Source organism: Dermochelys coriacea, chromosome 8 (genome assembly GCF_009764565.3).
Source record: "Dermochelys coriacea isolate rDerCor1 chromosome 8, rDerCor1.pri.v4, whole genome shotgun sequence".
Classification (NCBI taxonomy): domain Eukaryota; kingdom Metazoa; phylum Chordata; order Testudines; family Dermochelyidae; genus Dermochelys; species Dermochelys coriacea.
Genome location: NC_050075.1, coordinates 71,028,503 through 71,162,763, shown reverse-complemented (window position 1 = coordinate 71,162,763; position 134,261 = coordinate 71,028,503). Strand labels below are relative to the sequence as shown.

Genomic DNA, 134,261 nt, shown 5'->3' with positions numbered 1-134,261 from the left:
GGGGGCCAGAGGTGCTCTTTAATCCATGATTCCCTGGGATGGGGCTTAAACACCCCCATCACATCTGTGCAATATGCATTTTATGTTTCCTGTATTATTTTACTTGTATTGACCACCAGAAAATGGCCTAATAACTGCAAGAGGGTAAGAGCAAAAGGAATTACAATCTTCAAACTAGGAGAGCAATGAGTTTGACACATTAGAGTCTGAAAATTGGGAAGAGAGGAGGAAGCCTGAGAAAGAAGCAGAGTAAAAAGTTTCCTCCAAATCAGCTATTGTTTCAAGTCTCCACATTGGTAAGTATTAATTTGTCTTCCCCCGAGGTCACTGGTGAATACTTTTTTATTAAATACATTATTAGACAGGGAGTCAGAAAAGCCTTAACCTAAATTACTGTAAAACGAACAGCCCAATCAACTTAATATGTGAAGTGTCTCATTGCCTCAGTCCATTAATTTATTTTAATTTGATGTGTTGGTTTGATCATGATTAGATCTAATTAGAAAATGGGTGTCTCTTCACAATTTTTTTGACTTGTTGAAAAACGAACTTGATGGCTGAAAACCAAAAGTTTGGGCCTGAAAGTTTTCAGTTATTGCCAAAAAAAAAAAAATTATAGCCTTCCTTTTTTAAACAAAATATTTTCGTTAAAAAACACTTTTAGTTTAAAAATGTGTTGTTAAAAAACTATTTAGGTGGAAATTTTTCACCCAGCCCTAAAGTCAGGATCTTATTCTTGTGTAGACCAACTTTGGGATGTGGTTGACATTATTCCTTTTTCCAGATAGTGATCAACAGCAGCATTTTATTGAAGACCCAGAGGAGGTTTAAGCTCTTCTCCACCTTCTCTAGGGATGGTTGGAACTTCAAAAAATTTTGCATTTTGGAAAGTTAAAAAATGTATGAATTTCTTTCTCTCCATCCTTAAAAGAGGAAGCAAACTTCAACAATGGGTGAGAATCCTCCAACTCATAACATACTAAAACAAGCAATTTGCCGTGTCATTGTAGCTGTGTTGGTCTCAGAATATGAGAGAGACAGGGTGGGTGGACCAACTTCAGTTGGTGGAAGGTACAAGCATTTGAGGTACACAGAGCTCTGGGGAAGGAAGCAGTGTGGCTGAGCTAAATACAAGATGATACATATTGTTAAGTAGAAGGGGTAACACATATTGGATTGGAGGCAGTCACTTGAAATGAACTGGGCAATTGGGGGTTTATGCATAATATCTAACCCCCAATTTCCCACTTCAAGTGACCACCTCCAACATGTTACCCCTTCTGCTTCACAATCTGTCCCACCTTGCATTTAGCTCAAACAGTTTCCTTCACCAGACCAGAAGAAGAGCTCTGTGTAGCTCAGTAAAAGGTATTACCTAACCTACTTTGTCTCTCTTTTCAGAAAAAGTCATGACTTTAATTAGGTGATGAATTGTTGATGTTTCTCCCATTCCTAACTTTATGCCAAGCAGAACAAATATGTTAGAAAAAAACTGCATTACCACAGAGACTAAACGGTCTCTCTAGATGCTTAATATTTCTCTCATGTGTTTTAGAGTAAGTCTTTGACTATTTTTTCTGGTCCTATTTTTCAGTGTGTCCCACTGAAAACTATTTCCGTGAGGATACTGAAACTAGAGAGGTTTAACCATATCTACTGGAAATAATCAGAATAATATAGTAGTTAGGCTTCTTCTAGAAACCTTCATTTATGAACTGGCCCTTTCCAGAAGCTATACTTTTTTCTAAATAAACATATTAGCATGCCAAGGCTGGAATGTTTCTCTTACAGAAGGAACAACATAAAGTATTCATTTATATTTATATATATTAAATATATATAAATTTATATATATTCATATATATTTACTCAGTCCTTGTCTCGTATGTTTCCAGCTACCAAAATGGGCCGCTTAAAAGGGAGCAACACAGTGGACAGAAAAGGGAAATGGACAGCAGCCTGAGTTAATTCCATGAAACAGAGGGCTCACTGTTTGGCTATATGATTTACGAGGAGTCCATGTACTCTACATGGGGAATACGTGTGATTTGGCAGGTAGGAATGGTGGAAAGAAACAAGAGTTTAAGAAAAACATAGATCTCAGCAATGCAACATAACACAATTTTATTCTGTATAGCTATGCAACCCTGTATTCCAAAGCATTTTGCAGAGTTAAATATAACAAGATTAAACAATAAATAAGGGCCAAGGGAAGAGGAGAAATACACAAGAAACATGTTTTTTTCAGGTAAGAATTGAAAAAATGAAGCTGGTCAATAAGGTAGACTTATAAAGTTGATTAAATGAAAACAACAGATTTTTATGAACAATCTGCAGAAAAGTCCTGAGTGAAATTGTGTAGAAACTTTCTAAGTGAATACAGTTATAAGATGAAATAGGAAAGGCTAAACAATACAACATCACTTGTTCATTCACTATCATTTCAGTGCAGCTTTTACTACATTGTGCAAGTTTGCTGTATCTTCAACAAACATTGGTATGGCTAAACATCTAATCAAACTGCATAATTTGCAGATTTTTCTTTAACACACACGTGCATACACACACTCCTGTTCTACTTCACTAAGAAAGCTTTTTGACTTTTTATAGAGGTCACTGAAGAAACCGTATAAGGGGTTCCTTGTTTAATAACTGGTAACATCACTAACACTTTCCATTAACATATTTGAAATATTTGTATAGAGCTTCATTTAAATCAATGGGGCTATTTGTGGAGTATGGTAATATTTAACCTGAAAATGGACGGCTCAGTCTGGCCCGTAGTATTCTTCGGGGGGGCTGGGGGAGAGCCATTTTTATGTCAGACCAATACAGAATCAGCCAGGCAATGAGCTCCATGCATGACCAAATCTTATTTTATAATGATCTTAATATCAAATTATAGTGGTCCTTGGAAGGTCACACAGCCCATGCAGCTGATTCTATTTCGCACACACAAGAAGCATATATTTCTTCTAACGGATACTGCTATCGTTCAGCCATTCCGCTTAATTTTCCAGCTCACAACAGGAGGAAGATCCAACCATGAACGTCAAGGTGTGGGACTGACTAATTACAAGGGCCATATTTTCAGAAGTAATTAGTCATCCAAATATGTAACTAAGCACCTCCCCGGATTTTCAAAAGAGCCTAAGCAGGTTCATTGATTTCCATGGCAATTAGATGCTGAACCAACTTAAGTGCTTTTGAAAATCCAAGTAGGCACCTAAATCCCTTTGGCAATCTGGCCCCAACCCATCAGGGAAAGTTAATTTATTTTGAGTAATGTACTTTTAACCTGCAGAGTTATTAATATTCAGAGAAGTTTTGTATGTGTATGAGGCCTGGTCTACACTACTGAGTTAGGTCGAAGGAAGCTGCCTTAAGTTGACCTGTTAATGTTTGTGTCTATACTACCGGGGTCCTTTACACCCACCTAAGTCGCCTCTAATGTCACCTTCTGTAATCCACCTCTGCGAGAGGCGCAGCCCTTAATTCGATTTCATGAGTTGACTGCGAGATAGTGCAGACGCAGTGTTGTATAATTTGACTTAACTGGCCTCCAGGTGGTGTCCCACAATGCTCATCTGTGACCACTCTGGAAATTATTTTCAACTCTGCTGCCCTGCAGCTAAGTACACATGAAACAGACCCTCCCCTGCTAACGCCCCGGGAATTTTTGATTTCCCATTTCCTGTTTGATCAGCATTGGGAATGTGCCAGCTTGAGCACAGCTGAACATGGAGACTACACACCCCAAATGTGCGTCAGCCTGGTCTGCACAGGAGGTGGTGGATCTCATCATTGTGTGGGGAGAAGAGTCTGTGCAGGCAGAGCTCTGATTCAGCAGAAAAAATGCTGACATCTGTGCAAAGATTGCTCATGGAATGGGGGAGAAGGGCTTCACAAGGAACACACAGCGGTGCCATGTGAAAATAAAAGAACTTCACCAAGTGTACCAGAAGGCAAGGGAGGCAAACAGTGATTCTCGTGTTGAACCCCACACATGCTGGTTCTACAACAAGCTGCATGTGATTCTTGGGGTGACCCTACCAGTACCCCCACAAACATGGACACCTCACAGGTGTGTGAGTCTAGGGACAACAGGGAGGATGATATGGTGGATGAGGAGTAGGAGAATGGGAGACAGGGGAGCAGTGGATCCATTCTCCCCAAGAGCCAGGAAATATTTTAACCCTGGAGCCCTGTGGGTCGCAGGACATCACAGTGGCTAACTGTGATGCTGGGGAAGGCACCTCTGGTGAGTATACAGTTACAATCAGAGTCCAGTTAAACTTTAGCAGGCACACATATGCAGTGGTATTCCATGCTTTCTGTGAAGAAAAAGTGAGGCACTGTGGCTCTCTGCTTACAAGAGGCCACTCCAGCGATGCAGAGGGTGCCCCCTGGAAAAGACTGTTTATGTGGACTGGGATAGCCCCGGGACTTCTTCATGGATATCTCTAGGAAACTTTCATGGAGGTACTCTGCAGTCCTTTGCAGAAGGTTTCTGGGCAGACTTTCGCTGATTAGAAGAAGAAGAAAGAGAACGCAGGAGGACATGTTCACTGAGATAATGAACGCCTCTGGGACAGCTGAGACAGAGCTGAGAGCATGGAGGATTTCACTGCCTGAGAAGTTAAACATAGATATGGAGAGCAGACAAGCTTCCCATGAGTGTGCAGCACAGGATAGATGCTTTGGATTATGCGGGACCAATCAGACATGTTGAGGCATCTGGTTGAACTGCAGGAACAGAAGCAAGAGGGTAGAGTCCCTTTGCAGACCCTTATAGACAGCCAGCCAGCATCGCCTGGCACAGAATCACCCTCCCCAAAGCGTTCCATAAGGTGTGGGAGAAAAGTCCATTATCCCTTTCACTTAACTCAGGGGGAGGGTATAAAGTACAGAAGGCACCCATTCACAGACCTTTGATGGTCTAGAATGCAGTGCAATGTTACATAGCTGAAAATGTTTCTCCCGTTCCAACTTTACAATGCCTTTTCCCCAAGGCTACCTTTTCTTTCTGTTCTTCCTCTTTACTTATGTTTGTTAAATAAAGTAAATGGATTTGAGAAATAAATGTTCTTTATTGAGTAGAAGCAGTGGGCTTGTGCGGGGGGTTGGCTTTACAGGGACAGTGATACAAGCCAGGTGAAGCTTTGGGAAAGCACAATGCAGACAAGTAGCTCACATTACTGTGACTCATTACTGAAACAGCTTTTCAAAGCCTCGCGGATATGCAGCACCCCTTGCTGTGCTTTTCTTATTGCCCTGGTGTTTGGCTGCTCAAAAATGACTGCCATGTGATTTGCCTCAACTGCCCACCCCTGCAGAAAATTCCCCCCCCCTTTTTTCCCACAGATATTATGTACACGCAGCAGGCAGCTATAACCATGGGGATGTTCTCTTCACTAAGGTCCAATCTTGTTAGTAAAGCTCCTTCAGTGCCCTTTTAAATGACCAAAGGCACAATCAATCACCATTCTGCACTTGCTGAGCCTATAGTTGAACTGTTCCTTACTGGTTTACAGACATCTAGTGTATGGCTTCCTGAGCCATGGGAACAATGGGTAGGCTGGGTCCCCCAGGATAATAATAGGCATTTCAACATCATCAGTGTTCATTTTGTGGTCTGGAAAGAAAGTCTCAGATTTCAGCTTTTTGAACAGACCCAAGTTTCTAAAGATGCGTACATCATGAACCTTTCCTGACCATCCTACATTGATGTCAGTGAAACGCCCCTTGTGATCCACCAGTACTTGCAACACCATTGAAAATTATCCCTTTCGGTTTATGTACCCTTTTTGGCAAAGCGTTCTGATGCCAAGATGGGGATATGCATACCATCTATCTCCCCACCGCAATTAGGGAACCCCATTGTGGCAAAACCATCTACTATGTCCTGCACATTTCCCAGACTCACTACCCTTCGTAGCAGAAGTTGATTAATGGCCCTGCACATTTGGAGCACAGCAACCCCCACAGTTGATTTACTTATTCCAAATTGATTCCCCACTGACCAGTAATTGTCTGGCACTGCAAGCTTCCAAATAGCAATTGCTACTCACTTCTCCACTGTCAGAGCAGCTCTCATTTTTGTGTTGCTGAACTGTAGGGCAGGGGAAAGCTCTGCGCAAAGTTCCTGGAAGGTGGCCTTCTGCATTCGAAAGTTCTGCAGCCACTGCTCGTCGTCCCATACCTGCAAAATGATGTGGTGCCACCAGACAGTGCTTGTTTCACAGGACCAGAAATGGTGCTCAACAGAGTGCAGCTCTGTGGCTGCCAGCAGCAACTGTGAATTGTTTTTTTCAATAGCGTGCAGCAGGCCTGTTTGCAGGACATCGCTATGTTCCACACGGCAGACCATAATTTGACTCAGGAAATACTGCAGGAGAAGGCACGAGGTGTTTGAGATGCTCACAGCAAGAGTGCACAACTGAGCAGGCTCCATGCTTCTGGGGTTATGGCGTTTGCATGACGGTTTTAAGGCGCGAAAGCCATTGGGATATTTGCCATTAATATGAGGGAGGGAGGACAGTACATCATGGGATGCCGACACAATGTTCCCATTCTCCCCTGCAACAATGTTTTGTCCCATGAGGCATTGCACAAACTTCCCAAAACACACTGCGGCAAGTTGCACTTTGGGATAGCTATCCAAGATGCACTGCTTTGTGCATTGATGCAGGTGCTGCTAGTGAGGACGCACTCCTTCAAGACAATAAGCATGGTGTGGCCCTGCACAATCGACTTAATTAATTCGGAGGCTCGAGGTCGAATTAGATAAAGGCAACTTAATTTTTTAGTGTAGACAAGACCTTAGTCTAATTGGTAGTCACTACTCCTTTTTTTAGAACTCCGTCAGCAAGTGGCAAATTTCCAAATATCTTTGTGATTTCTGTCTTTTTTCCCCTGAGTTTGGATACAATGTCAATTTTACTATGTTATTATTGGTATTGTGGTAGGGCCTATGGGCCCCAGTAATGTACTAGGCCCCACTGTGCTGGCCAATTATAATCAGTTAGCATATATTTGAATCTTAATGAACATTTGCTTGACTAAGCTGAAAACTTGGCCAGACTTTCTATGAGTATAGTTAGGGCACTACCAAATTCATGGCCATGAAAAACGCATCACGGACCGTGAAATCTGGTCTCCCGCTGTAGAAATCTGGTCTTTTGTGTGTTTTTAGCCTATACTATACCAATTTCATGGAGGAGACCAGAGTCTTGACCCAAAAGGGAGTTGCAGGAGTCACAAAGTTATTTTAGGGGGGGTTGTGGTATTGCCACCCTTACTTCTGCACTGCCTTCAGAACTGGGTGGCTGGAGAGCAGTGGCAGTTGGCCAGGCACCCAGCTCTGAAGGCAGCACCCCACCAGCAGCAGCGCAGAAGTAAGGGTGGCAATACCATAGCATGCCACCCTTCTGCGCTGCTGCCTTTAGAGCTGGGCGGCTGGAGAGTGGTGGCTGATGACTGAGAGCCCAGCTCTTCAGGCAGCAGTGCAGAAGTAAGGGTGGCAATACCATACCAGGGCATCTTTACTTCTGCACTGCTGCTGCTGGGGCAGCTCTGCCTTCAGAGCTGAGATCCCAGCCAGCAGCCGCCGCTCTCCAGCTTCCCAGCCTTGAAGGCAGCGCTGCCGCCTGCAGCAGTGCAGAAGTAAGGGTAGCAGTACTGCAAATCCCTCTACAATAACCTTATCACCCCCTCACAACTCCTTTTTGGGTCAGGATCCCTACAATAACAACACCATGAAATTTCAGATTTAAATAGGTGAAATCATGAAAATTACCATTTTTAAAATCCTGTGACCATGCAATTGACTAAAATAGATGTGAATTTGTTAGGGCCTTCGGTATAGTCTTTCGAGGACACTCATTTGATTTAACATGGTTTCTTAACAGAAGTGTAGACAGAAGAGCGCTGAAAACATAGGCACCAACTCTGTGGGTGTGGAGCACCCATGGGGGAAAAATGGTGGGTGCTGAGCACCTGCTGGCAGACCCCCTATCAGCTCCTGCCCCCCACCCACAGTGCCTCACGTCTGCCGGTGGGCCCTATGGATCAGCGCCTCCCTTTCCTCCCTGTGCCTCCCACCTGCTGCAAACAGCTGTTTTGCGGCGTGCAGGAGGCTGTGGGGGGAAGGGAGAGGAGCAAGGATGTGGCACGCTCAGGGGAGGGAGCAGAAATGGCTGTGAAGAGGTGGGGCGGGAAGAGACGGGACGGGGGTGGAGCTTTGGGGGAAGGGTGGAGTGGGGGCAGGATGTGGGACAGTGCCAGGGTTTGAGCACCCCTCTGGCACTTTGAAAAGTCGGTGCCTTTGACTGGAAATAAAAGCTAAAATTAAATTCTGTTATAGGCCATTCATTAGCTATAAATAATCCATAAAAATGTAATAATCAGTTGTAAATAAACATAAGTTAAATTACAAAAGTTCAATTACATTTTAGTTTATTGAGCACTGCAAGGGACTAAATCAAATAAGTCAAATTTACCAGCTATTGGCTTGATCCTCAATGACATCAATTGTTATAGTCTATTTTGTTAGTTAATAGTTTTTCATGCATATTTCTCATGCATTGGTCATCACAATGGGAGTGGAATGCCTCATGGATCCTCCATGAAATATGCCATCTTGGTTCTCCTGTGAAATGACCAAATTATAGAAATGTTCACGTGGCAGATAAGAGATAAGCAGTCACTGTGTAAAATAATACTTGAAGGCAAGACACCAACAATAGCCATGGACTTCTCACCCAATTTGACATTCCCAAAAGAACTGCAGCCAAAAGAGTGAGCTATCATATGCCATGAAATGTGATGACCATGCCAGTAAATCATTATTCCTGGTTCTGTAAGGTTATTAGAGAAGACAAAGCCTCCTAATAAGGCAGCTTTCCTGTGGATAAACAAATGTATGAGTACTAAAAGAATTGTTCTTCCAGCAACCTAGTAAATTCTGCCATCTCTGCAGGTAGCTAAATCTCATGGGAGCTATCTATGATATAATCTGTGTAAAGTATGTATAGCCAGATTTATTTAATCTCATTAGATGCTTCTTTGTAACAACGATTCCAGAGGCGACCCAATAATAATCATTCTAAACCATTCAGAACTTCTCAAATATGTAAATGAATTGGCAAAGACACCCAACCATTCTTTCTACTGCTGTCCCCACCGGGACAATGGATATTTGGGGGTAGAGAGGGTTATCATTCAGCTGTGTAGCTGATTAGAGCACACATTCAGTTCTTTGATGTACGTAAGAAGCATTTGGTAATTTTTCAATAGAGAATATGTGCATCGTATGTTGTCATATGGTGCTACCTTTTGATTAGTTCTACCCTTTTTTCCCAGCACACCTCCATACCCTTTCTCCCCAGGCCTTTTCTCAGAAGTACAGTTCCCGCCCTTGTATAACTGCCAAGCTCTTTGAGATGAACTCTCTGTTGGAAACAGCAGACTATGACTTGGATGAGAAGTAGAAAACAAAGCCAAGAAAAGTGCTCCCACTGTGCAAAGCCCTTAGAAACAATGAGTTGATATCACATAAGAGACTGCAAAATAGTCTGACAACCTATGGAGAGATAATAGGTATTATTAATGCCTGCCACACCCAACTTTTCATTTCACAGGCCAGGTGAATAAGATTCTTCTTTGCAACTGTAAATAAAGCCACACATCTACGATTTCATCTGAGTGAAGGAGGGGGCTCCCTTTTAGAAATATTACACCATATTTGGAGGCTGACACCCTCCTAATGATATGATTAGTCACTTAGAAATCCCAGTGGTGTTGTTACTAGATTCTAAGCTCCATTTTTAGGAATCTGGTCTTAGATGATCCCAGAGACAAGAACTGCTTCAATCCTCAATTCAGTTTATTTTCTCTGGCATTCTGTTTACTTTTTATTTTTACTTTCTTTTAATTTTATCAATTTTTAGAAATAGCCTCATTATGGAATAACATTTCAAGCAAGTTTTTCTACCTTCTAAACTTCACTTATTCATAAAAATTTTCTTTCTAGACTTTCTTAACTCATTTCACTGAGGTTTTATCACCAGCTACTTTCTTGCGTCTTTTAATCTCACTAATAAAAAATCCAGGTTAGGCCATTTTAGAGCTTATATGTTGTGCTTTCCATCCTGACTCAACCCTGGGGAATTAATTTTCTAAAATCCATTTGCTTTCTGTATGTTTGGCAGATAACTGTTTCAAAGAGTCCCATTTGTATATAGGTGGCTTTGGGGTGTTTTTGGACTAGGGTTCAAAGTAAAAAAAACTGTAAATGGTTTAGGAAGTAACTCAGAACCCCATAGTAGAGTGAAGTGTCTGTCTCAAGCTTGCTGTTTTGCTCTATGGCTTGGGAAGTCTGCAGAACAGCTCTCCTCTGACCTCTGAGCAAACTTGAGGGTAGCTGGAAGAAGCCCAGGGCTCCATGGCTAGAAGAATTGTTGACTCAGTGTGGGGTTATTAAGAGCAAAATGGGGGGAAGAGTGGATATCCTTGGGGTGCTGTGAGATCTACTCCTAAACATAATTATAGGTTAAGCCTGATGAAATAGTTCAAAACAGGATGTGCTGAAGCACATAGCCTTCCCTCTGTAGCTCTTCCACACATACCTCGTGTTTGGCAAAGCTCTATCTACACCTGCATCAGGATAAACAGCTGCAGATCCTTGGTATGAGAACACAACAAATGCTACACATTTCTTTTTGAGGCTGGGTGGTGGTGGTGGTTGTTCTAAATATTGGATGTCAAGAGTTATCATGTAAGTATGGTGTTTCTCTCTCTCACTCATATCTCCATTCTCCTCTCCCCTAAGCTTACCAGTTGTGTACCCACAACCCTGGTAATTGTACTCATGCAGCTGATAGATAATCAGATAACAGGAATTTATTGGACCATGTTACTTTTCTTTTAATTACTTTGTCTCTACTAGTATTTGGGCATCAAATAAGTAACTATCTCGTTGTAGGATTATTGTTACTTCACTGATATTGATTGCTTTCTTTAGGAGGATGAGGATTAATCCTCCTCTCATGTCACAATATTAATTTACTCAAAGTTGCACCCAGTTCCAAATTTGTCACTATAGTGAAAAATCCAACTCAGCACGTTTCCATATTGCACAGGGCATTTGGATCCTCTGGTGTTGGTCCCATGTCATCCAACATTCCTGCTGTACATAGGATGGGTGAAACCTGAAAAGGTTCTAATTAAAATGAAAACCAACCCAGAAGTTCGCCCATCCTTTGAACTGAGTGTGAACTTTACCCTGGCACTTCCTGTTTTAGTGGTTACAGGGGAAGAAATAATTATTTACTATTGTTAGTATTTCTAAAGCACTCGTGGCCATAGTGTTTAGGCACTATTATGTAACTTTAGGAAAGAGATAAGTTCTTTCACTTTCCCCCTTGAATTAAAACTGTTTACTTCAGAGAAGTTAAGTCCAGGTGGTTATTTCCAGGCGTAGCATTGCCAGTCTGCAGCAATTTAATGGCTCATATTCTAGGAGCAAGCCTGATGAATAAAGTGAGGCTGACCAAGAGTTCTTGCCACCCTCAACTCTGTTGGCAGTGAGTTCCACAGCTGAGAACACTCTTTCTTTTTCTAACCACTAAAACAGCAGGGCTAGTTGCAGTGTTGCCAAAAACAACCATTCAAAAGTCATGAGATTTTAAAAATTATAATAATAAATGTTGAGTTCTTTTTCTTTGCCTTCCAGTTTTTGAGTCTTTAGGGTACACTCAGTACAGATTTTCCAACTTGTCTTTGCAATCTTGAGGGCTAGAAACTTACTGTTTTTAAAAATGAAAGCTGAGACTCTCATGTAACTTGATTCCAGGAGCTGGGGCTTAAAGAAAAACACCAGAAATGGTGAGATTTCTGATTAAATCTTCAGAGTTGGTAATGGATGTTTCCGTTAAACAAGAAAACAGAAAAACTTGTGATGTGCACCAGCCAGGGCCATGATAAAATGGGAAACACTCAGATTCCCTACAGGCTCAAGTCATCACCACATAGGTCTGTGTCAGCACCTAGTACCTCATGCTGCATGCCAGCAACAATCCCCTGCAGTTGCAGGTTTAACCGCACTGCATGTGTGGGCTTGTCAAACAGCCTACCATTAAAGAAGCTGCTTTCACTGTCTTTCAAGCAGGCCCATAACAGGACCAGAGAGAACTCTCTCTATATATTTTGCAGGATGGAAGGACATGGGCTTTTGTGTATATGTATTGAGGGAGTGGGGTTGTGCTCATTTAGTGCAGCATCCTGACCATTCAGCGGCAGGTGGAGTAGAGCATCCAGAAATACCATATTTGATAGGGAACTTGAGGCTCCAAGAACATAAAACCTGCTATCTTCCCCTAGGTCCTCTAAGTGATCTTTGACTCTGAGTCATGACAACACGGTTTACTGGTCATAGGTCCACACCAGGAAAGAAGTGGGGGGAAATAAAAGGGTAAGCCACAACCTTATACCTCACAATTGCTAAAAATTGCTGTGAACATCCCTCTTGCTGGTCACACGGGGTAAAAAGAACTTGAGCCCACATTGTTAATAATTTCTTCTGGCCATTTTTGTGTGACTGGGTATTACCGCGTGTCATGCAAGACAGAGGAGTAGAGAAGACATGTGACATAAGAAAGCTGCCCTTGTACCCAGGCCTATTAAAACCACCAAGCATCCTGTCACTACAGAGCAGAGCTTTTGCCTCTCAACGGTAGATTATTGGACTTTGAAGGTGTATCACTAAGTCCCATCAAATCCAATAAATTCACAGATACTTGGACTGATTGGATTATCTCAAGGAGTAATCGTCTGCCTACAGTGATTTTAATTTCAAAATGAATAGGAGACTTTGGGAGAAACATGGAGTGAAGGTCTATCATCACTCTATCAACTCCAGACCAATTGGCTGGTTGATTTTCAAGGGGTTGGAATGATTAATAATATTTGAAGTTATGAATATTAATATGGGAAACCACCAAACAATAATTTAACCATAAATGCCTTTATGAAATCCAAAGGCCAAATGGTACTTATACATTTACTCTAAATGTGCCTAAAAAGCCTAAATAATAAGCAATTTGCTACATCCAAACAGTAACAAAACATTTATAAGTATTTCATCAAGATACTTACGGGCTAAACCCAGGGGTGCTTAGATCCATATTGGTCAGCTCCAGTTGGTCAGGCAGGTATTCGTAATGAACCCTTTAGGAGTTTACTTTTTATACCCTTTAACAAACAAGTGGTGTCATTGCCAATTACTGACTTCAGCTAAAAAACAATTTGAGACCGTTCACCCTTATTTCCAGTCTTAACCCAGATAAGATTTACACCAGATAAGATTTCTCTCTTCTCAAGGCCCTTCCTTCCCTCCTCCTGGCTGTCCAACCTTTTTCCCATTGCTGGGGTGTGGGTTGGGAAAGGGGCGTGTTGGCGCATTTTAAGACACATTCTCATTGTTTGATTTAAAACCATCTGCAGACACTCCTGTCGGTCAGAGGCCTTGTTTTTAAAAACTTCCCTTTATCTCAGTAGTTATTCTTTGAACCAGACATCCTCTCTACTTCATTCCTTCTGGCCTTATCACTTATTATTTCAAGGCCTGCCTTCTACTTACTGGTCAGGGCCTTTCTTTATAACACATATATATTTCTTTAACCAAACTTAAGCTAACTTTAATTCTTTAATTTTATACTTATCCTACACAAGGTTTCATTAAATCCTTTTGCAAACCTCACTGAAGCAGCACAGCAAATGGGATAAGTCATTCACGACTATTTCTCACTGATCAAGGATATGTCTACACGGCAACGTAAGCACACAGTTAGGGGGACTTGAGCCAGCTGACCTGTGTTAGAGAACTCAGGGCTTGAACATCTACACTAATTCTTAACCCTTCTTTCAGACTTTTCTAACCTGGGCTCAAACCTGGGGCTCTGGCATCCATACTGCAGCATGCAGACCCAAGTGAAACCAATCATATCCCAGATTTCCTAGGACCATCACAAAATATTGCTGTGCTCTTCAAAATCTTTGTGAAGCCAGAGGTGAGCCATTTCCTCCTGAATGGACCTGTGACAATGAGGGGCTGCTGAATGGGTACATTCAGCCAGAAAGTGTGCCTCCCACAGCTGGATGCACCCAGACAATAGAAAACAGGGATACTTTCTGCTCCCACATTTTGGACTTGCATGACCTCAATGAATGTGCTTTTAGGGCAGGAGTGATGCGGCTAATTGATTGGGTTCAGTGCTTGGGAGGGGAAGGGGCTTGATTACCAGGCAATGTAGTTGTGAATGGCTTAGGAAAAGGAGGGCAGGGGTGATTCACAATATGGATTCATGTAAGGAAGTGACTGAAGTGTGGATTGCTGTACCTAATTGTATACAGCAATAGTATTTGCTTACTAATTCCTAATCGTTACTTTATTATTGCAAATCATGGTTGTTTGATAGCAAATTTTCTTGATGACAACATAAAATACTTTGTTTATAAACCTGTGTTAAAACAGTACAACAGTCACCTGTTGTCAGGCAGGCCAGCTGCCATCACAACACCCAAACACCAGTTACAAAAGAACATTTCCAAAACAAACAAAAGTGCATCAGCAAGTACAAACAAGACAGAAACCCCCTAGCACTGCATGTCCCCAGGCCTCACATTCTCCTTTCCCTTCTTTCCCCATTTTCTGTGTACTTGGCACCGGGGGCTGGGGGTGGAGATATCAACTGGAGAGGGGGTCAAGGCAGAGGGTTGCCTGGGGTTTAGTTGTCCTGCCCAGACACTCAGAGGGCCTGATTGCACTGGCCACCTAGCCATGGAGTTTTCCAAGCTGTTTCTAGACTGAGGGTACGTTGCAGGGGAATCAGGCTGTGGAGTGGAAGAGACGGCAGGAGCTGGTAATCTTGAAGCCATGATTGAGATGAGCCGCTTAAACAGTTCTCTCTTTAGAGCTCTGTCCTCCTCCCTGAGCCACCGTTCCTGTCTAGGAACTGCCTAGCAAGTACTTGCTTCCATGCTGGAACCCTGTCCTCCAGTTGTGCAGCGAGCCTCAGCCAGTCCTCTTGCCTGTAGGCATGCCTTTCCTACAGTCTTCAGTCCCTCTGCTCCTGGTACAGGACCTGCTTGTTGGCCTGAACTTCAACCATCAATTCATCGCAGAAACACTTCCTCTTGGAACAGTCCATGAAGAAACACTGGGCCAAGCCTGTGGCTGAATACATGGAAACTGGAGTGCAAATCACATGAATACCGAAGACTTAGGACACTAAATAGATGATCAATCATGAAATCTTATAATACTAAATTATGAGGGGAAATTTGCCTGTTGTTTTTCTGTTTCCATCTTCTACATTGTAAGTCTTCTGGGACAAGGCCTCTTTTTATATTTGTATCTTGTACAGTGCTGAGTACAGGCTGTCACCTGACGAATAATAATAGTAATAGCTGACATAACTCAGCTAAGGTCACTGAGCCATCAAAAAGCCCCTGGCTTCACTAGTTATGGTTCTGAAACCAGATGGATACACCTGTTTTGTAGGAGTTACCATAAAAGGAATAGTCATTGTGGCAGATGCCTTTCCAATACCCAGAATAGATTATTTAAAGGAGAAGCTGGGGATGGTCTAGAATGTTAAGTCAATTATGGTCCAAAGACGGGATGCAGGCTATAGTCTGCTATTGTAAAATGAACTTAGATCACATGGGTTCCTGATGATGTCTGTCAGCATGAAGAATGTGCTAGCTACATTGTGGAGGCTGATTAATGGAGTGCTGACAGGTCTGGAAAAATTTGCAATGGCCTATAAAGACAACAAAGCCATGTACAGTCAGAGACTGGATGCTTTCTTAACACACACAAGGACAGAGTTTATCAGCAGGACCTGATGCTCAAAATAGAAAAACGTGAGCTTGGCATGGCTGAGCTAGCACATATAGGACACACCATGGGGAGTGGATAATCTAAACTGGAACCAGGAAGGTAGAGACTCTTAAAAACTGGCCCATATCCACCACTAAATGCCAGATGAAGGTTTGCGCAGGGACAGCAGCTACCACTGCAGTTTTGTGAGGAATGCCATCATTATGTAAGCAGGGGAATGGTCCCGCTATTGTGGGGAACTTTCCTGACTTCTGCACTACCCTGGTGAAATGGGCTAGTGAAAGGATCTGAGTCCTCGCTCCCACTTCCTTTACCCAGTGGCCTCCCTGCCCTTGAGGACTCCTCTTCCACTCTCCTGTCTGGCAGAGTCCTCGTATCCCCAACAAGGCGGGGCCCAGGATTCCTGGGAGGCTCGACCCCCAACCCTGCTGTGGTCACGTAGGACAGGGGCTAGGGTGTCCCCATTCTGGGATACTCTCTCTGCAGCTAGCCAACCAAAACACCCCCACTAGTTTTGTAAGCAGACAACAGTCCCCTTACATTTATCACTGCTCCTCAAACATGAGGAAGAAGAAAATGCCCTACAAGTCTGGATGGAAGGACAAATATGAGCAGGCATTTAAAGTCCTCAAAGAAGAGCTTGCAGATTTCCAATGTTCATGCTCTCAAGTTTGATCTAGAGAAGTGTTCAGCAGGTGGATGAAGAAGGGCTGAACATCCTGTCTGCTAGCAGTCAACTCGTTCTCAGCCAGACTCCCCAGGTTGATTGCTGCTCTCCCGGCCCAATTTGCATCCTTGTGGAATTATAAAGGAGCTAGTAGCTACCTGAGTGTACATCTTATGACATCCTCTGAACCTAGGAGGCCAATGTTTGTCTCAGAATTACCGTGTACTTCCTATGCCAAACAAGTTAAGTCTGGTTAAGAAGGTGGAAACTGTGAAGCACATACCAGCTGAGTTAGGAAGGATAGTAGTGGTGGTACGGAAGCAGGGAAGCTGTAGAACTCCCAAGTAGCACAGTGCGCTGAGGCCCAAGGGTGAGCAAGGAGCTATAGACAGAATGCAGCTCCAAATCCAGTTTCCAAACTGGCAATACTCTTTAGGGACCCCAGATTAGCCTAGACGGGTGCAGAACAGAGAAAATCAGCCATTCTTCCTACTGCCTTCTCCCTTGCAGTTGTGGGTAAAGCAGCAAGTGACTACTTGAAAGTCACCTGCCTTCCATCCCTGCTCCCACAGAAGCCCCTAATGCAGCCAGCCACAGGAGCAGCTCACAAGTACTCGGTTGCAGACTCACATAGCACAGTAGCTCTCAGTTTGAAGCTTCTCCCCTCTGTTCCTGTAGAACTCAGCTCAGCCGCCAAAGATATGAGATCCAGCCCAGTGCCTCCACCAATGGATGCTCCAAATCCCAGCTGTGTGTAACCTTCTGCTACGCAGGAAATGGAGGGTGAGTCACAAAACAAGCCTATCTTCTCCAGGTCACAATTCTTTGCTTACAGTGTCCCCCTTCTCCCTTAGGTGCCCCTGCTATTCTAGTCTATTCTAGTCTATTCTAGTCACATAACTTCTAACTTATTTTAAATGAAAAAGAGGTGCCTGTATCAATGGTCAATACCTAATTGGGTTGTATAATGTGCAAACAGTTCATAATTGAAGTGTTGGTATTCTTTCATTATAAGTCATATGTGGAATTAACCTTGCAGGGTAGTGTTCATATACTTAGCTGCAAGGGTGCTGAAGTTTAATATGTTGGTAATTTATACTCTGAAATTATTTTAAGTATTTTTAATTACCTTGTGCGAATGGAGAAGTAAAGTGTTGTGTCCTATGAGTCAGCGTTACGATTGTTTGGGGAATGCCTTGTATGCATTTATATACCTCTAGATTTATTTAAGTACCAGCAAAGTAGGCATTGGATATTTTGGCCAGATCCTCAGTTGGTGTAAATTGGCAGAGCTCTGTTTATATCAGTTGATGATCTAGCCCAGTAATCTGACGGAGCAGAAATATATCAATGTGTTGTCTCTTGCTGTGTAATATTATATCTGCCTAAAGGGTTCAGGGAAACAATGCGGGAGAGACCTGGGCACTTTATACAAATGAGACAGAAGTTATTTTGATAGAAACCGAAAATATTAAGCTCTCCCCTGAAAGTAAACTACCAACTCCTTTGTTAAAGTGAGGATTTTGAGTCTATAGGAGATGATCTTGACATATAATGTATATGTATTGGATTGTTGATGCTGGGTTTTATGTTTAAAAGTGTTACTCCTTGGTAGTTCTAGGCTAGGAGTACAAGAAGAATTATTTGTAGGGAGACAGGAAATTATTTTTTAATTTGGGAGTCTCAGCTGAGTGGAATAACCCTGAAGGGTTACATATTTCAAATTCCTATATATAGACTGTGGGCAAAATTCAGATGCGACACTAAGGGCGCAGGATGCAAACAGGAAATTACACCAATTTAAGGTTATGTCTGCACTATACACCTTGTGCCATCATAGCCCCCAACTGCAGGCACAGCATACACTGATGGAAGGAGTTTTTTTGCTGGTGTAGGAACACAACCTCTCCAAATGATGTTAGCTAAGTTGACAGAAGCATTCTTCTATAGACGTAGTAGTGTCTATACTGGGGATTTTGTCACCATAGTTATGTCAGTCAGGGATTTTTCACACCCCTGACTAACACAGCTGTCAGTGTAAGGTTTAAGTGTACATGAAGCCTAACTAAATTGAATTTTAAGTAAAAAAGAAAAAAAAGAAAAAAAAACCAATACAGCCTCTTTGTATGGACTCTTAAACCAACTAGAGAGTGGCTAATGTCTACAGCTGGTTGAAAAATGCAGAATTATTTTGTGAAAAATGTTCCAATATTGTTGCAAAAATTATTTTTCAAAATCTCAGGTTTTTTTAAATATGTCAATCAGTCTATGAGCTGCACAAAAAGAACCCAGATTATTTTTACAAAAACATTTGAAAAATATTTGTTAAAATGTTCATCCAGTTCTTCTAATATTGATTTATCTTAATTCAGTAACAAATAGATAGTAAGCTTAATTTTGCAATTGCCTTGATTTAAAAACTGACTGAAATTTGTGCATGTCAAGAAGTCATTTAAATTAGTATAACTTACACTTTCTACCCTCCTCCTTAAAAAGCATCCAACAGTAACAATGTTTCAATTACTTATGCTCCCTTAGGTTTGGTCTATACTTAATGTATGTCGGCGTAGTAGCTACATCAGTCAGGGATGTGAAAAAACCCCATCCCGACCGACATAGCTGTGCTGACAAAACCCCCAGCATAGACACAGCTATGCGTATGGCAGAGTGCTTCTGTGAATGTAGCCAATGTCACTCAGAGAGGTGGTGTTCCTACACTGAGGCCTGGTCTACACTAGAAAATTAGGTCAGTATTACTATATCACTCGGCGGTGTGAAAAATCCACACCCCTGAGCAATGTAATTGAACCGACCTATCAGCTGTAGATAGCGTTGGGGAGAATTCTCCTGTCAACCTAGCTACCAATTCTTGGGTAGGTGGAGTACCTAGACTGAGGGGAGAAGCCCTCCTGTCAGCATAGGTAGCATTGTTACTAAAGTGCTACAGAAATGCAGCAGCAGAAATGCCACTGTGCTGCCATAGTGGTTTATGTATAGACAAGTCCTAACAGAAAAACTCCTGTTGGTGTACACTGCCTCTACACTGGGGGATATGCTGGCACAGCTATGCCAGAACAGGCTCCATAATGTAGACAGAGCCATATACTCATTTAGACTTACTCAGTCTTACTGAAATTCTGGTCTATTTACACCTCTTACAAACACATTTACTGCAGTGAGATTGCATAGGAAATAGCCCAGAACAGAATTTGGCCCTTAAAGTCCCACCTACTTACCAACATAATATTCACTTCCCCTTCCCCACCCAACACCTCTCTTGTCTGCATGAGGACACTGCAGGAACATTCATCCAAATTAACTAAGGGCATGGCTACGCTTGCAAATGTAGATCACTTTGAGTTAAACCAGCCTTCATAGAGCGCAGTAGGGAAAGTGCTGCAGTCTGTCCACACTGATAGCTGCAAGCGCACTGGCGTGTCCATATTTGCAGCACTTGCAGCGGCATTGGGAGTGGTGCATTGTGGGCAGCTATCCCACAGAGCACCTCTTTCCATTCTGGCGCTGTGGCTTGTGGGAAAGGGGTGGAGGGTCAGGGCATTCTGGGTCCTGTCCCAACACCCCGTGATGCATTGGTTCGCATCCCAGCAAACCCTCTGCTTCCATCCACAATTGGTGCCATCTTTTAATGGTTTTTGTACTGCACTCTCTGTCTTCCCTTTTGGTCTGCAGGTCTGGAGCCCAAACTGCTGAGGAATATGCTGATGAGTCTCGCCAGCATGTCACATTTGGCAGTCGAGTTATTCCTTAAGATCCAAAGTGACAGTGAGGACTCCGACGATATCGACTTGAGTAACCCATACGACACGAGATTGCTTGTGGCATTCACGGACATGCTCATCACCGTGGAATGCCATTTTTCGGCTCCGGAAACAAGCACTGAGTGGTGGGATCACATGATCATGCAAGTCTGGGATGATGAGCAGTGGCTGCAGAGCTTTCGGATGAGAAAAGCCACTTTCATGGGACTGTGTGATGAGCTCACCCCCACCCTGCAACACAAGGACACGAGATTGAGAGCTGTCTTGCCAGTGGAGAAGCGGGTGGCTATTGCAATCTGGAAGCTGGCAACTCCAGACAGCTACTGATCAGTCGCTAACCAGTTTGGAGTGGGGAAGTTGACTGTTGGAATTGTGTTGATGCAAGTTTGCAGGGTCATTAATCACATCCTGCTCAGAAGAACCATGACTCTGGGTAACTTGCATGACATTGTGGCTGGCTTTGTACAAATGGGTTTCCCTAACTGCAAAGGGCCGATAGATGGGATGCATATTCCAATTCTGGCACCAGTCCACCTAGCCTCCGAGTACGTTAATTGGAAGGGCTATTTCTCTGTGGTTCTCCAGGTGTTTGTGGAGCACGGTGGGCATTTCGTTGACATTAATGCAGACTGGCCCGGAAAGGTGCATGACGCACGCATCTTTTGGAACACTGGCCTGTTCAGGAAGCTGCAAGCCAGGATTTTTTTCCCAGACCAGAAGATCTTCCAGACTTCCTATAGGGGAAGTCGAAATGCCCATTGTGATCCTTGGAGACCCCCTTACCCTTTAATGCCGTGGGTAATGAAACCCTACACTGGCAGCCTTGACAGCAGCAAGGAGTGGTTTAACAACAGGCTGAGCCAGTGCAGAATGACTGTGGAGTGTGCTTTTGGCTGTTTAAAGGGCCACTGGCACTCTCTGTATGGGAAGCTGGACCTGACCGATAACAGCATCCCTGCAGTTATATCCTTGTGCTGTACCCTCCATAACATTTGTGAAGGGAAGGGTGAAAGATTCACTCAGATATGGAACTTGGAGGTTCAACACCTGAAGGCTGAATTTGAACAGCCAGAGATCAGGGCTATTAAAGGGGCCTAGCACAAGGCTGCAAGGATTAGGGATGCCTTGAGGGAGCAATTTGAGGCTGAAAGCCACCAGTAAAATGTGGTGCCCTGCACAGGAGTGAAGTGCAGTGGTTCCAATTTTAGTAGGAATCTGTGTTTGCTACATGTGATACACTGACTTGCAGTGGCTGTTGCTTTCCTGGGCTAAGGTATCTTTTACTTTATGCAATAATAATGTTTTCAAAGCAAAAAAATCCATTTATTGAAAAGAAAATGCATTTATTGAAAAGAAACACAACTGCTTGGGAAACAGAAGGGGCAAGGGGCTGGGGTGGGGAACGGTACAATCACAGATTTGCATATGTCCTGTTATCATACTCGGCCTTCCAATTTGGAGTGCTGTGCAATGAGTGCTGCACTTCAGGATGGCTATACTGCATGGTGATGGGGGTTGAGTGCAGTGGGTAAGGGTCATAGTTTTCAGGGCTGGGTGGTGAAGCTACAGGTGTTGGAGGCAGCTGGTGGCAATAAGAACCTGGATGTTGGGGAAAGTGGGTTGGAGGTGACATGGGGGCACAAGGGAAAGAGTTTTGGGACAAGGGATGCAGGGGTGGGGGTGGGCTCAGTAGTGCTCCTCCTGCATCGCTACAAGCGCCTGGATCGAGTCCACTTCACGCTCCACGATGCTTATCAGCTGCTCCATGCTTTAGTGCCGGCCATCTGCATTCTGCTGGCGGACCCTCCTTTCGCTCTCCCATCACTCCTGCACTTTTTGATTTTCGTTAAGGAAGTGCTGCATGACTTCATGCAGCATGTTCTCTTTGCTTCAGTGTGACCTCTTCATGATTCTTTGCAGCCTCTCAGCCAGTGATAACATGGACAGCTGAGATCTCAAGGTTGCATCTGTAAAGGCAAAATGCAACACTTAACAGAGGCAGCATTGTTCACACCAGAAAGAGCAATACTCCCGTACTTAAGCAGGGCAAGCACAGTCTACACAATAGCATAATTTGCCATCCCAAAGCGAGCACACATAACCCACCGGAGACCCAAAATGGCGAGTAAGCACAGGGTCAAGGGGGACTGATTCTTTCATGTGCTATCCTCTGGGTTTCTGTGCCTTGGGAGAGCTAACAGCTGCAGGGGACCCCTATACTGAACACTGTCCCCACATTTTCCACAGGAGTTCATCCTGGAAGATATCTCGCAGCTAAGGGTGACCTGGGAAGCAATGGAGGGTCTTCTACTACAATGTGGCTTCCTCCCTGGCCCATATGCAGCTTGCCTATGTGCAGCAATGGTCACAGCCCCTCACAGCACAGTGCCGCGGACATGTTAGCCTGACTCCCACAAAACCTGCACAAGCGCATTGCCCAAGTTCTGGCTGAGACCTTTGAAGAGATCACTGAGGCCGATTACCGCGATATGTGAGAGCACATCAATGCCCTAGTCCGCATCGAGGCATGCATGCAGCCCTATGTTAGGATATAGATATTCAGACCTCTCTGTAAAGGCCTGTACTCTAAGAATTTAGGTGTATTCTTATCACTTGGCTAGTTCTAGAGGTATAAAAGAAAGAATCAAAATCACTGTCTGCCAGCGTAAGGTCCTTCTCTTACTGTGACAGTCTGAGGCTCTGTTCTTAGGCTAAGGCCTTTGGCTAAGCAGCAGAGGCAGCCATAAGCTGGGAAGCGACTGGTCACATCCTCACATTCCAATCTAGTCACATTGAAATAAGGTGCTATTGGGTTGTTAGAAATACAACCCTGTCCTGATAATGCCTATTGCCTCCAGAGAAAGGGAAGTGCCTAGAAGATGTAAAAGGAAACTTAGTTAGATAGCATCCTGTCTGGCAAGAACTCACTTATCAATAGCTGGGATGTGAAATCCTCACTTCTGTATTGTGTTGTCCTTATAGTTCTCACTTTGCTATTGTTTGTCTGTATAATCTCTGTCTGGTTCTGTGACTGTTCCTGTCTGCTGTATAATTAATTTTGCTGGGTGTAAACTAATCAAGGTGGTGGGATATAATTGGTTTAATAATCATGTTACAATATGTTAGGATTGGTTAGGTAAATTTCAGGAAAATGATTGGTTAAGGTATAGCTAAGCAGAACTCAAGTTTTACTATATAGTCTGCAGCCAATCAGGAAGAGAGTGGGTGTGGGGGGGAATGGGAAGAGGGAATGGGGGTGGGGAAATTGGAATCATGTTTGGCTAAGAGCAGGAATGGGAACAGGGAAACAGGTGTAAGGCTCTGTGGTGTCAGAGCTGGGAAGGGGGACACTAAGGAAGGAAACTGTTTGCACCTTTGTACTTTGGGTATTGTTGCTCTCCGTTCATGTGAGAAGGACCAGGGAAGTAAGTGGGTGAAGGAATAAGCCCCCTAACACCTTAACCCTCCTCACCCCAAGAGCCTGCACCGAATAACTTCCTTCCCAAAATAAAAGTCGCTTACTGGGAACCTCCTCTGGTGTTTGTCCCTCCCCAAGCACCGGCCGCTGCGACTGGCTACCTTCCTCCTGGCTTGAGAACAGCTCCTGGTTTCATGCATCTAGGGATGCCGTGGTGTCTGCCTCCGCCTCAGCACCCTCACTCCCACTTCGCTCCTCCTCCTCCTCCTGCCTTGTTGGACTAGGCTCTGAAGTGTCCATGGTGGTATTCAGAGTGGAGGTGGGGTCACCCCCAAGTATCATGTCCAGTTTTTTGTAAAAAGTGGCTAGAACAGGCATTGTGGGACACTTCTGGAGGCAGATCAGAGCGCACTAACAGACCAGGGCGTCCACACAGGTACTGCGGCTCTCCAGCGGGGGCACATCAAACGTTATTCCACTCGCTGAGGTGGAGTACGAGGAGTGCTCTAGCAATGGAGTCAGAGTGCTCTATGTGCCTTGCCAGTGTGGACGTGTCGTGAGTTAGAGTGCACTGGGCTGTTTTAATGCGCTGTAACTCACAAGTGTAGCCATGGCCCAAGCTGGTGTAACCATACGCCACGAGGCCAGAAGGGAGCAAAAGAAGCAACTTCTGGACCTAAAGCCTGGTCTATGTGTGAACAGTTACCACCAAAGATGACCTAGAGTCTGAACACAGTTTAGCAGTCAGTGTGGGCCAGGACAAATCGCATACATCATCATGTCAGCTAATTGTGGTCAGACTCTGAGATTTGCTGACATGATTGGTCCTGATATACAATGTGCTGCTGAATTATCTAATATGATTATTGACAGCTATATTCAAATGTGCCAGCAGTTCACAGAGGGAACCAGAGTGCTTTAGTGTGCTTTCCTCTCTTCCATTCTGGCTCCACCGTATGTGCTTACATCAATTTAGATTCATTTTACAGCAGGCTTCACAAGTAAGTGTAGGAAGGTTCAAGTTAAAGTAGGCTGTACACTATTTAACCTTACACCATCATCCTGCTCCTTGGCCTATAGGTTATACCAGCTTGAACTCCCTTCCACTCACACTCTCATCAGTAAAAGGCTGCAAGGAGGATTAAGGGTATGTCTACACTTGCTGGTAGATCAACACTGCTGCAATATGCAGCGAGTATTGATTTAGAGGTTTTGGTGAAGACACGCTAAATTGATGGGAGAGCACTCTCCCATCGATTTGTGTACTCCATCTCCCAAGAAGCGTAAGGGAAGTTTGCGTAAGTTGGATCGATTTACCACGGTAATGTAGACCAGCCCTAAGGTAGTAAGTGTACCAAAGTCTGCATTATTGCATAGGCATCTAACTTTTGTATAACCTTTTATATCACCTCTGAAACTGGGCCAGTGAATCCAAAACCAAAACTGAATTCAAACCTAGTTTTAGTTTTACAAAAACACACCCCGCCCAATGATGTTCTGCAAAAACAGAAACGCACCCAATGCTGCCAATTTCAGATTCCCAAGTGATTGTGCCAGGGAGACATTTGCTTCACTCTCACATAGACAGAGGCAAAGTGGGAGGAGTCACTCATGTACATACAGTACCTTAAAGTAGGCAGTGAGATACCTTTTTGCTGGTTATACTCTGATTATACATTGGGTGACTTGATTCATCTTTAGGTAGCCAACTGGTTTACGGTCTCCTGGTCAGCCTCAAATGGGTAGGTAGGAGTAAAACAGAATTGGATGCTTTTTTTCTCTATATATCCAGGATCATAAAGATGTCTGGTGAATACAGAGACAGCAACCCATAGCGGGAAAGGATGGCGCTACATTCCTGAATTGAAGGTGCAGATACAATTCCCTTCTGAGCTTACAGAAGAAACCCTTTATATATGAGCATCACTTCTGTTTTGTCTGGATTTAATTTCAGACATCTCACTTGCATCCAGGTCCAAACCTCCGTAAGGCACAGAGAAAGCACCAAAACAACAGAATCCATTATTCAGTAAAACTAAATTAGCATTAGGTTCAATATCTGCAGGGTCTCATGTAATTATAGGCCTACATAAATTGCTCCTTAGTTGCCCTTCTTTCTGAAATTGCCACATAATTGTGCCCCAAAATTTAATATTTAGTGTAGCAAAATATTTCTAGTCCTTATGGTGGCAAAGAAAACCTAATAAAATGTGAATGATGTCTGCCTAAGTCTGCAGACAGCTTGAAACAAGAACTCTAAAGATAGGAAGTGCCCCTTTCATCTCAATGAAGTGTTAAATCTGAAGTCTAATGATCCTAGTTTAAATGTTAGAATTTACCATTTCACTGCTTATCATTTTAGAAAAAGCAGTAAGCTAATGTGCTTTGCCACCATGGTTGGTGTGATGACAGAGCGTGAGGCAGGGTGCAGTGGGACATGTACTTGCTGTCAAATGTTGCTAGGTGCAGAAAGAAGAGAACCTTTCACTGCTTCTCTCATGGAGCAAAGCAGTCAGAAAGCAAGCTTCCCCAGATACTTGGGGATTCCTCTCCAATAAGAGAAATCTTGGGTGGCAAAGAACTAGCTACACTCCTCCTGATCCCTGGCACAGGAGGTATTCTGGGGAAAGGTACACAGTCAGGGAACCTGTGCACTCTGGTTTCCTTTGGCTGTTGGTTGGAATGGCCCCTTGGGGTTGTAGGCAGCCAGAAATTGATTAGAACAACATTTGGGTGTTTTTTGTTTTTTTTACTCTAGGGACTGGAGCAGTCCCCAGCAAGTAACCAGACCCAGGGCCACAAAGTTGGTGTAAAGGCCCTGGGTGTCTCCACGGGTCCTGCACTGAGCACAGCTGAGACAGACCAGAGGCTCTGGCTCAATGCTTTCATAACAACGTATCTATTTTACTAGTACACTGTCTGTAGCTCAATTATAGGAAAAATACAATGACACACCCTCTAGAGGTGCAGCTAGCAGTTCCCAGAGCCTCCCCCTCTCACATCCCGGGTCATCTTCCCCTTTTCTCAGGTCCTCCGGTGCCAAACACTTATTTTTAAAAGCAACAGCAATAATTATCCTAATATTGGGGCTTTAGTGGACTCTCTAGATATGGCTTGAGCGATGTTGTGAGGAAACCTCCCATGTAATTGCTTCCTGTAGTGTGTCTGTCCGGTGGCTTAAAAGAAGACTAATGTTGTTACCTGAGCTGTCAGACTAACCTCTTTCGGAAGCATTACATTCCATTTTAAAGAAAAAAGAAAAACATCTCCCTTTTTCATTGAACAGGGAATGAGTGTTAGATGCAGGTGTGGAAGAAGAGATGATGCCACATTCTCTTCTGAATTAAAGCAATGGAAGCCCAAATAAAGTCAAACAAACAGTGGGACCAGAGAAGGCAATGCTCATGAACGCAGAAATTATCAAACTTTTGTGTCTGTAGGCACATAAATCCATATAGAGGAATCGGGAAAGTGCCCAGATTTGATGCTGAGATGCTGAGCAACTGCAGCTCCAAGTATTTCATTGATCTCAGTAACTAAATTTGGGCTTTCAAGTTTGACAATTTTGGGCAAAACTCATGTCTGATGCCATTCAGGGACATGGGATTGACAAAGTTCCTTTAATACCCAACATGTTCTGTAGCAGTCATAAAAAGGGGCAACAGGGAAGTAACATCAATCTGTATTGTGCTACCCACAATGAATCTGACCGTTCACAGAGAGGGGCATGTGATGTGGGGGCACAGCACCCTGTGACAATGCTTGAAAATTCCACTATGGACTCCCATCCTTTTTGCATGGGCGTTTTCAGAGGAGAGAATGTGCTAGGAGTTAAACCATCAGTCCAGAGACAGAAAGTGCCAATCTGAGGGTATGTCTGTACTTGACATTGGCGATGTGATTCTCAGCTCATGTAGATGTACTTGCACTAGCTCAATGAAACCTTGCATGCTAAAAACTATAGTGTAGCTATACCGAGTACGTACTCGAGGGATTCAAGCGGGTTTGTACTCAGGGCAGCTAGCCTGAGACATTGCTTGCCGCTGCTCATGCTACCATGGCTACACTACTATTTTTAGTGTGCTAGCTCAATGACAGCTAGCATCAGCATGTCTATGCAAGCTGGGAATCTCACCCCTAGCTCTTAGCATAGAAAGATGAAGGTATCACTTTCCACTGAGGTAGGTGTTTACCCGGGAGAGTTTGATGGGGTATGCTCCCTACACTGGCCCTGCAAGAGTTGAGCTGGGCCACATGGGCTGAATCATCTAATTAGGCTGCAAAGGGGGTGGGGGGAGCTTGAGGCTGGAGGCAGCTAATTAGATAGAAGCTCACCTATGGGTGATGGGCAGGGCTTCTACAAAAGACAGGACATTGGAAGTTGAGGGGCCTGCAGGGATGAAAGTCTTCCGGGGGGCTGCCAAGATGAATTGCCTAAACTTGCTCCCTGGGAGGAGGGAATGAAGAGATTGGCAAACCCAGAGGAATGGGGAGGGCCAAGAACAGTGCTTAATTTTTTTACCTCTAGGTTTGTCAGTTCATAGCCCCAGCACGTCTGGGCTTGCTGCATAAGTTATGAATGTAAAAAAATTGCTTGAGCTCCGGCACCTTTTTAATTACAAATTAAGGTGGTATGGAAGCAGCTCAGGGGAAGGCAGCAAGGTGCAAGAATGGAGTGTTAGAGCGTCTCTGTGTAGAGGGTCCCTGAGCCGGAACCTGGAGTAGAGAGTGGGCCTGGGTTCCCTTGCTAGCCACTGTGGGAATGGCAGTGAAGCAGAAGACTGCCTGAGGCTGCTGGACAGCCCGAACTTTGATCCTCCCCTCTGAAAGGGGAAACCACAACAGTGACCTGGCTGGAGGGCTGAGTCACGAAGAGACAGCAGCAGCTCATAGAGCGAGAGAGGGGCTGCAGACTGGCAGAGACAGACAGAGTGATGGCGTGTTGAGCTGGTGAGCTATTCCTCAGAGTGACCAGGAGGTGTCACCTAGCAGTGAGAAGAGCAACCCCCCTGAAAGAGGGAAAGTGTGTATAAATATCACAATTTATTTAAAACACAAACAAACCTTCATTTCTGCCTCCGTGACTAACCTGATTGACCAAGGTTCCTTGCATGATGCAGACAGAGCTGTGATAGTGATGCCACAGTGACTCTTCAAAAATCTTCACAGCAAACACAATAATCAGGTATTACTGTGCACTCAGACGTCACCTTCTATCTGAGGAGCTCAAGTACTTCACAGCTGGTAATTAAGCCTCCCACCACTCTATGACTTAGGTATGGATCATCATCCCTATTATACAGATGAGGAAACTGAAGCACAGAGAGATTAAGTGACTTACTCTCATTCACTCGAAAGTGGGTGGTAGAACAGGAAATAGAATCCCAGTCCCTGACTTCCAGTCCTCTATCTATTAACCATAATGACAGATTTCAGAGTAGCAGCCATGTTAGTCTGTATCTGCAAAGATAAAAGGAGGACTTGTGGAACCTTAGAGACTAAAAAATTTATTTGAGCATAAGCTTTCATGAGCTACAGCTCACTTCATCGGATGCAGGCAGTGGAAAATACAGTCGGGGGATTTTATAAACATAGAGAACATGAAACAATGGGTGTCACCATAAACACTGTAAGAAGAGTGATCAGGTAAGGTGAGCTATTACCAGCAGGAGGTGGGAGGAACCTTTTGTAGTGATAATCAAGGTGGGCCATCTCTTTTTGCGGATACAGACTAACACGGCTGCTACTCTGAAACCTGTCATTATGCAAGGCAATGAATTTAGCCGTATGGAGTGGAAATCCATCAACTTCATGAAAAAACTCGTGGGTGGACTGGGTGGACCCCTCATGAAGGTTGAAACAACAGACTGGACTTCTGCATAGAGTGCTTCCACTAACGTGCATGGGCTGAAATTGTGGAAAAGCAACATCACTTGCCCCATAACCTCAGCCATTCAGAACAGAGTGCCATCCACAGCCTCAAAAACAACTCTGACATCATAATCAAAAAGGCTAACAAAGGAGATGCTGTCGTCATCATGAATAGGTCAGAATATGAACAAGAGGCTGCTAGGCAGCTCTCCAACACCGCATTCTACAAGCCATTATCCTCTGATCCCACTGAGGGTTACCAAAAGAAACTATACCATCTGCTCAAGAAACTCCCTGAAAAAGCACAAGAGCAAATCTGCACAGACACACCCCTAGAACCCGACCGGGGGTATTCTATTGCTACCCAACCTGGAAATAACTGGACACCCCATCATCTATTCAATGCCTCTAGCTTTCATCCAGATCATACCACACAATCCATTGTCGACAGCCAAGGTCTACGATATAACCGCATTTGCTCCAACCCCTCAGACAGAGACAAACACCTACAAGATCTCTATCATGCATTCTTACAACTACAATACCCACCTGCTGAAGTGAAGAAACAGATAGACAGAGCCAGAAGAGTACCCAGAAGTCACCTACTACAGGACAGGCCCAACAAAGAAAATAACAGAACGCCACTAGTCATCACCTTCAGCCCCCAACTAAAACCTCTCCAACGCATCATCAAGGATCTACAACCTATCCTGAAGGACAACCCATCACTCTCACAGATCTTGGGAGACAGGCCAGTCCTTGCTTACAGACAGCCCCCCAATCTGAAGCAAATACTCACCAGCAACCACACACCACACAACAGAACCACTAACCCAGGAACCTATCCTTGCAACAAAGCCCGTTGCCAACTCTGTTCACATATCTATTCAGGGGACACCATCATAGGGCCTAATCACATCAGCCACACTATCAGAGGCTCATTCACCTGCGCATCTACCAATGTGATATATGCCATCATGTGCCAGCAATGCCCCTCTGCCATGTACATTGGTCAAACTGGACAGTCTCTATGTAAAAAAATAAATGGACACAAATCAGACGCCAAGAATTATAACATTCAAAAACCAGTCGGAGAACACTTTAATCTCTCCGGTTACTCGATTACAGACCTGAGGGTTGCTATCCTTCAACAAAAAAACGTCAAAAACAGACTCCAACTGCTGAATTGGAATTAATTTGCAAACTGGATATAATTAACTTAGGCTTGAATAGAGACTGGGAATGGATGAGTCATTACACAAAGTAAAACTATTTCCCCATGTTATTTCTCCCCCCCACCCCACCCCCCACTGTTCCTCAGATGTTCTTGTTAACTGCTGGAAATGGCCTACCTTGCTTGTCACCATGAAAGGTTCCCCCCCCCCCCACTGCTGCTGGTGATGGCTCATCTTAAGTGATCACTCTCCTTACAGTGTGTATGATAAAACCCATTGTTTCATGTTCTCTGTGTGTGTATATAAATCTCCCCACTGTATTTTCCACCAAATGCATCCGATGAAGTGAGCTGTAGTTCACGAAAGCTTATGCTCAAATAAATTCGTTGGTCTCTAAGGTGCCACAAGTACTCCTTTTCTTTTTGCGAATACAGACTAACATGGCTGCTACTCTGAAACATACACAATTGTGTCTGAGTCTCCTTGGCCACCACACTGATTCAGCACTTGTGCTATTTTTCAAATGGCCTTTCCTATCCATATGCTGTGGTTACAATATCCTATAAAATACTTGCAAACACAAACAATGCAGTGATTCTAATAGGTGTTTTGTGTAAGAAAAACTCTATAGATTGCCTGTGAATGCACAATTAATGATACCATATGTCAATATTATGGCTTTCCTGTTTCATGGTGTTATAACCATAAGGGTAGCCTAAAATTCCTCCTTACCTATAATGGGTTAAGAAGCTCAAATAACCTGGTTGGCACCTGACCAAAGGAACCAATGGGGACAAAAGATACTTTCAAATCTGGGGCGGAGCGGGGGAGAGGGTTTGTTTTGGGTTCTTTGTTTCTGTGGCCGTTCTCTCTTGGGACTGAGATGAAATCCATCTTCTCCAACCTGTCCTAATCCAAGTCTCCAATATTGCAACCAATATAGGCAAGCTAGGCAAGGCGGATTAGTTTATCTTTTGTTTTGCTTGTGAATTTTCCCTGTGCTTAGAGGGAGATTTATTCCTGTTTTCTATAACTTGAATTTTCCCTGTGCTAAGAGGGAGGGTTATTCCTGTTTTCTGTAACCTTAAGGTTTTGCCCAGAGGGGAATCCTCTGGGTTTTGAATCTGAATACCATGTAAAGTATTTTCCATCCTGATTTTACAGAGATGATTTTTACCTTTCTTTTTTTTTCTTTTTTTTTAAATAAAATCTTTCTTTTAAGAACCTGACTGATCTTTCCATTGCTCCAAGACCCAGGGGTTTGGGTCTTTGATCATTTTGTAACCAATTGATTAGGATATTATTCTCAAGCCTCCCCAGGAAAGGGGGAGTAAGTGCTTGGGGGGATTGCTGGGGGAAGAGGAACGCCAAGTGGTCCTTTTCCCTGGTTCTTTTTTAAATCACTTGGTGGTGACAGCATACTTCAGTCCAAGGACAAATAGTGATTTGTGCCTGGGGGAAGTTTTTAACCTAAGCTGGTAGAAATAAGCTTAGGGAGTCTTTCATGCAGGTCCCACATCTGTACCCTAGAGTTCAGAGTGGGGAGGGAACCCTGACACATGGGTATAACCTTATAATCACTTCCCGGTTCTGTAGCATACCCTCAGCATGGTGAATGAATGTTTAAAATGTGTACCTGTGGCTGGGTGTAAAATAATCTACTATGGTGAGGTATGGTAAATAACCTGTAAATGGTAGTTAATTAGATGTGACTTTGCCTTACAAGACATACTACATGTATTAGCAGTTACACCCAAATACCTATCTTAAAAGTATGCAGAAACTACGTCTTGAGCTGCATTATATTGCACAATGCATGAGATAGAAATGAAACAAGTATCATCACCCTTACACGTGCTACTCATGTCCCCTGACATCTTTGGCAGCATGTAAATATACAGCAGCAATAAGCCACAGCAGGGTGTGGTTTGGTGGGATACTGATACATATTTCAGGTGCACCCATAGCTTTCTCACGACACCGTTAGCATAAATTATTCCTTTTAGTGTATGGCTCCTTCATTTTCAATTTAATATTTTTAAATGTTTTTAAATGAATCTTCAGAGCAATTTGTGCAGTGTGCCTTTCTACTGTGGAAAGTAAATCGCAGTAGAACTAACTGAGTGCATTGTCCATTTCTACTCATTCATACTCGTGTGAAAGTCCCACTGGCATTACCTGAGTAAGAACAGCATAGAGAGAGGGAAAAGAAGAGAAGAAATGTGGATTCAGTCAGACTCCCATACATTATTATCATGCATTGGCCAAAGGACTTCACGTGTGCTTTGAGCTCTTTGAAAATATACTAGGCTCCTTGAATTGGTTGGTTAAGCAACATCAGCTGTAAAACCTTGTGACATCTGATTGGTTATCAAAGAATACTTCAGACAGTTCACCTCCCACCACTGTCCTACTACCAAGGTCCTTTATATTCCACAGCAAGTAGGACCTAAATTTTGCTTCAAAGTCCCTAGATTCTTTGGCGCTTCTATACTGTGAACTGAAAACTCAGCAGCAGCTTCATGTGGATACTAAACATTGATGTTTTTAAATGATAACCACAGCTTTCACCCTGTGTTATTTTAAATAAAATTTATCTTATGCTTTCCAGTATTTTCAGTACGCCAAAGATTATTTTTAATCAACAATACATTATAGCTTCACAGAAGTTGTCAGAAGAATGCTGGAGGTTTTGGCAGTTGGGTAGGGGCATTTGGGGCTTTTGGCACCAAAAGAGTGGGGGGGGGCAGTTTAGGAATGAATGGGAAGCACATTAGCTGGATATTTCTGCTAAAATGATCGGCAGTAACATAATTAAATGCTAACAGTTGCATCCGATGAAGTGAGCTGTAGCTCACGAAAGCTTATGCTCAAATAAATTTGTTAGTCTCTAAGGTGCCACAAGTACTCCTTTTCTTTTTGCGAACAGTTAAATTGTCATCTTTAATTAATAACCCAATGAGAATGAAGAATTTCATCCCTCTCTTAGAACTTTTGTTTCAGACTCCCTGCAGACTCAGGAGGACAACACTAGAGCAGTTTACATTCTGTTTATGTTTTCAAGGTTGTCTGTACAAAGATCAGAAACAAAAAAACCCAAACCAAAAATCTAGATTCTACATTCGGGGTGGAATACATGAAGCCTGCCTGTGACTCAGATCAAACACAAGTTCCTCTGAAATAAACCAGAAGAAGAGAGAGGCAATATTCCTTATAGGATCAAGGTACTTGGTTTACAGCCACTGCCTCATGACCTAATGGCCTAAATCTCCCCTAGCTGCCTTTGTACAATGTCTTACCAATATTATAGCAAACACAAGCATGTAGCTAGCCTTATCAGTATTGCTTTATAACTAATTGTGCACTGAAGTGACACTGCTAGCATTACACCTTCCTACAAAACCTTTTTTAAAATATCAGATGGCACAATCCAGCCTAATTTGGCTCTTTGGGAGAGGGAGGATGCGGGGGTTACTTACCAGCATCCCCCTGATTTGAATGTTCCATGCTGTAATGCTGGAGTGAAACAGTGAAAAGCTGAAGACAGGAGTCATGGAACTAAAGTGAAATATAATAGAATATACTTTCACTTGAGATTCTTATGAAATATTGATGTCTCTTGTATGTGTATTTTTCCATAGATTTTAGCCAATAAATGTTGCTTTAAGCCATTACCCCTCAAAAGTTTTATGTATCCCAATAGTAGTCATGACTTTAAGGTCAGAGAAGGCATGACTCATTTGTGATCAGTATGCATTGTTATTGCCCCATCTGGATGGGAGAATTCCATCTGTTGTGTCCTAATTTCCACAGTGGAGATGCCAGTGTCACTGATTGGCTGCTTGCCTTTCCCCACCCTATCTGTGATTGGTGAATCCTCCCATTTCTGCCTTGATTTCTGTCTCTTTCTTTGCTCAGATTCTTGCACTTCACAGCTGCAACTGTTCTACACTGACCACAGAGGGACCAGGGGTTGCTCACTGATCAGGACTCAACCAATAAGGTACACTGCTGGGATTTTGGAGGGAAGATGCACTCTGATCAGATGCTATTTGTTCTCAAAGGCTTAAGAGCAGTGGTGGGCGACCTGCGGCCCGGGGGCTGCAGGAGGCCCACCACTACTTTAGAGTGTATTTATGGCTAATGAACAGGATTTAGGACTAATAAGGGAAGGAGAAGGATGTTTGAAAAGAATGAGTCTGGGAAGAGGGTTTGTGTTGGGTTTAGGTGATGCAGGATTGACCCCCTAAATTGCAAGCATGCAAGGGCTCATCCAGGCTATATTTCAAAGGGAAATGATTAGATTTAATTAAAGTGACATTGTTCATTGTATTTTAAGGCTTTGTTTATAAACATTTTTAGTCTTGATTTAAGGGTCTGCCAAAATTCTACGGGACAATGGGAATCAAGTCACCAAATTGTGTGTATCTGAGCCCCCCAGATTTGGGACAGGGGAAGGGTCAATATTGAAATAATTAAATAAATCTACAAGGACTTATGTTGGTGTGAAGTTATGCTAAATTAAATGTGGCTGGAGGTTTTGAAGGCAAGGGATTAGAGACTACAGTGATGAGGGCCATGTAAGTATTTAGAAGAGAATGTATCCAGGATGGGGCAACGAATTAGAATTTTGCCATTAGATATGTGCAGTATAGATCACTGGAATCAGTGGGAGCTGACTACATGTATCTGAGAGCACAGATAATGGTGTGTTTTTTTTAAAAAAAAAACCAACAAACCCACCCTCAGAGAAGCATGAAAATAACATTTTCCCCTAAAATTGTTGCCTGTTTGCATTTGACAAATACTAATTTTTAGATTTGTATCAGAAGGATGTTTTCCGGGAGAAAATTATAGCTTTATGCCAGCAAGAAATTATATTACACTGGAATCTCTGTACTAAAGCAAAATTTCCAGGGGAGTTATTTTTTCTATTTGTATCTTTCTGCATTTATCTCCAATACAGACTTGAAATTTAATAACGTGTTAAGATAGCCACCATTTTTGCTCATTTTTAACCTAGTTCCCCAAGATGCCATGTCACAGATATATCTCCTGGCCAGAATGAATGGACTTCCTTTTACAAGTTCTTTGCATTGCTTTTCATCTGAAGGATCAGAAGGCTGATGCAGACGGAAGTCACTATCACTCATGGTTCAGCATGCTGCCTTTGGTCCTCTGTCTCCCTAACATCCAGAAATTGAGAAAATAAGAAACTCAAGGCCAGTTTTCTTGCATAACAGACCAGAGTACATCCAACTACAGAACAGTTTCAGAAAACAAATATTTTAGGGTGAATTTTCTAGTCTCCACTAATTTAAATGCCATGGATGCTGTGCTTAAAAATAAAGCAACTAATTAAAAACCAAAACACTTCTACCTATGATATGAGTCAGACAGAAGAATCTCAACAACACAAAGACTAGTTCTTATTAAATCACTGTTTATCGCAGCAGTTAATACAATAGCACCACATGCTATACTTACATTTTAATTAGAAGTGGGCCAAGTCAAAATTTTCACAAGGAAGTTAGTAACTACACCCACCTGAATATTCCTGAACATACTTACAAGATTTCCATTTAAATGGCATTTTCCATGAAAATTTTGGGGGAGAGAGTCTCTTCTTTAAAAGATGTGGTCATTTGTTTAGACACCTTCCTGGTTACGCACCACACTTATTGATTGTGGCATTTCGCAAACCTTCATCAGCTTCTCCTCATGGGATGGATTATGATGCAGACCTCATAACTGCCCGTTTTGTTATCTGCTGACATGGTGCCTTGTTGGCAAGGCATTCAATTTCAGTTCAAAGTTAACCCAGTATATTCTTGGTCCCTTGCATCAGCTTTTTATATTTTTCTTACATCTGATTCTTCCTTCCCCTTTTTACAAGGTAGTTTTCTCTTTTTTTCACTAGCATGTACAAAATCAAATATTCCTCTATTCTAAATGTGAATTCAGAAATACGGCTCAAGGAAAAAGGACAGGCATCCCTAACAGACAGTGTTAGAAGTCCTTTAAGAAATCTTGAGCCAATTTCTCCTTTTTCATTTATTCTTCAGCCTAATATGTCACCACAAGACAACCCACCAACAGGTAGATGTGAAAAATAGGGAGGGCTTTTAAATAACATTCTGAAATCCAGAATAGATCAGCACAGTTATAACTGGGACAAAGTAGAACATTCACGAGGTTTAATGACCTTATCAAATTGCATGGTGGCATGGTTCAATATTAAGATTGCTTAGACAGTTGGGCAATAAAATCTAATTTTACAGGCTTTAGCAAACTTTTGGAAAATGTTCTCTGTGTTCTTCAAGAGATTGCACCACTAGTGCCACCACTGTGGTGAATTACAAGAATACTTCCTTCTCCCCCAACTTTTTATCTCATTGAAGTTCTCTGCAGCATGAATGTATTTTCACTCCTGCTCCCCATCATTAGTTTTTGTGAAGTTGCACGTCTGAGTGATATTTAGTCTTAACTTATCTGAGATATATACAGTAACAAAAAATCAAACTAAGAGTTTAACAGGGGATTTAACAAAAAATTTCCTGGCAATCATTTGGCAGTGAAAGGGATGGGAAGAGACTTCGCCAGTCATGATTTTTCTTAACAAGAAGCATGCTGAGGGACAGGGGCTTTTAAACTGGATATGGCTTGACTATAGAGGGGCCTGAACCAGAATTCTGGATCCCCAGACCTGTGGGTTTAGTAAAGGCCTCTTTCTAGTTTTGAGAGGCCATCATGCAACCAAAGAACTGGAGCCTTCAATTAAAGGAAGCTCATTGTTTAAGAGAAATATTGGTTAGGACCATTTACTGGACTGTTGTAATCAATATTTATAGGCATTTTATATTAACTGGTTTTCTGCAAAAAAAATAAAATGAATGTGATGAAAATCAAATCTTTTAAGTTTGTTCTGTTTTCTGGTCTGGGGAACAGGAGTAAGTATTAAAGCTGTTGATAGGGGCTGGTCTACAGTGAAAAGCTACATCAGCATAGCTACGTCTCTCAGGTGTGTGAGAAATCCACACCCCTGGAGAAGTAATCTAACTCCTGGTGTAGACTGCACTTGCGTTGGCGAAAGGGCTGACCTCCACTAGAAAATCAGATCAATCCAGCTACATTGCTCAGGGTGTCAAAAATCCACACCCCTAAGTGACATAGTTGTCAACCTAAGACCTTGTGTAGAATTCTTCCGTTGACTTAGCTACCGCCTCTCTGGGAGGGGAACAATTACAGCGATGGGAGAACACCTCCTGTTGCTGTTGTAAGTGTCTATGGTGAAGCGCTACAGTGGTGCAGCTGCACCACTCTTCCATTTTAAGTGTAGACATAGCCATAGCAACTTCTCTATGCTTTCCGTTTTTCCACAGATGGACAGATATCCCTTCTTCGTGTTTGTGTTGTGTGGGGTATTTTTGCCAAGAGTCCTTTGTTTTCCGCATGGAAACGCTACAATAGATTGTGATACTATGCTACCAAACCATGGAGGTGAACCACAAAAATCCACTCCACCATATGTTGTTGCTGTATCTTTTGATAAATATGATCCGGGAAACGAAATCCAAGGTAAACTGTATAACTCATTTAAAAACTCTGTCTCCGTGTAAAGGTGCAAGCAGTCCTTGAGCACTCTCTTGCAGCCTGGTGTGGCCCTACAGGTGTGCCCTTCCTTAATTTCCCTAAGTGGAGCAGTAGTAGATTTCAGTTTAACAGTGCCGGAGCAAGGAGGAGCTGCCACAGATTAACAAAATGCCCTCACATTTTAATCAGATTTCAGACCAGGAATCTTTACAACAAACAGTTCATCAGGCCCCAGGTTCAGGGCATCCACATTTATAGTCCTCCACACCCAAGTCTCTGAATCAGGTTAAACTTGTCTCCAAGTGCCTGAGAGAGAGAAACCACCACCCACTGCAGCTTGCCTGCCTTCTCCCTTGTTCTGCTTCCAGTCCTGTTCCTGTTTATATGGCTCAGCCTTCAACATGGGCATGGCCTCCTTAATTATCCTCGGGCTGCAGGTTGTGGGCTCTTGCCTGTCCATTAAAGGGCTAGAACCCTTTTCCACATATACTTTTTCACTCTCCTTCTCCTACTGAATTCAGGCTGCACCAAAATTCCACCTGGTTTTCTTCTGCAGCATCTCCAAAATATATCCCTTTCTTTCATCCCCACTCGTCCATACCCAGGTCATATCTTGCCTCTCCATGTGAGATATTCTTTCCTTGCCTATTGGGCAAATATGATTTCATCCCATTCCACAATATCTGTGATGAAACTAAAGTCAACTGGCAAAACTGGGCTATGCTATTATTTATTTGATTTCATTTCATTTGTTGAACGCTGGTTGTGTGCTGAGCGCTGTGCAGAAGAAAGGGGAACTACACTCAACTTGCTACAATCCTGCAGGAGAGTAAAAGTTACCTACAAAACTCAACATGTTAGAACTCCAAGGGTGATTTTGTATGATGTGCCTCTCAGAAGCTCAGCACAGAATTAGCAGCCCAGGCTTTATACCACCTTTACACCTGCCCAGTCCTGGGCTGGGGCAGCACCTACTGTAATTTAGACATACCTGTTTAGGTTACTGCAGCCTTCCTTTCGCTGTGTGGACAACAGCACTGCTCAGATTCTAACTGTTGCCAGGCTGAAGCATTCAACACGCATGAGTCAGACTCTGAAATTCCATGAGATTGCACGAAAAGTCTTGAGATCTTTCTAAAAATAACATTTTGGGTACTTTTTATTTACCTTCTGGTTTCTGAGTCTTTAGGTCATGCTCGCTTCATGTTTTCAAGCTTTTTTGAGCAACTGAGAGGTCTAGAAACTTTCACTTTAAAAAACAAAAAACAAAAAAAAAACAACAACTAAGATTCTCCTGCAATCCTGAGTCCACCAGCTGGGGCTTTAAGAAATACACCAAAACTTGTGAGACTTCTGATTTTTTTTTTTCTGAGAGTTGGCAACACAATGTCCACTGTTCTGAATGCTACAGCCCACCCCAACACATTCTTCCCTCCAACATTGCTGACCTCAGCATATCTTCTATGCTGAGGTTTGAAAGGGGGTCCTCAGAAGGAGCACAGTTCCGGCTCTTTCAAGGTGACAGAGCAGGGGTGAGAATCTCTCTTTGAAGCCACAAGAAGCTCGGGGCCTAGCTTAGCACATCTTAAGCCTGCTCCCCAGCACTGATCTGTGGGTTCCTTTCAGCTTGGTGGCAAGGCTCCTAAAGCAACTTCATATCTATTGACATATCCAGCAACAAGCCTGCAACAAGCCCCCACTAAGATGAGCAGGCGGTGTGAAGGAGAGTTAGTCAGGTCAGTTTCCACTTTGAAATCCAGGCAGTTCAAAATGGAAAACAGAGCAGCTGCTGTCCTACTGTGCCCCAGAATGCCTTTGGAATCCCAGGGAGTTGAGATGGAGGGGCTTTCATGGGGGACAGCATACCAAGGGCAACATGTAGAAGAAGGGGAACATGTGACCTGAAACATCAGGCGAAATCCATGCAGATCTAAAAAGAGGTTTTGTTTAAAGCTCCTCCAAAGATGGCAGGGCTGTTAGACCACTCAAAAGTGCCTACGAGTTTTAAAACCATTCTCAGCAACAAAATGATGGTGGATTTTAAAGGAACATTTAGGTGTGGGAGAACATTCCCATCACGTTTTAACAACATTAAGAAACAGTAAAACAAGCAATGGGCCTTACCAGCTACTAAGATCTTCCTTTCCTGTCCCTCTGGCCTTGCCCTTTTTAAATCCTGCCATTGGCTCCCTATTTTCCATTGCTTCAGGTTTTAAGCTTGCCTTCAAGACCCTGCATAATTCTGCCTCTCCCTGCTCATATCTCTTTTTACATTGTCCCCAGCTCCACCAGCAACATGCTCTTTATCTGCTTCTTTTACAGCAACTTCTGTGCCTTAGTCCACACGGCCCTGCAGTCTATGGAATGCCTTAACCTGAGTTGGTCTCTAGGCCGCTACTCTTTCCTCCTTCAAATCCCTCTTCTACCATGACACCTAAAAGAAACTAGTTGACTAATTATGGGCAGGTTGAGGATTAATTGGAGATAGTCTACTATATTTTTTTAATGTTCGCTCAAGTACTGTATTATCAAGATGTAGCCAATCACTACCTTAACCTTGACTTGTATGTTGTCCCCTGAGTCCTCTATCATTCATCTGGCTATCTTTGTTTTTAAGACAAGTTCTTTGGGAAAAGGACCAGGATTTCTATTATATTAGGGAAAACACCTAGTACTTTGTTGGCATTACCTGAATTCATTTATAATAATAAAAACTTGTCTGTGTCCCTTTAAAGTATGGTTTCACTTTGCAAAGTGACTCTTCAAAAATGACATTGTGCAGTTCTCTGTTTGTCTCTCGATTCTTTCCATAACAAACATAATAGTTTATGAGTAAATCAATGTGTTTCCTAACTTGCATACTCAGCAGCCTGGGATCTGAGAGACAAGTTGGGTTTTTTCCTACCTCATACATCACTGAAAATAAAGATTCTGAAGTTGAAATTTAGCTAACAAAACACTGGCCCCCTACTTCTGGAACTCAGACAGAAGAGAAGCCATCTCTCTCTTTCTCTCTCTCAATATCTACTAACCCCATGCTGTGTTGGCTCTGCAGGCCTAACAAGTAGAAAAGTAGAAAGTCTTTGTCACTAAAGCCAGTAGTTTAGGACTCTGAATACACACAAGGAGCAGGTTGGATGAATAGGAAGATTTTGATTTTACAGTTCACTTTGTAAAGCATCTGTATTGCAATTTAAAGTTGTTTAAAGTTGTTTGTAAATTATGTGGGGTGTTAAGTTACTTCACAAATGTATTTAGTAATATGTAACACAGATGCCTATGCTACCTTTGTTTCTTTTCCTCCTTGTCAGTCTTAATGTTGCTAATAAAAGCTGCAGTTAGACATAACATTTAAAATATATATAAAGGAACATAAGGCATTTCTGTAGATGCAGGATGCTTTGATACATGGGAAATGTGATGTTAAGTATTATTTAAGACAACTCCACAGCGTGTGAAATTTACATTTATTTAAATGACTGTTTTCTCAGTGACTCTAGCGGGAACTGCAGAGCATGGTTTTCAAGGATTTCATCTACAGGCTCGAGAACTTGAAGGAGATACTCCTGTTGGTTCCTTTAAAATTACAGATCCAAACACACAAGCCCTTGCATGTCATAATGTTTCGGTATGTGCTCACTCGTTCAGATTAGTTACTTGGCTTGTTTAACGTTTATATACTTCTGTTGATACTGATCAAAAGAAACACACATTTTTCATTATGCAATACATGTGAAATTATATCAGAACTCCAGGGTTCTGGCTCAAAGAAAGAAAAGGACTCTTGTTCAGACAAATCATTAGACCTGTTCACCTGTTTGTGGCCTATGATTTCCAAGCCTGTTCGCTATATGATATGTGAGACTTTATAGTGACTAGAATTCAATGTCTAGAAGACACATTTGGATTTTTATGTACAATACTGCAGAGGGTCAACTGCAAAATCAGAATAAAATCTTTGGTGCTTGGCCCAATTCTTAGTACCGGACTAATGTTCCAGCATGGTGCTACGGGGCTCTGCTGTGTTGCTAGATGTGCTGTCTGTTCGATGAGGTATAGATCCAAAGTCCTGACCTCTTGTGGTGGTGAAAGATCATTTGTCATGGCATTTTTTTAACAAAAACCATGCAGCAGTCATGGTAAATTTAGTAAAAAATCATGGGCTTAAGGGGAAATAGAGTATAAAATCATGGGTATGGACAGAAAAGGGGAATGGATTTTATGCACAACCCTGTGCACCAGATCGCCATGCCACTTACTCAAATTTGGTCCAGCGACCCCCCATTATGACAGAGAGGCATCTGGGCCAAATCTGAATGGAGCTGCGACCCCATATGCCAGGTCAGAACTCCTGGAGCGGGGAGCTGGGCCCAATCCTGCGAGACAGGAGCTGCTGCTGTGGGTGAGTGCCAGTAGGGTTCACTCTCCAAACCCTCCTCTTCTTCCCGCACCTCAGGGTCTCCCCTCTGCATGGATGCTTTATTAAAATCATGGACAGAGAGTAAAGTCACGGACAGACAGAGAAATCACTGTATCTGTGACTTTTCAACCACTGTGATAAATCTGCAGCCCCACCCATGTAGCCAAATTCCTCTACTAATATATGCAAGCACATATAGATAAAAAATGTTTTCGCTTTTCATATTTATATTTTTATTACAGAATTCAGCAGTAAGCCACACAAATTCAGAGGTGAAGCACAAAGTTACAACAACTTGGTTTGCACCTTCGGACACCAAAAGTATTCAATTTAGGTATATATTTGATTTTTTTTTTTTGCTTTGATATTTTATTTTCATGGGACAATTCAATATGGTTTCCTTGGGTGTACACTTTCATTCTGGCATAACCATTCTATGCTCTCCATATATTTTCCATGGCATTGTTTTGTTTCATTGTTTGCATTAGCTTCCCATTGTATTAGTATAATAAAGCCACTATCATTTTGATGACAGAGTAGCAGCCGTGTTAGTCTGTATTCGCAAAAAGAAAAGGAGTACTTGTGGCACCTTAGAGACTAACAAATTTATTAGAGCATAAGCTTTCGTGAGCTACAGCTCACTTCATCATTTTGATGTAAACTTTGTTAAAAGTAAGTACTGTGTATGCGGCCCAGTCCTACTAACCTCTACTCACCCAAATAGTTCCATGAAGGTCCATAGCGTTACTAGTGGATCCTGGTTCAGAAAACAATTTTTACCCTTTAGGTCCCCATTCCTTATGCATGTGAGAAACTATATGCATGTGAGTAGTCCCATACATGAGAGAGGCCTTTTATTGATTTCAATGGGCTTTGGCTCAGGCACTAATACAACATTTTTGCTTGTTTAATAAAATAATTTCTTTCATATTGAGTATGAAAAAAATAATGATTAGAGGTGGGAATCCTTGAAGACTAATTTTAAACATCACTTTGTTCGTTTGTTTGTTTAATTCTGGCATTTTCATAACCTGTTCTCAGCAAATTTTTTTTTCATGCCCTTTTGTGGAAATGACCCAAGACACACATTGATTGAGTGAAGAAAGCTGCTAAAGCCAAATTTATGCCATGTTTTATGTAACTTTAATTAGCCTGGCATATTACAAAGTTTTGATTAACAACAAAAAATAATGTTTGGGGCTAACAATATGTTTGTCAAGTGTTATTCAAAATCGATTTGAAACAGCTGAGATAATAAACTTCTGAAATCTGAAGTTTACAGTAGAAAAGCCAAATCAGTAACTCCCTTAAGTCCTTACATGTACAAAGAGGAGCAAAAAGACACAGAAATGGAATAACTCTTCCACAGTATGATCATCTCCTCTCCCTGGTCCCTTCAAAGCGATAGGTTGAGGCTATATGAATATAAGAAAGTCTGTCAAGGCCTTTCCAAACCTAGTAGATATTTGAGCAGATATCCACACAGGAGTCTATGCTTCTCCAAGCAGCTTTCATTCTTCTTCCTTTGCCTTCTAACCTTCTATTTTGTTGATCCTTAGCATGATTTTGGACATTAATATAGGAATTATAAAATAAAAAAGTTTCTAAGATTAATTACTTACTCTTCAAACTTTTTTCTTACACCTTTTCTTGAGGGCTGCAACATGAATCCATACTGAAAATCATACGTTTTTAAATAACTCTAACAAGAGTCAGTTTTCTTAGCTGAAAGAAATCTTGTGATTTTATTTCATAATATACTGAAATATAATTTGCTAGAGAAAGTAAATAGTACTGATCTTATTTTCCCTCTAGAGCAACATTTGTTCAAGATTCAGAGAACTTCTGGGTTGGAGTTCTCAGCAAAACTGTCTCTCCTAGACATTCTCAGTCAGCCAATGTCACAGAAAGAAGAAAGAAGAAGGTATGTTTTGAGTTTATCTTGTCTGAGTAGTATAAATAAATGTGGAAGTGAAAATATACTTCCATGACAATGGGCCCCATCTGAGGTGTTTCAAATTGGGCATCCATAAACTGAGACACACAAAATCAGTGTCTGCTTTGGAAAATTTGATCCTACCTACTTAATCCTCACAACACTCGAGTTACAGTAAGTATTATTATCCCATCTGACAGTAAGGAAACGGAGATGCAGAGAATCTAGTCATTCTAGCCAATGAATACCATACAAGGAACACGAGAGGGGTTAAATTATGGAGTCAGGTGATCTAAGAGGCATAATGCACATCATAACCCCTGTCCTCCATGGCTACCCCAGAGCATAAGGATTGGGTGACTACACTGGATGTTTTTAGAAATGAAAGTTTAAGTATCCAGTTAATTTTTATTTTCAAAGAACTCCTCATACTAAACTTTCCCATAGTGTAGGAAGGTGAAGTGAAGCAAGAATAAACCAGGGGACCAGATCTTCCGCTGATGTAAATCACCATTGTTCATTGAGTTCAATGAAGCAATGCTGGATTGCAACAGCTGCTGATCTAACCAAAAGTGAACATCTTTCTCTGGTCCTTCATCTCACCAAGTAAATGGGAGTTTCTTTCCCAGGAAAAGGATAATATTCCAACAAGCTCTTTTACAAAATAATAACTGGCTTCTGTTTTCTTTATAGTCTTCACGGATTCTGATAGAGGTGGAATGTACCAAGGTAAGAACTATTTTTCTACATTTTTCCAGTGTCTTTTATTTTTTTAATTGCATTGTGTTTATTATTTGTTTTGTGGGAGCATTTAAAAAAGAATGTCGCCATGTGCATCAATATTTTACTCCTGAATGTTCCGTGTGGCTCTCACAGAAAATCTTAATAAGACAAACTACTTTTAAAGGACTGACATTAATTTGAGGCTTTGATTATCTCATCTTTAGAATTCTCATCCTTCAAACACCTCAACCAGTAAGTTCTGGTCCATTCATTCTGTTGATGCTATAGTCGGACATGGACAATGCCAAAAAGTTGACACTGCCTGTGGTTTCTTCTCAAATCTGAGTGTATCATTATCCAGTTTGTTTTTATTTTTGGAGAGATACCCTATCAGTTCTCTCATCAGACCATTACATAAAGTAGGGTGATAGAATGGAAACAAACTCCCCTGGTCCTTCACTCAAACCAACCATGTAAAAGTGTTTATTTTCCTGAAACAATATGGTATTTATACAAGCCCTTTAAGAAATAACTGGATTCTGCTTTTCTTACAGAAAGGAGGAACTTACTCAAGCAGTGGTGGATGTATTCAGGTAAACATTCCTTCTCCAGAGAGCACTGATTCACTATTTGCCATCCACAAATGACAAGAATTGCTTACTTAGAGTTTGTCTCTCTCAAATTTGAACTGGTTGCAGCAAGGAGAAATGATCACTTCCCATTCATCAGAATTTCTAAGAATGTTTCTACTTGTTATAGGCAAAGCAATCACAGAAACTGACCTATATCATATAGTATATCTAACTCAATTTATTCTTTCCATTTGACAATTTCCCTTTGGGTGAATAAAATCCACCAAAACTTCTAGATATCAATTTGTCATTACTGCTACATCCTCCAGATGTTTCTCTCCAAGGTCAGATAAACTTAAGACTGTCTGCTGTCAGCTTACTTCCTTTATCTTCACTTTCCAGGCATATTGATTCTTTCAGGTTTTGTAGTTCCATCAATATCACTTATCTCATATATTCTGAAATCTTCCTTTCAGTATACAGTAATTTCTATATGACACTGAACAAAATATGAGTTTTGTTTAAGATACAATAGGTGACAGCTCAGTGAAGATGTGTTTTGTTTTGCCTTTTTTGCTTCCAGCAACTATGGTATACATTTCATACACTCCAATGGTTGTGTAGGCGCATTACTAAATAGCTGTGTACAATCATTTTTCATCGGAACGTTACTTAGTTTGGAACTCCTAGAAGAATTTACCAGCTCAGGCTCGGTCCTAGTGCTGGGCATTAAATATGAGGCTGCAACCTCATATTTAGTAAGTTAATGGAATAATGCCAATATAAACCCACTGAAGATCTGTCCCAATATGTATATTTAGGTTTGTTTGTGTGGAGAGGGAAAGAGGGTTAAGCTCTCTGTAGTAAACTTTTTAATGGTTTAGGTTGGTGAAATGTAATGACCAAAAAATGTCCCCTGTGGTATTTCATTCCACAAGGTTGTTCTTTTTTTCCTAAAGCAGCAGTTTATATAGAACTAGTCCTTTACAAAATTAATAATTTATTTCTGATTTGTTTGCAGCATGGATCCTCTGGTTCCTCTCAGACCAGCTCTTCTATAGTAAGTACCTAACTCCCCTCTATTTATAATTTTGCCCCAGTCTAGCTCTTAGTATACTTGAATATCCAAAATTATAGAGATAGAGGTTGACTGATGTTGTTCAACACTGTGGTAAAATATGTCTCTGTCAGTAAGCTCAGGGATTCCAAACAGTTACTGATCCACAAATGCATGGTAATAGTCAATAATCATACAGGATCTAAGTCCTTGCAGGTTAACTTGTTATTGCACTCAGAACTCACCATCCGTATTCTCACTACAAACATGGCCACCTCTACTTTATTAACCAAGCATTAAGCTAATTCTGTGAACAAAACAATAAATAAATCCTTGTTTCTTTACTCGTGGTGTTAATGCTATCTGGAATTATTAAATGAAATTATTCCACGTAGCTAATTTGTTCTTTCACCCCTGTAATAGTCACCTTTTTTTTTTCATTGTGCTTGGACAATAAAAATAGAATGTGCAGTTTCTCTTTTATTTCTAGCCATTTTCATTTTTTCCTTCTAATTCATTTACAAAATGTTACAAAACTTTCTGGCCTAATGTCCTTGATATTCACTTAATTCAATAATATTTGCAACACCATCTCCAGTGCAACACATGTGACCCCTTCAACGCAGGACTACTTTTGTAATTGAGTTCATTGTCCATTCCTATTGGCCTTTTAAAATTCCAAGTGTACTTATATATGTGTTGTTATGGAACAATTTACATCTTTTTAATCCAAGTTGTTTTGGGCACAATTATATTTACACTTAATTTCCTTTCTAATAGGTATGGGCCTTTTTAAACCCACAGGGTCAAGTTCATCCTTATTTTATCTCTGTTGGCTTGAACTGAATTAGACTGTATATGTACTTCATGTATTTATTAGTGAGTTATTTGGGAACAGTTTCCACTCCACATACCCCATCCCCAAACCTTGATGATTCCAGTTGTATCCAGCTATTGTGACACTCTCTGAATAGGTTTCAGAGTAGCAGCCGTGTTAGTCTGTATTTGCAAAAAGAAAAGGAGTACTTGTGGCACCTTAGAGACTAACAAATTTATTTGAGCATACGCTTTTGTGAGCTACAGCTCACTTCATCGGAATGCATCCTATGAAGTGAGCTGTAGCTCACGAAAGCTTATGCTCAAATAAATTTGTTAGTCTCTAAGGTGCCACAAGTACTCCTTTTCTTTCTCTGAATAGGTATTTCTTAAGCAACACTGTTACACCGCAAATACTGATTTCCTTAATCTTCAGTTTCAAGCAATAATTATTCTGTTTTCTCTCTCTTTTCACCATATGTATGGACAGGGATTTGGATTGCCATGGTTTGACATGACTTGTGTATGGATCTTTTTCCTGGATTTTGCTTACACTTAGGAAATCTTACTAACTCTAACTGACTCCTGAAGGCGACGTATTAAACTGCTACAGCCCTAGACAGCTCACTTTCATTAGATTTTCTCTCCTCCATACCCAAAGCTCACTGAAGTCAATGAAAAAACAACGAGAAGTCCTTGTGGCACTTTAGAGACTAACAAATTTATTTGGGCATAAGCTTTCGTGGGCTAAAACCCACTTCATCAGATGATGGAATGGAAAATACAGTAGAGAGGTATAAATACACAGCATATGAAAAGATGGAAGTTGCCTTACCAAGTAGGGGGTCAGTGATAACGAGCCAATTCAATTAAGGTGGAAGTGGGCTATTCTCAACAGGTGACAAGAAGGGAGGAAAAATCACTTTTGTAATGCTAATGAGTTCAATGTAATCGAGGTGGCCCATAAGTGTCTTTCCATTGACCTCAGTCGGCTTTGGATTAGGCTCCATATGATTAATTCAGGTCAAATGTCCCCTCCGCACATGTGATATTTTTTCAGTTCTGACGACTCTTCAGCAGAATCCTTCTGCTACTACTATATCAAGCCTTTCTAGTGTAAAGCAATAGATAAAGGCAGACAAAATTGAATGTGAAACTTCTGTTACCCTTCACCTTACCACACAGGAAATTACAGGAAGGTTATTTTTTTAAAAAGCTATTGTATTCTAACAAGTCCTTCTACAAAGAAATGGCTGATTTATGGTTTCTTTACAGGGTGTGCACACAGGCGCCGACTTTCCAAAGTGCTGGGGTGTGCTCGACCCCAGCATTGTCCCAGGCTCTGCCCCACTCCACCCCATCCAAGGCCCCACCCCTACCCTGCCTCTTCCTGCCCGCGTCTTCCCGCTCAGTTCTGACCCCCACCCGAGTGCACCACGTCCTTGCTCCTCCCCTTCCCCCCCACCGCCTCCTGCATGCCACAAAACAGCTGTTCGCAGCAGGCAGGAGGCACGGGGAAGGAGTGGGAGGTCTGAGCCTTGGGACCCACCGGTGGACAGGAGGTGCTGGGGGTGGGTGTGTGGGGAGCTGATGCGGGGGCTGCCGGCAGGTGCTCAGCACCCACCATTTTTCCCCCTTGGGTGCTCCAGCCCCGGAGCACCCACAGAGTCAGTTGCCTATGGGTGTGCAAGGTTCCGCATTGGCTGGCAGTAGCTATATGAGCTGTTTCTTCAAAGTATTAAAGTTGGTTTATTTATTTATATAGTTGATCGCATTCAGCTCAGTAAGGGCCTGATACAAAGTGAATTGAAATCAATTTAAATACTCCCATTGATGTCAATGGCCTTTGGTTCAGGACCACACTGCAGCGATAGTTATCAGTTTCATCGGGTTCCTTACTTTTTGTTGGTGAGGCTCTTGCTGAAAGGTCACATTATTACAGACAGAAAACAAGAGAATCACAATATCTCTTTTTCCCTTGTCATCCCAGTAAATTGCTTTCTTCTATTTGTTGCATTTCAGATCTCTTCATTCCCACCTCACTAAATTGCATGTACAACAATTATTTTCCTCCTCACATGCACTTCTCGGAAATTTTACTACCTCAGTCTTGACTCCTGAAGGCTGAGTATGGCATTTCTGTGGGCTTACATACCTCATCCTCCATTACAATTTTCCTCCCCTCCTTCGTGCTTCCTCGTGTGATTAGCTCAGCTCACTGCATTTATTCCAAACCATGGACTATTTTCCATTTTCAGTACCTTTCAGACAAACAGAACTTTTTCTCCAGTAAAATGATACCTTCTACAGTGTGGGCTTGAAATCTCACTCATCTGTAGTTAATTTAATTTTATTTTTCAAAGAAATCTTTCCTTTACATCCAAATTTTATTTTTATTAACATGTTCATTACAGTGGTTCCTGAGGGCAAGCCAAGAGTAGGGCCCCATTGTGCTAGGCGCTGTATAAACACAGAGAAGTAGAAGATCCTTACTCCAAAAAGCTTAAAGTCTTAAAGAGACAAGACAGACCCAGGATGATGGAAGGGGTAGAGCACACAAGCAGAGTGAACAATAAGAAAAGGAGTATTTGTGGCACCTTAGAGACTAACAAATTTATTAGAGCATAAGCTTTCGTGAGCTACAGCTCACTTCATCGGATGCATTTGGTGGAAAAAGCAGAGGAGAGATTTATATACACACACACAGAGAACATGAAACAATGGGTTTATCATACACACTGTAAGGAGAGTGATCACTTAAGATAAGCCATCACCAGCAGCAGGGGGGGGGGAAGGAGGAAAACCTTTCATGGTGACAAGCAAGGTAGGCTAATTCCAGCAGTTAACAAGAATATCAGAGGAACAGTGGGGGGGGGAAGGGAGAAATACCATGGGGAAATAGTTTTACTTTGTGTAATGACTCATCCATTCCCAGTCTCTATTCAAGCCTAAGTTAATTGTATCCAGTTTGCAAATTAATTCCAATTCAGCAGTCTCTCGTTGGAGTCTGTTTTTGAAGCTTTTTTGTCGAAGTATAGCCACTCTTAGGTCTGTGATCGAGTGACCAGAGAGATTGAAGTGTTCTCCAATTGGTTTTTGAATGTTATAATTCTTGACGTCTGATTTGTGTCCATTCATTCTTTTACGTAGAGACTGTCCAGTTTGGCCAATGTACATGGCAGAGGAGCATTGCTGGCACATGATGGCATATATCACATTGGTAGATGCGCAGGTGAACGAGCCTCTGATATTGTGGCTGATGTGATTAGGCCCTATGATGGTATCCCCCGAATAGATATGTGGACAGAGTTGGCAACGGGCTTTGTTGCAAGGATAGGTTCCTGGGTTAGTGGTTCTGTTGTGTGGTGTGTGGTTGCTGGTGAGTATTTGCTTCAGATTGGGGGGCTGTCTGTAAGCAAGGACTGGTCTGTCTCCCAAGATCTGAGAGAGCGATGGCTCGTCTTTCAGGATAGGTTGTAGATCCTTGATGATGCGTTGGAGAGGTTTTAGTTGGGGGCTGAAGGTGAGTGCTAGTGGCGTTCTGTTGTTTTCTTTGTTGGGCCTGTCCTGTAGTAGGTGACTTCTGGGTACTCTTCTGGCTCTGTCAATCTGTTTCTTCACTTCAGCAGGTGGGTATTGTAGTTGTAGGAATGCATGATAGAGATCTTGTAGGTGTTTGTCTCTGTCTGAGGGGTTGGAGCAAATGCGGTTATATCGTAGCGCTTGGCTGTAGACAATGGATCGAGTGGTATGATCTGGATGAAAGCTAGAGGCATGTAGGTAGGAATAGCGGTCAGTAGGTTTCCGATATAGGGTGGTGTTTATGTGACCATCGCTTATTAGCACCGTAGTGTCCAGGAAGTGGATCTCTTGTGTGGACTGGTCCAGGCTGAGGTTGATGGTGGGATGGAAATTGTTGAAATCATGGTGGAATTCCTCAAGAGCTTCTTTTCCATGGGTCCAGATGATGAAGATGTCATCAATGTAGCGCAAGTAGAGTAGGGGCATTAGGGGACGAGAGCTGAGGAAGCGTTGTTCTAAGTCAGCCATAAAAATGTTGGCATACTGTGGGGCCATGCGGGTACCCATCGCAGTGCCGCTGATTTGAAGGTATACATTGTCACCAAATGTGAAATAGTTATGGGTCAGGACAAAGTCACAAAGTTCTGCCACCAGGTTAGCCGTGACAGTATCGGGGATACTGTTCCTGACGGCTTGTAGTCCATCTTTGTGTGGAATGTTGGTGTAGAGGGCTTCTACATCCATAGTGGCTAGGATGGATACAATTAACTTAGGCTTGAATAGAGACTGGGAATGGATGAGTCATTACACAAAGTAAAACTATTTCCCCATGGTATTTCTCCCTCCCCCCCCCCACTGTTCCTCTGATATTCTTGTTAACTGCTGGAATTAGCCTACCTTGCTTGTCACCATGAAAGGTTTTCCTCCTTCCCCCCCCCGCTGCTGGTGATGGCTTATCTTAAGTGATCACTCTCCTTACAGTGTGTATGATAAACCCATTGTTTCATGTTCTCTGTGTGTGTGTATATAAATCTCTCCTCTGCTTTTTCCACCAAATGCATCCGATGAAGTGAGCTGTAGCTCACGAAAGCTTATGCTCTAATAAATTTGTTAGTCTCTAAGGTGCCACAAATACTCCTTTTCTTTTTGCGAATACAGACTAACACGGCTGCTACTCTGAAAAGAGTGAACAATGTGATGGCAACAACTATTATGTTCCATGATTTTTTGTGGTGTGATATTTAAGACGGGATCAACTACATGGAAGGGAAGGGGCAAGGGGAGAGGATGGGAGGAGACGGAAGGAGAGGGTAAGAGAAGCAGGTGTGGATGAAGTTGAGGTGAAGAGACTATGGAGGAGGAGGAAGGAAGGTTGGCTGAACAGTCAGTCAATGCAAGGCAGAGAATATCCAGTCAAAACTGTAGAAAATTATTGGAATGTCTGAAGGACCAAAGGCACCTGCTTCTGCCTATATTGGCTGGCAGCTCTGGCTGGTTAGTGTCTCCAGTTTTCTCCCAAGCCCCATGACAAGGGGGGAGGGGAGGCACCACCTGGGTCCTAGAGCCCCCAGAATCAGTATGGGGGCGGTCCCCTCCACAGTATTATAGCCAAGAGGATGCTGGCAAGAGGGGTGGTCCCAGCTGGGTCCATTTGACTAAATCCCTGCCAGTGTTGCTTTTGGCTGCTTCTGCCCCTATCAGCTAGAATCTCAAATTGAAGGAGGGAAATTCTTTTGAGGTGAAGAGCAGGAGAATGGATGGAGACATCATGGAACGTGGAATCTGCTCTTGTTCTTCACTTCACCAGAGAGATAACCAGAGGGAGTTCTCTGTTCCTAAAACAGTAGCTCAGTTTAGCAAGCCCTATTACAAGGAAATAAATTATTTCCAGTTTCTTTATAATTTATCCATGTTTCACAGGACAGCAATAGCTATTCCCAAGTCAGCCTTCTTTCTCTAGTTTGTAGAGGTACCTCCACGATGCAACTTTTAGTAACTTCCCAGGTGGAGAATTAGTTCCCTACTTCTGTTGTGAGGGGTTTGAAAAAGGGCTACATTCCTAAGGATAAAATTATATGGAAACTAAGAGGATGGCTGAGGTTATCCTGCTGAAATGGAATTGTTCCAGGCAATCACATCATATGTGTGTGCCACATCTACTGACTCAAACTGTATGATAACATCACCTGTACGTATCCCGAGTCTCCACATAGGGCTGAATGGCAATGCAGACTTTTGGTGCTGAAAATTGAAGATTTCTTTTCCCGTGTTTCATAAGGCATGGAAATAACTGGCATCTTCTTTCTTTCAGGTTGGAGTCATTCCTCCAAGAGGAGGCCAGGGTGGATGTGTCCCAGTAAGCACTTTACTCATTCTCACTGAATTTTGTCCCAGTGTGACTATTTTAACTACAATGCTTAGCGATCAATTACATTAGTGTTACTGTGGAAGCTTTTGTTTTATAGCAAAAGTAATGTAGAAAAACTAAGAGATGATTTTGACAATGTACTCAAGTAGAATAGGTTTCAGAGTAGCAGCCGTGTTAGTCTGTATTTGCAAAAAGAAAAGGAGTACTTGTGGCACCTTAGAGACTAACAAATTTATTAGAGCATAAGCTTTCGTGAGCTACAGCTCACTTCATCAGATGCATTACCGATGAAGTGAGCTGTAGCTCACGAAAGCTTATGCTCTAATAAATTTGTTAGTCTCTAAGGTGCCACAAGTACTCCTTTTCTATTTCCCCATGGTATTTCTCCTCCCCACCCCACCCCCCACTGTTCCTCTGATATTCTTGTTAACTGCTGGAATTAGCCTACCTGCTTGTCACCATGGAAGGTTTTCCTCCTTTCCCCCCCCTGCTGTTGGTGATGGCTTATCTTAAGTGATCACTCTCCTTACAGTGTGTATGATAAACCCATTGGTTCATGTTCTCTGTGTGTGTGTATATAAATCTCTCCTCTGTTTTTTCCACCTAATGCATCCGATGAAGTGAGCTGTAGCTCACGAAAGCTTATGCTCTAATAAATTTGTTAGTCTCTAAGGTGCCACAAGTACTCCTTTTCTTTTTTCAAGTAGAATAGACTCAGCTATCAGAAGGCAAGGATGCTGCCCAGTTCACAGACTCATAACATTCATAGACTATGCCAGTCTGTGTATTCTGATTTGCTGCTGACCTCAGAATTCAGCAGTTGTAACTCCACAATAAATATCGCTACTTCCATTTTATATTCCTTCCTGTATTAAAGGAACACTGTCAGGTTAAAAATCTTAGGCAAGTAAATCCAATTATCCAATAAGGCGCTAAACACACTTAGTTCCTACTGAAGTCTGTAGGTTGAGAACACTCAGCACCTCACAGGACTGAGTGCTTGGAGAACATCTGAAACTTTCATATCATGAAAGGCTGGAATAAATAAAACTCAGTTCTGTATGAATTTTGAAATCAGCAGAGAGAAACTAAAATTTAGTAATCAATGTTTACCTTTATTTTGGAAAAAAAATCCTTGCTTGTGTTACTAACAACACATAAGATTGTTAATATTAAAAGAACTTTTAAAATATACACTACTTTTTCACCATTTTTGCTGGTTCTTGACATTTTACCTTACATTCACTTTGAACAATGAAAACAGGAGGCTCCATTTAACTTTTGCTTCTATTTTTTAAGCTTTCTGTTTTACATGGCACCAGCAAAATACTACAATGTTGGACTGTGTAATGGGGTCTACAAACCCCATATTGAGCATAAACTGAAGGGAGAGGAGAGTCTTTCCTGTTTACAAGCAAGCAGTCATAGAGGCAGGCACCCATAGCTGCAACCAGTAAAGGAAACAAGGCCTGCTATAAAGGGGAGAGTACAGAGAAGGAAGAGGAGGCAGAAAGGCCTGGGACAGCAAAGGGGCAATCTGCACCTGCACCAGGCTCCCTCCATGAACACAGCCAAGAGACTGAAACAGACTGCTAGGTCCAGGAACTGCCCTGACTGAGAGCAAACTAAGGAAGGCCAGTCAGGAGAAGCAGAGGTCCCTCAAAAGACCATACCAGGAGACAGTGGCAGGCTGCAAACATAATGTGGGCGATTTTTTAAAGCAAATTTAAATTATTTTTCTATTAAATAATCTATTTATAAAATTGTTAAACATTTCTGTTAATACCAGCATATATTAATTTATTTAGGGCCAGAATGTGCCTAGCCCTTTTGTGGAAGTATAGTGCAGAACTGGGGGGAGGTATCAGGATCTTTTCCATCTCCCAGACTTGAGGACCAGCCAGAGTTGAGGTTCTGTGTACTTGTGCTTACTCTTCTGTAGTAATTACAACAACAATAACAAAATAAGTACTTTCTGCTTCCTCTACAGGGCACTAATGGCATATACAGCCAATATGGCTGTAAAGATGTAAGTATTCGTTTCCCTCTGTATTTGATGTTTTCTCCCAAAATACTACTCAATAACTCAACACTTTGTTGCAAATTGTATTAGATCCATTACAGTCGTTGTGTTGCAGAGTTAGATTACTCTGGATAACAATGAGGCAGGAGGTAGACAATGTCTGAGGTTAGTTAGCATTATGCTGAAACAAAATTGTCTCAGCTAACCAAGCACAAATATGTTGTAGGGTTACTGACCCAAAAGTAAATGCTAATTGTCAATAACCATTCCACTGATTTGTTAGTGATCTGATAGCTCAACATTCATATCTCTAAAACGAGAAAGGCAACCATAATTGTTAGTTTCTATCCCCAGTTCCATATTCTGCATAACTATTCCCTACGTTCATCTGAGATGATGCTCTTTGTATTATTCTTAGTCAAGTACTGCCTGCTTTTCGGATTCCTCTTTTAAATATTGACAGGTTTCAGAGTAGCAGCCGTATTAGTCTGTATTCGCAAAAAGAAAAGGAGTACTTGTGGCACCTTAGAGACTAACAAATTTATTTGAGCATAAGCTTTCGTGAGCTACAGCTCACTTAATCGGATGCATTGAGCTGTAGCTCACGAAAGCTTATGCTCAAATAAATTTGTTAGTCTCTAAGGTGCCACAAGTACTCCTTTTCTTTTAAATATTGAAATCCACCCCACATTGTGTAGTATATCACACTCACTGCTCAATTAAACCCTCCTTTCCTTGGTGGAGTTCCCTTTGCATGGCTGAAAAACATGTCCCATAATATCAGTTGATTCTTTTAGCAACGCTTTTTGATTTTTGTATTAATCTAGAGAATGTATGTATTGTCAACATCCCTTTTTTCTTATTGTTTTGAAATGACATTATTTTCTATTTCTATTTTGGATGCCATTGAAATGAGCAAAATATTTTCACCAGAAAGATGGTACTTTCTCTGATGTGTACTGAGAACTGAGGCCATGATCTGTTTACAATGGGACTACTGCCATGCTCAGCTTAAAGTTAGGCTTGTATTTACATGCTGTGCTGGAACATGACCTAAACATATGAATGTAAACTTTAATTTCAAAAGAACACCATCCATTAAACTTACATATTATGTAATGTAGTTGAATGTTGGAAGAGTCTGATCTCAGTAACCTTGGCATAAATCCAGAGTAGCTTAATTGAAGTCAGAGGAGTTACTCTGAATTTATTCAGCTGTAACTGAAATCAGAATTTAGCTTAATATTTGTACCTTCCCCTAGTCCTCCATGCCACCAAACAAAGAATTCCATGTAGGTTTCATTTCCAAAAATGGTATTTTATTGAAACACGCCATTTTACAAAGAAGTAACTGGTCTGTGGTTGTTTACAGAGTGCTGTCTCAATTAACACCGGCATTTCCTATGGCCAGGTAGGAACATATTCTCTACCGTATTTAGAGTTTAAACTTGCTATGCAACTCAGTAATTAACCAGGTAGGCCCAACTGTTGCCCTACTGTGGAGAAATTCATGGGAGGACCTTAGAGAGGGATGTCCTGAAATTATTAGGTAATATTACTAGCCCAAATGATTTCAGCAGATGAATGCTGCATTTATGGGGCATTACATAGCTCCACCTTGTTAATTTCCTTCTTCCTGGTTAAACTGACCCTGGATTAGTCATTTTTTCTACGATATTTTCTATTTTGATTCCTATTTGAAACAAACAAAATACTTTCACCAGAAAGATTTTCTCTGGTGGATACTCGGAACAAAAAGCAAAGTTTACACATAGGAGTTTCCTCTGATTCTGCCATGTGGGTCAGTGTGGTGGGATGTTCCTGGAAATTGTTTTAAACTTCAAAAAACATTTCTGTTTATACGGAGAATTCCATTACTTCCAGCTGGCTCTGTTCCTACAGTCTTCTATGTTCTCCTGATGTTTCTACCTCTGATCAAGGGAATCAGGGTCTAACTTTCTACTGTCAACGTATGACTTATCTTCCTTACATAACATTCCACCTAGATTTGTGACTTCAACTTTTTGAAACTTTCTTTTCAACATAAATGTGTAGTGTATGAAACTGGCAGAAATAATTGGGTATTGTACTAGAAACAATGGCGACAGTTGGGTTACGATAACTCTTGTGCTCCCATTAATCTGTTGCCTGTTTTATTCATTAATTGCCCCACATAAGAATACTTTTCTTTCAAATGTTTCATGGTTTGGCAATCCAAGAAGACCTTATAGCTATTGTCTGATAGGTACTGAATTAAATTTGGCAAACTCTTTTCTAAGTAAATAATTGGTTTCTGTATTCTTCACAGTCTGTCTCCTCAGGCAGTGGTGTTCAAAAGGTAAGCACTCATTCTCTGTTGAATTTAAAGGGCCAGATTCTCTGCAGGTGTAATCGGTATAGCACCTTTAACTTGAATGAAGCTATACTAGTTTACACCAGCTGAGATGCTGGCCCAAAACTGTTTCCCATATTAACTCTCAGTAACTGAATACTTGGTTTACTAGCTGTTAAATGCATTAGGCTTATGACTTATATTATGGCAACTTTTGTTGACAGGTTGACTGTACTGTGGATAAAGTACTATAGTTACAAAGCTGTCTATGCTTTTTTTTTTTTTAAAGACATCATAGGATGGAAGGCACTATAGTTTTTGTTACAAAGGGAACTTTAGGATGAGATTGATCTAAATTCATCCCTGGTGTAAGGCCAATGGAATTGGCACCAGAGATTAATGTGGCCCATAATATTGAAACCGAATAGTCTCAGACAAACAATTGGAGTACAAGGATGTTGTACATGGACTGAGTCACTATAGTATGGAAATCATCGATAAACCCATAGTAGGCAAACCCCTACACTCAGATTTGTGACTCGTCAGACCTCTCCATCCAAATCACCATAAGTATGGCCACTTCAATTTCCTATTTATTCTGGCATTAAAAGAATACCAAGAGGTTTTTAAAAATTACCTACTTTTAAAATCAAATGACCCAATTCTCCCTCTCATCAGAATTCCCTTGTATATGCGATAAAATCACTTCTTGTCACAGTAATTACTCCACTCAAGAATACGGGCTATTTTCCTTTTTTAATTCAGTCAAAACAAACTTTTCACCAGAAAAACAACATTATGAGCAAAACAACATATTACTATTGAGTTTACTTTAATTTTCAAAGGATCTACATATTAAACCTTCCCATAGAATAGGAGTGAATGAAAGGACACAAAATGGAGTGTGTGTCCTCTTTTGGCCTTCCATCCAAAGGACCCGCTTCAGCAAGTCTCCATGTCCAGGTCTATAGATTCGGGTTCGCGGGGCTCATGCTATGACACTAAGAACAGCTATGTAGATCTTGCAACTAGAGCTGTAGTTCAGGTTCTGAAGCCCATCCTCCACCCTAGGCTTCAGATTCCGAGTTCCAGCCCAAGCCTGAACATCTACACACTATTTTTAGCACTGTAGCACAAGCTCCTCCAGCCTGAGTCTGTAGGCCCGGGTTGTGAGACTCACTACTGGGGGCTGCAACTTGTCCCCCAGTGACTCACTGTTGGCCTTGGGCAAGTCACTTAGCTCTTGGTGCTTCAGTTCACCCATCTGTAAAATGGGGATAATAATACTTTTTGTAACATGGTTTCAGATATATAAATACGCTATATTGTGTAAGTGCTAGTCATTATCATTCCATCAAACTTTTAAGTCATTATCATTCCATCAATCTTTTAAGTACAAAGAGGTTTCTTTTCATGAAACAATACTGCATTTTAAATAAACCCCGAGAAAATATATGAGAAAATAACTTGTTTCTGGTTTCATTACAGCCAGTGTCCTATCCCGACAGCAAACCTTACCCACCTGTGGTAAGCATCCTTTTTCCACAATTCTTAGAGTTATGAATCCAAGTGCTTCTGAATAGCCACATGCTTAGCTCTCAGATAGATACAGCAGTTTGGTTGTTGGGCGGAAGCTTTTGTTGAGCGGGATTATATTACTGATGCAATTATGCATAGAGAAAGAGGCTGACTAAATAACTAAAAGTTACATACAGAGCTAAGAGATCACTGCAATGATTTGATGTTATACAGAAATTAAATTGTCCCAGTCAGGTTACAGGAATGTTGTTATTGACTCACAAGTATATGATTACGTTCTGTAATTGTATAGTGGTCTGATTCACTGCTGATCCCAGAACTCACTATCCATTATATCTACCTCAGACAAGGCCACTTCATCTTCCTGTTTCTGTTGCAACTTTCTTCTGTAAACCTACTTCAGTCTTTAGTTTCCAGCTGTTGTAGTTCTGTTGTACCCATTCACTTTGAAATCTTTCTTTCAGACTAAAATAATTTCTGCCTAAAAATGGATGAAATATTTAGGGCTTGTTTCAGAATGAAATGTGGCAAAATACCCTTTTTTCCATTTGCCTCCCGTAACCTTCCTTAGTACTAAATTCTTCAGATTCCGCTATTCTTGGTGTAGTCAGCTGACTGAAAAGCTGAACATCTCTCACAAATGATGGGTGTTAAATGTCTGGGGCTATGGACTCCTCACCGTGCATTATAGTTTCTCCCCCACACCTCTACACCCACAATATTCTAAGGTACAAAGAGACTCCAACTGACTCCCGGGCTTTGGATCAGACTCTTGGACCTGTGTACTCTATAGGAAGACATAGACTACTATTATTTTAGTTGCCACTCAAATTAACAGAACTCTTTCACTAGGGGACAAAAAGTGTCATAATTTCTACTGTGTACTCAAAACCGAATGGAGAAGTATACACACTACTTTAATTTTCAAAGAATCGTCATACATGTAAACCCTTTTATAGTGTAGATGGTGCAATGAAGAGAGACAAAATAGGTTGTGCACTTGCCTTTGGTCTTCCACGTCACCCAGACAATAGGGTTCTTTTTCTGAAGCAGTAGTCTATTTTAAACAAACCCTTACACAAAATAATCGGATTTCTGGTTTCTTTTACAGCGTGAAACTTTCTCATCGGTAAGCATGGTTTTTTTCTTCTGTATTTATAATTTCATGCTATTATGAGTATAGATCTTATGCCTGGTTTCTTCCATATGGAAGGATGTCCATGATCCCTGCAGAACCAGTGGGACCGATCTGTATGGAAGTGGCATAGGATTCTGGGTGGATTGTTGTTAGGAGGTGGAATGGAGCTTCACCTGAAAATTTTCATTACACTAGATAAAATGATCAAAGGACAGATACTATGCATCCTTATAATGCCTAGGCAGAGAGGGTGAGGGAACATAAAGGCTCGTCCCCAACCTATCATGGCCCACATAAAGGCAAGGCAGAGTTCCAGTTTGTTCAAGGGCAGCTCTATCCCTATTCACATTGCAAATGCACAAGGTGGGAAGGGGACAGGGCAGGGAAGAGGCAGCAGCAAGGCTCCAACCCCCCCTCAAGCACCAACAAGCTGAGCGCTGTGGCACTGTCAGCCACAAAGCACTGTAGTAGCAGATACGCTAAGGCTCTGTCTACACTGTGAGCTAGGGTGTGATTCCCAGTTCACGTAGACATACTTGTGCTAGCTCTCATCATGTGGCAACACAGGCTAGCTGGGCCAAGTACAACCCCACCTGAACCCTGTAGGGTACATACTCAGTATGACTAGCCTGTGCCACTGCTCACCACTGCCTGTGCTACCATGGCTATGCTTCTATTTTTAGCACACTAGCTCAATGAGAGCTGGTGTGAGAATGTCTACATGAGCTTGGAATCACAACCCTAGAATTAAACATACCCTAATTTAAACTAGGAACCTGCCTGTCCCTTTGCCAGCCTGTTTCCTGAGATCTGCAGAGCATATATAAGCCACATCTGAGGATCTAGCCAGAATTATAGCCAGTTTTTTTTTAGTTTCAAAGAATCTCTAGAGCAAACCTTTCCATAGTGTTGTGTGGTGGAAATGGGGAGACAAACTCAAGTTTCACTTGCTCCTTCACTCCCTTAATCAGGGAAGTACAAATCATTCTTTTCCTGAAACTGTATTTCATTTAAACAAGCCCAATTAAATAGACTCTGGTTTCTTTACAGATCTTGGCCAATTCTGGATATGGCAGCATTATCCATGCACAAGTAAGCACGCTTTCCTGATTGTGTTTAGAGTTTTATCCCAACATGTCTCTAAGTGAACTGAATGCTTATTCAGCTCCAGTGGATTAGTTGAATGGGAGCCTTAATTGAAAATGGACAAACTATGGACAGAGAGCTAGGACATGTCTAAGATTATCTGACAGTGGTCTCGGCAAGTCAGGGATGCTATAAATTAGTGACTCACGACTATGCCATTATTTTCAGTAACAATACAATACGGAAACCTTTGATTCTTTAGTGCTCTCAATATCTACATGACCTTAACCATCTAGGCCTGCTTATCTTCCAAGGCCAGATCATAAGGTGGTGTAAACTAGCAAAGCTCCACTGGAGTCCATGAAGATGGATTGATTTGTACTAGCTGAGGATCTGGCCCTCCATTTTATTCAGCATTAAAAAGATTTTGCAGGTTACAAGTCACAATTGTAACCTGAAAGTTTACAAGCTCTTTTACATGGTAATAACTAGTTTCTGATTTCTCTGCAGAGTTCTTCCTCATATGAGATGAAAGTCCATACTCAAATAAGCATTTTCCCCTCTGTACTTATAATTTTGTCTCAGCATGTTTCTTTGTAACTGAACAATTAATTAATTAGCAATTAGATTATGTCCATTACTTTTATTGAAGAGTTACATCATACTTTTATATCCTACAAGGAGATAAATGGCTTCTCGATTATACATAATCTTACCCACAAGGCAAATAGTCACCTGCCCTCTACTCTTCTTCCCTATTATAATCAGCAAGGCCATGGGCCAGATTGTCAGTTTCAATGAAGCAGCTACACCAGTTTACACAAGCTGAGAATCTGGCTCAGTGTGTTTATGACTTTCATGGCAAAAAACAGTTATTTTAAAGATATTTTATACACAGTTACGGATTTGCCAGCCCAGTATGGAGTGAGATCCCTCCATGATTTTTTTCCCCTACTTTGGCGCTATAAATGGTCACTAGAGTAGAATGTTTGGTTTTTGAAATGCTTTTAAACAACGTTGTTGTAAAGTGAAGAAGATATGTCTCATAATTTCACATGATTTTTATTTTAAAGTTGTATACCATGGCTTTTCCTTTTAAAAAAAAAAAACTGTAATTAAATGTTTGCATTTTGCATTTGGCCATGGCAAATCTGTATTAAGACAAATCTGTGTTTGGTGAACAGGATTATTTGGACCCCTTGGAAGTACTATAAAATCAAACAGAACTTATTCTATAAAATGACATTTTCTCTGAGAATATGACAACTGGCACTAGATAGAGTGGTAGAATAACAGGAGGGAAAACTGAACCTCATCTGGTTTTTCATACCACAAGTATAGTATGGTTTCTTTTCTTGAAACAATATACTATTTGAACAGTTCCTCATCAAAAAGAAATTGGTTTCTGGGCTCTTTATAGAGTGGACACTGTTTCTCGGGCAGCAGCAATATTAATGTATCATATTAAGAACTTTGCCATTGACTTGAGCAGGAACAGTAGAATTTTGAAACTGCTTCCCAAATATTTTAGCCATTGTTTAATTCTAGGTTTCCCAGAACTTTTTGGATTTATTTATGATTTTTTTTCTGAAAAATCATCTTTATGATCCCTAATAGATGTGTGTAAAATGTCAGGGCCCCAAAACATCCTTTATCCATATTTTTGTGTGTGATAAGTAGAGGCAAATCCATATATTCCACTCAGTAGAGGACATAGTACACTTTCTCTTTGGAAATATTGCATACATAACCAAAATTATCTTGCTGAAAGACTACATTTTCTTACTTAGAAAGAACCCCCACATGAAGTCTTCCCAGAGATGTCCTTTGTACAAACAGTACACTCTTTTAATAAACCCTGTTTCCAGGTGATTTCTGGTTTCTTGTAAAGAGCTCACAAAAAAGCCAGTCCTATGGCCGAGTAAGCCTCTCCCACCACAGTTTTGCTTCAATGTGCTGCTTTCTAACTAAACATGTGCTTACCATTTGATTATGGCTAATAGTCATGGTTGTTGGAGCCTTGCTTAAAGAGCCTTGCTTAAATAAATGTGATTAAAAATTGAGAGAGGTGAGTGAGATTCTTTGTAAAAGCTCATCTAGCTTGCCAGTTTGGGATTCTCATGTCACGTAGAGCCAATATGGCCAGCACATCACCTTCTAGTGTATGTAGAATGACGCAGTACATTACTTTGCCCCCAGTAAGCCTAACATAGTAGATGTTGCAGGAAGAGAGGACATGGCCAAAACACTGCTGTGTTCTATCAATTGCCAACTATGGAACAGTCCCTTGGGGAGATTCAGGTGTTGTCTATACTAGATCTGACACTATCACCAGTGTGTTAGAATAGACAGTACTCACCCATTTTTACCACAGTTTACTGATGTGGTGATACAACCACGTGTGCCTGTTCTACAGTAGTGCATCATCTGGTACTAGCAGGAGGGCAGCACATCCCACTGGGAGTAACATATGAAAATTTCTACTGTGGACATGGCTACAGTGGAGTCTTCTCCCTCCTCTAGTCTTTCCCTCTCACGTATAGGCAAATAAAAATAGGTGTCTTTTGAGCAAGCAGTAAAAAATTCAACATACAAACCCATTTACAAAGAAATAAATGGTTTCTTCACAAGGTTGTCTTCATCACAGAGCGGCAGTATCTTTGGCCAGGTAACCACCTTACAAACAAACAGAGCCTATTTGACTAAAAATATTACATTTCTCAAAATGAAAATTGTCTTCGTATTCAGTTTATTTAATATTTGGAGGAACCCCACCCATACTAAACCAATCCATAGTGCAGGGTGGATGAACAAAGGGAGGCAAACATGGAACTTCCTGTGGTCCGTCACTCCACCAAACAATTTATAAGTTTCTTTTCTTGAAACAGTGTTGTATTTAAACAATCTATTTTACAAGGAAATGACTAGGTTTCCGGTTGCTTTACAGGGTGGACAAAGAGTCAATCCTTGTGATAGAGTGAGTATTCTTCCCTTCCCTACTTCCTCCCACTGTACTTGTGTTTTTACCTAACTTGCCTCTTGGTCTAACTCGCAACAAAACATTTATTTACTACTTCCATTAATTGTTGTGTAGCATTACTATGGCTAAAGCAATAGAGAGATCTAGAGGATGATGGTGGCTACTTAAATGATAAGTAGAGGGTCTTCCTTTTTTATGAAGTAATAACAATATCCTGGGTTGAGTAAACTCTGAGGTTGAAAACCAAGGTGTATAGAAAGAAAACAACTCCTTGGCCAGAGGTGGAGTTTACTAGCCATCATATGATTTATTACCAAGTTGAAAGGTTGTCCAATTATAATTATTTATTACACTGACATTTTTAATTTATTTTTAAGTTTCAATTAAATAGAACAAAAATTACAGATAAACCGGGCTGTAAAACTGCTGAGACACAAATTGTTTAAAAATTAATTTCCTCCTCCATGTTCATACTTACTTATTTTTTTCTTATCCAGATCAGTAAGGCATTTCTCCACAGTATAACTCTAATATGTGTGTTTACATTGCATTGCAAGACTGAATTGGGGCACTCGAAAGACTGGAATTCCCTCACTATTTAAAAAAGAAAAAATAGAGACGAGAGTAGTTGGCCCATTAGGGAGAAGACTGTTATCCAAATGTTGGATATGTCCCATGAGGAGTGACTTCAGGGTATGAAGTTTTCTATGTGGAAACCATGTGTACCAAGGGGAAAATTTTCAAAGGAACATGGAATAGTTAGACTCACATCTTTTATTGAGAGTCAGTGGTCACCTTACTCTTATTTTTGCCTTTAAAAAATCTGTCCCAAAGTCCTCTTGGCACACAGGTTTGAAATTTTTAGCCAAAGTAAGACAGCTACAGAAAAGTGGCCTGATTTTCCAGAGACATGAGTGGTAGCTCCTGTAGACATGAGTGGTTGCTAGAGATGCTCATCACCTCTGAAAGTCATCAGTTTTACTTAGATGCCTATAATATGGATTTGGAGGTGACACACAGATTGGAAAATATTGGCCTTAGTACTTAGGTGCCACATTTGCAATTTACACAGGACTTTGTGCAGAGCTAGACCACCATAGGGAGATTTTGGGAATTGTGCAGAAATTGTGCCTCCTAGAGCCCCCAGGGCTACAAACTACCCAAAGTGGGCCTGGAGAGAGGAGTGCAACTTGGGGCCATACCTGCTTCCCCTCTCTACACACCAGCCAGTGTCAAAGCGCTCTGATTGTGACAAAATCCCCCTGGCAGTTTCTTCTAGATTGGTATGGCTTGGCAGTGCCCTTCATATAGGCCAATGTATAATTCACTAATTTGGCCCATAATTATCCTGGGTAATTTTGGTTTTGGTGTTTTTTTTTTAAACTTTCCTAAAACCTTCATTTTAGACCTGTCATTTAGTGTCCAGTGGTGATCAATAGGGACAAAATAAGGACTAGGCAACTCTCTGCAGGCTCTCCCCTCACTGAGTAGATAAATACAAATCATTTCTTTTGCTGAGATACAGTTGTATTCAAACAACCCTGCTTACATAGAAGTAACTGTTGGGTTTCTTTACAGGGTTCATCCTCCTACAACATCATTATCTGTAAACTGGTAAGCACAATCTTACCACTGTGTTTAAAAATTTGTCCTGATGTGCCTCTTACGGTAACCAGAGATGTAGGGCTAGATTCTGGATGGTCCTTACACAGGCATAGGGATGGGTGGGGGGTGGGGTGGGAAGAGTTTTGAAGAATTACCGCAGAAAGAATTACCAGTATTGCAGCCCATTCACACAGGGGAACACTGTACCCTGAAGGGGCAGATAGAAGGGAGAATAGTTAACCATAGCTCTGCCCTCCCCATGGTGGGACATGTGTATGATGTACCACTTTAAAGGGGTGTAGCAGTTTGCACCTCACCCACTGCACTGGAGAAGTGTGGGAAACTTTATGAGACAGAATGTGTCTTCACTGCTCCCTATCAATGGTGAAAAGTAAAATAGGGGCTTATCCAACACTGTTAACTCAAGCAAAACTCTCATCAGGTTAATATTCTGGAAAAACACTTCAGATTCCTCTGTAGTTAAATAACCTGTGTATATACATTTGTCTGATTTTCCTAGGAGATGCTATTAGCTCAGATTGACACCTAAAGGATGATCATTGAATGTACACACACCTGGATACATCAATGTTCATTAGAATTTGCCTCTTCTATGCCTCTGTATAGATTCAAGGCAACTCTGGAGATTTGAGTACCATTCGGTAAATGGTGCTCTTTCACCAGATATGACCCTTTCGCAGGAGTATACTCTCAACTTTCCATAATGTAGCCTAATGGAACAGAGGCAAAGCTTGTACCCTTCTCTATATATTCCTTCCACCATCCAGATAAATACAGATGGGTTTCTTTTCCTGAGACAGTATGGCATGTAAAGCCTTTTCACAACAAAATTACTGATTTATTGTTTCTTTACAGAGTCATTCTTCTACCTCACAAAACAGCAAAACCAATGGCCAAGTATGTACTTTTATATCCATTCTATGGGGTTTTTTTTGTGTTTTTTGTTTTGTTTTGCTTTTAAGCACGGAAAGCTTCTAAGCAGCCATAATCTTAAAACACAGATTTGGTATATTGGTACCATTGGTGGTGGGAGAGCTGTAAAGTATAAAAAAATAAAATAATAATAATAATTTTTTTTACAACTACAGCAATCAGATTTGTTTTCTGTGAATATTCTAGCAAAGCATGTGTGTTTGTGGAGAGCCAACACAAATGGTCCAAAGTCAAATAAAGAGCCATTGGGTTGACTGCAATTATTTGTGTTATTCTTAAGCAAGAGCAGAAGGATGCTGTGTAATTACTGACAATCAACTCTACATTAGTTAGCAGATGTATCCATGCAGTGCATAAATCCCTTTATGGTGATTTGCTTCTCTCAGAATTCAGTATATACAGATCAATAACAGCTAGGACCTCCACCGTTACTGTCTAACATTATTAATTTAATCTTAACTTAGATATGTATTCAAGTTGCTGATATAATTATCATATAATTAATTAAAAACCAAGGAACCATTTTTCACATCTCTGCTTATTCAGACTGTCCTCTTTTTACTCCTGTCTTTACTCCTAACTTTGTTTATTATTGAATAATTCTGGAACAGTTTCCACTTCCTCTATTTCTTTTTCTTTCTTCTTTTTGGCCTCTCCCAGTTTTTCCCAAATTAATTTCAGACAAGCACATTTTAAAAAGGAAACACACCTATTTTCATTAGGGTCACTATTGTTTAGGGAAGCTTTCATATAGTTTCCAACTCTTTTGCAATTTTAGTCATGTCCTCTGTTATTCAAATGCCAAGAATCATTCATAGTTAGATTCTTTCTTAAATGTTGTACGGACGCGATCATGTGGTTTATCTTTTCACAAAGAAATAACAGGCTTCTTTAGAGAAATCAGTCCTCCTCACAAAGTCAGGTAAACCATATATATTTTTCTCTCAACTTTTTACCCTGAATGTTGCTTGCAGTAGTTGAGCACTCGTAAGAAAACTTACGAGCTCAGACCAGCATCTAAAGGATGGTCATTCCATTGATGGGATCATGGATACCTCATACCTCATTTAAGGCTCAGGTGCACTTAACTACACAGACTCCATATATTCACATGGAATTATGAATACAATTTTAAATGAACAGTGCTCTTCTATCTGAAAATCAAACTGTCTCTGTGTGCTCAAAACACAACATAACATCACTTTAGCTTCTGTAGGTCCCATATTAAATCAGTGGAATGGCGTCAAAGGTCACTAATACAATGTTCTCCACCTGTTCCTTTTGTCTCACAAGTAGGAAATACCAACAGATGTCCCTTGCACAAATAGTACAGTATTCAAATATGCTTTTTTTTTTACAATGAAATAAATGGCTTCTGCTTCCTTCACTGGGTCAGTCCACTATCTCACAGGGCAACCAAATAATCTCACAGAGCAGCCAAGTAAGCAATCTTTTCTCCTTAGTTATCTTCTGAGTAATCAATCGCTTCCCTACTGATTGGATTATGTCCTCTAGTGTTGGCATAATTTGTTGTTGCAGGGTTAAATTACTGTAGTTAATAGAGAGAGAGAGAGGGCTGATGGCAGGGGATACAGAATGCAGAAATGCTGTTTGCAACGGGTCCAAACTAGAATTGTCACAATATAGGCAAATCACTGCACGCTTCTTCACTAGTGCCCTGAAATGATGTCAAAATTTATGGACCAAATTCTCTACTGGGGTAAATTGGCACCACTCTATTGAAGTTAATAGTGCTATGACAATTTATATCAGCATAGAATTTGGCCTTATTTGTCTGTATCAAACATGACTTCCTTGGCTTCTTGTTTCTTCCTGTTGAATGGCGTTCAAAGATGCTAGCAGTGCATTTTCACCAGGAGAGCAGAGATAGCTTGTGAGCTTTGGAGCAAGTGGTGCAGAGCAGAAGAAAAAAAAAAGGCTGATCCAATGAATAACCTACCAGGGCATGTGAAGCTGGTCCCTGAAGTATATATGTGGACTGGAGGAGAGTTAACTGAAGAGTGCTCTAAAACTGTTGCAAGCTAACTTCTCCATGTTGGCCCTGCTGGCACACTCTAGATCAGTGGTTCTCAACCTATTTACCATTGTGGGCCACTTTGCTCTCTATATGTTATGTGGGCTGCATCCACATAATATATACGTACTATCTACATATATGGTATTGCCCTGAGGATGTCACATGGACTGCAGCTGTGTGCTGATTGGGCCACAAGCGGCCCATGGACCATGGATTGAGAACCACTGCTCTAAAGGATACCTAGAGCATGTTAACATAGTCCTCATTGAAAGGAGACTACATCAATAAGAACCAGGAACATTTTAGTCCCCCAGCAGGATTTAACATGGGTCAGTAAGATATGAACACTTTAGTGACACAGTATAGTCACTGCAGCTTGTGACTTGGGAAGTGAATCCAGTATCCCAAACCCCACTGAAAATCAGAGTTGGCTTCACCTTTGGTTAGACCTTAACTACACATGTGCCAGAGGAGTGGTGGTGGAGAATACCTTGCTACTAAATACGAATTACAAACACCACAAATCTGTAGCAGGCTTCTGGGGGGGGAGGGGAGAGTGATAGCTCAGTAGTTTAGAGCATTGGCCTCCTAAACCCAGGATTGTGAGTTCAATCCTTGAGGGGGCCATTTAGGGATCTGGGGCAAAAATTGGGGATTGGTCCTGCTTTGAGCAGGGGCTTGGACTAGATGACCTCCTGAGGTCCCTTCCAACCCTGATATTCTATGATTCTTAGATATGCTGTGTTTGCAATTTGTATTTAGTCACATGTATGCACTCTCTTTCGCTCTCTCTAACATACACTCTATATGTGTGAACTTGCATACTTCACTGGGACAGTGTCCCCAATGCCCTCTATACTTTTCTGCAATGGCAGCTTGTGTAACATCTGTTTTCAGTGTATTCACAAATAAGGGCGAGGGGTGGAATTTTCAGTCAACTGAGTAACTTAGGACCCTGACTCACATTTTCAAGACTTATTTAGACACTTAAGAGCCTAAATCCCATTGACTTTCAATGAGATTTAAGCTCCTAAAGTAACCTGAGTCTCTTTTGAAAATAGGAGTTAGTTTCCTAAGTCACTCAAGTGCTTCTGAAAATTGTAACCCAGGTCCAAACCCCATTGCAGTCAAAGTCTTTCCATTGACTTCTATGGACATTGGATGAGGCCCTAAATGTATAAGTACCTTCTTCACTTTCATTTTGAAAGGTAAATCTTTCCATAGTGTAGGATGGCAAGGGAGGTAAGTTGGAGAACTTACTATCGTCTGGTGCTTCACTCCTTCAGACAGAACCCTGTTTGAAACATTATTTCTACAATGAAAATAAATCATTGGGATTTTTTTTTTCCAGCAGGGTGGATCGTCTTCTTCCGGTGTCAGTACGGGTTGTGGAGAGGTAAGTCCCTTTCCTCTGTATATGTGGAGATTTGTCTCAATTTGCTATTTAGTATTAAAACATTTTGTTATAAATTGGATTGTGCCCATTAACTGAAGTAGGAGCTTTTTGTTTCCATTGTTCTGCCTAAAATTATACAGTGCAGAGAACCAGAGAGACTGACATTGGCTACTGTACTGAACAGCAATGGCCTCAGTTAGACACTAGTATATAAATAATAGATACAGTTAATGACCCATCCATTTTGAGAATAATCATTAACCATATAGTTCATAAATACCTGAATTCGGATTCTCTACACTCCTCTAAAATCACAAACAAACACAGCCATGTGTGAATATGTCTCAATTAAATGTTGCTTCTTTTAACACAATTACAATCAGAGATACTCTCTCAGGCTGACTCCTCAAGAATGAGAGTTGAATTAGTAGTTTCCTGGTCAAAGACCACGCTTCGTTAGAATTCTATTCCCCTATGTGGACACTTGAAATGACCTCCGGTCCAATAACTCTGTATTGAATAGTGACAACCTGGCTATGTGAGGAGAAAAAGGGAGTCAAATATGAGGTCAAAGTAGCGATAGCGAAACTAGGTAAAAGTATATAGTGAAGTTAATCATGAAAAAGAGAGGTTGAGATTAGAAGCTTCAGGAGGAAGGATAAGTTGTTTTGCAAGGAAATGAATGGTTTGGGTGTCTTTTTACCCAGGGCACTTCATACGACAGCAATCCCTGCCACCAGGTGAGTAACCTTTCTCCATTGTTTTTAAGGTTAGCTTTCAACTGCTTCTTAGTAATGGAATGTGTCGTTGTAAATTTAATTTCTTGTTCTCAAATGGTGGAACGGTGCTGCAAACAATTTCTCTGAAAAGTGTGTACAAACCTCATTAGAGAATTTGACTCTGCCACTAAACTGCCTAAGTGATTTAAGGCAAAATCTGAAGAACACCTAACTTACTTGGCAGTTTCTTTTTAACTTAATTAAATTGTAGATCCAGATCATCCACCTCTCCCACCTGTAGGAGGAGGTGTGGGGAAGGATGTAGGTGGGGGATCCTTTCACAGCGATCCCACTCCCCAACTCCAACGTTGCCCCTTTGAGGCAGTGAGGTTTGGCCCCTCTGCTGGACCCAAACCCAAAAACTTAGCTGTGTTTCTGGCTCCCTGTCAGTGTGACTACACTGAAGCCATACCCAACAGTATTTTTATATTTTGAAAGTCATTTTAAGCACAAGAAGAGAGGGACCCTCAATGTGCTGGGTGCTGGTGAAGCAGTTCCTCAGCACCAGAGATCTGAAAGACAAGTGACCACAGAATAGAACATTAGCAAAGACAGAGAATTCCAGGGCCCTGTATTGGGAGGGTATTGTGTCCCCTAGTGGGGAGAGCACTAGCTCACAATTCCCCTTGTGGCTCATGTCTGTGATCAGGAATCCAGGCTCTCTCGGTCCACCAGGTTCCAACCCGGGGCCCCGGGACTGTTAGTTCAGGCATGCAGCCGGGGAAAGAGTATCACCAACCCTGTTCCCTGGATCACTACCTACCATATTCAGTCTCATTGGAGGCCCAATGTGGGCCCAACTGTCAATTCACAACATGCCCTCAATTGAAAGGGGTCCAGGAGCTCAACTCCTTCACCCATGGGCAGATGTTCTGCTTTCTCTCTGGAGCTGGCCTGCAGCTCCCTATTGAGGTTTGTTCCAGGCAGCATGGGACTTCTGCTGTCCCCTGACAGGAACTACCTGTCTACTCCCTTGCACTGACCACCCCGACTGACCTGTATTGCACCCTTTTAAGCTCCACTTACTGCATGGAAATTTATTCCAGCATGCCTCTTGGTACTGGAACATTTCACTGTAATTTGCATTGTATCCATTAGCTGTTGTGTGGGAATTTTTGTTGAAGGATGAAGTTGTATAGAAAATTAGAGGTTGAATTACATTATTTGCTACTAGAGAGACAAGGTGGATGATGTAATATCTTTTACTGGACCAACTTCTGTTGGTGGAAGAAACTTTTGAGCTTCACAGAGTTCTTCTTCAGAAAAGGTAAATGTTGTGTATTTGGTTGTTGTGGTAATAGAACCTTGTTATTGCTATGGCAACTGAGTTAGATTATCAGGGGATAGCCCAGCCAGTTTTTGGCTGGTTTTGATTAGTTCAATGTGTGGCAATAAATGGCGGCGTTTAAGGTTTACAGCTTTGCCTCAAGTGATTTCTTCCTAAAACTGCTGCCCCCAAAGATACAATGAAGTGGCAACGAGGATGGGATTCCTGTGCTGCCCCAGCAACAAAAGGAAGTAGAAGTCAAGGTACAAAAAAACAACAACAAAACCTTTTTGCTGTTGGAAGGGGGTGAGAACTGGCTTGTTTGCACTGACTGTGCAATCTGAAACTAAAACCATGGCTACACTTATGGGGCCGCTGGAACCTTTTGAGGAGACTATAGCGCAATGGCACATATATACTGAGTGTTTTGAGCTTTTTGTTATTGCAAATGACATTACAGAAGAGAAGACGGTGCCAATATTCTTAAGTGTTGTAGGGGCTAAGACTTACTCCCTGCTACGCAGCTTACTACACCCTGTTAAGCCTGATTCCAAATCTTACAGTGACACTGTGGAAATCTTGGGGTCCCATTTTTATCCAAAACCATTGGTAACTGACAAAAGATATAGGTTCCACAAAAGAGACCAAAAAGAAGATGAAACAGTTGTACAATTTGTAGCAACTTTGAAAAGGCTTGAGGAACACTGTGAATTTAAGGAGATGTTAAATGATGCCCTACGTGACAGGGTAGTGTGTGGCCTGCACAGTGAAGCTATACGGAAGTGCCTATTGACAGAGGCTCAGCTTACCTTACAGAAAGCTGTTGATATTGCAGTCTCCATGGAACTGGCTACAAAGGAGGCGCAATACATGGGTGCATCCCCTAGGATGCATAAGGTGTCACAAGAACCTATCCACAAAACTATGGAGAGTCAGGAATGTAACTGCTGTGATAAGCCGGGTCACCATTCATCGGAATGTTGGTGTAAGGACCTGGTGTGTTGACACTGTGGAAAAAAGGGACACATTGAGTGTGCCTGTAAACAAAAGAAAAAGAAGTCTGTGGCCTGGCCCGCCAAAAAGGGAAACCTGCATACCCTCGAGCAGATGCAGGATGACCAAGGAGACACCTCATCACAAGAAGTGCCACTGTACGTTTTGTCTTTGGCAGTGGGCTCACATGAATACTGGGTAACCCCGTTGTTGGACGGCAAACCTATACGCATGGAACTGGACACCGGTGCAGCCGTCTCGCTGGTCTCCAAGGCTATGTATAAAGAAAAGCTACAGCATCTTCTGCTTAAGGCAATAAAAACTGTTCTGAAGACAGGTTTCAGAGTAGCAGCCGTGTTAGTCTGTATTTGCAAAAAAGAAAAGGAGTACTTGTGGCACCTTAGAGACTAACAAATTTATTTGAGCATAAGCTTTCGTGAGCTACAGCTCACTTCATCGGATGCATTCGGTGGAAAATACAGTGGGGAGATTTATATACACACACAGAGAACATGAAACAATGAGTTTTATCATACACACTGTAAAGAGAGTGATCACTTAAGATGAGCTATTACCAGCAGGAAGGAGAGGGGGAAGGAGAAAAACCTTTTGTGGTGATAATCAAGGTGGGCCATTTCCAGCAGTTAACAAGAACGTCTGAGGAACAGTGAGGGGTGGGGTGGGCGGGAGAAATAACATGGGGAAATAGTTTTACTTTATGTAATGACTCATCCACTCCCAGTCTCTATTCAAGACTAAGTTAATTGTATCCAGTTTGCAAATTAATTCCAATTCAGCAGTCTCTCGTTGGAGTCTGGTTTTGAAGTTTTTTTGTTGAAGGATAGCCACTCTCAGGTTCTCAAAAACCAGTCGGAGAACACTTCAATCTCTCCGGTCACACGATTACAGACCTGAGTGAAGTGAGCTGTAGCTCACGAAAGCTTATGCTCAAATAAATTTGTTAGTCTCTAAGGTGCCACAAGTATTCCTTTTCTTTTTTGTTCTGAAGACGTATATGGGAGAAGCTATGCCCATGTTGGGCACTATTGATGTTAAGGTGGAGCTCAATGGACAGGCAGTTAAATTGCCACCGTTTGTGGTCAGAGGTAATTACCCAGCGTTAATGGGTAGGTCTTGGCTTAGGAAGATTCAGCTGAACTGGGCAGAAGTGCACTGAATGACTAAAGAAGAAACTGGTCTGACCGCTATACTAAGGAAACATGCTGCTGTTTTTGGAGAGGATCTGGGAAGTATGAAGGGAATTACTGTGACATTGAACATTAAACCTGACAGTCAACCAAAATATCTGAAAGCCAGAACTGTGCCATATGCATCAGGCCAAAAGTTGAAGCAGACCTGGAGCACCTGGTCACAAATGGAGTCCTACCAGTTACCCTTAGTCCAGGGGCAACTCCTATCATTCCAACAGTGAAGAAAAATGGCTCCCTCTGGATTTGTGGTGATTTTAAAGTCACTGTCAACCCGGTGTTGTGTGCAGAGCAATACCCGCTTCCCTGCATCGATGACCACTTCGCGGGCCTGACTGGGGACAAAAGTTCAGTAAGATTGATCTGAGTCAAGCATATTTACAGATGCATGTCGATGAAAAGTCCCAAGAGCTGTTGACTATTGTGACACATAAAAGGCTTTATCGATACTGTCACCTACCCTTCGGAATAATGTCTGCTCCCGCCTTGTTCCAGAGGGCTATGGACCAGATCTTGTGTGGCTTGCCAGGAGTCCAGTGCTAACTGGACGACATCTTGGTCACTGCACAAAATGAGGAGGATCACCTAAAGAATTTAGAGGCTACCCTACAAAGACTGGAAGAGTATGGCCTACGAGTCTGCAAAGACAAGTGTGAATTCTTCCAGCCCTCTGTTGAATATTTTGAGACACATTATTGATACTATGGGTCTTTGTAAAGCCTTTACAAAAGTTAAGGCTATTGTTGAGGCTCCCCCTCCTCGAAATGTTAGCCTGCTTTGCTCGTTTTTAGGACTATTGAACTATTATGGAAAGTTCATCTCACGGTTAGCCACATTGCTAAAACCACTTCACGAACTCCTTGGGCAGAACAAGGCCTGGAAGTGGACTGAAGCCTGTGATGTTGCATTTAACGAAGCTAAGGGTGCATTGCTAAATTCTGAAGTTCTAACGCACTTTGATCCATCCTTGCCCCTACAATTGGCCTGCGATGCCACCTTTATGGAGTGGGAGCGGTCGTGTCACCCATTATGCCTTTGGGAGAAGAGAGACCTATTGCTTTTGCTTCACATACTCTAAGCAAAGCTGAAACTAACTATGCCCAAATTGAACGTGAAGCATTGGGAATTGTTTTTGGAATTCGGAAGTTTCATCAGTACCTGTTTGGGTGGAAGTTTACTTTTTTCACAGACCATCGACCTCTGACTTCAATTTTGGGATCTCACACAGGCATTTCCCAATTAGCTGCTAGTCGTATGAAATGTCGGGTATTGTTGCTTTCAGTGCACACATATGAAATCAAATATCGGAAATCTACTCTGCACGGCAATGCGGATGGTCTCTCAAGGTTGCCTTTGCCAGTCAAACATCAAGATATTGCCCAGAAGGAAATCTTTTACTTTGAACAGGTACAGAATACACCCGTCACCCATACTTAAGTAAAGAAGGCAACTCGCATTGACCCAGTATTATCCCAAGTTATGGACCTGGTGATGCATGGAACATCTCGACGAACCTCTCCGGTCTCACCCGACCTTGTTACCTACATGTCCAGGAGGACAGAGTTATCGATCCAATCTGGTTGTTTGTTGTGCAGGAGACATATCATTATCCCACCACCACTGAGATCACAGATGTAAGAACAGCTACATTCTGGTTACTGTGGAATAGTGCACATGAAGGAAATTGCACGAAGCTATTTTTAGTGGCCTGGATAGGACAGTGCTATTGAAGAGAGGGAAAGAGCTTGTATGTCATGTCCGGATGTGAGGAATGTACCCCAGTGGGCACCCCTACACCCATGGGACAGGCCTGAAAACCCATGGCCACGTATTCACGTTGACTTCGCTGGCTCCCTTGAGGAAAGCATGTTCTTAGTGGTGGTAGATGCCCATTCTAAATGGCCAGAAGTCTCTATAATGCAGTCCACTACTGCAGAGAGTACTATCCAAAAACTACAGGGACTCTTTAGTCGTTTCAGTCTGCCAGAACAACTTGTGAGTGACAACAGACCGCAGTTCGTCTCTCAAGAGTTTCAAAATTTTATGAAGGCAAATGGGATACACCACATCACTTCAGCACCATATCATCCATCCACCAATGGATTAGCTCAAAGATTTGTGCAGACAATGAAACAAGCTTTGAAATCAGCAAGGGGACAATTATCCATTCAAAAGCGTCTGGACACCTTTTTACTATCCTACAGAAGCACACCTCATGCTACGACCCAGGCATCCCCGGCCTTTCTAATGATGGGACGACAGCTGCGCGCTTGCTTTGATCTGCTGAAACCTTCTGAACCCCAACAAATTGTGCAATGTCAGCAGCATGATCAAGTCATCAGGCGTGCACCCAGAGCAAAAGACCGAACCTTTAGCCTGGGACAGCCAGTTTTGGCTCGGAATTATACTTCTGGAGCTAAATGGATCCCTGCTATGGTCATCGCTCAAACAGGACCTGTTTCCTATACAGTCTGGACTGCAAAGGATCTCACCTGGCAGTGACATGTAGATCAGCTGTTGCCCAGTCATACCAGTCCTCAAGACACATCTTCAGTTGAGTTGCCTGACTTCATCGTTTCTGGCAAGACACCTGTTCCTGACTGTCCCCTTCCATTACTGCCAGCGGCTGAGATACCCCCCTGCCCGGAACGAGCTGATACCACATTCTCACCCATTCATGCTACGAACCCTGAGCCCATTATCAGCCCTGCATCCAAGATAGACACTTTCGGGTGCAACAACACCAGAAGTCCGCCGTAATCCACCTGGAGACAGAAGGCCTCCTCAGTGGCTGGATCTTTAGCTAGTGCAAACCCACAGTTACGGGGCAAAATAATCCCTGGGGTTTAGCGGGGAACAGAAGCAGTCTACCCTCCTTCTCTAGTTTAGTGTTTGTTTTATTTAGGGGATGTTCTTAGTAAGAAGGGGAGGAATATGTTGTGTATTTGGTTGTTGTGGTAGTAGAACCTTCTTGTTGCTATGGCAACTGAGTTAGATTATTTGGGGAAAGCCCAGCCACTTTTGGCTGGTTTTGGTTAGTTCAGTGTGTGGCAATAAATGGCTGCTTTTAAGGTTTAAAGCTCTCTGTGTCTCAAGTAATTTCTTCCTAAAACTGCTGCCCCTAAGGATACAACAGTAAACATTGTCACAGCTATATACAAGGTGGAACAGACTGTTAAGCATAAGAGGTTAACATGTGTTGCAGGAGATCACATAAAATGAAGTGGGCAGTTAACACCTCTGCAGTCCTAGAACACAGGAGAGTTAGTAGGTTACAAATTGTTGTAATGAGCCATAAAATCAGTAAACAAACTATAACATAAGAACATAAAATCCTGAGCTCAATGAAGTCAATGGCAAAACTTCCATTGACCTCAGTGGGGCCAGGATTTCACCCATCCTTTGTTATACATTTTGTATTTCCCTATAGTTAGAAAAGTCATCTTGCTGACTGACCCAGGTATGCGCCATTGTCAGTTTTGGCATTCCAAGGAGATATTACTATTGTCGATCAGAGTTCCTCCTCAAGGATGAATGTTGACCATCTTGGAACCTTCACTTCAGACCATTCATTAAAATTACCCTTCTTGAAGCTTCCATGTTCACGTGTGACAAAGTCATGGCCATTCACTATATTAATGCAATAGAAGGACATGGAGTGCTCCATTCTCCATGCCATCCACTTAAACAGAATTTTTACTGAAAAGTGATACTTTCTGTGGAGACTGTTCAAAATTGGGCATATGAGGGCAGTGTGGAGCATTTAAAAAGGGATGTTTATTGCTCCACAGTATTTACCTTTTTACTATTTTCAGTTTACATTTAAGTCACATAATCATCAAATCAGCAGTGTTCACCATTCCCTAATCCTTCCTTCCCCTAAATAAATATCAATAGGATTCTTTTCCTTAACAAAATCATAGTGAACCAATCCCTTTTACTAAGAAATAATTGACTTTTGGTTTACTTCAAAGGCTGGATCATTGTCCTCTCAGAGCTATGGCAGTAGCTAGGGAAATAGCTCTTCATTTTGCTTGTTAAGGTCTTATTTTACTCCTCATCACAAACCTTAGTTTTTAGGGACTCTTTATGCTATCAAAGCTTTCTATCTGTGTGACCTTAATTTCCAAGCTACAGCCCCCAAAATCTAGTCCATTGTATTTAAGCAATCCATTTTTATGAGGAAATAACTGATTTCAGATGTCTTTACAGGGTTCACAAAGTAATTCAGGCAGCAGTAGCAGTGCTTGTGGTCAGGTGAGTACTTTTTTCTCCAGTGTGTCTAAGTTTTTGTCCCAACTTTCCTCTGAGTACATGAGCACTAATGTACTTGTCATTCTATATACGCTCACCTAATTTTCACCTTTCATTCAGCGGTAAAGACTACTAGCCAGGGTCACTTCTGTTTCTAGACTACTTTTTTCCTTAGGCCCTAGCACAGTGCTGCAGTGTTTTCACTGAAAACACCAAAGAGAAAAATGTCTCTAAATCCCCCCAAAAAACTCATGATAACATTTGAATTGATATTTCTAAACAATTATATGTGTGACAACACTTGTATTATATGATCTTTAACGTTTATTTAACCATGGTCAAATGAAACCCTACTGGGCCATTAGTGTGGTGTATGGATTTTTTTTTACTGTTCATTTGATCGTTTACATAAAGACTGAAGCTATTTGAAATTATATTGATCTGTATTGACCCCCTCAACCAGCTTTCAATGCTGCTGCACAGTTGTTCAAAATACATAATACTTTTTAGCACCATGCAATAATTCAATTTTTAGTAATCATATAGTACTCAAGCCCATGTACTCTGACTGAATACTTCCCTGAGAACTCACACTCCATATGCACACAGCACATGGGCACATCAAACTCTTGTGTCACCCAGAGTTATCATTCATTTAAATCTACATATATGCCATTTAAAAAAAAATAGTTCTCTTATGGCTGCATTTACCCCATCAGGGCTCTGCTCTTGGGCTTCCACCTAGTGGAAGCCAGGGTAAATCTGGGCAGAATCTGTCCCAGGGAATTTTACCTTTGTGTAGGTGAATGGACTATCTTGTTACTTCTACAAGACAATAACTATCTTCTGGTTTTTTCACAGAGTTCATCCAATTGTGCAGGCAGCAAGACTATCGTTGCCCGGGTAAGCATACTTTCTTCATCATATTTAGGGGATTTTCTCTAGTATGCCTCTAAGAAAATGAACACTTGGTTTATTTACTTGAAGAGTAATTTTATTGTAAAGAGAGTTAGTTTTCGGAGAAGGCCTGATCTTGTAAGGTCCTGCTGCGGGGTTTGGGACACCCTTAATTTACATTCATCTTGCAGAATTGGGACATACTGAAATTAGTGGACATTAAACTGGAATAGAATTATTTCATTCAAACAGTGCTCAGGAACGCTGTACAGTTGTTGCACTCAACAAACATGGGAGGTGTGGACCTGGGAATTATGTACAAATAAGCCTTTATATTATAATTATGTATTATACCATTTAATTTATAGGCCAAAAGATCTTTGGATATCAGAACAAATAAAAATATAGTCCAAAATGAGGCATTGTGCCTGAGTGTACATGTCAAAATTTTCATGGGTTACTAGCTCATTTCATTGTCTTTTTACAGGATACAGTTCATGCTCTAAGCAGAAGCAGTTATAATGGACAGGTAAAGCAATACCTGTCATTTTTTCCCAGAATTTTGTCTCAGAGTAAAGCTGTTGTATTGCTAGCAGTTTTGAGGGTAGACATATGCTAAAGCTATGTCTACAGTACCACATATGCTGGGAAAATGTATGTTGTTCAGAGTTGTGAATATTCCACCCCCTAGCTGTCACCTAAACTAGTGGCTAGAGAAAGAGTACAAGGTCACTGGACCATATTCACCTGTTTCCATAAGATGTCTCCTGACAAGTAGTAGTTTTTCAGGATAAAAGACCCAAGGTGATATACGCCAAGAGAGTAGTATTCAGAGTCTCTTTTATGTGATGAACCCTCAGAACAGAATAAATATTGTTAATGACACAAAAAGCTCAGAGGCAGATCCATCCAGTGGAGACAGAGCACTTCCTGCTACAAGTGCATTGTAGATAGAATGTTATGTGTGTGCATATGCGTGGAGAACCCAATATGCACAATTGGCAAACAAGAATGCAAATCTGGCTTCTAAACCAGTATAGAACTACATTTTGGGGGAAATCTTCTTGTAAAATGATGGTGGTATAATTGTTCTCCCGGGGAAATTACTCATTTTTGTTTTCTTTACAGAATGAATCCTCTAGCACAAACAGCAGTAGTGCCAATGTCGAGGTAATAACACATTCTCTACTGAATTTAAAGTCTCCCCCCAAAGAGCTTCCTAGTGAATAAACATTCAAGTTTCAGAAATTACCTCCACTTGTGTTGTACAGTGAACATGGTTACATAGGAATTGAAGTTATTTGATGATGAACTGATTTGGAATGTCACCTTCTGATCAGATCTAAACTCCTACAGGAGTTCTCATCTTCCTTAGAATCTCCATCCTTCGTACTTCCACAGCTGATAAAAGCCTGTCTAATTATTATACTTACTCCATCGCTGGACATGAACTGTCTTTCATTTTGGCTATTGTTCAAAGAGAACTTTTAACAGAAAAACAATCATTCATTTCTCCTCCTGTTGTGGTGTAAACCAATCAACATCCACTGAACTTAAATTTTCAAAGAACCTTCATGTAAAGACTGCATAGTGTAAATTGCTGGAGTGAAGTAATACGAAAGAGACTGTGCATTCTCTGCTTACCCTACGCTTCACTAAGCAGTTAAGCACCGACTGGGGTCTTCTATTTTTTTTTTTAACCTTGAATGAAGTATGGCACTTAATCAAGTCTTTTCACAAGAAATTGACTCATTTCTGGTTTCTTTAAAGGGTGGAGCATTTATCTCATTCAACAATGCTTCCAATAGCCAGGTAAGACTACTTTAGGTTTCTCACTCTAGTTTAATGTGTTGTTCTAAGGTAGGGTTGTGGAATGAAGGGAAACACAATAGTGTTTTCACTCTCCTCTATTTTTGTTTTCATTCCATTAAGCAGGAAAGTACAAATAAAGTAAATATCTGTTCCTAAAACTGGACTATAGTTAAAGACGATCTTTTAAACTAAAATAACTGGTTTGTACCTCTTTACAGGGATTACCTTCAGGAGAAAATCAGTCTGGTGGAGATGTAAGTCCTGTTTTCCCCATAGTATTTACCACTTTCTTCCAGAAAAGTGAAAATAATAGATATCATTTGTATATCAGTTGTGCTGTGAGAAATATGTTCAAGAATTACTTTACTCTGAATAAAAAAAATACATGAAAATACTGGATGTTACTACTCTGCAATGGAGTAGTAGCACAAATGCTGCACTTCACAACGGGGAGCCATTACAGTAAATCAACACATGTGTAGCATAATGTAGTTCTCTCTCTCTCTCTCTCTCTCTCTCTCTCTCTCGCGCAAACTAGTCATGCATAATCACCAGAGGGTTTCCCATATGATGCAGGCACACTCCAGGTCTACATGCTCAGTCTGTAGGCACCATCTTTTCATATAATAATAGAGTTGTAGTTAGAACTTTATATTCCTGGTATCAGTCTAAGTGCCTAAAATACAAAGGCTGCAGCACACTCATGAGAAGATACTCCGAGGCATGGCCGTTTTTTGAACGGCACCTATAGTTGTGGCATGGGATATTTCATTGAAGACTTCCTTCAGTTTCAAACCATAACGATATTATAGTAATCCCCTATAAGAAATCACATCTGACAGAAAATTCAGTCTCATTCAACAACTTCCTTTTTCATTAATCAGAATGAAATAGCTTGGTCTCCTTGCAGAAAAAAAAATAGTGGCTGCTGTTTTGAAAATACTTGGGCTTTTAATCTTATTGTAGCCAGACTTTTGTGCTATGTATTAAGACCACATAGCTTATAGTAGTTGGCTCATGTAATGGTGGAATTCATACCAGTGCAGAGGGCCAGCACAAATAAATTTTAGGTTGCTTTTCCTCACAGACCTATAATCACAGAAGTTTTTTTAAAACACATTATACTTTGTTTACACTTTTGTCTGCTAGACTGAAGCAGTTATGAAATTTCTATTCTTCGTGTAGATACTTACAGATTATGATCAAATCATCCCTTAACCGTATCTCTTTTGATATCTATTTAGTTTGAGCACCTCGAGTCTTTCACTCTAAGGCATGTTTTCTAATCTTTTTAACCAGTCTCATGCCTCTTCTCTGAACCCTCTCAAAGTTTTTCAACATCCTTCTTGAATTGTGGACACCAGGCCTGTGTATAACTGAGCTAAGGTAGCTGAATGAAAGGAAACAAAATAAATGTTCTTTCATTTCATTTAGCAAGGATTTTTAGATAAAGTAGGTGACTCTGATTCACGGCTCCATTTTGTCCCATTTTATGTCCATGCAACTTTGTCTTTGTGAGATTACAGCAGTTTCAAACCACTTTCTCAGAATAGAGAGTCAAACCCTCATACCATAATTTAAAAACCATTTTACATGTGGGGGGAAATAACTGTTTCCATTTTTTTTTTTAAAACAGGGCTCACCTTCCTCAGAAGATGGATACAGAGTAAGCACTCTTCCCTTATAGCTTTTACTGTTTTCTTCCAATATGCAGCTTACATTGAAAATATGGATATCATTTTGATTAGGGCTGTTTGTGATATGAGGGATCTATAAGAGTTCCTTTAGTCCATACAAATATCTAAGAATATTGGACATTATAGTGAACTATAATAGCCTCATCAAATTTGAATAGAAGTATACAAAATACTGAATTTCCACTGTATTGCTTCGATTCAGCCTACCACTTAGAAACTGAATGTGTGGTTATTATTTAGATTTGGTCTAATAATTGGAATATTTCATTATTCAGAATCATCTGCCTTTAAAGGACCAGTATTTCTTTTTCAGTGCCAGGTAACTGAACACAGCACCCCATTGAAACCCAGCATAAATGAACACAACTCTACAGGAATCTCTGGCATGCACCTCCTTAAACCAAGTCTGAATTTGGTGCACAGATTCTGAGTTCTATAGACAAATCAAAAAGGCGAACTGTCATGCATACTCCTCCCGTACAGTTGTTGTTGTTTTTTTACCCCACCGCATAAAGTTATTTATGTAATATACTGACTAGCCAGGACTTCTACCCAAACCACACAGTCAACATTTATTAATGAGAACAGATAAGTAGTGCAGTTCTCTGGAATTTACCATGCTTTGAGAATCACAATGAATAAAATTGTTCTTTGCTTCAGATTTATCAAATTGTTCCTCATTGCCTGGATGTTTCTGAGAATGAATAACATGTCTTTCTGTTCTTTGTAGAGCTCTGCTGGGAAACAGAACAGCCCTGCCCTTTTGCTGCTATTCAGTGTTTTGAGTGCCTTTGCCATCTCTTCTTCAGTTGTGCCCAAGTGAACATGTGAAGATGTGACTGGAGACCACAAAGTGTATTCTGTAATAACAGATTAATTTTCTGTATAAAATTCTAGTCAACATTGAATATATAATTTGTTGGTTTGTTGTAATGTCATTATGTATGGTTAATATGCCACGCTTTTGATTAGTTCTACCTTTTTTAGTTTACAGTATATGCTGGTTTATTTTTCAGTATTTTAGACATCACTTGAAAAGGAGATATTGTGCCCTAACTATATGAATTTTTATTTCTAACTGATGTGATGAATACTTGATTTGAATCTGATCTAGTTGTAAATCCATCACTCAGATATCTGGAACCACATAGCTATTAACCGGGGTGGGGGGAATTGCAGATTGTCATGTTTGAAAGCTGAAGGCTCTCACTCGTCATTACATAAAATAAAGCCAATCCTGTAATTTGTATAAAAAGGCCTCAATGGAACAGAAAAGCAGTGTTGGACTATTACTCTTAATCTATTATAGTAATTAAACTAGAACAAAGTATAAATCTTGCAATGCAGAAATTTCTTATTGCAGTGAAACTTTTGGATATTTCACCTCTTCCATAAAAGGCCATTGAAGGCAGACATTCTGATACTTAAAATAGAACACCATGTTTCTAGACCAGTGGTTTTTAACCTTTTTTCATTTGCAGACCTCTAAAAAAAATTTCAAATTGGAGGTGTAGATCCTTTGGAAATCTTAGACATAGTCTGTGGACCACAGGTTGAAAACCACAGATCTGGACACACTCCACCTAAAGCTTTAGTAGAGAGTGTAGCCCAGAAGAGGCTATGGAAGGCTAATAACCTTGGAACTGGTGAAAACCCACCCAACTCGGGGAATGTTTGATAATTACTCTGGCTACTGAAACTGCTAGTATCTCTGTATCAGTTCTCTTTCAGCAAGTATTTTGCCTAAACTACGAGACCTGATTTATTGTCAAATTTAATCTCAAGAATGATATTGAGATCCATAAAATAGTATTGCTGTGCAGCAGACATAGTCCGAGAGAAACATCATCTTTGACTGGCAAGGATTTCAAGGAAACAAACTTTTACATATAGCATCTTTTAGCAGTGTTTTCCCTTGGAGCTCTGTTCAGAAGTGTTGCCTTTGAAAGGCTGGATATGGAATCTGGGAAGATGCAGATTACACCCAGAAAATGCAAATGCTAGTAGTTTTAAAATGTAACCTGTTCATACTCACTTTCAAGCAATAAATTCCTAGTAGCACGTAAAGGTGTTTAATAAATTACATCTTTATTGTATTGTCTCTAACAGATGTGTACAACTGTCCTAGTTCAAACAGAATGGATGTTTTAAGATAGGTTGAATGTTAACCACATGCACCTAAAACACTTTAAAAGAAATTAATCCAAGACCTATAGAAATTGTATGTAGTCTTAAAGCACTTAAAACTATATCCACACTGTAAACCTCCTGGGTAGGTACCTAGATGAAATCCTGTCCCCATTGAAGTTGATAGGAATTTTGCCATTGACCTCAATAGGGCCAGGATTTCACCCATTGCTGTTTTTTCCCCCTATGTTCTATACAGCGCACACTGTCAGCATTCCATAAACACTTAATATTATCAAACCAAATCCTGAAGTCATTACTCACTCAAAATGAGTTTTGCTTGAATAAGAACTCCTAGATTTGACCCATAGTGCATATCTTTAAAACAGATAACTATTTCATTGTATATATTAATCTAAAATACAATATGCTGTGTAGCGTTCATTTGCATAACTTTATTGAAGCAGTGCAATATCTATCATTGGGTCCATACAATGTCTTGCCATTCATCACTTTTCTGAGGTATAAAAAAATTAGTTTTTAAACTGTTTTTGGTATAATACTTGTGTGCAGTTTTATGTGAATTATGGAACTCATAACATATGATAACTAAGTGTGGGCAGAGTGAAAATGCAAGGATTGTAGGTATAAATAATGTGGACCTGAGAATTATGAGTTTGGGTGAAGTGATGTTTGAGAGAAAAATACCATCATTTCCCCTTATTACAAGGTTTTTCTAAAGTATTCACTGTATGGCTTTGTCTGCAAATCAATAGCAGGAACAAAGGTAACATGGGATAGTTGGAGTGAATCTCCACAGTAAATTAATAAGAGAAAAAGAGAGGCTTTATATAGAATATTGTTTTCCTTATTCTAATAAAACTTGTTCAGCTGTTAGAAATTTTCTGTAATTATTTTCCATTAGCACAAGACACCCACCAATAGATATGATCATCTGAAAAGTTTCTATAGTTAGCTGGGAGTTTTGGGCTGCAACTTCTATATGGGAAAGAAATTGAGTCAGAACTATTCTTTGGGTACAATGAGTATCAAGGCTACAACTCTAACAACCAGAGTATGCATGTGTCATGAAGAAAGCTGTGGAAATCAGTGGGACTTAAACTTTGCTCCAAGCACTTGCTAGAATTATTGTTTTCTATAGCACTTTTCAGAAGCATTAAAGTACTTTACAGAATTATAGACAAACCACATATACATGATCATGTCATTAAATCCGCTTGTGAATAGAGTAGCCATAACCCCATACAGCAAAATTGCACAATTTTAGATTGGGAAGTGAAGACTATTGAATTCAATTTAAGTGAGGGGAAGTAGATAGGCAAAAAGTAATTACCCAAACTGCAACTTGGCCATGACACCAGGGCTTAGATCTTTCTTCTTGCCCACCCCCCCAAAAAAGCAGCCATGTGCTGTTTAATAAGTGGTCACATCCTTGGTTTTGTGTTATCTGAAATATGGCATTTCCTGTCCCTTAACAACATAGTAGGACATTTGCTCAGTACTATCTTAGAAAAAGTTTGCAAACCTTTCCCACTGTCTGACACTGAGAACTTCAGTGTTGACTGGCTGTTTGCTGCTGCTGACGCTTTCTAGTGTCATCTACTGTACTCTGTTAAAGAGATGGATTATTACGTTGTCGGTATCGGCTGGCCCACTGTACAAATACCAACAGTGTTAATGCTGGTAGAGCTGAATCAGTACTAGCAACAGTGAGAAATCTTTCTAAAACTTCCTTTAGTGTGCACACAACTAGAAGAAAAGTGTTAGCTTGAAATTTTAGGAAATCAGTCAGACTTTGACTGCACAAAGTTTAACTGATGGCTTATGGCTGATGTTTTAGGTGTATTTCTTTCAGCCTCTCTTTTATGATTTCTTCCCATTAAATCTACAATTTATTTCCTCCTTCTCCTTTTATCCCTGCTCCCCAGAACAATTTAAAAGGTGGAATCAGGTTTGCCAAACGTGGCATATTTGTGAGGCCAGACTGGTTTTTCCTGTTCAGCATGGAATTTCAGTTCAGTAGTTCAATCTTTTTTTTTTTTTATTAAAAAAAAGCAAAAACTATTTCACCCTTAGTTGCACAGTTTTGCATATTACACATTTACAAAGTCTGGGATTTTTTTCTATGCAAAAGAGCTTGTTACTAACTGTGCCTTCAATGCTAAACCTTATTTTCTTGAATTACGATGCTGAGCATGCGTAAGCACCCTGTGTGTCACCCTTTACACATGGGCAAGTGAATCATTTGATTTTATTATGATGTTAAATGCTTACTGCTGTGGAAAGCATACCACAAACTATCGTTCCTATGAACTGGAGGCTTCCGTCCAAACAGAGGAGACAACACACAATGGACAGAGAGAGGAAGGTTCTTCCTTAGCTTTTAGAGTAGCAGCCGTGTTAGTCTGTATTCGCAAAAAGAAAAGGAGTACTTGTGGCACCTTAGAGACTAACAAATTTATTAGAGCATAAGCTTTCGTGAGCTACAGCTCACTTCATCGGATGCATTTGGTGGAAACTTTTTCCACCAAATGCATCCGATGAAGTGAGCTTTCCACCAAATGCATCCGATGAAGTGAGCTGTAGCTCACGAAAGCTTATGCTCTAATAAATTTGTTAGTCTCTAAGGTGCCACAAGTCCTCCTTTTCTTCTTCCTTAGCTTGTATTTTTTCTTTTTCAGTTTAACATACTGGGGCACGGCCAGGTCACTGCGTTTACAAAGTTCTTATTCAGGGGTGAAAGTAACACTCAATGCTTACCGGTATGGGGGCGGGCGCCTCCAGCCAGCGCATCTGCGCTCCTGGCCCGCGCCGCCTGGGGCTCCAGTGGCGATTTAAAGCACTTTAAGCAGGGTCCTTTGGCAGGAACCTAGGGGTCTGGCAGGGCCGCCAACAGGGGGCACAAAAGGGGCAGCTACTGCTGGCCACTTTTTCCCGGTACGCGGTCGGGGCCTGTACTGGGTTACTTTCACCCCCTGATCTTCTTACAACGTGGGTTACATTTTCTTTCCTCCGCGCTGACTTTCCATCACTCTCCCAAGGCCATGTCCTCCCCTCCCTGGCTCGGAGCATTGTTCCCCTGCACGCTGACTCACAGGGTTTGGCACAGCAGATGTGTGCTTGGCCTGCCCCCTCTTCTGTATCATAGAAGGTCAGGGATGGAAGGGACCTCAGGAGGTCATCTAGTTCAACCCCCTGCTTGAAGCAGGACCAATCCCCAATTTTTGCCCCAGATCCCTAAATGGCCCCCTCAAGGATTGAACTCTTACAATGTCTTCCCCCACAGGTACTATCACCAGAATCATCCTGCCCCTGCCCCTCTCTGCCCCAACACCTGTCTGACTGCTGGGGACTGACCTCACAGCGCATTGCCCCCCATCACCCCGAGATACCGACAGACCCCTGTGCCCCAAACACCCCCACGTACACACATCGCACCTAGCTCTGGCTCCTGTTTTTGACGCTGCCCTAAACCGTCTCCTTCCGCAGCGCTGGGGTAGCAGCGGCGGGCTGGCCGGGCCGGGCCGGGCCGGGCCGGGCCGGGCCGAGCCGGGGCGGGGCAGCCCAGTCCAGCCCCTTCCCGCGGCGCACGAGGCCAAGCCGGGGGCGAGCGGGCTCGGACCGAGCCGAGAGCTGAGCCAGCCACGCCGCACGCCAGGTCCTGGGAACGGAGCAGGCGGGGCAGCGGCTGCAGCCGAGGCCTTTGTGGAGCTGGACCGAACGGGACTGGGGCACCCGGAAGCGCCTGCACAGCGCCGGGCGGGCGGCTGCAGCGAGGGGGCGCCGGGGGCACCCCGAGCCGGCGGCGAGGGGCTGGCAGGGAGCGGGGCCGTGCTCCCAGCGCGGGAGGTGAGACGTTTCCTGGTTTCGGGGCGGGGGCTCAGCTCGGTCAGGGCCGGTACCGGGTAGCCACGGGACTGAGGGGCCAGGCATGGGATTGGGGTAGCCCGGGAAAGGGGCTATATGGGGGCAGGGTACGGGTTAGGGTGACCTAGGGGAGGAGAGGGGGGAGATGTATCGGGGGGGCAGGATATAAGATTGGGGTAGTCCCGGGGAGGAGAGGGGATATACGGGGGTAGGGCACGGGATTGGGTTAGTCCCCAGGGAGGGAGAGAGGGGCTGTATGGGGAGGGGGCAGGGCACGGAATTGGGGTAGCCCCGGGGGAGGAAGACGGGCTGTATGGGGGATAGGACACAGGATTGGGGTAGCCCCTGCTCGGGGAGAGGTGAGAGATTTATAGGGGGGGTGACGTGTGTAAGTGGGGGGTAGGTTATGATATTGGGGTACCCCAGGGGTAGAGGATAAATGATGGTTTGAGGAACAGGGAATTGTGTGAAACAGTCAGGGAGAGGATGATGTGAGACCAGGAAGCAAAAAAACATGGACAGCAGATGTTTCTCAGTTCTGGATGATGAAATCCCAGTTGACGCTCACCTGTCTTGGATAGTTTCTCTGATTCACAGCAATATAAAATACACATCCTTCCAAGTAGCACATAAATTAAACCACATTTAACACAGTATTAGGCATATTTTATAAGAAATATGTTGTAACATTAGAACTTTGTATGGGGTTTTTGAGATCAAAATTTTTACAATCTATGTCAAGCAAACAGAAAATGAAGACGACAAAGGACACAGTAGGGCAAGAGTAAACAAAGATACTGAGAGTTGCATTATATTTTGAATGAAGCTCATAATCTATATTTTTAATTGAGAATGTGGCAGATCAGGGTATATAGTATGGGAAGGGAGGTCACTTGTGGAAAGCAAGGGGAAAGCAGTGACTTTTGAGGAAGAATTTGGAGGACACAGAACATTTGGTACAATGAAAGAAGGATGTCATTTTGAGCAATGTGAAACACTCCACATACAACAGACTATTCAAAAGTTAAGCTTCCACAACAATGTCAATTCATCTGCATTGTACAGAGGTATAACTTTATTTGTAATTACTGTTTTTTGCTGATAAGCACCTGTGGGTTTGACTTCATAGCAACAGTTAACTCGAGTGAGAGTGGCCACGCTGTGAAACAGCATTACACAGAATGGTTGTATTAGCAGTTATTCGTTGTGCTAAACCAGTCTGTAGCTGCATCCCCATTACTAGCTCAGTTTTCAGCAGCACTCATGATTCAACCCATAACCTTGCAAGCTAGCTTGAGTTTAAAGCACTCCTTAATTCAAATTGGAGGTTTTTGTGTGTGGACAGGAGTTGGGATGGGGGCAGTACTTGAGTTATACTTGGGACTAACACTGTAGTGAAGACAAGCCTTATGTATGTATTTATATTTGAGGTGGGGCCTGAACCAAAACCCAGAACTGAAGACCCCCCAAGTTTGGGGGAAATTCATATTAGGATCTGAATTTTGCAGCTGAGGCCTGTCTCTACAGTGATATATACAATGAATAGTACAGTATATGCACTGTTTTTTATAGAAGGAAAAAAAAAAAGGGAGAGAAAAATGTGATACTGTATGCCTTACTGCCTATGTGGCAGACAGGGTTTGGCTTGATAACTGTTATGTCAATATAAAACTTTTGCACCAGTGTGCATGTACAGTAATTCTAAATCTCATAAACACTATTGATATTAGTCAACTCAATGACTTCCTCAATTTCCTACATAAAGGAACACTGAATGTTTACAGGTTCAATATTTGATCTTGCTTAATAATCATGTAACTTGTGAGATCTTATTTCTGGGATCTACATTTGTGTGTAAGAGGTGAGGTAGAGAAGGAACTGCAGATTTAACCTTGGGTAACTTTAAATATGTCATGCAATACTTGAGGTTCTCAATTTCCATTCTTGTTGCACCCCAACCCTCTGCCCCAGCCCTGAGGTCCCTCCCACACTCTGAACCCCTCGGCTCCAGTAACGCCCACCATATTAATTTTGTTATGTGCACAAATATGAAGGTGATGTGTCACACATCACTTCCACACATCACCTCCATATTGGTGCGCATAAAATTCATTCCACACGTGTGGGAAAAATTAGAGGGAATACTGGTCCCCGCGCTGCTAGGTTTTCTACAAATACTTAGGAAGAGACAGCTGTTGCCCCAAAGAAGTTACAGTAGTATTTGAAACTATGCACAGGCAAGTGAGGATATCATTGGACTCCTTGTCAGACATCAGCGATATTGGAGTATTCCACTTCGATGTGCCAGAGTGTCAGTGGCATACCCTCCCAATTCTTGAAGGGGCCCTAACTCTTAGCCACAGAAGACTATCTAATTGAAGCAGAGTTGAGAGGGATTCATAGAGAGAGGGAATTTTTAGCAAATAAGTTTTCTTGTGTAACTATCCTGTGGAGAATTTTTTAAAAATGCATTTTCTGGTACTCAGTCATTAGCAGCATGCTTGTAAAAAGGGGAAATGTAGTATTGTGCTCTGGGAGTTTGGTAGCTGTGCTGGAACAAGATGGAATCATCGTGTTTTTTGTACTGGATGCATTTTATATTCCCATCATGAAAATATTCAGTTGTATGTTTTTATTTTTTGTTTTAGTTTTTTTTAAACTCCTTAACTGCATAGAAAAAGTAGAAAAGCTGCCCTTAGGAAAGCTCCTATTGAAAACAAAGCTTTGTTGAATGAGCAGGTTGTTCAGATTCTACAAGTGGAGAGAAACTTTGCTAGAGCATTTTTTTATTTAATGTGAAAACATTGCTAAAGAAAGTAAGTACCAAGAGAAATACAGCTTGTTTTACGGTATTGTCTATAAAGTGCCTTACAAAGAGAATGAGTCACAAACAGAAAAATAAAAGAAAGTGACTGAGGTGAGATTTGAAATGATAAAATGATTTAATGGTTTGGATGGAAGAAGTTCCAGCTATATGAAGAAGCACAGTTGAAAGTGTGCCTGACAACTGTGGAGAGTTAATAGGAGGGGACAGAGAGGAAACCAATGTTGATTTGAGTGTGGTTTGAGAGTGGAGCAAGTCTGTGGAGAGGTTTTTAAAACAAGAAGCATAGTAATTGGGATTAGTCCAAGTGAAATTATTTACAAAACCATTGTGACTTTGCACATGTAGTATAGAGACTACATATGGGAAAAAATATCATTTTTCTGACTCTTACTATTTAGTAAAGTTTGTGACATTTAGGAAGTGTTAATGGATATCTACATTTCAGCACATAAACTAGTTCAACAATACTTTTTGGTAGACTTTTAGTTATTAAGAATTTCTGTGCATTCTAATTGCCATCTGTGTACTGCTTCTCACTCACAGAATATTTTACTACCTTTAGATATACTTTAGAAGTGTCAATTAATCGCAGTTAACTCACGCGATTAACTAAAAAAATTAACTGCTATTAAAAAAAATTAATTGTGCTGTTAAACAATAGACTACCAATTGAAATTTATTAAATATTCTGGATGTTTTTCTACATTTTCAAATATATTGATTTCTGTTACAACACAGAATACAAAGTGTACAGTGCTAACTTTATATTATTTTTGATTACAAATATTTGCACTGTAAAAATTATAAACAAAAGAAATAGTATTTTTCAATTCACCTCATACAAGTACTGTAGTGCAGTCTCTATCGTGAAAGTGTAATTTACAAATGTAGATTTTTGTTGTTGTACCTAACTGCACTCAAAAACAAAACAATGTAAAACTTTAGAGCCAATAAGTCCACTCAATCCTACTTGTTGTTCAGCCAGTCGCTAAGACAAACAAGTTTGTTTACATTTACGGGAAATACTGCTGCCTTTTTCTTATTTACAGTGTCACCTGAAAGTCAGAACAGGCGTTACGTGGCACTTTTGTAGCCGGTGTTGCAAGGTATTTACGTTCCAGATATGCTAAACATTTGTGTGCCCCTTCATGCTTCAGCTACCATTCCGGAGGACAGGCTTTCAAGATGACGATGTTCATTAAAAAAATAGTGGGTTAATTAAATTTGTGACTGAACTCTTTGTGGGAAAATTGTATGTCCCTTGCTCTGTTTTACCTGCATTCTGCCATATATTTCATGTTATAGCAATCTCGGATGATGACCCAGCACGTGTTGTTTGATTTACGCACACTGTCACTGCAGATTTGACAAAATGTAAAGAAGGTACCAATGTGAGATTTCTAAAAATAGGTACAGCACTCAACCCAAGGTTTAAGAATCTGAAGTGCCTTCCAAAATCTGAGAGGGACGAGGTGTGGAGCATGCTTTCAGAAGTCTTAAAAGAGCAACACTCAGATGCGGAAACTACAGAACCTGAACCACCAAAAAAGAAAATCAACCTTCTGCTGTTGTCATCTGACTCAGATGATGGAAAATGAACATGCATCGGTCTGCTCTGTTTTGGATCGTTATCGAGCAGAACCCGTCATCAGCATGGATGCACATCCTCCGGAATGGTGATTGAAGCATGAAGGGATATATGAATCTTTAGCGCATCTGGCACATGTAAATATCTTGTGACGCTGGTTCTCACTTTCAGGTGATATTGTAAACAAGAAGTGGGCAGAATTATCTCCTGCAAATGTAACCAAACTTGTTTGTCTGAGTAGTTGGCTGAAGTAGGACTGAGTGGACTTGTAGGCTCTAAAGTTTTACATTGTTCGATTTTTGAATGTAGGGGTTTTTTGTACATAATTCGACATTTGTAAATTCAACTTTCATTATAAATAGATTGCACTACAATACTTATATTAGGTGAACTGAAAATACTATTTTGTTTTTTTCAGTGCAAATTTGTAATCAACAATAAATATCAAGTGAGCACTGTACTCTGTAGTCTGTGTTGTAATCAAAATCAATATATTTGAAAATGTAGAAGACATCCAAAAGTATTTAAATAAATGGTATTCTATTATTGTTTAAGAGTGCAGTTAATTGTGATTAATTTTTTTAATTGCTCGACAGCCCTAATATACTTTATTGAACCTGTAGATCTTGTGCAGAATGGCTTACTGATACACTCAGCTGCTGTAAAAGACTTAAGGAATATAACCATCATACAAAAAATTTTAGTTTTGTTGTTTTAACTAGCCTGTATTCCTGTTGTTTAATATGGGCAGAAGAGTAAAGCGTCAGAGTTGGACTGGAGTTTAGGAAGAAAGAGAAGGCACATATAACATTGTACAGAGAAATAACATTTGAAAATGGGTGCTTCAAATTGTATGTACCAGTAGCTTCATATTCTGTGCATTGCATCAGTTTTTAGTAGAATTCAGATAGGTTTGCTTCCACTCAGTTTTTCTTGTTCGTTTTCCCTTCCTTGTTTGCCAAAGTCTTGTTGTTAACATTTCCCTCTGTAGTATTTTTGTCAACTGTGGCATTAACAACTCAGTTCATTTCCCTCTTTTGTCTTCCATTTTCAGGAAACGCAAACACAGGTGGTATGCACAAACCTGTTTAACTTGAAAGAATTTACAAACTTTCACCTTATTTATTACCTCTCTTTTTAATATCTTTTGGTGGGGTGCAGAACTTGAACCATAGTTAAGCTTACCCTCTGCATTTACTCAGGTCCTGAATCTTCAGTTCTCTACAGTTTCACTTTTTGCAGAAATGCAGGTGTCTTGATTAAATGTTTTCGTGTTTTGATTTTTTTTTCTGTGCAAAAAGACATTGATAGTCAAATGTACTAACATTCCATTGGAGCAGAACATCCTGTCAGTCAATGCTTATGTTCTAAAAAAGCCTCAACCCTGAAAATTTCAAATTAATTTAGTTTTTAGCTCTCCTGAGTGCAGTTTATGTTAGCAGATAATTGTCACTGTGAAGGCTGAAAATGTAACAATAAGAACAATTTGACACTGTTTTATTTATTTTCAAATTTAACTTTCAGTAAAACAAAAAAGAAAAATAGATAAGATAGTAACAAAAGATATTTTCTTGCCAAACATAATTATGAATCTGTACAAAGTAGTTTAAACATTTACTTCAGCTCTCTGTTACGGCACATGAAACAATGTTAACACAAACTTTGTGTTTACTCTCTATGTTGTTGTTTGTGATATACAGCCACAGACTAACACCCTAATTTTGCAAGCTGTTACTGGTGGGCGAAAACCTGTAGCTGCATGGAGTCCCAGAGTCTGTGTTGCAGGATTAGAGTCTAAAATGGAAATAAATATGCCTTCACTATTCTTTTTTTAAATGTCTCTGGTTCAATCAATACTGGAACATTTTGAGAATGCATCAGTGATTGCCAGCGTTAAGTGCACCCTTATGTGTAGACAGAATTTTATGAAGATGTCACCAGCATGCTTTAGTTCTACAACTGTAATACTTCCAGACTGAATCGGAGAGATGCTGACCTCGTGCAGTTCACATTGCCTAAGTCCCTAAGGACTTGCTCCTCAAAAGTACAGTGTGCCTGCAATTCCTGATGAGGCCTTTGGGAGATGTAGACTCTAAAATTGTGAATTAATTATTTTAAATCCCAGGGCTAGACAGACAATAACAGTTAAAAGAATTGCAAATGGATGATATCTAATAATAAAAGTAAGAAATAATGATGTAATATGGGAAGAATAGAGCAATAATATTCATAATCTTTGTAGGGCTGCTTTTGAGTACTGTATTAGTCATTTTATAACTGAGAACACTCAGATTTTTCTCAACTTGTAGTGATAACAGTCTGACTTTTACAAATGCTTAATATCAGAATGTGAAAATCACAGTTGCATTGGAATTTGTAACAAATTCATTATTTAAATCTACTTATATAATGTTTTTGGGACTCAAGAGAACACAAAATATAGTTACTGCTACTAAACCTACATGCTCTGTTTTGAAGTTTTTCACAACTACCGTAGAAGTTTTGTGTCTTTGTAATCTTTCTACATCTAATTTAATGTTTCTGATTTCAGTAAGACTGAGACATTTTTGTTAATTGGCTGAGAAAATATGAATCAACAGAAGTAGTAGTATGATGATTAGTGTTGGTAGCTCAGTTGGCAGGAAACTTCATGGTAAATCAGTTAGTTTTATTTAGTTTTATTATAGTCATTTGTGACTTTAACTGACCCCTTTCTGCTTCACACGACTTGTTAGTTAGCATGAGTGGTTACTTGTATTATACTTTGCCTGTTCCTCTGTGTAATATAGAATCATAGAACTGAAAGGGACCTCGAGAGGTCATCTAGTCTACTCCCCTGCTCTCAAGGCAGGACTAAGTATAGTCTAGACCATCTCTGTCAGGTGTTTGTTCACCTGCTCTCAAAAATCCCCAATGATGGAGATTCCACAACCTCTCTAGGCAATTTATTCCAGTGCTTAACCACTCTGACTGTTAGTAACTTTTTCCTAATGTCCAACCTAAACCGCCTTTGCTGCAATTTAAGCCCATTGCTTCTTGTCCTATTCTCAGAGGTTAAGAAGAACAATTTTCCTTCCTCTTCCTTGTAACAACCTTTTATGTACTTGAAAACTATTATCATGTCCTCTCCCAGTCTTCTCTTCTCCAGACTAAACAAACCCAATTTTTTCAGTCTTCCCTCATAGGTCATGTTTTCTAGACCTTTAATAATTTTTGTTGTTCTTCTCTGGTCTTTCTTCAGTTTGTCCACATCTTTCCTTAAATGTGGCACCCAGAATTGGACACACTACTCCAGTTGAGGCCTAATGAGCATGGAGTAGAGCGGAAGTATTATTTCTCGTGTCTTGCTTACAATACTCCTGATGATACATCCCAGAATGTTTGTGCGCTTTTTTTTTTTTTTTTGCTACAGTGTTACACTGTTGACTCATATTAAGCTTGTGATCCACTATGACCCCCAAATCGCTTTCCGCAGTACTCCTTCCTAGGTAGTAATTTCCCATTTTGTATGTGTGCAGCTGATTGTTCCTTCCTAAGTGGAGTACTTTGCATTTGCCCTTACTGAATTTCATCCTATTTACTGAGACCAGTTCTCCTGTGTGCCCAAATCATTTTGAATTTTAATCCTGTCCTCCAAAGTACTTGCAATCCCTCCCAGCTTGGTATTGTCCACAAACTTTATAAGTATACTCTCTCTGCCATTATCTAAAACATTGATGAAGATAGTGAACAGAACCAGACACAAAACCGATCCCTGCGGGAACCCATTCATTATGCCCTTTCAGCATGACTGCAAACCACTGATAACTACTCTCTGGGAACAATTTTCCAACCAGTTATGCACCCACCTTATAGTAGCTCAATCTAGGTAGTATTTTCCTAGTTTGTTTATGAGAAAGTTATGCAAGACAGTATCAAAAGCCTTACTAAAGTCAAGATATACCACTTCTACCACTTCCTCCAATCCACAAGGCTTGTTACCCTGTCAAAGAAAGCTACCAGGTTGATTTGACATGATTTGTTCTTGACAAATCTATGCTGACTGTTACTTATCACTTATCATTATCTTCTAGGTGTTTGCAAATTGATTTCTTAATTATTTGCTCCATTATCTTTCCGGGTACAGAAGTTAAGCTGACTGGTCTGTAATTCCCCGGGTTGTCCTTATTTCCTTTTTTATAAATGGGCATTATATTTGCCCTTTTCCAGTCTTTTGGAATGTCTCCTGTCTTCCATGACTTTTCAAAAATAATTGCTAATGGCTCAGAAATCTCCTCAGTCAGCTCCTTGAGTACTCTAGGATGCATGTAATCAGGCCCTGATGACTTGAAGACATCTAACTTGTCTAAGTAATTTTTGTCTTGTTCTTTCCCTATTTTAGACTCTGATCCTGCCTCATTTTCACTGGCATTCACTATGTTAGACGTCCAATCGCCACCAACCTTTTTGGTGAAAACAGAAACAAGGAAGTAATTAAGCACCTCTGTCATTTCCACATTTTCTGTTATTGTCTTTCCCCCCTCATTGAGTAAGGGGCCTACTCTGTCCTTGGTCTTCCTCTTGCTTCTAATGTATTTTTAGAATGTTTTCTTGTTACCCTTTATGTCCCTAGCTAGTTTGATCTTACTTTGTGCCTTGGCCTTTCTAGTTTTGTCCCTACATACTTGTGTTATTTGTTTATATTCATCCTTTGTAATTTGACAGAGTTTCCACTTTTTGTAGGACTCTTTTTTTTAAGTTTTAGATCATTGAAGATCTCCTAGTTAAGCCAAGGTGGTCTCTTGCCAACTTCCTATCTTTCCTACGCAGTGGGATAGCTTGCTCTTGTGCCCTTAATAATGTCTCTTTGAAAAACTGCCAATTATCTTCAATTGTTTTTCCCCTTTGATTTGCTTCCCGTGGGATTTCACCTACCAACTCCTTGAGTTTGCCAAAGTCTGCCTTCTTGAAACTCATTGTCTTCATTGTGCTGTTCTCCCTCCTACCATTCCTTAGAATCATGAACTCTACCATTTCATGATCACTATTACCCAAATTGCCTTCCACATTCAAATTCTCAACCAGTTCTTCCCTATTTGTGAAAATCAAATCTAGAACAGCCTCTCCCCTCATAGCTTTCTCCACCTTCTGAAATAAAAAATTGTCTCCAGTACATTCCAATAACTTGTTGAATAATCTGTGCCCTGCTGTGTTATTTCCCCAACGGATGTCTGGGTAGTTGAAGTCCCCCATCACCACCAAGCCCTGTGCTTTGGATGACTTTTTTAGTTGCTTAAAAAAAGCCTCATCCCTCTCTTCTTCCTGGTTTGGTTGTCTGTAGTAGACCCCTACCATGATATCACCCTTGTTTTTTACCCCTTTTATCCTTACCCAGAGACTTTCAACAAGTCTGTCTCTTATTTCCATCTCAACCTCAGTCCAAGTGTATACATTTTTAATATATAAAGCAACACCTCCTCCCTTTTTTCCCTGCGTGTCCTTCCTGAGCAAGCTGTACTCTTCTATACCATATTCCAGCCATGCATAATGTTGTCATGCGTATATAATGTCACAATGCTTTCTCTTTTACCTTTTCATTTGGGCACTCCTTGTTTCAGTATTCTCTTCTTTCACTCACCACTTCTCTTTTTAATATTCCTGAAACAGTGTTTCTCAGATTGTAAAGCTGGCCTTTCTGGAGAAATTGTTTGTAGGTGAGCTGTAGTAGTGTGGGAAGAGGAATACAACAATTCAACTTGAACTATTCAAATCTAATGGAGGATATTGAATCATTTTGGATAATCAGAACACTGTCAGTGTGACTGATAGACACAGGAGCAAGGAGCCCAGAGTCAGATGACTGAAATTTGGATTATCGTGGTCGACTGTAGTTGTTTTTGTTTAGTTCTTGCCAAAAATAGAACCCAGGGTTATTTTGAAGGGACTCCTCCATATATGATTTCTCTGTCTGTAGAGGCCAAATTGAAAATGACCTAGCAAAAAAGGATCAGCCTGTCTCCATTCACATCACTGAGATACATTTCCCAGAACAATTTATCTTCTAATTTTTCCCCACCGAATACTTGTGTAACAATAAAAAACAGGTTTGCAGCGGGAGAGGGCTCTCAACTTTTTCAGCGTTTCAGAAAGAAATGCTGTGAGAGGTAGCAGAGCTGAACGCAGAGTATTGGCCTTCCTGCTAGACAGTGGGCCAAATGTTCATTCCTGTGGAAAGTGTAAGTAAATAAGCTTTGTTTTGGGGGTTTTCTGTGAGGATTAGGGTAGGACAGAATCTTATTCCTTCCTAAGTTGTATATCACCAGTGGAAGTGCTCACATTGCTACTGCAGCAACTGCCACAGCCTTTGCACTCTCCCTCCAGTTGAAGTTGGCAAGTCATGGAATTGCTGCTGATGCCCCAGCTTTCAAAATCCCTTGAGTGGTATGGTATGAGGAGTCATCACATAGCATTGTTCTGTGGCACGCAGGAGGGGCTAAATTCTCCTGTGCAGCATCTTTGCAACTGGGACTCAGTGGAACAGTGCTGGTTTTGCTGCTCTTGGAGCTTTCTGCAGATCTTCTACAGGAATTGCCTTTAGTGAGCAATGTGTAGCTCACCAAAACTGGATAGAGTAAACATAAAATACTTGATGAGGCCATACTACTTGGACATGAAGCTGCTGCTGAGTCCCTCCTTCCTAAAGGATGTTGGGGACCTTTTGAAGGGCCACTTCTGGGAAATTCTGTGGAGGATTCCAGCCTCCTGATGCTCCTGCAAAGGGAGCTGGGGGAGTGGGGCTACTGAGACCAGTGCAGCATATGGCAAAGGAAGAAAGATATGATTTTAACACTTGTTGATATCCTAGTGTAGATAATGTATTTTGTAGTTTTAGCATGTTAGTTGGTTGAGGTAAACCCTGGCGGGAGCCTGGTTTTCCCACAGCCAGCTAATGTATTAAAACTGCAAATTGCCTTGTGTATGCTAGGATGTTTACACAGGGTTAAAAACACACTTTTTTTTTCCTCATGAAGACAAAGTACCTATGCCAACAAATTGCTAGGTTTGATTAGCCACTCCCTCTGACTTAGGTGCTGCTGGCAGCCACTGCCACTTTAATGTCTTGCAGAGTGCTGAGCACTCCAGCCTAGCAAGTCACCTAAGCATATGCTTGACTCCAAGCATACGAGTAGTCCCACTGAAGCCAATGAAACGATTCAGATACTCAAAGTTCAGGACCCGTTTATGTGTTTCAGTGGATTTAAGTCCCAAGTTTGTACTAAGTTGTATAAGCTGATACGTTATCTCTCTGGAAAAGAATGAGGAAAGACGCAAAGCTAATAAACTTACTGGGGAGTTGCAAAGTTAAATGGGTGGGTGATTTGTTGGAATATGTAAGTTCATTTGTTACAGAATTCCTGGCATGTGACTATTCTGATATATAGCACCAGCCCTACACCCTAGAATTCAATGTGATTATTGTGTACAAGCCATGGTTGCTGAACACTAATGAGGCCACATTTCATGGAATCTATTCTGAATTCAACTCTTAACTCAGAGAGCAATCTTTTCTCTACATCACTGACCATACTTAGTTTATTTTGCATCATTTGTAAAACTCTGTGGCTTCTTCAGGGAATTATGAAATACAAATTTGACATTCTACTGCTACTACCTTTTTGAGGCACTTTATCCTGTTTAAAAATCTGCTTGGAAGCGGGGGAGAGAATTGGTTGAAAAAAAATGACCCAAGGATTTGAGATCAATTTTAAGGAGGCAAGCTTAAATCACACCATCTTAAAATTTCTGTTTTCCGAATCATGGCAGTTAATGAACAGAAGATTGTACTACAAAACAACATTTCTGTATGTATTTTTCACATTTGTCTAGTGTATGTTTGTTTGTTTTGTTTTAATGGAAAAGCTTTTGTGATGGTATTTGTGATGCTGAATATTAATTTGACAATCATCCTGGCTAAACCATTAGTGCTATTTTTAAATTACTTAATATATTGATGTGTTTCAATAAATGGAAATCTCAGAGCACTGTTCAAAACTCCAGCTGTAGGGATGACCTATATTTCAATATTCCATTGCTAGTTCACAGAATATAGAAGTTCACAATCAAAGGATTCTGCAAAGGTCTTTATTCTAATTTTATGAATTTATTTCAGAGGAATTTGGTTCAGAAGCATTTTGATTATGAGTTTTAAAAGTGTGTATTTTAGGAGAAACACATATTCTCTTTAACCGTCTAATGGTGATTGTGTAGCCAGATCCCCAACACTCCTTGTTAAAAGAAAGGATGGGCACGGTAGAAGGTAGGAGGAATTTTTTGCTGTGAATGAAAATTGGCAAAGTTCTCATATTAATATGCAAGATCACCTTTACCAAAAATCGAAGAAGAAAATATGGTGGCTTGGAATTCATACAATGTAATACAAAATTAATTTCATACAGTACTACTGGGTTTCAGCCCTAAGATCTGCTGGATTCAGAAGCAATCTAATACAACATGGACATACTGTAATCTCACACCTCTGAAAATAAAATGGGGCAATATTAGATCTCTCCTATCCTGGGAAAATTAGTTCCTCTGTTTCACTATCAGTGTAGCTTCACTATGCCAGCAAGTGAAGGCTGTAGTGTAGACAGGACTCAAGTGTTTGTCTACTGTATAGCCTCTACCATTGCTACCACAGGTGGAAAGTTATCCAAGTTTTTTTTGTGTAGACAGCCTAAGAATAATGTGCTTATCTCACAAACTCAAATACTGCCTTCTTCACCATTCCAGGTGTCAAAAAATCCAAGTGCAGAAAGCTTCAGCTTTACCTTAACATCTTCTCTAAAATAATAATTTCCAATGCATTGAAGATATAAAAACGGAGTAGCATAAAACTGATAATTTAATATCAAATTATGTAAATAAATGATATTGTAGTAACTATCATTCATTTTCATATTTAGTTAAATAATTCAGTTTTTGCATTTATCTAAAACTGCTAAAAATCTTCAGTCTGCTATACCTGATTGCCACAGCTTTAAGGTCAGACTTGCTGCAAAGAACATAGGGCCTTTATATTGCTCAATTCTGATTAATGATCAACCAGATAATTTTCAACGCCAGTAGTCCTGTATTACCTCTTACTTAAAAAGTTTTTCTACTTGATTTATTCCAGGACCAATGGGCTTTTACAAAAATGTATGCAGCCAGATACTACATGCTGAAAATAATCTTGCTGCCCAGAGAACAGAAATGCAGTTAATCTCCGTCTGTGGCTGAATGGTTACAAATCTTGTCAAATTTATGTTGTTTCCTTAAGTACCCACAGTTTATAGCCACTTTACATAGTTACCTTGAAAAAAACTTAAACTCTGAGATACCATATCTATATAAGACAGAATTATATGAATAATACAGCTGGATAATACGTATGAATAATATGAATAATACGTATGAATAATACGTTCTGTTGTTTTCTTTGTTGGGCCTGTCCTAGAGGCATGTAGGTAGGAATAGCGGTCAGTGAAACTACCTACATGCCTCTAGCTTTCATCCAGATCATACCACTCGATCCATTGTCTACAGCCAAGCGCTACGATATAACCGCAATTGCTCCAACCCCTCAGACAGAGACAAACGCCTACAAGATCTCTATCATGCATTCCTACAACTACAATACCCACCTGCTGAAGTGAAGAAACAGATTTACAGAGCCAGAAGAGTACCCAGAAGTCACCTACTACAGGACAGGCCCAACAAAGAAAACAACAGAACGCCACTAGCCATCACCTTCAGCCCCCAACTAAAACCTCTCCAACGCATCATCAAGGATCTACAACCTATCCTGAAGGACGACCCATCACTCTCACAGATCTTGGGAGACAGGCCAGTCCTTGCTTACAGACAGCCCCCCAATCTGAAGCAAATACTCACCAGCAACCACACACCACACAACAGAACCACTAACCCAGGAACCTATCCTTGCAACAAAGCCCGTTGCCAACTCTGTCCACATATCTATTCAGGGGATACCATCATAGGGCCTAATCTCATCAGCCACACTATCAGAGGCTCGTTCACCTGTGCATCTACCAATGTGATATATGCCATCATGTGCCAGCAATGCCCCTCTGCCATGTACATTGGCCAAACTGGACAGTCTCTACGTAAAAGAATGAATGGACACAAATCAGACGTCAAGAATTATAACATTCAAAAACCAGTTGGAGAACACTTCAATCTCTCTGGTCACTCGATCACAGATCTAAGAGTGGCTATACTTCAACAAAAAAGCTTCAAAAACAGACTCCAACGAGAGACTGCTGAATTGGAATTAATTTGCAAACTGGATACAATTAACTTAGGCTTGAATAGAGACTGGGAATGGATGAGTCATTACACAAAGTAAAACTATTTCTCCATGAAGAAAAGGAGTACTTGTGGCACCTTAGAGACTAACAAATTTATTAGAGCATAAGCTTTCGTGAGCTACAGCTCACTTCAGCTCACTTCATCGGATGCATCCGATGAAGTGAGCTGAAGTGAGCTGTAGCTCACGAAAGCTTATGCTCTAATAAATTTGTTAGTCTCTAAGGTGCCACAAGTACTCCTTTTCTTTTTGCGAATACAGACTAACACGGCTGCTACTCTGAAACCTATTTCCCCATGGTATTTCTCTCTCCCTCCCACCCCACCTCCCACTGTTCCTCTGATATTCTTGTTAACTGCTGGAATTAGCCTACCTTGCTTGTCACCATGAAAGGTTTTCCTCCTTTCCCCCCCTGCTGCTGGTGATGGCTTATCTTAAGTGATCACTCTCCTTACAGTGTGTATGATAAACCCATTGTTTCATGTTCTCTGTGTGTGTGTATATAAATCTCTCCTCTGTTTTTTCCACCAAATGCATCCGATGAAGTGAGCTGTAGCTCACGAAAGCTTATGCTCTAATAAATTTGTTAGTCTCTAAGGTGCCACAAGTACTCCTTTTCTTTTTGTGAATACAGACTAACACGGCTGCTACTCTGAAACCTGCATAGTAATAATAACTGAGTGAGAATCGAGAGCATTATTATAGCAGATGTTTCTTATGTAATAAGAATTATTCTTCCTAAGATTTGGTAGTATCACCATAGATTATTTTACTACATCCAGCCCCCAGGAAATGAATTCGTTCTTTACACCATTGTTTTCTGATTAGGGAATTGGATAGTCAAACTCTCTCTTAATTCCCTTCAGTGAATACCCTAGATACCCTTTAAAAATGCTAATTCACAGAGGAACTGTCTGTTTTTGGTTTTAACTTTTAATTTTTTTCTTTTTTATTCTGTTTCAGGAAAGTGAAAGTCAAGAAATGTCTACCAATTTAAAATACCTTTCCTTGGGGATCCTGGTCTTTCAGACCACTAGTTTAGTTTTGACTATGCGATATTCTCGGACATTGAAAGAGGAAGGACCTCGTTACTTATCCTCTACTGCAGTAGTTGTTGCTGAATTTTTGAAGATTATGGCCTGCATTTTATTGGTCTACAAAGATAGCAGTATGTTTCAGGTTTTAATCTAGAAGTAGCTTTCCTATATTTTATCAATTGTTGTATTTCGGTGACAGCTGCAAAAATAGGTGCTCGAATGCTGTGATGATAAGGAGCTATGCAAATACCAAGACAGAGAGAACAAAAGATTGCCCTTCCCACATCAAAATATGTGAAAAGAAGATCTAAAACCCCTTTCTATGAGAAAGTTAACCTAGAAGCAGGAAAGACCTCTGTTTGCACCTCATACCTAAGCACACAATATAATCTTTTGTACATTTTGTATAAATATATACTCAAGAGATTCCACTTGATGGGCCATGGTTGTAGGGTAAGAACTGTTGTCCTGGTAACAGGCCTGAACCTTCTGTTCACCCAGAAAGCATCTTTAGAGAAGAACAAGTAAGAGTAGGAGAAAGGGAAGGTACAAAGCTGTAAATGTGCTTGAAGCATAAGTGACAAGTGCATGAGCCACAGTGAGGTCATGAAAGGAGAGAAGCTGTTTCAGTATTATAGAAAAAAGCACAATATTTAAGATCAAAAGAACTCGCTGTATTTTCAAACTCACTTTAGTTCTCACATTGTATGTTTTATATGGCACAATCATTTTCCTCTTTCCAGAACCTCAATATCTTGTCCTTGGTTTTCAGCTCTCAAACAAAAATCTTCACATCTCGTTCAAGTGACATATCCATAAACACATAAGGGGTTTTCATAATCTCGGTATAAATTTAAACAAAAGATCGAGCTGCAAAATGAAGCGATGTTGAAGTTTCAAGTGGAAAGATTTCAACTTATTTGCTTTTTTTCTCTTTTTTTTTAGGAAGCCTTATTAAATTCTTAGTCACAGAAATTGTAATCAACATAGGATTTATGAACATTATTTTGGATAATTGTTTCAGCTTTAGTATTTTGGGCTAATGCAGACAGTTTACTATCATACAAAGTATCAGGAGTTTGCATACCTTGTAGAATCAATGTAAAAACCTGAGAAAGATCATACAGCATTTTGAGTTTTCCGAAGACAAAAGTTGTCGTAAAAAGTGTGTCGCAATCTAAAAAAGCTGTTACAATTTGTAGCCCTCCCATTTTTCCTGTCTCTTTTTTTAATCTTTATCTTTTTTATTATTTCTTTGAGTAGAGTGCAATTTACGGGCTCTGAACAGAGTGCTACATGATGAAATTGTTAACAAGCCTATGGAAACACTTAAACTTGCTATTCCATCAGGGATTTATACTCTCCAGAATAACTTGCTGTATGTAGCACTGTCAAATCTAGATGCAGCCACTTATCAGGTATTGTGTTTTTAGATTTTTCCATAATTGTACAGACAAAAGATGGGTTGTATAGTAATTACTTTATTTTCTCTTTTCAGGTCACATATCAATTAAAAATTCTTACTACAGCATTATTTTCTGTGTCCATGCTAAGTAAGAAATTAGGTGTATACCAGTGGTTATCGTTAGTGATTTTGATGACGGGAGTTGCATTTGTACAGGTAAATGTTAATAGCATGTGTCCAAGTTATTTGGGATTTCTTTTATTCTTTTTATTAAGGGACACAAGTATTTGAAAGTAGGTAATTGTATTGTGTCCCGAGAATTAACAGAGTCAAATACTACATTTCCAGGGTAGAATCATAGGATAGGAGAGTTTGCTGAGATGAATTAAAAATTTTTGTCTGCTCTGAAGTTTTTGAGTTACTTTTTTATTTTTTTAACCTCTTATAGTTCTTAAGAGACTTTTCAATATGCCTTTGCCTACAGCCTTGCATCATTTTTGTAAAATAATAAACATAATACACATGAACACTATATATAATATCTATCCTGCCATTCATAAAATATCTTGGGTGAAATCCTGGCCATGTTGAAACTAATAAGAGTTTTTCTGTTAATTTCAGTGAGCACAGAATTTCATCCCTTATTCAACAAGATAAAGGAAAAAATGTTAACGGTAGATTTGGCTGAAATTTTCAAAAATATGTGATAACAGAATACAAGACTTGGCAATAATACAATAAACCTTTCTGCATTTATCAGCAGTATAGACCATTGATAGAAAACAAACTTATATTCTATAAACATTAAAACTTAATTTTATGAAATAATTTGTATCATTTTTTTTTAAATGTACACACATTGTTTTGTTTTTACACTTAGTGGCCCTCAGATTCTCAATCAACAACAACTAAAGAGTTGTCAGCAGGATCTCAATTTGTTGGTCTTCTAGCAGTCCTTATAGCCTGCTTTTCAAGTGGATTTGCTGGGGTTTATTTTGAGAAAATTTTAAAAGAAACCAAACAGTCTGTCTGGATCAGAAACATCCAACTTGGTAAGTCCAGTTTTGGCCATTTAAAAAAGTGATATCGCATTCAAATGAACAGTGAACAAAATTCAGATGTACAGTAAAATAAGTATAATCATATTTTATCATGCTGTGGATAATCAAATTATTACATAAACATTTAGCAAGTTTATCTATTTTGCTGACAGGAATGCCAGGAGTTGCATCCTGCTCTAAACTCACTTATTGTATTTAACTTGCTAATTCAACAGTTGAAAGTCTGTTTACTTTGATTAAAAATGGAGACTAATGGGTTCTAGAAAACAGCTGGAATATAGCCAATTGAATTTGGACTGTGGAGCATTTCAGATAAGGGTATCCTATGTGACTTATTTGAAAGATGGTGTGATTGTCTTATAAAGTAATATGTGTCCAGTAATATGAATCCAACACTTTTCATAAATACTGAATTGATTTCAAAAGTATTGACACTATCTAATGAGGTTTTTATAGAATTTAGACATACAGTAGAACAAAATAAATGTTTAAAGCTATATTTTTGTAAGAATGTAAAAATAAACATAACTCCTATATCTGTGACTATAGGGATTATAGATTGACATTTTTAAAGACACAGTGAACTCCTTTATTAACCACATTTGTTCACATGGATGAACTATGATCCTAGCTCTCAGTGTTAGGATCATGATTCTACCACCTCACTATCCTCATCTACTGCATGCTCTATCTCTCTCACACCAGCCATCTCAAAAGTGGTTCTGAATCCCCTGGAAATGGCTTTTGAAGATGACAGGGACAATCCATTCTGAACTGGCTTCCGCTCCCTTTGAAACCAGTTTTCTCACGTGGGTGGAAAACAGCAGTACCTCTTCTTGTTCCCCTGCCTCCTAACTGGTCATGGAAGGAGACACCCTTCTTCTTCTAGTAGGCAGAGGATGGACATATAATCTCCATCTATTTTGCAACTCTACTCTAAGTATTTACATTTAAGTAAATGCCTCCAGCAGAATTTGAACTTTTATTTTTCCTTTGAGCTCTCCTCGTTGCAATGAATTGAACTAAAAATATTCATAATTTGACTAAACATAGAGAAGAGTGTTATAAGATTTGAATACGCTTTGAAAAGGTATTTTAATTTCGGGAACTGTATATATTCTTAATCTTTCAAGATGGAGGGAAAATTAATACACTTGTTTACTTATGGTTACTTACTATTGCATGTAATTGAACAGTCTTAATCTATTTTCTGGTTTCAGTTTTCCTGCTTAACAGGAAAACTGGATTCACTATACTTCTAACTGTCTACGCACGCACGGTCTGAATGCATTAGTTATGCTTACTGTCTCTTATGGTCCTACAGATTTGGTCTCACCCACCCTTTGCATGGCATAGAATTCGGGTGGAGGGTGAGAACTTGCACTGAATCTTGGGTTTTCAGATGTGGACCACAATCACAGTTCAAGTACTTTGTAGGGGAACGCTACAAGTTTATTTGAACCAGGCCAAGTCTAAAATTTAACTAAAACTCTGGAGTCATCCTCATTGAAAGGATCTAACAGCAGTGCACACATTTGAAATGATTACAAAGTAAATATTCATAACTATGTTGAAAAGTGATGATTCTTTGATAAATTGTTCTTCAGATTTTTTTCTACAATGCAGAAAGGAATCTACAAATACAGACAAGTTTATCAGTTTTGATGTTGTCCCTGTCCCCTCTTGCACCCTCCCCCCTCAATGTTCCATTACTTGGTATATGAGAACAATTACATTCTCAAAACAGGGTTTTAAAATGACTGCATGGGGTAATGATACATTGAGCTACGAGTTTAAATTTGAGGTTTATAATAGTGAAAGGCATGTCAGCTTTTTCAGAAAAATATTTAAAATTTTCAGTTATTTTAACTTAAGATGATGCAATAGTTTGAATAATGTCTTTCATTATGTTAAATGTTTAGAAAGTTTTTAAGTTTTCTATTCAGAAATTAAAGAAATATTAGTCACAATTTCCTTTTTAAATATTTTTCTAAAATTTGTATAATACAGGATCACGATCTAACAGATTTTTCCCCCCCATAATTTATTTCTGTGAAGTAATGCTCTAACACTTCCAGTTCCAGTACAAACACAACATTCAGGAGAAATTCTGTAACAACAAATGCGTTTACGAAATAGAACTTTTAAAAAAACCATAAGGAAACAGATTTTAAGCTTCTTACAGGTTCATTATAAACTGCAAATAATTTTTAAAATAAAAAAATCTTTTGAGAGTATCTTTTTTAAAAATTATATCCATACACTGGAGTTATCTGCAGGCTTACATGTAACGCAACAAGGGCCAAGAATACATCGGTCTTATAATTGAAATGATCAAAATCTGTTATAAGAGGAAAAACTATTTAAAAAAAAAAAAAGTTCCTGTCAGATCCATTGGTTGGGTTTAAACATGGTTATTATATTGCAAACCAAGGCCTGATCTTGAAACTTGATTTATGTGGGCAGACCCTAGTAGTCATGCAGATCGAGTTATAGGAGTGGACACCCTCCCTCTTCCTCCCCCCCCCTTTTTTTTTTCATTTCAAGCTTTCAGGTCTGTCTTTTATCTTTTAGGATTTTTTGGTAGCATATTTGGATTGATGGGTGTGTACATATATGATGGAGAACTTCTGTCAAAGAATGGATTTTTTCAAGGATATAACAAACTTACCTGGATAGTTGTAGTTCTACAGGTAATGTATCTAAACCCATATGCTTACATAAAAGGCACTTGGAACCTATTTCCCCATAAATGCTTGGGGAAATTACACTGGTAGTTCCCATTAATGCTAATAGGAATTTTGCAAGTAAATGTCCCTTGCATTAGTGGCAAAATAAACCTCTAAATAGAGAAACTGCAAATTATTAGCAATCCAAGCATTGAGTTTTATCAAACATTCTGCACAATAAAATTGTATAACAAAATTGATTTTGTAATATTAAAAACAGATTAATAAAGAAAATAAAACTTACCAGCTGTTACACAGCCCACCCTCATAACCATCTTTATGAGCCAAAAATGTAGTACACCCACTCCCTAGTAATGTCCTCTTTGTAGTATGATCTCTGTTCTACAGAAGGAGTTCTGTTGTCAATTGCTTTCATCTTCCATATCTACAATAGCATAAAAATACCTAATGCCTTTTATACATAGCTAAAAACTTTTTAAGAAATGTGTGCAAAGATCTTGAATAGATGTTACCACTGAAATCATCAATTACATATCACAGTTTCAGGTAAAAGCACCTTTAATTCCTGTCTGTGGTCTTCTGAAGGAATGCCTGCTCAGGTCTCAGGACTTTAGCCTTCAGCTGTCTTCTGATCAGGAGTCTGCACCCCCACTCTCTTCTGACCAGGATTTTAGGCTGCAGCTGCCTGTAGTTGCATTATGTTTCTCTGCAAGCATGTCTGACCAGTGTCTAGCTCTTGCTCTCTGCTTTCTCTATGTGGTTAGTGTTCTTACTAGTGGTAAGTTACCACACAGCTCTTTCAAAGCAGAGCACATTTAATCTAGGATAAAAAACATTAAGAGAAAATGTATAGAACAAAAACAGGATCCCAAGCACTTGACCAATAGCTCCCCATCAGTCCTGTGGAGACCCTAACAGACTCCAGTCGTTAATTGCAATCCTTCAACATAGTTGGGCCCTCCCTTGTACAAAAGGTCATGTCCTTTTGCCCAATCAAAAAGAAAATCTTTGAGTCTGTTTACACTCAGCTTTTATACCCCAGAGGCCTTTTATCTCCAAGCCTCCGGAAAAAACAGGTAAAACCAGTCATTGCCCCTTCCTCTTCAGGCAGTCCAAGCCTCAAGGGGCTGGGAATCTGCATAGCCAGCTTTGGAATTTTACAGTGATCGCCCCCTAGTGATTCCAGAATAAGAACATAAGAATAGCCAGACTGGGTCAGACCAAAGGTCCATCAAGCCCAGTATCCTGTCCTCTGACAGTGGCCAATGGCAGGTGCCCCAAAGGGAATGAACAGACAGATTATCATCAAGTGATCCATGCCCTGTCACCCAATCCCAGCTTCTGGCAAACAGAGGCTAGGGACAGCATTCCTGTCCATGGACAATCTTCTATGAATCTATCTAGCTCTCTTTTGAACCCCATTATAGTATTGGCCTTCCCAACACCCTCTGGCAAGGAGTTCCACAGTTGACAGTGCATTGCATGGAAAAAATACTTTCTTGAGTTTGTTTTTAGACCTGCTACCTATTAATTTCATTTGGTAGCCTCTTGTTCTTGTATTATGAGAAGAAGTAAATAACACTTCCTTATTTACTTTCTCTATACCACTCATGATTTTATAGACCTCTAGCATATCCCCCCTTAGTCACCTCTTTTCCAAGCTGAAAAGTCCCAGTCTTATTAATCTCTCCTCATACTGAAGCCGTTTTATACCCATAGTCATTTTTGCTGCCCTTTTCTGAACCTTTTCCAATTCCAATATATCTTTTTTGAGATGGGGTGACCACTTCTTCACACAGTATTCAAGGTGTGGGGAATGGATTTATATAGAGGCAATATGATATTTTCTGTCTTATTATCTATCATTTTCTTGATGATTCCCAACATTGCTTGCTTTTTTGACTGCCGCTGCATATTGAGTGGATGATTTCAGAGAACTATCCACAATGACTCCAAGATCTCTTTCTTGAGTAGTAACAGCTAATTTAGACCCCATCACTGTATATGTGTAGTTAGGATTATGTTTTTCAATGTGCATTACTTTGCATTTATCAACATTAAATTTCATGTGCCATTTTGTTGCCCAATCACCCAGTTTTGTGACATCCTTTTGTAGCTCTTCGCAGGCTGCCTGGGACTTAACTACCTTGAGTAGTTTTGTATCATCTGCAAATTTTGCCACCTCACTGTTTACCCCTTTTTCCAGATAGTTTATGAATATGTTAAATAGGACTGGGTCCAGTACAGATCCCTGGGGGACACCACTATTTACCTCTCTCCGTTCTGAAAACTGACCATTTATTCCTACCCTTTGTTTCCTATCTTTTAACCAGTTACCAATACATGAGAGAATCTTCCGTCTTATCCCATGACTGCTTATTTTGCTTAAGTGCTTAAGATTCTTTAGTGAAGGACCTTATCAAAGGCTTTCTGAAAATCTAAATACACTATATCCACTGGATCTCCTTTGTCTGCATGCTTGTTGACTCCCTCAGATAATTCTAGTAGATTGGTGAGGCATAGGTTTTCCTTTACAAAAACCATGTTGACTATTTCTCAAGAAATTATGTTCATTTATGTGTCTGACAATTTTGTTCTTTATGATAGTTTCAACCAATTTGCCTGGTAGTGAAGTGAGGCTTACTGGCCTGTAGTTGCCAAGGTCACCTCTGGAGCCCTTTTTAAAAATTGGCATCACATTAGCTATCCTCCAGTCATTTGATACAGAAGCTGATTTAAATGATAGGTTACAGACTACAGTTAGTAGTTCTGCAGTTTCACATTTGAGTTCCTTCAGAACTCTTGGGTGAATACTATCAGGTCCTGGAGACTTATTACTGTTTAGTTTGTCAATTTGTTCCAAAACCTCCTCTAATGACAACTCAATTTGGGACAGTTCCTCAGATCTGTCACCCAAAAAGAATGGCTGAGGTTTGGGAATCTCCCTCACAACTTCAACAGTGAAGACCGATGCAAAGAATTCATTTAGTTTCTCTGCAATGGCCTTATCGTCTTTGAGTGCTCCTTTAGCATCTCGATCATTTAGTAGCCCCACTGGTTGTTTAGCAGGCTTTCTGCTTCTGATGTATTTAAAAAAATTTTTGCTATTACTTTTGGAGTCTTTGGCTAGCTGTTCTTCAAATTATTTTTTGGTCTTTCTAATTATACTTTTACACTTCATTTGCGAGAATTTATACTCTTTTCTATTTTCCTCATTAGGATTTATCTTCCACTTTTTAAAGGATGCCTTTTTGCCTCTCACTTCTTCTTTTACATTGTTGTTTAACCACAGTGAATTCAAAGGAAGCCTCATCCTATGAGTTAGGAACATACAAATACATATAGCATGTATTGATACAAAGGTCTATAAATATTCCACTGGCTCATATCTTCTTGCCCATCTCATTATAATGGTCTTTGAAATGTTCATGTTTTCAGGGCCTGGCTCAAACACACTGATTAACATTTCATAACTTTAAATACAATAGTCTGAAGATATGCCTGTGTTTGCCATATCTGTCATTTAAAAAAAATCTAAAATATGTACTAATCTTAAGTGTGTTTCAAACTTTTTGCAGGCACTGGGGGGCCTTGTGATTGCTGCCGTTATAAAATATGCAGACAATATTTTAAAAGGATTTGCAACATCTTTGTCAATTATATTGTCAACATTGATCTCCTATTTCTGGCTGCAAGATTTTGTCCCAACCAGGTGAGAGTTATTGTCCATGCATACTTGAATATAAAAGTTGCTGAAAAATTAGGTACTTAGTGAGTATTGGTATATATAGAAGAATGGTTGAAATTATTTTTGAAGGGATTAGATGGATTCCTGAACTAAAATACAGATTTAAAGATTCCGAACTTCATTTAATAATGTGATAGTTCATTAAATTTTGCTTAAGTATTGTAGTATAGGTGGCAAAATTATGTTTTCTCTCAGAGTTCTCCAACCAGAGCTCAGGAAGTGATGTAGAAATGAACTTCCTGCTGCTATTTTTCTCAAAGCATTCTGCCTTGCTCTCTTCCCCTTCCCAACCCATGTGCTTTTTAGCTTGCTCTTTTCCTTCCTCTCTCTTCCCTGTTTGCCACCCCCGTTGTTTCAGCTTCCCCAAAACTTTGTTTAAGCATGAGGTTTCTCTCTGCCTGTTCCCCATCTCCTCTTCTCTTCCCCCCCCCCCATGTTTTTAGTTTGTCCTTTCTTTATCAGACTTTGACTCCCTCAGGGAACAGATGGCCAGGATCCCCTGGGGGACTAACATGAAAGGGAAGGGAGTCCAGGAGAGCTGGCTGTATTTCAAGGAATCCCTGTTGAGGTTACAGGGACAAACCATCCCGATGAGTCGAAAGAATAGTAAATATGGCAGGCGACCAGCTTGGCTTAATGGTGAAATCCTAGCGGATCTTAAACATAAAAAAGAAGCTTACAAGAAGTGGAAGGTTGGACATATGACCAGGGAAGAGTATAAAAATATTGCTCGGGCATGTAGGAAAGATATCAGGAGGGCCAAATCGCACCTGGAGCTGCAGCTAGCAAGAGATGTCAAGAGTAACAAGAAGGGTTTCTTCAGGTATGTTGGCAACAAGAAGAAAGCCAAGGAAAGTGTGGGCCCCTTACTGAATGAGGGAGGCAAGCTAGTGACAGAGGATGTGGAAAAAGCTAATGTACTCAATGCTTTTTTTGCCTCTGTTTTCACTAACAAGGTCAGCTCCCAGACTGCTGTGCTGGGCAACACAAAACGGGGAAGAGATGGCCAGCCCTCTGTAGAGATAGAGGTGGTTAGGGACTATTTAGAAAAGCTGGACGTGCACAAGTCCATGGGGCCGGACGAATTGCATCCGAGAGTGCTGAAGGAATTGGCGGCTGTGATTGCAGAGCCCTTGGCCATTATCTTTGAAAACTCGTGGCGAACGGGGGAAGTCCCGGATGACTGGAAAAAGGCTAATGTAGTGCCCATCTTTAAAAAAGGGAAGAAGGAGGATCCTGGGAACTACAGGCCGGTCAGCCTCACCTCAGTCCCTGGAAAAATCATGGAGCAGGTCCTCAAAGAATCAATCCTGAAGCACTTAGAGGAGAGGAAAGTGATCAGGAACAGTCAGCATGGATTCACCAAGGGAAGGTCATGCCTGACTAATCTAATCGCCTTTTATGATGAGATTACTGGTTCTGTGGATGAAGGGAAAGCAGTGGATGTATTGTTTCTTGACTTTAGCAAAGCTTTTGACACGGTCTCCCACAGCATTCTTGTCAGCAAGTTAAGGAAGTATGGGCTGGATGAATGCACTATAAGGTGGGTAGAAAGCTGGCTAGATTGTCGGGCTCAACGGGTAGTGATCAATGGCTCCATGTCTAGTTGGCAGCCGGTGTCTAGTGGAGTGCCCCAGGGGTCGGTCCTGGGGCCCGTTTTGTTCAATATCTTCATAAATGATCTGGAGGATGGTGTGGATTGCACTCTCAGCAAATTTGCGGATGATACTAAACTGGGAGGAGTGGTAGATACGCTGGAGGGGAGGGATAGGATACAGAAGGACCTAGACAAATTGGAGGATTGGGCCAAAAGAAATCTAATGAGGTTCAATAAGGATAAATGCAGGGTCCTGCACTTAGGATGGAAGAATCCAATGCACCGCTACAGACTAGGGACCGAATGGCTCGGCAGCAGTTCTGCGGAAAAGGACCTAGGGGTGACAGTGGACGAGAAGCTGGATATGAGTCAGCAGTGTGCCCTTGTTGCCAAGAAGGCCAATGGCATTTTGGGATGTATAAGTAGGGGCATAGCGAGCAGATCGAGGGACGTGATCGTTCCCCTCTATTCGACACTGGTGAGGCCTCATCTGGAGTACTGTGTCCAGTTTTGGGCCCCACACTACAGGAAGGATGTGGATAAATTGGAAAGAGTACAGCGAAGGGCAACAAAAATGATTAGGGGTCTAGAGCACATGACTTATGAGGAGAGGCTGAGGGAGCTGGGATTGTTTAGTCTGCAGAAGAGAAGAATGAGGGGGGATTTGATAGCTGCTTTCAACTACCTGAAAGGGGGTTTCAAAGAGGATGGCTCTAGACTGTTCTCAATGGTAGCAGATGACAGAACGAGGAGTAATGGTCTCAAGTTGCAATGGGGGAGGTTTAGATTGGATATTAGGAAAAACTTTTTCACTAAGAGGGTGGTGAAACACTGGAATGCGTTACCTAGGGAGGTGGTAGAATCTCCTTCCTTAGAGGTTTTTAAGGTCAGGCTTGACAAAGCCCTGGCTGGGATGATTTAACTGGGACTTGGTCCTGCTTTGAGCAGGGGGTTGGACTAGATGACCTTCTGGGGTCCCTTCCAACCCTGATATTCTATGATTCTATGATTCTATGATTCTATCTGGTTCTATTTTCATGTTTGTTTTTCTCTTTAGCTGGTTCTACCCTACCAGCTCCTCAGTTTTTACCTTATCCCTCCAAAGTTTGTCCTTTCCCCATTTTACACTTTTATTTCTACTACTCACTGTTCTCCAGGGCCTGGGACTTCTCTGTACTTAGTAGCCTATATGCACTGCAGCACCAATGTCCAAACTGTGCTCCCCAATGGCAGTTCTTCATTCTCCCGGGTTCTTCAGACTGACTGCTGTTGCTTCTCCATGCTCGGTGTCACTTTTGTTCCCCGTTAGAGCAGCATACCAATCCCCAAGATTGCCACAACAGTATTACTTGTCCTCCCCCCTCCATTGGCTATATCTCATGTTCCCTGGGATATGATGAGTGATGATTTTTTAATAACAATACCTAGCTCTTACAGAGTGCTTTACAAAGGAGGTGTAGGTACCATTATCCCCATTTTACAGATGGGGAAACTGGAACATGGGAGGGTGAAATGATTTACCCAAAGCCAGTGGCAGAGCCAGGAATATAATCCAGGTCTCCTGAGTTTCTTTTTGTTGACTGATATTTTTTTTTCTTTCCAAAGTACGTAAAGTATGTAAAGTACATAATTGTGTATGCCTATAAGCAAGCTAAATAAATTAGTAGCCGGACAATAATGGAGTACACCACTATAATTTGGAGTACACTTCCAAAATACTACATAATATGTTCAGAAAACTCTAATTATCAAAATTTTACACATCTCCAAGGTAATGTTTTTAAAATATTTATATACTATCTTTGAGCTTAGATACTGCATTTCAAACGTGTCTCTATCTAGAAATTTGTAAAATCTCCCTATAGTATTTGAGTACCAGTAGTTCATAAAAAAGATGCTTGTCTGTATGTGTATGTAATATAAAATATATAGTCTGTATGTTTACATAAACACCCTATTACAAAAGTTAAACCCTATCTACCCAATAACCAGTTGAAATGCAACGACGACGATCTGGTTGCTGCTCATCTGATATGATTTGGCACATTGTCTCTCATAACAGGGTTTAAAATAAACATATCCTAGCCTAGGTGTCTTCTTAATACAGAAAAACTTTAACACTGTTTGACACATTGTACATAGGACTGGCAGAACTATGTTAAAACATGGTTGGAAAGCAAACAAATATAACTACTGTGGTTAGTTTTTCATGCTTATGTATTGTAGATGGGGAGACAAAAGGGACTAAGAATATGCAGCTAGATTGATTATCCTTTGGCAATTGCTTCCTGAAAAGACAATCCTGTTTTAATCTTTGGAGTACTTCAGTGAACTATCATGTTTTTGACTTCACTGTTGATAGGTTCAGGCTTCTTAGTTCCTTTCCATCTCTCCCTATTCTCACGTTTAAGAATAATAAATGAGTAAGTTGCCAGTTCATTACAAATTGAAGGAACATATTTCCCCCCACTAGAAATAATGTAGAGAATGAATGTCATTTCTCCTGACCAGATAATATAAATACAATTGTACTGACTGAAAAAAGTTACTTTTTTTCCCTCCTCCCTATTCCATTCAGTGTCTTTTTCTTTGGAGCCATTCTTGTGATAGCAGCTACATTCCTATATGGTTATGATCCAAAACCTGCAGGAAATCCTATCAAGGCATAGCAGATTTCATTATCAGCCTGTTTCTCAAGACTCTGCATTAGGGACCTCAACAAGAATTCCGTATGAAAGATTTCATCATGCACTGGAAGGAAAGGATCAATACACTGAATCTGAGCAAGAACATGTTAATGGTTTTGGAGAACCAAAGGGTTAAAGACAGAAAATAATGTATGTAAAGCTGATGAAAAAAATTAAAGGGGAAAGCCTAATGCAAGTTGCTAATAAAAACTTGAAAGGAACAAAATGTTTCCAAGTAACTACAATTAGGAATGTTTACAGCTTGAACTTGAGGTTATATTAGATGATTTTACTGTTTTGATTGTTGCAGAAATGTATTCTATGCACTCTTTGCAAGAGCACATGACAATATTTGTCAGACTGTATCTGTTTTTGCAAATTGATTATATTTAATGTTAGTAAATGTGTTTTTAACTGTTTGTCTATAGAGATGAAATTGAATATAATGGATCTGATTAGGGGTTCCTTATTAAAGCTGTGAAAACTGTGATTGAAAGACATTTTCACACATATCCAAGATTTTTATATTTATGGATGGCTGATTTTAATAAACAGAAATCTGAATTCTGTTGCTTAACTATATAAAGTTATTACAAGGTCAAGGTTCTGACTTAAATCTGTAAAAGAGAGAAATTCAGAATTAGGGCTAAACATTCCAACTTTAACTAAGGTGATCACTAGTATTATAAGCCATCTAATAACTCTGCATGAACACACACCATAGGTTCCAGCAATAACCCGGCACAATGGCATTGGTGTTAAAGATGGAGTGCTTGCTTGGGTAACATTCATTCCTTTATCCCTATTGGTATAAATCAACTTCTTAGTATTACATTAAAGTAGCTTTTATGGTTTGTTTCCTTTGGAAATGTTTTTTAAAATTGTGATTTTAAAAACAAACAAACAAACACCTTAACAAATAAATGTTTTAAATTGTTATCTTTTACAGCTTGTTTTGGATCAGTTATGGTATATAATGTATATACCATAATGTACCATATTACAAAGGTTTTTTTAAATGGGTGTTAACACATAAGAACTCCTCCAAGGCTGTTTTAGCAAGCCATTATATACAAATGTACTGAGAGATTTTTTTGTTTTGTTTTGTTTCAGGAGTCACTGAGCCAATAAACCAAATGGGTCTTCTGGAGCTATTCAGTCTAGTGTTAGAATTTCTTAATTAGAAAAAATGCTGATTATAGTAAACAAGAAAATAATGGGGAAAAATTGTGTAACAGATAAATAAAAACATATATTATTCTTTTTTACCTAAAAATACCAAAAGCAATTAGACCATGTTATGGACAAATCTCTTGCTAAATTATTTACGTATACCTGTTTGTTCCATTCATACTGTTCCCTTCTCTTCCCCCCTGTCCCCCCACTCCCCAAGGCTTAAAAATAAATTGTTTTCATAAGACCTTTTATGACAAGTATTAATGTGGAGTGAATTCTTATCTAAATATTACACTTGTGAAAGTATACATTTTTAATAGAAATGTTGACAGTCCCTTACTTGTAGCATCACAGATAACAAAAATCAAAGTATTTAGTGTCACACCTGTACGGGTCAGCAGAAATTAAAATTGTTGTTATGACAGAGTTTTAAAAAATGTTTACCAAAGTATTGCAACCAGTTTTCCAAAATGTTTTAGTGATGGACTAATAGAGAATTCCACAGAAAATGCTGCAAAATGCCATGAGATTTTAAAGTAAACTATTAATAATGGAGAGGGCAAAAATCATTCTTATTTCTAGCAGGTAAGAATAATGCTTTTTTCTAGGTAATGATATGGATTAATCGACTTTAATCGAACTTTTGTGTTTACTACTAAGGAAATAGAATAGAGGACTCCCAAAATGTATGCAAGTGGTTGAACTAGAGATACTATCGGCTCTAAGATCTATGGATAATTGTTATGCTCTCTGATCTCCAGATCAAGGAATATCAGACCTTCAAGACCTATTTTATAAGTTGTCACAAAGTGATTTACAAACTGGATCACTTCACTCACCACAGAAATGCACTGCTGAGGTAAAGTGTTGTAACTAAGAGTGCACAGCAATACTTACATAGCAGTTTAGGACAGGAAGTGAAGGATGCCTTGTCTTCTTGAAACTACATAAGGAATTTATATAGTTGGAATACAATTACCTGAATTGGAACTTGGCCAGGACCATAATATCCTCAATTTCATGAGATTTATAGCAGTGGTAATTAGCAGATGACTTCTATTGGCTATTCCATTGAGAAACTTCTTTCAATTTGAAGAAAAGCAAGGGAAAGTGTATCGGTGGACGAAGTGGAGTCAAAAGGCACTGCGTTGTCAGACCATAGACAGTGATTGGCAGGGTCTGCTATAAGAAATCCAGTCTTGCTCTTTCACCCAGGGCTGGACCAATATCACAACAAGCATCAAGCTTAAAGGGAAGAACAGACACATAGGATACTGTGAATAAAATAGGGCACCTCCAGGCTTTGGAAAACATCTCTCTGCTGCATTAAGGGGCATATCCCGTTCCTGAGATACATGGAACCAATGTGGTTGCTGTGGAAAGGAATAGGGCAGGATTTGAAGAGGCTACACAGGTTGTCTGCATCTTGTATGTGAAGCAATGCTGTGTGGAGGGCACAGTTACACTTGCTCACAGGAATAGTTTCAGAGCCAGGTAGGATGACATGCAACTGTGGATCGACTGGCCATCCATTCCTATGGAGAAAGTACAGGAATTGCAGAACCATGGCCATTGTAGAGCATTCAGAAGCCTGAAAAGTAGCATTGACATGGTGTGCTTTACACATATCCCAAAGCTAATTTTTAGCACACAGACTAGCTTTCCAGGTCTAAGAAAGACTTTCTGACCCATCTTTTCATTCTTTAGAATAGTCAATTAATTAATTTAGTTTGTATATTTAGGTAGCTTAGTACCAAGCTTTTATTTTAATATTTATAAAGTTATAGCATGGTATTTATTTACAACAACATGAACGTGTGATTATTTGTTTCTTGAAAGGCACACATTATGGAATTACCAGTATGTTATTTAATACTGTATTTGGAAATCACCTGAGGACCTCTAGAATGTTCAGCAACAGTAAACTGTCAGGCCAGCTAGAACAAAAGAAAAGCATCATAGCTTGAAACTACTGATATATGGAATTATCCTGCAAGTGAAATAAACCAGCAACTCAGTGGTGAGAAAAACATGAGGTAAAAAAAAAAAAAATTTCTTCACAAATTGATATAATCTATCCAGAAATGCCCAATAAAATGTTGTATCACACAATTCAAATAAGTTTGCTTGTAGCTTTATTAAACTTACTTGTTTTGGACAAAGTACAACACAGTTGCTCTGTCAGCAAGAATTTTGAAACTTGTGAGTAGATCGTTAGATTGGTGGTCTAGTTCTTAATTATATAAAATAACTTGTTTCCTGTGACTTTTACCTTTCTTTTCATGAAGTGGATCTTGTGTTTTGGCATTATACTTACTTTTCAGTTACTTAGACCAGTGGTTCACAACCAGGGGTACATGTACACCTGGGGCTACGCAGAGGCCTTCCAGGGGCTACATCAACTCACCTAGGTATTTGCCTAGTTTTACAACAGGCTATATTAAAAGCACTAGTGAAGTCAGTACAAACTGAAATTTCATACAATCACTTATTTAAACTCCTCTGTATACTATACACTGAAATGCAAGTATAATATTTATATTCCATGATAAAAATGAGAAAGTAAGCAATTTTTCAGTAATAGTTTGCTGTGACATGTTTGCATTTTTACGTTTGATTTTGTAAGCAGGTACTTTTCAAGTCAGGTAAAACGTGGGGTACACAAGGCAGACTCACTCCTGAAAGGAGTACAGTAGTCTGGAAAGGCTGAGAGCCACTGACTTAGACATCCTTTCTTTGGTCTGGGGAACATGTAATTGTTTGGGGACTTTTAACTTATTTTCATGAATATAATTTAGAAGAATGTAATTGGTTTGCTTTTTTTGTTCAACTGTTTTTCAATTGATAAATCAATCTTGGCATTTGTTATGCCACTGGTTCTCAAGCTTTAGCAACCCGAGAACCCCCATTTTGATTTAAAATTTGTCACGGACCTCTGGCTTGGCTTCTAATTTTCCCTGGGGGTGCTTAACCTCTGTTCAGCCCCCAGCCCTCCACCATTGCACCTCTTCCACCATAGCCCCAGCCCCACCCCACCTCTTCTTGCTCCTGCTCCTCCCCAGTCCCCGCTCCTCCACCTCCTGCCCAGTGCCTCCTGCATGCCACAGAACAGCAGGAGGGAGGGGGTGCTGGGAGGGAACAGAAGAGTTGATCAGCGGAACCGGTGACCCCAGACATGACTCACGGACCCCCTGGAGTACTCTCATGAACCCAGTTTGAGAACTACTCTTATGCTATTCATGTATTGCTTATTTATCAAGACTTTTAATATTATTTCCTGATCAGCCATTCATGTTCTAATCCCTTGTAGTAAGATTTTTCCCTGATTAGTCACTGTCTCCAACATTGATCATGATTAATTTTGCTTTTGTATTACTGATATTATTTCCAAGCTAACATTATTGAGAAAGGGGTTATAATATTCCTTTTTCCTCCCCTCCTAATCTAGATATTTTCCTGTAATAATGGTAAATATAACATTACAAATCAAACTGCTTGTGTTACAGAAAAGTTAATGTAAAATAAGTGTCTGTGGCACTCAGTTATTGTGTGAAGATCCAAGGAGTGATCCTAGACCTTTGTTTAACTGTCCTCCCCATTTGTAATGTTAATTTTTTTTCTATAGTAAGTCAATCCAGAACTAAGGAATTCCACTCTTCCCAGGTGAACACATTGTGTGTATTCATGCATACGTTAGTGCCTGAGAATCAAGACGTTGGTGGGAAAGATATAGAGAGAAATAAAGCAAAATACACGGGTTCATACTGGATGACCTAAATGATCTCTTCTGACCCTTCGCTTTTTCAGTCAAATTCTTTCCTTCAATGAATTCACAGTTCCTATTAAAATCAGCGGTAGCCACAAACCAAATTCTGCTCTTGTGCAATGTGATGCCCATTCCTCAATGAGTGCTCCAGGTACGCATCCAAGGGCAGAATTTCTCCATCATGGTATATGACAGTGATAGTATTTAAAGGAAAAGGTGCAAAAAGCGTAGGCCTTGTACCTGCCTGTCACATTCAAATACTAACCTATGTGTGAAAGGCTTTTCAGAGCTGATTACTATTCCAAATGCCTGAGCCAGCCAGTCCTCCAAGCTGTGTAATTCAATGCAGTGGGAATCCTAGCAGATAAACAGGCAAAGTTCTCTGTCACTGTGACATATCATGACCCAAAAGCTGGTTTTGAGCATAGCCTAGAGAATCCTACTACTGATTCAGAAGCACCATTTTTGGTTTGCCCATTGAGGAATCTACCCTCTCCCCTAGGGCCCCTGCTCTTTGGAGATGGCTATAATTGTGAAGGGAGAGAGGGAGAGTGTGATGCCGGAGGCTAGAGCCAGGGCTGCTCATTGAATCAGCTTGAAGGGGATGTAGATGTAACCAGCCATCCCCAATCCCCTGGAGACTAAGTGCCACAACTCTACTTTCATAAGGAGCTAGCAAGAGACCCCAGTTCACCTCTTGACTCAGGTAGCTGCTAGCACAACATGATCTTTGCTCCCAAGCTGCCAAACTGATGCTATTTTTAAAACATTCCCATACAGATTAATTTCAAATAAAGCAGTTCAAGTGCAGCATCTTAAGGAAAACTTTCAAATAACAACAGCAGCATATAATTTCCACATCCCTTTCATCCTAAAATGTGCAAGTAGATTATTGCGGCTTAGGTTAAACTCAAAAGTCCTCTCTCCAAGTGCCAGAAAGAAAGGGCTTTTCTCTTTTACACATTAGACTACATTGAAAACTGTTGTATTTTTGCTCTTTCACTCTATTCTTTCCCATGTATTCTGGTTATTTTACCACTCTCTCCCACACCACCTCTTTATTTCTTTTCCAGATCATTAAAGTCTTTACTGCAAGTTTCTATGCTTAGAAAAAGCATTTGTTGTGTATGCTCAGGGGACTTGGATAAGGCTGTTTGTACTGAATGGATGGTGGAAGACTGACATGCACATGATAAATAAGAAACTAAGGGACAAATCCTTGATCCATGGATGTATAAACAGGGTGAGAGAGGTGAATTTACCTCTGTGTGCAGCATTGATGAGACCAGTACAGAATACAGCATCCAGTTCTGTGGTCCACATTTTGAAAAGGATGTTGATAAATGGAAAAGGTGCAGAAAAGAGCCACAAAAATTACTCAAGAGCTGAAGAATATTCCTTACAGTGAGAAACTTAAAGAGCACAATCTGTTTAGCTCACCAAAGGGAAAACTGAGAGGTGACTTGATTACTGTGTATCAGTCCCTTCACAGGGAGAAAATATGAGGTACTAAAGGGCTCCTTAAACTAATGGAGGAAGGCATAACAAAAACCAGTGGCTGTAAGCTGAAGCCAGACCAATTCAAATCACATCAGGACTAGAGGCATTTCTGGAAGACATTCTTTAGTTGAACATAAGTTACCAGGCTCAGCACAGGGGTAACTAGGTGAAATTCTACAGCCTATGTTATACAAGAGGTTAGACTAGTTGATCTAATGCTTTCTTCTAGCCTTAAAATCTCTTAAAAGTCTTGCTTTGCAGGTGTGGACAGCCCTTAGTAATGGACGTATAGTTCTGGCACACAAGGCCCAAAGCAGGAGTTTGATGCATGCTTGGTTATGACTCTGTATCTCTATAGTAGGAAGAGATCTGCAATTATAATGAAGTATGACCTTTGAATAAGATAGTAGGGAAAAAATTTTGTATTGTAACTTCATTGAATTTTACTCAAAAGATTAAAAAATAACAGAGTTCAGAAGAGCTAAATCAAAATGATTATCAAGAATTAGGATTAAATGAAAAGAAAAGATGTAATATCAGTATTTTAGTGTTAAACAAAAGGATTAGAAGGAAATTATGTGATTTTTATCAGTTTTATTAGAACAAATGTTAAAGAACCAAGCCCTCAATCCCGCACAAAAAAACCCCCAATGAAACAAAAACAAACTAAAACTTTCATTGCTTACTTTTGTTGCAGTGAGAGACTCAGTAACAAAATGGCAGATGAAATTCAACATTGGTAAGTGCAAAGTAATTCCCGTTGGAAAAAATAATCCTGACTACACATATAATGATGCGTTCTAAATTAGCTGTTACAACTCAAGGAAGAAGAAAAGGAGTACTTGTGGCACCTTAGAGACTAACAAATTTATTAGAGCATAAGCTTTCATGAGCTACAGCTCCGATGAAGTGAGCTGTAGCTCACGAAAGCTTATGCTCTAATAAATTTGTTAGTCTCTAAGGTGCCACAAGTACTCCTTTTCTTTTTGCGAATACAGACTAACATGGCTGCTACTCTGAAACTCAAGGAAGAGATCTTGGAGTCATCGTGGATAGTTCTCTGAAAACTTTGTCTCAGTGCTCAGCAGTGGTATAAAAGCTAACAGAATGCTAGGAACTATTAGAAAAAGGATAGATAAGAAGGTAGGAAATATATAATGCCACTACATGAATCTGTGGTGCTCCCATACTTTGAATACTGTGTCTAGTTCTGATGTCTCCATCTCAAAAAGGATATAGTGAAACTGGAAAAGGTTCCAAGAAGGGCAACAAAGATGATCAAGGGTATGGAATGACTTCCATATGAGGAGAGACTAAAAAGATTAGGGCTGTTCATTTTAGAAAAAGACGATTAAGAGGCAATATGATAGAGGTCTATAAAATCATGAATAGTGTGGAAAAAGGGAATAAAGAAGTGTTATTTACCCTTTCCCAAAATACAAAGTTAATAGGCAGCAGGTTTAAAAAAAATTCTTTTTTGCACAAGTCTCAGGTAGCCTGTGGAACTCAATGCCTTGGGATGTTGTGATGTCCAAAAGTATAACTGTGTTAAAAAAATAACTAGATAAGTTCATAGAATCATTGATGGAGGATAGGTCCATCAATGGCTATTAGCCAAGATAGTCAGGAATGTAATCCCATGCTGAGGGCAACTCTAAACCTCTGATTGCCAGAAGCTGGAATAGGAAGATGGGTGGATCTCTCCAAAATTGCTCTGTATGATATACTATCTATGATGTTCTGGTATTGGCCCCAGTTGGAGACAAGCTATTGGGTTAGATGGACCATTGGTCTGACCCAATGTGGCTTTTCTTACTTTCTGACTTTATGCATACCTCCTGTTACCAGTGAAAATTTAGTGGCAGAACATTGTCATAATTGAATGGTGGTGGGGTGGTTTTTTGTTTTGTTTCTCTTTTTTGAGGGGAGGGAGGTTAGACATGGTATATAAATGGAATTTTATTGGAGACAAAGGGGAAAGAGTGTTTCCCCAGGAAAGGACATAATAATGTTTCCAGAAGTTGCTAAAATTACCCATGCAAGGAGAAATGTTCCAGTATTTCCTTTAAGATTGGTATTGAGATTGCTCTGCATTTCCTGTAAGTTACATTTCAATAGGTGTATCTTTATAGGTTTTGATGACACCAGGAGTTTTTTTTAATTTTAGCATAAAAATCCCTGATGAATTTGAAGAGGTTCACCAAGATTTAGGAAATTAATTTGATTTAATGAAGAATTTTCAAGTTTTTTTTATTTTAAAAAGATTGTAATTATTACTGCAAAACCTCAGATATGTGTGAGGTGATTCATACTGCAGATTAGCTGACATAATCCCTTTAATGGGCACTTTACAATCTAAATTCCTGATCCTGCACAGAGCTCTGCAGGGGTGACCCACCTACTTCACTGTGCTTGAATGCAATGATCTGCCTGCACAGAATTCATTGCAAGAGCATAACCTGGGGTTCTAGAGCGTACACAAGGGTTGCAATCAGATGGCCTGCATTTGATGCAGATTTTATCTCCAAAACTTGCTGCAAATCTTAAAAAATCAGGATGTTGGTTAAGGGGGGGATTTTCTAAGGTGCCTAAGGGAATTAGGCTCCTAACTCCTATTGACTTAGCTCTCTTAGGCTCTTTTGAAACACCTACATTAATGGTTTAAATTTCAATAGCCATTTTTGGCATTTATTCTCTTTTTTTCATTTTCTATTCAATACTTTCACGCTTCTCCTGATATGAGCAAGTAATTGCCTAGTGAGCTCTCCCAAATGGGCCATTCCACATTAAATAAATTGAAACCTGCAGAGTTTTTGGCTTCGAAGACTATATGAAAACAATGTGGATATAACACATGGATAAAATCCATCATGCTCCCATTACAGAGTGGAGAATCATACAATTGGAAGGGATCTCAAGAGGTTATTTAGTCCAGTCCCCTGCACTCAGGGCAGGACCAAGTATTATCTAGACCATCCCTGACGGTGTTTGTCCAACCTGCTCTTAAAAATCCCCAATGATGGAGATTCCACAACCCCCCTAGGCAATTTATTCCAGTGCTTAACCACTCTGACAGTTAGGAAGTTTTTCCTAATGTCCAACCTAAACCACCCTAGCTGCAGTTTAAGCCCACCGTTTCTTGTCCTATCCTCAGAGATTAAGAAGAACAATTTTTCTCCCTCTTCCTTGTAATAACCTTTTATGTACTTGAAAACTGTTAACATGTCCCCTTTCAGTCTTCTCTTCTCCAGTCTAAACAAACCCAATTTTTTCAGTCTTCCCTCATAGGTCATGTTTTCTAGACCTTTAATCATATTTGTTGATCTTCTCTGAACTTTCTCCAATTTGTCCACATTTTTCCTGATATGTGTCACCCAGAACTGGACACAGTACTCCAGTTGAGGCCTAATGAGCATGGAGTAGAGCGGAAGAATTACTTCTTGTGTCTTGCTTACAATACTCCTGCCAATACATCCCAGAATGATGTTTGCTTTTTTTGCAACAGTGTTACACTGTTGACTCATATTTAGCTTGTGATCCACTATGACCCCCAGATCCCTTTCCACAGTATTCCTTCCTAGGCAGTCATTTCCCATTCTGTCAATTCTGTCAATTGTCAGCACAGAGGAAGATTAATTTAAGATAGGAAATCAGCAAAATAACTTTTAATCTTAAAAGCAGTATCAGTATTGAAGCCAAGCGTACAACATTTCTAGAACAGAGTGCAATGTGTTTGTCCTCCAATTATCATTTAGGGGATGACTTGATCTCTCCTTTGGCTTTTGTCTTATTTTTCTTTAATGGACAGCTGTTTCCTTTCGTGATAATTAGTAAGGCCAAGAGAACCGTGCTTTCTTCTTTCCCATTCTGGTCTTTTTGTGTGCTGGCACAGGGTGACATTTATGGGGAAATGGACCGAGCTTCCCCGTGATTAATCTGAGGCTGTGGGACTAGTGATCAGCTGGTAGCCTGGCTGAAGGGCTACCAAGAGCTCAATTGAGGGAGTGAACTGCAAGGAGCAGGGGAAAGAACCCAGTTATTAGCTGCCTCCCAGATGGCCTGGTAAATGAGAGCTGCAGGAAGGCTCCCACAGGAGTCCCTGGGTTAGTGCAACAACCCAGAGGGACCAGGAAAAGCTTCTTGGAACTGTAGCATTGTTGGGCAGAGGAATTACTTTATTTTGATATTTTACCTAAGTTCGTGGTTAACCAATAAATTATGTCCTGAGGCAAGGGCCTGAACCAGCTGATGGCATGGCACTGATCCTTTGCTGGCTGGTGAGAGAGCCCACCAGCTAGCACATGTGTACAATGGTTGAGTGTCTAGCACACTGCACTGAACTCTTGATTAGTTCGAGACAAATAGTTCTGGTCAAAATGTGGGCCAGCCCCAAGCCAGCCAGGTTGAGTTGGCGGGACTTTGTGAACGGGCATCAGTAGACATGCAGCATTGCACGTTGCAGTACTGACATTGTCAAGCCAAGCTTTCAACACAGAAGAGCATCTCCAGGAGCTGCTGCCACTTTGGGACATGGCATGTCTCTGTGAACAATCAGAGGTCCGTGAACCACAGAAAGGGGAAATGCTGGCTTAGGCCAATATTCATTAACCTTTCATGATCTGACATTTCTGTTTTACTTTAGGACTATTACTTGAAGGTTGCTACATCAACCCTTTTTTCAGAATTTGGGACTAAATCGGGGGGCCCAGATAATCTTCATCCAAGAATATTAAAGGAATTGGCACCTGAAATTGCAAGCCCATTAGCAAGAATTTTTAATGAATCTGTAAACTCAGGAATTGTACCGAATGGTTGGAGAATTGCTAATATAGTTCCTATTTTTAAGATAGGAAAAAAAAGTGATCCGGGTAACTACAGACCAGTTAGTTTGACATCTTGTAGTATGCGAGGTCCTGGAAAAAATTTTGAAGGAGAAATTAGTTAAGGACATTGAAGTCAATGGTAAATGGGACAAAATACAACATGGTTTTACAAAAGGTAGATCGTGCCAAACCAACCTGATCTCCTTTTTTGAGAAAGTAACAGATTTTTTTAGACAAAGGAAACGCAGTGGATCTAATTTACCTAGATTTCAGTAACGCGTTTGATACCGTGCCACATGGGGAATTATTAGTTAAATTGGAAAAGATGGGGATCAATATGAACATCAAAAGGTGGATAAGAAATTGGTTAAAGGGGAGACTACAACGGGTCCTAATGAAAGGTGAACTGTCAGGCTGGAGGGAGGTTACTAGTGGAGTTCCTCAGGGATCAGTTTTGGGACTAATCTTATTTAATCTTTTTATTACTGACCTTGGCACAAAAAGTGGGAGTGTGCTAATAAAGTTTCAGAGTAGCAGCCGTGTTAGTCTGTATTTGCAAAAAAGAAAAGGAGTACTTGTGGCACCTTAGAGACTAACACATTTATTTGAGCATAAGCTTTCGTGAGCTACACCTCACTTCATCGGATGCATTCGGTGGACAATACAGTGGGGAGATTTAAAAAATAAATCTCAAATCTCCCCACTGTATTGAGAAGGATTGGGATATCATACAGGAGGATCTGGATGACCTTGTAAACTGGAGTAATAGTAATAGGATGAGAAGTATAATAGTGAGAAGTATAAGGTTATGCATTTAGGGATTAATAACAAGAATTTTAGTTATAAGCTGGGGATGCATCCATTAGAAGTAACAGAGAAGGAGAAGGATCTTGGAGTATTGGTTGATCATAGGATGACTATGAGCTGCCAATGTGATATGGCTGTGAAAAAAGCTAATGCGGTTTTGGGATGATTCAGGAGAGGTATTTCCAGTAGGGATAAGGAGGTTTTAGTTCCATTATACAAGGCACTGGTGAGACCTCACCTGGAATACTGTGTGCAGTTCTGGTCTCCCATGTTTAAAAAGGATGAATTCAAACTGGAACAAGTACAGAGAAGGGGTACTAGGATGATCCAAGGAATTGAAAACTTATCTTATGAAAGGAGACTCAAGGAGCTTTGCTTGTTTAGCCTAACTAAAAGAAGGTTGAGGGGAGATATGATTGCTCTCTATAAATATATCAGAGGGATAAATACCGGAGAGGGAGAGGAATTATTTAAACTCGGTACCAATGTGGACACAAGAACAAATGGGTATAAACTGGCCACCAGGAAGTTTAGACTTGAAATTAGACGAAGGTTTCTAACCATTAGAGAAGTGAAGTTTTGGAATAGCCTTCCAAGGGAAGCAGTGGGGGCAAAAGATCTATCTGCTTTAAGATTAAACTCAATAAGTTTATGGAGGAGATGGTATGATGGGATAATGTGATTTTGGTAAGTAATTGATCTTTAAATATTCAGGATAAATAGGCCTAATCCCCTGAGATGGGATATTAGATGGGTGGGATCTGAGTTACCCAGGAAAGAATTTTCTGTAGTATCTGGCTGGTGAATCTTGCCCATATGCTCAGGATTTAGCTGATCACCATATTTGGGGTTGGGAAGGAATTTTCCTCCAGGGCATATTGGAAAGAGGCCCTGGAGGTTTTTCACCTTCCTCTGTAGCATGGGGCACAGGTCACTTGAGGGTGGATTCTCTGCTCCTTGAAGTCTTTAAACCACAATTGGAGGACTTCAATAGCTCAGACATAGGTGACGTTTTTCGTAGGAGTGGGTGGGTGAGATTCTGTGGCTTGCGTTGTGCAGGATGTCGGACTAGATGATCAGAATGGTTCCTTCTGACCTTAGTATCTATGGTTCTATGAGGTTTACATAGTTGACGATGTCCAGTGTATTTAGGAAAACATAGCATTCCTTCATATGTTAGTAGGTAAAACCCTCTAGGCTGAGACTGATGCAAGATTCTAGTTCATTCTGATCTGTTTTCAAATGGTAAAAGTGTATACTGAAAAAGGAGCTTCTTGAAACAACACACTTGGGCTTTTTTCTTCAGGTTACATTGAACTTGCTGACAAAAGCTTCCACTGTCAAGCTAAAAGATTATTCAGTCATTCATCTCTGTGCAGCCTTCTTGAAAGTTCTCATCATCAGAAGCATTTCTCAACATATGCAAGTTGCCAGTTGCCTTCGAAAGGGAAGATTTTCATTAAAATTGGCATTTTTGAGCTACCCGCTCACTAGTGTTGCCCAAAGTAATATAGTTTGGGAATCAAGATGCCAGCAATTTAGCAGCCCATTGCTACACAGAGCTAACCAGTTTCCAGTCTTCTTAGCATTGATTTACCAAATTTTAAAATACTTTTAACATTAGATGTTTCACTTATGGTACTTCCCTGTTGACAGTTTGATTAATTTTTTTCACTATTATTTTAGGTAGGTGGCACAAACATAGAAAAGTCCCTGTAATTCCTTAGAGGGAAAATTCCAGTGAACTAATGCATTGTTTTAACACTATTTCTTCTGGCAAAGGCTACTTCTGTTGGCAAATCATTTGAGATTCTGAAATTGGCCTACAGAAAGGCAAGGCTCCATTCTCTTTTAATTCTTCTTTGTAATCCTTGACCAAAAGGAATACAAATTAAATGGTTACTTTAGGGAAAAAAAATCTCTGTAGCAATTCCCGACAAACAGTGGGATTTGCAAGAACTACACAAAAAAAATCTAATTCTGGTGTGTCCACTTCCTTGGACTCAGGTCTCTGCACCCACATGTTCCCCCACAGAGAGACAAGCACAGAAAAGGGAGCACTTCTCCCTTGCCTTAGTGCTGCTATTTCCATTTAAAAAACACCCTGTTACAATATTAACAACACTGAACCTTTATTCCATAGCAGCACTATTCCTTTAATTCCTCAAACGATGGATGTAGAAGCCCTCTACACCAACATTCCACACAAAGATGGACTATAAGCTATCAGGAACAGTATCCCTGATAATGTCACAGCAAACCTGGTGGCTGACCTTTGTGACTTTGTCCTCACCCACAACTATTTCACAACTGGGGACAATATATACCTTCAAGTCAGCGGCACTGCTATGGGTACCCGCATGGCCCCACATTATGCTAACATTTTTATGTCTGATTTAGAACAACGCTTCCTTAGCTCTCGTCCCATAATACCCCTACTCTGCTTGCGCTACATTGATGACATCTTCATCATCTGGACCCATAGAAAAGAAGCCCTTGAGGAATTCCATCATTATTTCAACAATTTCCATCCCACCATCAACCTCAGCCTAGACCAATCCACACAAGCAGTCCATTTCCTGGACACTACTGTGCTAATAAGCGATGGTCACATAAACACCACCCTATACCAGAAACCTACTGACCGCTATACTTGCATGCCTCCAGCTTCCATCCAGGACACACCACAAGATCCATTGTCTACAGCCAAGCTCTAAGATACAATCACATTTGCTCCAACCCCTCAGACAGAGACAAACACTTTCAAGATCTTTATCAAGGGGTCTTAAAACTACAATACCCACCTGCTGAAGTGAAGAAACAGATTGACAGAGCCAGAAGAGTACCCAGAAGTCACCTACTTCAGGACAGGCCCAACAAAGAAAATAACAGAATGCCACTAGCGGTCACCTTCAGCCCCCAACTAAAACCTCTCCAGTGCATCATCAAAGATTTACAACCTATCCTGAAAAATGATCCCTCACTCTCACAGATCTTGGGAGACAGACCAGTCCTTGCTTACAGACAGCCCCCCAACCTGAAGCAAATACTCTCCAGCAACCACACACCACACAACAAAAACACTAACCCAGGAACCTATCCTTACAACAAAGCCTGATGCCAACTCTGTCCACATATTTATTCAAGTGACACCATCATAGGACCTAATTACATTAGCCATGCCATCAGGGGTTCGTTCACCTGCACATCGACCATCATGTGCCAGCAATGCCCCTCTGCCGTGTACATTGGCCAAACCGGACAGTCTCTATGCAGAAGAATAAATGGACACAAGTCCGACATCAGGAATCATAACATTCAAAAACGGGTAGGAGAACACTTCAGCCTCTCTGGCCACTCAGTAAAA

The 134,261-nt window shown here is 40.6% G+C and overlaps 1 protein-coding gene and 6 long non-coding RNA genes across 11 annotated transcripts; 6 read left to right on the top strand and 1 right to left on the bottom strand.

The window, feature by feature from the left end:
- Window positions 1-1,892: 1,892 nt before the first annotated feature.
- LOC122455545 lies at window positions 1,893-5,075 on the top strand. The gene is made up of 2 exons (XR_006273790.1): window positions 1,893-2,055; window positions 2,138-5,075. It is a non-coding gene; the product is annotated as an uncharacterized LOC122455545 (long non-coding RNA).
- A 12,813-nt stretch (window positions 5,076-17,888) lies between these two features.
- LOC122455486 lies at window positions 17,889-24,319 on the bottom strand. Its single transcript, XR_006273706.1, has 4 exons — window positions 24,203-24,319; window positions 24,017-24,023; window positions 19,837-19,847; window positions 17,889-17,899 (listed from the first exon to the last, which is right to left on the bottom strand). It is a non-coding gene; the product is annotated as an uncharacterized LOC122455486 (long non-coding RNA).
- A 31,502-nt stretch (window positions 24,320-55,821) lies between these two features.
- On the top strand, window positions 55,822-60,844 carry LOC122455567. Its single transcript, XR_006273847.1, has 5 exons — window positions 55,822-55,850; window positions 57,217-57,255; window positions 58,153-58,182; window positions 59,665-59,703; window positions 60,827-60,844. It is a non-coding gene; the product is annotated as an uncharacterized LOC122455567 (long non-coding RNA).
- Window positions 60,845-61,902: 1,058 nt separating this feature from the next.
- LOC122455566 lies at window positions 61,903-70,901 on the top strand. The gene is made up of 5 exons (XR_006273846.1): window positions 61,903-61,945; window positions 64,887-64,916; window positions 66,498-66,533; window positions 67,401-67,442; window positions 70,868-70,901. It is a non-coding gene; the product is annotated as an uncharacterized LOC122455566 (long non-coding RNA).
- A 323-nt stretch (window positions 70,902-71,224) lies between these two features.
- On the top strand, window positions 71,225-85,653 carry LOC122455564. Its single transcript, XR_006273841.1, has 8 exons — window positions 71,225-71,652; window positions 79,372-79,416; window positions 80,275-80,316; window positions 80,798-80,839; window positions 82,081-82,122; window positions 82,341-82,376; window positions 83,759-83,788; window positions 84,550-85,653. It is a non-coding gene; the product is annotated as an uncharacterized LOC122455564 (long non-coding RNA).
- A 3,935-nt stretch (window positions 85,654-89,588) lies between these two features.
- Window positions 89,589-119,972, top strand: SLC35A3 (solute carrier family 35 member A3). Of its 3 annotated transcripts, none has more exons than XM_038414391.2 (8): window positions 89,589-89,816; window positions 105,561-105,765; window positions 106,898-107,052; window positions 107,133-107,255; window positions 107,920-108,091; window positions 110,675-110,793; window positions 114,369-114,502; window positions 118,714-119,718. In XM_038414391.2, the coding sequence occupies exons 2-8, from the start codon at window positions 105,579-105,581 to the stop codon at window positions 118,802-118,804; spliced, it is 981 nt and encodes a 326-aa protein (XP_038270319.1). In that variant the 5' UTR covers window positions 89,589-89,816; window positions 105,561-105,578; the 3' UTR covers window positions 118,805-119,718. The 3 variants fall into 3 exon arrangements, 2 of the variants coding, with proteins under 2 accessions (XP_038270319.1, XP_043347008.1); XR_005294567.2 differs by lacking the exon at window positions 89,589-89,816 and adding an exon at window positions 119,936-119,972 and having other exon boundaries at window positions 105,250-105,765; window positions 118,714-118,972; XM_043491073.1 differs by lacking the exon at window positions 89,589-89,816 and adding an exon at window positions 113,810-113,819 and having other exon boundaries at window positions 110,675-110,781; window positions 114,369-114,489; window positions 118,702-119,718.
- A 687-nt stretch (window positions 119,973-120,659) lies between these two features.
- Window positions 120,660-125,108, top strand: LOC122455565. Of its 3 annotated transcripts, XR_006273842.1 has the most exons (3): window positions 120,660-120,857; window positions 121,838-122,034; window positions 123,806-124,696. It is a non-coding gene; the product is annotated as an uncharacterized LOC122455565 (long non-coding RNA). The 3 variants fall into 3 exon arrangements; XR_006273845.1 differs by lacking the exon at window positions 123,806-124,696 and adding an exon at window positions 124,838-125,108 and having other exon boundaries at window positions 120,660-122,034; XR_006273844.1 differs by having other exon boundaries at window positions 120,660-122,034.
- Window positions 125,109-134,261: the final 9,153 nt, after the last annotated feature.

Coding starts and splice junctions, on each gene's coding strand:
- SLC35A3 (XM_038414391.2), top strand. CDS start 105,579: ATGTCTACCAATTTAAAATACCTTTCCTTGGGGATCCTGGTCTTTCAG. Junction 105,766..106,897: donor ATTGGTCTACAAAGATAGCA/GTATGTTTCAGG, acceptor TTCTTTGAGTAG/AGTGCAATTTACGGGCTCTG. Junction 107,053..107,132: donor TAGATGCAGCCACTTATCAG/GTATTGTGTTTT, acceptor TTCTCTTTTCAG/GTCACATATCAATTAAAAAT.